This window comes from Zootermopsis nevadensis, unplaced genomic scaffold, assembly GCF_977971745.1.
Source record: "Zootermopsis nevadensis isolate Lab colony 2312 unplaced genomic scaffold, Znev_1.0 Znev_ptg000084l, whole genome shotgun sequence".
NCBI lineage: Eukaryota > Metazoa > Arthropoda > Insecta > Blattodea > Termopsidae > Zootermopsis > Zootermopsis nevadensis.
Window position 1 is genome coordinate 14,593 of NW_028259215.1, and position 144,179 is coordinate 158,771.

Below are 144,179 nucleotides of genomic sequence, written 5' to 3' on the forward strand. Positions count from 1 at the left end.
ACTTGGGACAAGTGACTTCTCAAGACTTGGGACGAGTGACTTCTCAAGACTTGGGACAAGTGACTTCTCAAGACTTGGGACAAGAACTTCTCAAGACTTGGGACAAGGACTTCTCAAGACTTGGGACAAGTGACTTCTCAAGACTTGGGAGTCTAGTCCTGATAAGAATGGGACAGGTCAAATTTAGAAGGAAAAATTTTCAAATTTTTCGAAAAATCAAAAAACGCTGCAAACCTTCTGAAATGCGCACAAAACCAAAAATTTTCGGAAAATTCGGAAAAAATTAAAAGTTGAAATTTTTCAAAAATTCTTAGTTTTGTGCGCTTTTTGGACGATTTGCCACGTTTTTCGATTTTTCGAAATTTTTCGAAAAAATTGAAATTTCTCAAAGGGGTACCCCTTTGAGAATTTTCAAAATTTTTCGAAATTTTAAAAAAATTAAAAACGACGGCAAATGGCGCGAAACGCGAAGAAAACTAAGAATTTTCGAAAAATTTTGAATTCAGCTAAGACAGGTGAGGCACAGCCCTAAACAAGCAGACAAGACTTGGGACAATAACTTCTCAAGACTTGGGACGAGTGACTTGTCAAGACTTGGGACAAGAACTTCTCAAGACTTGGGACAAGTGACTTCTCAAGACTTGGGACAAGAATTCTCAAGACTTGGGACAAGTGAATTCTCAAGACTTGGGACAAGAACTTCTTAAGACTTGGGACGAGTGACTTCTCAAGACTTGGGACGAGTGACTTCTCAAGACTTGGGACGAGTGACTTGTCAAGACTTGGGACAAGAACTTCTCAAGACTTGGGACAAGAACGTCTCAAGACTTGGGACGAGTGACTTCTCAAGACTTGGGAAAAGAACTTCTCAAGACTTGGGACAAGTGACTTCTCAAGACTTGGGACAAGAACTTCTCAAGACTTGGGACAAGAACTTCTCAAGACTTGGGACAAGAACTTCTCAAGACTTGGGACGAGTGACTTATCAAGACTTGGGACAAGTGACTTCTCAAGACTTGGGACAAGAACTTCTCAAGACTTGGGACAAGGACTTCTCAAGACTTGGGACAAGTGACTTCTCAAGACTTGGGACAAGAACTTCTCAAGACTTGGGACAAGAACTTCTCAAGACTTGGGACAAGTGACTTCTCAAGACTTGGGACAAGTGACTTCTCAAGACTTGGGACAAGAACTTCTCAAGACTTGGGACAAGGACTTCTCAAGACTTGGGACAAGTGACTTCTCAAGACTTGGGAGTCTAGTCCTGATAAAGATGGGACAGGTCAAATTTAGAACGAGAAATTTTCAAATTTTTGGAAAAATAAAAAAACGCTACAAACCAAATGCGCACAAAACCAAAAATTTTCGGAAAATTCGGAAAAAAATTAAAAGTTGAAAATTTTCAAAAATTCTTAGTTTTGTGCGCTTTTTGGACGATTTGCGACGTTTTTCGATTTTTCGAAATTTTTCGAAAAAATTGAAATTTCTCAAAGGGGTACCCCTTTGAGAATTTTCAAAATTTTTCGAAATTTTAAAAAAATTAAAAACGACTGCAAATGGCGCGAAACGCGAAGAAAACTAAGAATTTTCGAAAAAAAATTGAATTCAGCTAAGACAGGTGAGGCACAGCCCTAAACAAGCAGACAAGACTTGGGACAATAACTTCTCAAGACTTGGGACGAGTGACTTGTCAAGACTTGGGACAAGAACTTCTCAAGACTTGGGACAAGTGACTTCTCAAGACTTGGGACAAGAATTCTCAAGACTTGGGACAAGTGAATTCTCAAGACTTGGGACAAGAACTTCTTAAGACTTGGGACGAGTGACTTCTCAAGACTTGGGACGAGTGACTTCTCAAGACTTGGGACGAGTGACTTGTCAAGACTTGGGACAAGAACTTCTCAAGACTTGGGACAAGAACGTCTCAAGACTTGGGACGAGTGACTTCTCAAGACTTGGGAAAAGAACTTCTCAAGACTTGGGACAAGTGACTTCTCAAGACTTGGGACAAGAACTTCTCAAGACTTGGGACAAGAACTTCTCAAGACTTGGGACGAGTGACTTCTCAAGACTTGGGACAAGTGACTTCTCAAGACTTGGGACAAGTGACTTCTCAAGACTTGGGACAAGAACTTCTCAAGACTTGGGACAAGTGACTTCTCAAGACTTGGGACAAGAACTTCTCAAGACTTGGGACAAGAACTTCTCAAGACTTGGGACAAGAACTTCTCAAGACTTGGGACAAGTGACTTCTCAAGACTTGGGACAAGAACTTCTCAAGACTTGGGACAAGAACTTCTCAAGACTTGGGACAAGTGACTTCTCAAGACTTGGGACAAGTGACTTCTCAAGACTTGGGACAAGAACTTCTCAAGACTTGGGACAAGAACTTCTCAAGACTTTGGACAAGTGACTTCTCAAGACTTGGGACAAGAACTTCTCAAGACTTGGGACAAGAACTTCTCAAAACTTGGAACGAGTGACTTCTCAAGACCTGGGACAAGTGACTTCTCAAGACTTGGGACAAGAACTTCTCAAGACTTGGGACAAGGACTTCTCAAGACTTGGGACAAGTGACTTCTCAAGACTTGGGAGTCTAGTCCTGATAAGGATGGGACAGGTCAAATTTAGAAGGAAAAATTTTCAAATTTTTCGAAAAATCAAAAAACGCTGCAAACCTTCTGAAATGCGCACAAAACCAAAAATTTTCGGAATATTCGGAAAAAAATTAAAAGTTGAAATTTTTCAAAAATTCTTAGTTTTGTGCGCTTTTTGGACGATTTGCTACGTTTTTCGATTTTTTGAAATTTTTCGAAAAAATTGAAATTTCTCAAAGGGGTACCCCTTTGAGAATTTTCAAAAATTTTCGAAATTTTGAAAAAATTAAAAACGACTGCAAATGGCGCGAAACGCGAAGAAAACTAAGAATTTTCTAAAAAATTTGAATTCAGCTAAGACAGGTGAGGCACAGCCCTAAACAAGCAGACAAGACTTGGGACAATAACTTCTCAAGACTTGGGACGAGTGACTTGTCAAGACTTGGGACAAGAACTTCTCAAGACTTGGGACAAGTGACTTCTCAAGACTTGGGACGAGTGACTTCTCAAGACTTGGGACAAGTGACTTCTCAAGACTTGGGACAAGAACTTCTCAAGACTTGGGACAAGGACTTCTCAAGACTTGGGACAAGTGACTTCTCAAGACTTGGGAGTCTAGTCCTGATAAGAATGGGACAGGTCAAATTTAGAAGGAAAAATTTTCAAATTTTTCGAAAAATCAAAAAACGCTGCAAACCTTCTGAAATGCGCACAAAACCAAAAATTTTCGGAAAATTCGGAAAAAAATTAAAAGTTGAAATTTTTCAAAAATTCTTAGTTTTGTGCGCTTTTTGGACGATTTGCCACGTTTTTCGATTTTTCGAAATTTTTCGAAAAAATTGAAATTTCTCAAAGGGGTACCCCTTTGAGAATTTTCAAAAATTTTCGAAATTTTAAAAAAATTAAAAAAGACGGCAAATGGCGCGAAACGCGAAGAAAACTAAGAATTTTCGAAAAATTTTGAATTCAGCTAAGACAGGTGAGGCACAGCCCTAAACAAGCAGACAAGACTTGGGACAATAACTTCTCAAGACTTGGGACGAGTGACTTGTCAAGACTTGGGACAAGAACTTCTCAAGACTTGGGACAAGTGACTTCTCAAGACTTGGGACAAGAATTCTCAAGACTTGGGACAAGTGAATTCTCAAGACTTGGGACAAGAACTTCTTAAGACTTGGGACGAGTGACTTCTCAAGACTTGGGACGAGTGACTTCTCAAGACTTGGGACAAGTGACTTCTCAAGACTTGGGACAAGAACTTCTCAAGACTTGGGACAAGGACTTCTCAAGACTTGGGACAAGTGACTTCTCAAGACTTGGGAGTCTAGTCCTGATAAGAATGGGACAGGTCAAATTTAGAAGGAAAAATTTTCAAATTTTTCGAAAAATCAAAAAACGCTGCAAACGGACAAGGACTTCTCAAGACTTGGGACAAGTGACTTCTCAAGACTTGGGAGTCTAGTCCTGATAAGAATGGGACAGGTCAAATTTAGAAGGAAAAATTTTCAAATTTTTCGAAAAATCAAAAAACGCTGCAAACCTTCTGAAATGCGCACAAAACCAAAAATTTTCGGAAAATTCGGAAAAAAATTAAAAGTTGAAATTTTTCAAAAATTCTTAGTTTTGTGCGCTTTTTGGACGATTTGCCACGTTTTTCGATTTTTCGAAATTTTTCGAAAAAATTGAAATTTCTCAAAGGGGTACCCCTTTGAGAATTTTCAAAATTTTTCGAAATTTTAAAAAAATTAAAAACGACTGCAAATGGCGCGAAACGCGAAGAAAACTAAGAATTTTCGAAAAAAAATTGAATTAAGCTAAGACAGGTGAGGCACAGCCCTAAACAAGCAGACAAGACTTGGGACGAGTGACTTCTCAAGACTTGGGACGAGTGACTTCTCAAGACTTGGGACTTCTCAAGACTTGGGACAAGGACTTCTCAAGACTTGGGACAAGTGACTTCTCAAGACTTGGGACAAGAACTTCTCAAGACTTGGGACGAGTGACTTCTCAAGACTTGGGACGAGTGACTTCTCAAGACTTGGGACGAGTGACTTCTCAAGACTTGGGACAAGAACTTCTCAACACTTGGGACAAGTGACTTCTCAAGACTTGGGAGTCTAGTCCTGATAGGGATGGGACAGTCAAATTTAGAAGGAAAAATTTTCAAATTTTTCGAAAAATCAAAAAACGCTGCAAACCTTTTGAAATGCGCACAAAACCAAAAATTTTCGGAAAATTCGGAAAAAAATTAAAAGTTGAAATTTTTCAAAAATTCTTAGTTTTGTGCGCTTTTTGGACGATTTGCCACGTTTTTCGATTTTTCGACATTTTTCGAAAAAATTGAAATTTCTCAAAGGGGTACCCCTTTGAGAATTTTCAAAAATTTTCGAAATTTTAAAAAAATTAAAAACGACGGCAAATGGCGCGAAACGCGAAGAAAACTAAGAATTTTCGAAAAAATTTGAATTCAGCTAAGACAGGTGAGGCACAGCCCTAAACAAGCAGACAAGTCTTGGGACAATAACTTCTCAAGACTTGGGACGAGTGACTTCTCAAGACTTGGGACAAGGACTTCTGAAGACTTGGGACAAGTGACTTCTCAAGACTTGGGAGTCTAGTAATGATAGGGATGGGACAGGTCAAATTTAGAAGGAAAATTTTTTGAATTTTTTCGAAAAATCAAAAAACGCTGCAAACCTTCTGAAATGCGCACAAAACCAAAAATTTTCGGAAAATTCGGAAAAAATTAAAAGTTGAAAATTTTCAAAAATTCTTAGTTTTGTGCGCTTTTTGGACGATTTGCCACGTTTTTCGATTTTTCGAAAAAATTGAAATTTCTCAAAGAATTTTCAAAATTTTTTGAAATTTTAAAAAAATTGAAAACGACTGCAAATGGCGTGAAACGCCAAGAAAAGTAAGAATTTTAAAAAAAAATTCAATTCAGCTAAGACAGGTGAGGCACAGCCCTAAACAAGCAGACAAGTCTTGGGACAATAACTTCTCAAGACTTGGGACGAGTGACTTCTCAAGACTTGGGACAAGAACTTCTCAACACTTGGGACAAGGACTTCTGAAGACTTGGGACAAGTGACTTCTCAAGACTTGGGAGTCTAGTCCTGATAGGGATGGGACAGGTCAAATTTAGAAGGAAAAATTTTCAAATTTTTCGAAAAATCAAAAAACGCTGCAAACCTTCTGAAATGCGCACAAAACCAAAAATTTTCGGAAAATTCGGAAAAAAATTAAAAGTTGAAAACTTTCAAAAATTCTTAGTTTTGTGCGCTTTTTGGACGATTTGCCACGTTTTTCGATTTTTCGAAATTTTTCGAAAAAATTGAAATTTCTCAAAGGGGTACCCCTTTGAGAATTTTCAAAATTTTTCGAAATTTTAAAAAAAATAAAAAAGACTGCAAATGGCGTGAAACGCGAAGAAAACTAAGAATTTTCGAAAAAAATTGAATTCAGCTAAGACAGGTGAGGCACAGCCCTAAACAAGCAGACAAGACTTGGGACAATAACTTCTCAAGACTTGGGACAAGGACTTCTCAAGACTTGGGACAAGAACTTCTCAAGACATGGGACAAGAACTTCTCAAGACTTGGGACGAGTGACTTCTCAAGACTTGGGACGAGTGACTTCTCAAGACTTGGGACAAGTGACTTCTCAAGACTTGGGACAAGAACTTCTCAACACTTGGGACAAGAACTTCTCAACACTTGGGACAAGGACTTCTCAAGACTTGGGACAAGTGACTTCTCAAGACTTGGGAGTCTAGTCCTGATAGGGATGGGACAGGTCAAATTTAGAAGGAAAATTTTTTGAATTTTTTCGAAAAATCAAAAAACGCTGCAAACCTTCTGAAATGCGCACAAAACCAAAAATTTTCGGAAAATTCGGAAAAAAATTAAAAGTTGAAAATTTTCAAAAATTCTTAGTTTTGTGCGCTTTTTGGACGATTTGCCACGTTTTTCGATTTTTCAAAATTTTTCGAAATTTTAAAAAAATTGAAAACGACTGCAAATGGCGTGAAACGCCAAGAAAAGTAAGAATTTTAAAAAAAAATTTCAATTCAGCTAAGACAGGTGAGGCACAGCCCTAAACAAGCAGACAAGTCTTGGGACAATAACTTCTCAAGACTTGGGACGAGTGACTTCTCAAGACTTGGGACAAGAACTTCTCAACACTTGGGACAAGGACTTCTGAAGACTTGGGACAAGTGACTTCTCAAGACTTGGGAGTCTAGTCCTGATAGGGATGGGACAGGTCAAATTTAGAAGGAAAATTTTTTGAAATTTTTCGAAAAATCAAAAACCGCTGCAAACCTTCTGAAATGCGCACAAAACCAAAAATTTTCGAAAAATTCGGAAAAAAATTAAAAGTTGAAGTCTAGTCCTGATAGGGATGGGACAGGTCAAATTCAGAAGGAAAAATTTTCAAATTTTTCGAAAAATCAAAAAACGCTGCAAACCTTCTGAAATGCGCACAAAACCAAAAATTTTCTGAAAATTCGGAAAAAAATTAAAAGTTGAAATTTTTTAAAAAATTCTTAGTTTTGTGCGCTTTTTGGACGATTTGCCACGTTTTTCAATTTTTCGAAAAAATTGAAATTTCTCAAAGGGGTACCCCTTTGAGAATTTTCAAAATTTTTCGAAATTTTAAAAAAATTAAAAACGACTGCAAATGGCGCGAAACGCGAAGAAAACTAAGAATTTTCGAAAAAATTTGAATTCAGCTAAGACAGGTGAGGCACAGCCCTAAACAAGCAGACAAGACTTGGGACAATAACTTCTCAAGACTTGGGACGAGTGACTTGTCAAGACTTGGGACAAGAACTTCTCAAGACTTGGGACAAGAACTTCTCAAAACTTGGGACGAGTGACTTCTCAAGACTTGGGACAAGAACTTCTCAAGACTTGGGACAACTGACTTCTCAAGACTTGGGACAAGAACTTCTCAAGACTTGGGACAAGAACTTCTCAAGACTTGGGACAAGAACTTCTCAAGACTTGCGACGAGTGTCTTCTCAAGACTTGGAACAAGAACTTCTCAAGATTTGGGACGAGTGACTTCTCAAGACTTGGGACGAGTGACTTCTCAAGACTTGGGACAAGAACTTCTCAAGACTTGGGACAAGTGACTTCTCAAGACTTGGGACAAGAACTTCTCAAGACTTGGGACAAGAACTTCTCAAGACTTGGGACAAGAACTTCTCAAGACTTGGGACGAGTGACTTCTCAAGACTTGGGACAAGAACTTCTCAAGACTTGGGACAAGAACTTCTCAAGACTTGCGACGAGTGACTTCTCAAGACTTGGGACAAGAACTTCTCAAGACTTGGGACAAGAACTTCTCAAGACTTGGGACGAGTGACTTCTCTAGACTTGGGACGAGTGACTTCTCAAGACTTGGGATAAGTGACTTCTCAAGACTTGGGAGTCTAGTCCTGATAGGGATGGGACAGGTCAAATTTAGAAGGAAAAATTTTCAAATTTTTCGAAAAATCAAAAAACGCTGCAAACCTTCTGAAATGCGCACAAAACCAAAAATTTTCGGAAAATTCGGAAAAAAATTAAAAGTTGAAAATTTTCAAAAATTCTTAGTTTTGTGCGCTTTTTGGACGATTTGCCACGTTTTTCGATTTTTCAAAATTTTTCGAAATTTTAAAAAAATTGAAAACGACTGCAAATGGCGTGAAACGCCAAGAAAAGTAAGAATTTTAAAAAAAAATTTCAATTCAGCTAAGACAGGTGAGGCACAGCCCTAAACAAGCAGACAAGACTTGGGACAATAACTTCTCAAGACTTGGGACGAGTGACTTGTCAAGACTTGGGACAAGAACTTCTCAAGACTTGGGACAAGAACTTCTCAAGACTTGTGATGAGTGACTTCTCAAGACTTGGGACAAGAACTTCTCAAGACTTGGGACAAGAACTTCTCAAGACTTGCGAGGAGTGACTTCTCAAGACTTGGGACAAGAACTTCTCAAGACTTGGGACAAGTGACTTCTCAAGACTTGGGACAAGAACTTCTCAAGACTTGGGACGAGTGACTTCTCAAGACTTGGGACGAGTGACTTCTCAAGACTTGGGACAAGGACTTCTCAAGACTTGGGACAAGTGACTTCTCAAGACTTCGGACAAGAACTTCTCAAGACTTAAAACGAGTGACTTCTCAAGACTTGGGACAAGTGACTTCTCAAGACTTGGGACGAGTGACTTCTCAAGACTTGGGACGAGTGACTTCTCAAGACTTGGGACAAGTGATTTCTCAAGACTTGGGACAAGGACTTCTCAAGACTTGGGACAAGTGACTTCTCAAGACTTGGGAGTCTAGTCGTGATAGGGATGGGACAGGTCAAATTTAGAAGGAAATTTAGAAGGTAGTCTCGTGTGTGAATCACGTACGTCATTGCTAAAATAAACCCCTGCCTTGTCTTGGAAGTGGAAGTGTCAATGACTGATTTCAAATCAGATTAAAATTTCAAAACTCCTTTGCGTTCGTCGGACTCCGTGAGAGACAATAATAACTCTACATGATCGGAAAAATCAACTACCTTTGCACTACAATAATTTTATTCACCGTCTTTACACAAGCTTATAGATTGTTAAAATCACATAAAATTATAACATTTCAACATATGATATTGTTACATTTTAAAATGACGACATGTTTCCATGTTCATTCCATCATCGTCAGGTCTATCAATTAAAATTAAAAACTGTTGCACTTGCTGCCCTGCGTATACTGATTTGTTCTACCCGTTAGATTTTATTTGTTTAACCTCCAGGCTTCTTCCATTTAATTTTTGAAGACTGCGCCTGGATGTCTTAAATCTGCAAAATCAATTTTAATTTTCATATCCTGATCCTGGCTACTGACATAGGAAATGGAATAATTTTAAAGAATTACTCAATATATCGTAATACAAGCAAAAGAAAAGTAATCACAAAATATTTAAAGTATTATAACATACCGGGTTGTGTGTGAGGTGCGTGTCCGATATTAATCTACCAAATACGTTTAACATAACAAATTCTATAAAATTAATAAACGAAATCCAACAATTGAATTTTCATAATAATAAAAATATACAAATTTGTTCTTTTGACATCAATAATATGTATACAAATATTCCAACAATCATGCTACGAGATATTGTAAGAGATATTCTAAATAGACAGAATATAAATACAGATCTAATAAATGAAATTACAAATATAACTAACATTATTATTAACCAAAATTATTTCCAATTCAACAATGAATATTGGAAACAAGAAACAGGATTACCTATGGGAGCTCCCACCTCGAGCATATTATCTGAAATATTCTTACAATATCTCGAGCATGATTATATAGTAAATATATTAAACAAATATCAAATCAAATACTATAGTAGATATGTTGATGATATACTCATGATTTTTGATGCAAAAAATACAAATATAAAAAATGTTTTAAATGAATTTAACAACATAAATCAAAATATACAATTCACTTTAGAAACAGAACAAAATAACAAATTAAATTATTTAGATCTAACTATAATACGAAACGAAAACAACTCTGAATTCAAAATATACAGAAAACCTACAAATACAAGCACCATAATTCATGCCTCTTCATGCCATCCAAATGAACATTAACAAATGGCTATTAATTACTTAATAAACCGAAAAAATACATATCCCATGACCACAATAAACAAACAAATTGAATGTAACATAATAAAACAAATTCTAATAGAAAACGGATATAATAATTATGAATTAAAACCCAAAAATAAAATAAACAATGTAAACAACATAAATGAAGACAAAAACGAAAATAAACAAAACAAATGGGCCACATTCACATATATAGGAAAAGAAACCAAATATATAACAAAAACATTTAAAACAAATAACAAAAATAGCATTTAGAACAAAAAACACAATAAAAAACATCTTGAAACAAAAGCCACAAATAGACACAACAAATCAATACGAAAAACCAGGCATATATAGGTTAAAATGCAATGATTGCCCGTTAACCTATATAGGCCAAACCGGACGCACCTTTAGTCAAAGATACAAAGAGCATATTACAGCAATTAAACACAATAAAGATCATTCAGCATATGCAAAGCATATATTAAACACAGGACATACATACAACAAAATAGAACAAACAATGGACATTATAAAAATAATACAAAACAAGCGACATAGAGACACCATAGAAAAATATCATATACAAAGAACACATAAACAAAATCTTGCATTAAACGACAGTAACATCTACACGAACAATCCGATATTTAACATTCTACAGTCCATCGACCCAACCCCCTAAACAACTTTCACCCAATATATATAGCCATACACGATACTCACAGCTTAGTTGCAGTCTACAGCTCCGTAATATCGGACACGCACCTCACACACAACCCGGTATGTTATAATACTTTAAATATTTTGTGATTACTTTTCTTTTGCTTGTATTACGATATATTGAGTAATTCTTTAAAATTATTCCATTTCCTATGTCAGTAGCCAGGATCAGGATATGAAAATTAAAATTGATTTTGCAGATTTAAGACATCCAGGCGCAGTCTTCAAAAATTAAACGGAAGAAGCCTGGAGGTTAAACAAATAAAATCTAACGGGTAGAACAAATCAGTATACGCAGGGCAGCAAGTGCAACAGTTTTTAATTTTAATTGATAGACCTGACGATGATGGAATGAACATGGAAACATGTCGTCATTTTAAAATGTAACAATATCATATGTTGAAATGTTATAATTTTATGTGATTTTAACAATCTATAAGCTTGTGTAAAGACGGTGAATAAAATTATTGTATTGAAGAACACAAGCATGACGCAATTAAGATATAAGTTACCTTTGCACGTTGCACCAAGTACTACACCATACGCCATTCAAAGTAAGGTGATGAACGATACCGCAACACACACAAAGAGCCATTCGCCTCGAGTCCCCTCCAGAACAGGCCGCATCCACTCGTACGTGTCCGATGCACTGGCGTACATGAAACACAAACACAGATTATAAGTCAAACATACCAACCAGCAATCGCCAATGCTCAGAACTTGGATCCATAAAATGGAAAGAAAACAACACACTCGCACCATAATTTAACTGTATCACCCTTTTTTAAGTTAAAAGGGGGAGGCTCTTAGTGTCATTACATCCACCGGCAATCCCATTTTACGTAAACTGGATGTAAATGATCAATGATAAGGAGATATAAATACAATACCAATTTCAAAAGAATCAAACATGAGCATACATTTACAAAGTTCAAAAGCACGACAACGAAGACTCAACCAATCTGACTCAAGTGATATCTCAACCTCTCACAAGAAATAAATAAAACACTCTCTCAAAAAAAAGAAACTCGCCCTCAGTCTCTCACCGAGAGATAGGGAAGCTACCTTACCTATCCTGGAAATCCTCTTTCTTGGCCAAATTAAAATACCAATGCCAAACACATAAAATGAAGGCAGAGCTACCTCCAATGGAAAACATGGTAGAATACTATTATTATTATTATTCAGTGTTCTGTCTTACGACAAGTCCTTCAAACTGTGAAACTTGTTACAATGCAGATATCAAAACATCTTGTAAACATAAACAAGTGCATGTGCATGGTGGAATATTTCGCTATCTTGCCAAAGAATTTGATTGTGTGAATCATGAATTAGCACATTTCATAATCATATTTCTCGTATACTTACACAATGCATGTCAAGTAGACACAGAGATAAATCTCTCGCAGACATGAGGTCCTTCGTGATAACAGCCGATTGATTTCCTGTCGTCATATCAGTGAGCCAGCAAAGTGTTTCTGCACATACTCCACTCTTTTCCTGGCAAGCAGTAGTCATGTCAGGTGACGCATCCTTCAACCTCAGTAAAGTCCCATGGATCAATCAAGCTTCTTCTCTGCAGCTATTACCAGAAAAAAAATGCAATCACATTCAACACATCACCTAATTTAAAGGTTTCATAACCGATCCCCTTGCTCAAAATTAACCAAAAGCACAGAAAATATCCCAGCAGCTCCGGTCACTGTGCACAATACTCACACGTCAACAAAACTAAATTCCTTACCTACGCAATTAATCACTTATTAATTAGTAAACACATCACATTAAAGGCTCCACAGCACTACACACATCACACATGTAACAAAACCACTCATTAACAAAACCTTATCACAAATAGTCACCACCCTCGTCTACAAGCTATACCTAACCTCCAATTTTGATGTCCTATGAACAATATATTCACTAGAGAATCATGAATGCCTCTAGCATACCACAGATACAGCAATTATGCCAATCTCTCACCGCACATAGGTCTTTCAACATATCAAATCTCACATTTAAGTTCACAACATCTGAAGTACCTAATAAAATTGGACAGACTCATCTCTCTCACACGACAACCACATCAAATACATTCTAATGCTCATGTACTCACACAACGAATGCCTCGTTCAGACTGATATCAGTTTCTTGCGGATACGATGTTCCTTCTTTGTCCCAGCAGGTTTAATCTTCTGACATCAAGTCGGTCCGCCAACTGTTACCGCACGTACTTCAATGCTTGTCTGGCTGGCAGTACGCAGGTCACGTGACAAACAGCATGGTGCTCAGTAGAATCTGAAGGATCATTCTGTTTCTCGTAATCTGCTACTCCCAGAAAGAGAAAATACAGTCACATTCAAGAAATCAAGACATCACACTCTTCTAAGAGCACACAGTTTTACTTCACCAAGCAGTTAACACTCCTACCTTAGCCAATGAACAAGCACCTTCCATTTTCAGAAGACAAATTCTGTCAAGTTCATTACAAACCCATTCACAAGTTAACTTTAAATACGGGTCACGACAGTGTCACAACCAGCGACCTGACAAATTCTGAACTCCCTCACTCACAGATTCATACTGGAGCCTTTCTTTCCTCCCCCCCCAGCAAATTTAAAGCATTCGCCAAGTGGGCCATTATTCCACACGTCATAATACTGCAACTACAAACTCTACAACTCACACACATCACGTCAGTCCCACGCAACTTCTGTTGCCACTGATTCAGTGGATATTTAACGAACAGTTCGCTTGCCGTCTGTTTGGAACCGAGGATGTTGATCGCTGTCTCCAAGATACACGGCTCCCTCTCCTCGTGCCCCATTATGACAGCAAGGGAGTCTACAAACACCAGTCGGTCCATGCCCCTCAGGTTCGCCTGTTTTGATGTCATGGAGAAAGGACCTAAATGAAAGATTAAGAAATGGCAAGCCACTACAACACACCCAACATCTGTAGCACTTCTACTACTAAGGTGAATTCAACCGACAAGGGGCAAGAGGTAGCCGTAGCAATTAGATTTTTTTTCCATATCACCATCAGTAATGCCACTTTATCATACCTTCTGGAAGCAAAGGTGGAAACTTCACCATCAGTAATATAAATTGTAATTGTAATTGTAATAATTGAACAATCTAAATTTATAAAACTGAACTCACCAGCTACCTGAGATATCGCCACCATTGTGTAGTGACAAACAAGGAACACACCGTCGTAACTCTTTCATGGCTGCAGCAACAAACACTCCTACCAACATACACAACAGGCCTTACTGGCTTTTCCAGATATGAAGCAGACGCTTTCAACAAGTTCACATACTAAATGTGGTTTTAAGAGAGATTTCAGGTTCTCACAGTGGTCTTTGGGTTCTAACACCACTTGGACTTACAGAAAACCAACACAGATTATGATTTTTAAACATTTAATGGTTCGCTATATCAGCTGCAGTTATCCTTGTGACTAAGCGCAATGCCATGAGGCAGTGGGAGCATGGAGGTACACTCCATGCATTCTCAATTATAGAACAATGTGGAGGTCAGCCTCAAAATGTGGTTCCTTAAACTGGCAAAGAAAAATCACGTTCTTCATTGTTTCTTTGTAGTCTCAATAGAAGAAATAGACAAGTTCTTTATTTCATTAAAACCATTTACTACTTTTCAGGAAAAAAGGTCTTCTTCTTTCAATAATGGCATTGCAATTCAGAAAATAAGTTCATTAAACAATTTACTCAAATGGATGAACTTGCCTGTGACTGCCATCTGGTGAGTGGCTCTGGCTTGCTTGTCCTGCAATCTGCACGCAATCCCATGGACTGCGGAGATCTCCACATGTGGATCATCAGAACTGCAACGGCGAATCACAATGAGTACAGATAATTACACTCACATCCTAATGTTCAGTGTACAAAATGTTGGTCACAACAGTGGCCAATGCAGTAGCTGCTTCCTAAATCAGCAACTGATGTAAAAGGGACAGAGAAAATGGGAAATCTGGGTTTATGATATGAGAAAGAAATACATTACGTGCAGATGCCTCCTGGTACTGGCAGGATACTAAACACAAACTAATTGTGATACAGCCTCTAACAGGCTCACTGTACCAGTAAATAATGAGTTCTGGGTGCTCAGAGAAAGATCTATACCAGTGCCTCATAGACTGCCATGGGACTCGCTTACAATTCTGCGTTGAAAAGCCAGTGATTAACAATCTGTTATGTCATGTTAGTACCATCAGGCTGGAAAAACATCTTTTATTTTGTACACTTTTTTAATATCAAGAATGAGGTTAGTTTTACAATATTCTTCTGCCTCCAACTGCTCTTATATACCTTGGACAGGAGAAAAGCTGCTGCACTGTATTCTCATCTTCATTAAAATTCAGGGATGCCACCAAGAAACAGCAAATTATTTCCCAGCACTGACGACGGTAACGGATCCGTCGTGCTTGACTTCAGAGCAATACATGCTGTCTCCACGACCTGGAAAACACAAGCAACAGTTTCAAGTTATAACGAGTGACAACGCAGGCCAGATTCACTGGTAAGGGAAGTCAAATGTTTTAGTTACAGTAACTTTCAAGTACTGCACTTACTGTAATACTCTAAACACCTTTTCTCCACATCAGGGCGCATGTCATATTTATTTCCAGAACCTTTGGGATTCATGGACACCAACATATCATTGACTAGACTTTTATTTTGTAAGTGGACTTTGACAAATCTCAACAATAAAATAAAAATTAATTACAAGTATATAATTTTTCTATAGTCTATGCTAACCGTAATAAACGTCAAAAAGGAACGTATTATACGCGTATCAAGTCATTTAATGATCTTCCACCAACAATTAAAACTCTAAATGATTTAAAGGTGTTCAAGCCTGCATTTAAATTATTTTTCATAATTGAATTGCAGAATCTGAAGGTTATGTACATTCACATGTGAAACACATCCTTGTAATTGTGTCAAAAGTACTGAAGTTTATATGTATTGTATGAAATGATTTGTTCTCCATCCTTTGGTTTAGTCCTAAGAAGGATCTATGGAATGTAAATAAACTGTACTCTCTAACATACCTGAACAATGCAATTCCTTATCCAAGTCACAAACACTACAGGTGCTTCGTTCTGTCTGGTTCTTCACATCTCCAACTCCAAAAAAGCTGCTTCCCCATCACGCACACAACTGATCTTCTGAAACGCTGATATTCAGACAAATTAGTCCTCCATGTCTTCGTTGATACCAGTAAACACACACTACAGCTACAGTTCACATGAAAGTTGCTACTCAGTACATCCCCTGATCTCAAACTACTCTTTGAGACAGACTAGGCACTCCCACTAAATCTATAACCGTACACCTCCTCGGAAAGCAAGGTAATCGCACGAGGGCCTGAGGTCTTCCTTGTGGCATTGTGAGGCATGCTACGAACACCCCATACTTGGTCACTAGGAATCAAAAGTGGGCAACGGCTATAGTATCCCACATGCTTGCAGGCACTCCTACCTGAAACAATACCAAATACCAAAATAAATATCCGCATTGTGACACCAGTCGTAACTGCTACTACGAATGCACTCTACACCTCATCAATAATCAACTGGCCAACTAAACCAACCCTCCATGCAACCAAAATATTTCACACTTATGTCCTTCACACAAGGGAAAGATGACACACATCAATTCAAATTAACTTCCACGCCCTGGCAATATATATGAGAGTAAATCTGCACTGGACTCAGAATGCATCCTAGCAACCAAAGAAATACAGAGGGGCAGAACGCCCACGCCATTTTATCATAGGCAGGGACGGCAACGTCTGAAAAACAGCGAACTCATCCGACCTCCTTGTCATAGCAGAGTAGTAGTAAACTACGTCTTACGCAGGAAAAGTCTGAGAACTGTTGGACAAAAAACAATCTTCCACGTGCCAAATTCCTGTTGCGATAAGAAGTGAGCCTGCCAAGTGTACTGAACATACTCCACTGATTTCCTGGCAAGCAGTAGGCTGGTCAGGTGACAGACAGCTTTTCCCCGAGTAAAATCCCAAGGATCAATTAAGCTTCTTCTCTCAGCTATTCCCAGAAAGACAAAATGCATTCACTTTTAACTAACACAAATGCAAAAATAAACAGCATTCTGATGACGCAGTTGATTGAACATGTACTTTTGTTCTTGGGGAGGGGGGCACACAACACACACACTTCTGAGTATATAAATGTCACTTATCAATGCCGTAAACGCCTCATGGCGTTTATTTATTTGATTCCTCGGGAATCATCGACACATAACCTCAACCGTTAAACGAGAACACCCCATCATTCCGTAACCTGATGACAGCCCACCTAGATCGCTGTTCGCACACATAAACTTACAGCACCTCCAAGACTCCGAAGACTAGACTCACGCTTACCAACACACACTCACTCTCACTCACTCTCTCTCACTCTCACTCTCTCTCACTCTCTCTCACTCTCTCTCTCTCTCTCTCTCTCTCTCTCTCTGTGCGAACTTGACCACAGCGAATTATAGTAGCGAACCCAGTAAACTACGTATTGAGCGGGAACAGAAGGGCAGCCGAATGGCATCGGCAGTTCGAGACCCAGCGGATTCTTACAGTAGTATTAAGTGTAGTATTAAGTTCTAAATATAAAACGAGGGCAGGACTGAACCGATTTCTGATTTCTGCCCTCTAAAAAAATAATTGAGGGTTAACGGGTGGGTGGGGAGCCGAAGATGAGAGAATGAGGGGGTTATGCAAAAATATATTTATGAGGGAGCAGCCAAAGGTGGTCCAAACAGACATCATATCAATCAACAATCTTTAACCAAAATGTGTTCAAAGCACTTGAGTCGAAAGAAAAAATCCAGCCAAATAAATCAACAAATCTGTCATCTACTGGGCATGAGATTTTTGCAAGCAAATCCAAATTCATAACAAACACCACACGCCAAACTTACAAGTTTACAAGTTTTAAAACCTTTATCCTTGCTTAACACACCACAAGCACAGAAAATACCCCGGCAGGTCACAGCACTACATAACAAAAACCAAAATCACTTCACAAATAGTCTCCACCCACGCCTACAAACGATACCTATACCAACTGGAAACAGCAATAATGTCAATCCCAAACTGCATTTACTTCTGTCAACATATCATCTCACACTTACAATCACAACATTTAAAGTGCATCCTATAGGTCAGGTAATTACACACTTCATTCATTGTCCCATCAGGTTTCCTGTTCAGATATCAAGTCAGTCTGCGAACACACTCGCGAACACACTCAACAGCTTACATGACAAGCATGCAGGTTTGATGGTTTGATTTATTTCGCTGGATTGTTTCTTTTTCGACTCATATGCTTTGATGTCTGTATGTTGTTGGTATACCCCCAACTGAGCCCCCTTTTATATATTTGTGCATAACCCCCCTCATTCTATCATATTAGGCGCCCCACCCTCCCGGTAACCCACAATTATTTTTAGAGGGCAGAAATCAGAAATCAGAAATCGTTTGAGTCCTGAGTCCTGCCCTCGTTTTATATTTAGAACTTAATACTACTGTAAGAATTAAGAATTAATACTACTGTAAGAATCCGCTGGGTCTCGAACTGCCGATGTCGTATTCCGCAGGCCAGCACGCTATCCATTCGGCTACCAGGCTCCTACAAGATTACGATTCTGGATCTTCCTGATATATCGATGCCCTGCATTTCCCGCTCAATACGTAGTTTACTGGGTTCGCTACTAGAATTCGCTGTAGTCAAGTTCGCGCAGAGATAGAGAGAGAGAGTTGGTAAAATTTGTTGCGTGAATCTAGTCTTAGGTGCTGTAAGTTTATGTGTGCGAACAGCGATCTAGGTGGGCTGTCATCAGGTTACGGAATGATAGGGTGTTCTCGTTTAACGGTTGAGGTTATGTGTCGATGATTCCCGAGGAATCAAATAAATAAACGCCATGAGGCGTTTACGGCATTGATAAGTGACATTTATATACTCAGAAGTGTGTGTGGTGTGCCCCCCTCCCCAAGAACAAAAGTACATGTTCAATCAACTGCGTCATCAGAATGCTGTTTATTTTTGCATTTGTGTTAGTTAAAAGTGAATGCATTTTGTCTTTCTGGGAATAGCTGAGAGAAGAAGCTTAATTGATCCTTGGGATTTTACTCGGGGAAAAGCTGTCTGTCACCTGACCAGCCTACTGCTTGCCAGGAAATCAGTGCAGTATGTTCAGTACACTTGGCAGGCTCACTTCATATCGCAACAGAAACCTGACCTGCCTACTGCTTGTATCACAATGTTGTTGCACATTAAATCCCTTACCAGCTGTAACATTAACTTCACAAAGTTTACAGAACAGAATTGTTCCATCAGAACTAAAATATTCCTCACCGAAATCTTTAATGAAAGCTCTTAACTTTGCACTTTCAGAACACCACTTTTGGCATCTGAACTAAATGAAGGATTCACTGTAAATGCCCGAGAAATGTAGTTTCAAGTAAGAATTTCATACCCAAAATATGAATTTTATCCTCAAAATATAACCAAAATGATCCTAACCATGAATCACCAGTATTGTTCCCAACAAACTGTGGTCAACCGGTGTCCTTGAAGATCTAAACATGATTTTGTGATTGTAAATAAAATTTTCATGAAGCAGAGTCCTTGAGAAGCTAATAGTAGATCATACAGTAAAGACTGCACCAAACCCTTAATTTAGTATGACTCCTTCTTGTTCCTGTACGAACAAATATCTTTGAACAGAATGAGCAGTTGATTGATCCACTGGTTGCTTAGCCGCCTGACTGTGATTAAGAGATCAAGTGGCTAAAAGGGTGAATGAACTGACTAATTGATTCGTAGGCTTTTTAATAATTATATTTCAACCGTACAAATTACTTAATACTAAATGGGATTAGGATTATTGTGAATGGAGGATCCAAGACATGAAATTGTAATCTGAACAAAATTAAACAAACAGCGATGCAAATACATAGTAATTAAATGGCTAATTTGAAGGAAAAAAAACATGCACAAACAATATTGATTATATAACTATCCACTGCTAATACTAAAGTGCCACTACATTCCTTGGGCAACACCAACCACCCACTGGTTTCTTGATTTGAACACTTTCCCAAAAAAACAGCACAATTCATGAAGCTCCTCATTATGTAATTTTCTCTCGCTGCCTGTATGTTTCTCTTAGTTACATGTATTCTGCTCATCACAGACATCAGTGCAAGACACCAAGTTTAACACCCACACAAAACAGCAGGTGAAATAAGTAGCCATTATTATCTGTAATTAAGAACTTTTCCAAAAGCAGGAACTTTGAACAATGAAGCATGAACTGGCCTTCAACCTAATAGAGGAAATAAATGTCTTAAATATACTGTCTCTTAGTATAACGATATTGCACAGTTCAGTATCACCTCACAATTGAATAAATATAGTCATTTCTTTCACTCTGATGTTGGAAACATACATGGCACCTATCACACCGTGCAAAGACGTCCATTCGACACAGCCCACACTGACAGGTTAATATTTCCCACTTATAGGACCACAGTTCCCTTGTTCTGTAGTGTCCTCTGTATCAATGAAACATTATGTCCATGTGACCATGCACTCTTTCTCCTACACAGTAACAATTCTAAGGCCATGTGATATCCCCAATTTCATCATGATCATGTAGTGACTGCTTACCATAATATACTACCAACATAATAAACAACAGGAAGCAGCAATTACCTGGCATGTCACAGCATTAGTGGGGGAGCCTACACAGACAAGACATGCAACATAAATCACATGCGTTGCGCATATGCGCATGCCAATCCAAATGTTCTTGGATCAGCACACAAGAACAAAACACAATTCTAACACACATGAAGAATCACAGCAAGGTGAAAAATCACTAACACACTGTCTGACCGGTATTCTACACTACTGTGAATGAAACAGTGATCCACAGAGCAATAAAATTAATTTAGTGTCCTACAAAACAACTCATTACAAAGATGGTTGCCTGCGACGTTGCACAAACTGATTTTTACATTAAATGGTGCAACAACCTGCAAGACAGCCACCTCCATATTCACTATCATAAGAACCTCAAAACTCAATTCAGTAATGGCAGATGACAAAGTTAAAATGAACAGAAGATCAAGAGAACTGAAATGGTAGATATTCACACCAAATTTCACAAAAACCAGTCAACTGCTGTGTAACTGAATCAGGCTAGATGGACATACACATGCAGCTTACTTAATTAATAAGACTGCTTTATAAGTCATTCAAAAACCACTGGATCAACTGGCATATTCTGATACACTATGATCAGATTCAACTGGAAGATCTGAGGAAACTGACAAAAAAAACCCTCTTCAGTCAGGACAGCAAATCCCCTGCTGAGACTTGTGCATAGGACGTAATTCATTTGAGAAACAGGAGTGCTAACACAACACTGCTATAATTTACTGGTAGAATCACTCCTTCCCAAACGAGGATTTGCACAGAATAGTTTTGTCCATGTACTACACAACAATTCAGATCATTTTTTCCTTACGCATAGGAGATATTTATTTATGGGGGATTTACACTAGTGACAGACTTCCTTCCTGTTGCTATAAAACAAGTTTGTGTCCCAAATTCCCCAAACCCTATTTCCTTCATGTATTCTAAAACACAGGTAACCCACAAATTTAGCATTCTGTACTTGCTATAGTACATTCTTTTCCAACTGAAACACATTTGCTCATCTTACATTCAGTTCACATATGAATAAAATGGGAAGAACCCTGAGAGAAGGCACAGACAGACCACAGAAATCACGTCCACAACATTCACAATAACACTCACCTGCGAGCTTCTTCATACTTAATCTGCTGTCGCAAGAACACCGCATTCTTCAGCAGTTCCTGTATGTTACCAAGGTTATCCTCTGCCCCCTCCATAGACTTCACTGCCCTGGAGAACAATACAACTGCTGAAAAAACTACACAAAGTTCTGGGAAGGTCTTGTGATTCTCACTTTTCTTCCAAATCATATATATATATATATATATAGATAGATAGACACATGCACACACACCATATTTGGCGACTTTGTGTCAGGACTCAGGATCTTATTCCTTTGCCAGGCAGAAATGTCAAATGAATGAAGGTCTAAAATCACTAAGTTAATTGATTAAATAATAAGCTTTCCTTGTAACATAAAGAAATTACACTTCACATAATTCAAAATGTCAACTAGAAATGAGCAAGATGCTGCTACAAGCCTGTGGAAAAGTATTCACTTGGGAACAAGGTTCCTCTTGAATACTAGTGAACGAACAGAATTTCCTTTAAACCTTACCCAATGGCATACTCCACATCGTAGCAACGTCCCTGCAACTCATGATGCAGTCTGGTAACTTCTACCCTCTTCTCCACCATCGGGGGCAGTGCTTTGCAATGTTACGTATATAAGTTCAACATAAACAACTCAATCCATGTTTGACACGTTTTCAAACCTTTTTTAACTTTCATTTCCAATTCCGGGTCTGATGACAGAGACATCGACATGATTCTCAACACAGTTACGTTATATTACCGATAACAAAGCACATCCATATGTGCCTAATAATTATTCCAAATAATCGCATACGAAGTACAGCCGATTAACAAACTACAGTTCTGAGTTACAAAGCATGTTACAAACTATGGAACTTCTAAACTTCCGTGTTTAACAGTGAAGCCAAAACAGTTTCATTTTAACATTGGCAACGGCTGGAACGGTATATTTTAACGTCATTAACTTTTAAATTGGTGACAATGAAGGGAACCGGAACTAATTTTTAAGTGCGGTCATTGCCAGTAGGAGTCGAATTACATGCTTTGTTGCTTGTGAGTTGGCAACGAGTTGGAAGTTTTGATAAAGAAGTGCCATTCCATTGGGAAAGATTCGAAGTACTCGTGCGTACAACACGTTGGGGAGTGTATAAATTAATATTTCGTTAAAAGTCTTGAAAGAATGAAATTTATAAGTATTTTTGTTCTCGCAGCCCTAGCTGCTTATGTAGATGGTAATGAGGAAGAAGAAACGGGTGCCAGATTGCTAATTTCGAAACAGATACTGAATAGATATCTGGTTGAAGACATGGACATAGTAGCTGGGATATTTAGATGTCATATTGTTTCAGAAACATTATCGTCCGGTTGTTTTTGCAGAATAGAAATTTTTACATATCATAGGCCGTTTATGTTACAAGCCAAAGAATATGGAGCATCTCATGATAATATTGTATTTAGTACCCATATAATACCAACATACCTCATAAACTTGTTTGATTATAACACACAACATTCTTTGCAGTACACACTATATAATGTTGGCACAAGTACTGCTCTTGGTGTTAAGCTGAGTGACAGTAGCTTTCACAAAGAGGCCTTCACTTTGGTGGGTGGTCAGCTCAACATCAAGATTGACAGGATCCCTGCAGGGACAAATGTATCTCATGTAGTAGCTGTCAGACCAAGGAAATATGGATACTTCAACTTCACAGCTGCAGAAGTCAACTACAGACCAACAGAGGATGCCTCTGAAGTGAGTTATCACTTGCATGGACCGTGGTCAAAATTTATAGAAATGTTTGTAATTTCCATTGTGCTGGTCCTAAATTATATATTTAGAATGTACAGGAAGCCATTGTAAAATAATGAGCATAAAACACAAATTCTTCAGATTGATAAAATGATTTTCATTTTGAAACATTTAAATATTATGTAAGACTTGAGGTTCTCACAGCGGTGAATATGAAGATTTCTGTCTTCTGGGTTATTGCGCTGTGTAGTCTGGTCGATGTTAACCAACGTTTCAGAGGTCATCCAGTTCACCATGGAGACTGAAAAGGACGGCCATCTCCCATTCCTCGACATAGACATTCACCGGAAACCTGACGGCTCATTAGGCCACAAGGTGTACCGGAAACCAACCCATACCGACCTTTACCTCAACTCCAATTCCCATCACCACCCGTCCAACAAACAGGCCGTGCTCTCGACCCTGGTACACAGGGCTAAAGCCCTTTGCGACCACGACAGCCTACAGAGTGAACTGGAGGCACTCACCACCACCTTCAGGAAAAACGGATACAGCAACCGTCAGATTCAGAAAGCTCTCAATCCGCCTGCGAGGCTGCCACCGCCTACTGAAAAACCAGCCTCGGTTGCCTTCCTGCCCTACGTCGGGACGACCTTCAACCGCATAAGCAGGTTGCTGGCCAGGCACGACATCAAGTCTGTTGGTCTTCCGCCAAAGAAAATTCCCAGTTTTCTCCGGCCGGTAAAGGACGACCTAGGACTGAAGACGCCTGGCGTATACAGAGTTCCCTGCGAGTGCGGAAAAGTCTACATCGGCCAGACAGGCCGTTCCGTTGAGGCCAGGATCAAGGAGCACGAACGCCACATCCGGCTCGGGCAGCCCGAGAAATCTGCGGTTGCTGAACACCGCTTCAACTTGGAGCACAAGATACAGCTAGAGGACACTTCTATCCTCTCCTCAAAAACCGGCTACATGGACCGGTTAATCAGGGAAGCCATCGAGATCGAACTTCATCCTGATAACTTTAACAGGGAAGATGGACTTCACCTGAGCCGGTCCTGGAAGCCTCTGATCCACACACTCCGAGGACTCCGAGAACGAGCAAGAGTGCGCCGCCAGAACCAACCAGACCACTAACTCGGCCCCTTTCAGGGCCTTTATCCATACAACTACACTCACCTTTCTCTCTCTACTTTCTCTCCCTCTCCCACCCTCGCCCACGTGCTACCATTGGTCCACTCCCATACCTGCTCCCATTGGCTCGGGGCAGGCTACACCTTTCACTTCCCTGCCTATAAAATCCAACTCCTCACACCCTATTGGCATATTCATCGCCCTGATGACGGAGGCAGTATGACCTCTGAAACGTTGGTTAACATCGACCAGACTACACAGCGCAATAACCCAGAAGACAGAAATCTTCATTTAAATATTACTTGGAAAATCCATCTATGGACACCATACTTGTTTCTGTCTGCTTCTCTGATATTCAAAGCTCATAATTAAAATGAACTGAGGACTGAATATAGCTAACATCAAAGCTAAAATTGAATATTAATCTCCAAACTTCTTACAAGTCTTCCAAGTGGTGTTCCTCAGGTTTCACCATCAAATTTCTGCATACATTTCATTTTTCCAGAACTTCTTGACAAATACATATGCCACAAAGCCTGTAATCATGTAAAATTCCTAAGTTTATCTCTTGTTTTGTTTTTTGGGTTTCTGTTAACATCGTCACACACTGCTCCTGTAGGACGCAACAGAAATGCATAACAAGTCTTTCCGTTTCAGCTGCAAGTGGCCGTGACAAGCGAACCCGGCGAGGGTCTCATCATTGCCTTCCGTGACTATGATAAGAAAACCCTGTCTCTCAAATGAGATACAAACCCAAGATCTGCCAGATATGAAGTAGGAGAGTTAACCGCACAGACAAAACGTTTAACCGATGAAAGTTTTAAGTTAGTCTGTATAAAATTTACTCTCTAACAGTGCTGTAAATCCATGACAACTGTGTGATACATACTCCAGGTGGCAACAGTATTGCCATCTTTGGTGATGTTGTACTGGAACACACCACCGATCTTCTTGGCACGCTCTGGGTTTGCCGCAACCCGCTTTTTCAGCAAGTCAAACACACCATCCGAATCCAGCGCTGATGTGGATGCCTGCACCAACAATGCAACCTCACATTACAGTTTACAAAGCCACCAACATCATACACCATTTCTGCATGTCTCTAGGAACCTGTTAACTCTCTGGTGATAGAAAACGAAGGTCGAACATTGCCAATACCAAACAGTATCACTAGCTGCAGGACCAAGCCACTTTGGCACAGTTCAAACACATCTGTATTTGTCTAAGATCCAGCTTAATATTATCCTCCCCTTAAATTCTCAGTCTTACTTATGTCCAATTTTTTTAACAGGATTCCCACCAAACTATGCATACATTATGTGTTTTCATCTTATGAACAACACATTTAGTCCTTTAGTTCACTATCCTAAGAATCCACTTATTTGATCCTTCAAGATCCCAAATAATATTTGGTTGTTTTCAAACACAATTTAGGTTCTTCACACAAAGAAAGAAACCATATTTTACAACCATACAAAAGTGGAAAAATATGGATATGATGTAATTTGATCTTTAGCATTACTGAGAGTAGTTTCGATGGTTACACACTCTGTAATCAATAATGAGTACTTCCTGAACGTGTTAAATATTTATGAATACTATATTTTTAGCTTAAAAACAAATGCAAAACAATGTTCATATTTTCATTCTATGTCAGGACATGAGATGTGCCTCTCAACTACAAATTCCAGTTTTCACTTCCCTCACCTTGGTGGACCACATCACAGCAGGCATAGTGACTGACTGATGCAACCAGCATACATCAGAGCTACTCACTTGTGTTTCTTCCATGACCTTGAACACAGCTACTGTACTGTACTGTACTGTACATGTTATCAAGACAACCTTACATGTAGGCTAAAGTGCAAAGTCTTTCCTGCCTCCTTGACAGTGACTCAGCTAGTCAAAAAACTTACTGCTTTTACAAAACAAAGGTTCATTATTCTGTTACACAAAACACACACAAATGGCCATATCATGACTCGGCTCCACCCCCAGCTTCATGCCAAAATTTTTTTCCAAGTCTAAGCCAATTTCTGACCTAATGACATTTTACATAAACAAGTGTAGTGAAACAATGTATTCATGTGACAACTTCTCTTTGTCTCCCACAGTTCACTATTCACAAAGCACTAAGTGAACTGTACAAATCGTGAAGTTTGTTCCTCACTTTGCCCACTGAAGATGCAAATATCCTGAGAAATTGATTTGCAGATATTTACCATAAGCTGGAAATGTAACTAGGAAAGAGAAAACAAAGAAATTCCATAGAGCTCTTGAGTAACCTCTGAAGACCAACTAGGAAATTAAAGAAAATAATTAACCCCTTCAGCCACAGTGAAGGTGCATAATATTCTATCAATCCATTGTTACCTCAAAGAAAACACAACACGTCTCCACGACAACACTAAACTAGTTAATGCTGCTTAGAGAAATAAATTACTGTTTATTCTGAGATCAATATAAAACCCACATTATATATTCTGTGGGCAAAATGCAGAGATAATGACTGTTACAGCAGGTGGTACATACAGTTACAACTCAGCTTTAAAGGGTTAAAATGGATCTTACTGAAGATGTGATACTAGCAATGCTGTAATGTTTGGGATCTTAACAAAAAGGAAACATAACCTTGTCACTGAGAGTAAGAAATTGCTAGGCTGAACAATGCAGGTTATCACAAGATAACAGAATATCAGTTACACTTTATATCGATTATAAACACAACTTGCAATCTGTAGGAACAAACACCACACAGCTCAGGCCTGCCTCATGGACTTATCTTGAACCACTTGAACACAATCCACAACCTAACACCCAGTATTTTAAAGATCCATTTTAATATTACACTCCCATCTATGAGTTGGTCTCTGAAGCCATCTCTTCCCTCAGGTTTTCCACACAAAATTCTGTACTCATTTCATGTCTTGCTCATGCATGCTGTATGCCCTGCCCATCAGAGCTTTCCTATCATTTTACTAAAAATCCAGAATTAAATCTTATATTTGGCTCATTAAACCCACACTAAATTAAACATTCTCCAACACACAATTACAGAATTTACATCAAAATGTACATTTATATTAAGTAAGCTTTACATGCAAACAACACAGCTCAAATGCTTCGTCTTGTTTAGTAGCAGTGTACTGCATAATCAAATTGCATTTTTCTGTGAGGAACCTGCAATATGTGTGACTTTTTATTTCCACTGCGTAGACATGAAATTTGACACAAAAATTTCATTGGAAAAGCTGAAAGGAAAACAGTACTTGGGAGATCTACACACACACACACAGACATTACTAAAATGCACCTTAGAGAAATATGATGTGAAGAGATAGATAGGACTCAACCAGCTCATGACAGAGCATAAGGGCAGAATTATGTGAACGTGATGAAAGGCCAGCAGCAACGAAATTTCTCACCAGCAGAACAACCATCATCAAAGATGATCTTGGCCCATCAGTCAGCCACAAAAACGTACCTTGTGCTGCGGGACGGATGCCTCGGTGAGATCGACATATGCGCCAGATATCACCACGCTCCCCGTCTCTTTCACCTTGGTCTGAAAGTGGATACGGTTCCCCTGTTGCCACATGTCAGTCTGTAGTGTCTGCCCAGGGATAACCGGCTTGCTGAACCGAGCCTGTAAACCAGTGACAGTCATCATTTTCTTCATACCCTCACACTCTGATGGCCTGTGTAGTGCAACGATCTAAACCATATTAATGGGGATATCAGGTTGCATCTCAGTCCAGTTTCTGACTATCCTTCTCAGGCTAATCAGAGTTCTCCTCAGTCCCTCCAAAGAACTTCCAGCATAGTAACATGAAAATTAATATTACTGCCCCTTTCCAAATTCATACCCATTCATTATCCTCTCATTCTATCTGATGCTATATAACCTCTGAAAATGAAACACATTCATGAAATAACATCATATTTAACAATCTCTCTGATGGAAAAAAAGTACAAAGAACTTACAAAGCAACAAGATGATAAAATTAAAAAGAAGAGACTGAAATGGTAAAATGTTATGAACAGTCCTCCGGAATTACAACTTAGAAATCTACTATCAAGCCACACCATTGCACCATGCTTCACATGAATATTTTTTTACTTACCATAGGCCTCCCTTAACGTATCCACTGTGAATGGGAGTCACGGTTATGAAGTATTCCAACAGGGATGCGAGAAAATAGGAAAGCATGTGGAAAGAATAAGAAAGTACAATGACTGACATCAACTGAACTGTACATCAGACACGGAAGAGGCAAGTGAAAAATGCTGTGAACACAAACAATCCATAGAACAACAGAAAGAGGGTGCTGGAATGTTATCATGAGAATGTGAAAATAGGAAAGCCCCAAAAAGAGATGTTTCTATTACACACCTTTATGGCTTTGAATTTGGTTGGATCATTATCCACATACTGCTGTAGGACATGGCGGGCTGAGAAGCCCAGCGAACACAGACCGTGCAGGATGGGCCGATCAAATCCACCAAATGCAGCCACATTCGAATCAATGTGAAGTGGGTTGCGGTCTCCAGACAGTCGGTAGAGTGCAGCCTGCAGGAAATAATGTTGAAGTGAAGAAACATTGACAATTAATTTGTAGGTGTGTTTATGATCTCTCTCCATACTAAATTCTACAGACTTAGCTGCAGTGTTTCATTAGTCATAATTTTCACACACAGCAATAAGTGCAGATTCAAAGCAGTCAGCATTTTCAGTCTACATCAAATAATCTTAAGGATGCACATTTTACAAAGCTCTATCACCACAAATATGTCAAGATCTTAATTAGATTGTGCTTCTTCTCCATATTTCACACGTTAGTACTACTGACAGAAGAAACTAAAAATACATACACAGAATAAGAAAAGTTACATTCACCCCCCCCCCCCCCCCCTCAAAGAAAAATAACCAAAGAGCCTCACACGTAACACATGCTACCCTCTATTCTGACCTGATCAAGAGACGTGTGTTGCTCAACAGACAAATCAGGAATCCGCTTTGGTGGTTCTGCTGTTGGCACATCATAGGGTGAAGTACGCTTGTCTGTAACACCCTTCATTCCAACAGCAAATGTTGTCAGCAGGGACTGTGCCACCTTCTCACCACTTTCATCAAATGTCTCCACTGCAATAATGACAACAGACAGCAACTGAATTTGTATCACCTTGAAGACTAGACTTTTAAACCACTTATATTCCCCCTAGCCTAGACAGATCAAAGAAAAAGAGACACGTTACAACTGCACGAACCAAGTTGACAGAAGTTACAAATGGAATGATCATACTGCACAATTTTATCTCACCTTCCACCAGCACAACAGTCCCGGATCCCTTGTCCAACACATCCACCACCTTGCAGTGCACCTCAAGAGTCCCTTCACTGTTGATGGGACGCAGAACCTCCAAGTACTGCTCACCATGCAACATCTGGCAACATAGCAGCAACACGATCCTCCTCAGTCAACTCCAATTATGTACTCAATCGTTTCTCATTCCTTTGTGCCTCATCAGCAACCCTAAGGTTCATAATCCAATCATTCTCTACGTCGAAACCACTGAACTATCTTTAAGTTAGCAGAACTTCTCGAATCCATTTAGTGGAAAGAAAGAAAGAAATACTTTATGATATATCTGCAAAAACAACTGAATACTGTCATTTGTTTACATGACCGAGTGGCATGCCAGTGGGAAGCATCTACACTCTGTGCAGCTCACTGAATCAGTGTGAATTCTATCCTCACTCTCTCTATGGTGCAGGATATTCTTTGAAAAACTAACTGTATACTTGGCTTCTCAAAAAATAGAACACTTTCTTTATAGAAGCCAAAGGTTCATCACTGAGTTCACAAAAGCCTGCCATAAGACTAACCTGAGCCAGCTGCATCCAGTTTGCTCCATAGATTCCTATCTCCCAAAGGTCCATCTCAACGCCATCCCACCTACGCCAATGTCTCACCCACAATCTCCTCCCTTCAGGCCTTCTAACCAATATCTTGTAAACACCCCACCCCTCCACAATGCGTTCCGCATGTCCCGCCCGTCTTATCCTCCTCGATTTAATCGCCCTAACAGTATCAAGTGAGGGGTACAGTCCGTGAAGCTCATAATGCAATTTTCTTCCTGCCTCTTAGGTCGAAATATCCTAAACACTCTGTTCTCAAAGACCCTCAATCTATGTTCCTCCCTCAAAGTGGGAGACCAAGTTTAACACCCATACAGCACAACTTTTGTATCTTTAGTTTTCTTGATGTGAGATGAGAGGACAAAACATTTTGGACTGAATGATAGCAAGCATTCCCCGAGTCCACACCACACTGCTCAATTACAACTTCACTAGCATAGAATACGACCTGAATGATCCTCCGTTGCACTGAACAGAAAAACAACTCACTGCAGTATTATTTTTGCAGAAGCTGGATCTGCTTTCATTCCATGAGGACCAGCAGACTTTTAATTTCTTCCTCACTGCATGTACAGTGAACTAAACAAGTCAAGTGCGATGGAGACTGGCTATTATATTCGTAATAGACAAAGCACAGGCAGTAAAATGTGCCTTGCGTTAAGATATATGGACATGTTCAGCTGCGAAGGCAAGAAATGCACATACAGAGATGAAAACACAGCAAGAAGATTGTGAGGTGGCTCAGGGTTGCATCCGAAGGCAGGCTTCGAAATGACCGATGCTGAACCTTGCGGTTATCCTCAAAAGAGTCTGCTTATCAAGACATAACCTCACTTACCCTGGCAGGATTGAAATCCCTGCCACTGAACACCTCAGCAGTAACACTAGACTCCATCACGGCAGACACGCCTTGCAACACGAGGAACGTCGGCAACGCAGAGAAGTCTGCGTGGCCTTCATACAGGAATCTCAGGTCACTTGGGTTGGTCACAGTGCTACCAACTGCAATAAAACAAACACATTACTTGTCTGTCACACTGTCACAAACACACGCACATAATGGCACATTACTCACCTCCCAGTGCATACAGGATCAGGTCACGAGGAGTGTATTGGAACTTTGTCACAACACTCTTCTGGAAAGGAAATCAGGACCTTAAACCATGTTCACAGAATAAGTGTCACCAAGAAGACAAAAGAAGTTCAAGTCTGCACAAACATTAGCCACCATCAATACTTGGATGGCAGCACCAGCCATTGCCAAAACTAATGTACACCTCATTTAACAAAATACTGGACCTCCAGTGGCGTAAGCCACAATGAAGCAGTCAGCTTCTTCCAACACCATACGCAAGAAACACACAACTGAAGTAACGTAAACCACGTACTACAATTATGGCGACGGGCTAAAACCCTGTACACAATAAACAAAATTAATTCTGCTCATTCATACGTCTTATACTACACTCCCTCTATACACCTCCACTGGATGGTGCTTAGACACAGGGGTAACTTGAATAATTACTATCTGAAAGCATATGTAAAAAACTACATCGAGTCATAACTCACGCCATCAGAAGAAAGCCCAGAGTTCGACTTCATCTGCTCCAGAACGGTCATCAGGGTACCAGATGCCTCCTGGATGGACTCCAATTTAACGGCAGCAGACATATCTTTCACCTTGCCCCAGTTCTCACGAACAGCCTCTGGTGTCACCAGCTCATTCATCTGTGCACGCAGCAGGCCGCCCGGTGAACGCACCAGATAACCTGAAGGTTGTCAGACAAGAACGCATCCTGATGGAAAGTTCTGCCGACACTCAGCACGGGAGGTAAACGGTTCTCTGCTTGTCTATCATTACTGCGTTTCATGGCTATTCCAAGCTGTCTCACTGAAATCAGGACCCTTGAAACATGAATCCGGTCATTCTACCGCTGTTGACACATCTACGGAAGTCCACATGCAGATTCTGCGACTTATCTACGATTGTGATTTGCAGTGAAAAAATCATTTCTGCATTTCACTGAAAGAGCAACAACAGACCCAACCTTCATGACCCTAATGAAATGCAGTCCTGTTTTGGACGGCATCACATCACTCAGAACCAGTGGTGTCGTTACAGGCATCGAGCATATTCCGAACAGGGGTGCCACTGACACTTACATTTTCCTGCCCAGCCAGCAGCAGACTCGATGATGGAGCCAGTCTCCTCACAGGATTCGTGACACAGCCACGTGACGACTGGCGCAATCAGCTCTGGGCGCAGCTGCGCAAAGAAATCTGTGCAACAAACAAGTGACTTATCAGTATCACATTAGTGTTTATAATCATGAGACAATATTAAAAACTGCTGATAACAGATCTCCAAAACATGAACTATTTATTACAACTGATAATATGACAAAAGGGTGAATATACTTCCAAAATGCACTGTTTGCATCACTTTGATGTTCATTTATTGTAAACAGAAGTGACACACTGTCAGGCTTTAGTATCAGCAGCACCCACCAGGTGGCAGGATGTCTTCAGTAAGCCGGGATGCCGCAGTTGGCACAATCACATTGCAGTGGATGTTGTCCTTCCTGCCCTCTATCGCTAACGTATTGTTCAGACCGACCAGCCCCATCTTGGCAGCACTGCAACCATAAAAAAAACATACATGGACTCTTCCCAAGAAATGCATAAAGCGGCCATCGCTCACACCAACTTTCTTATTTGAGAACAACTTTTCAGCCGCACGAATTACACAGTCCTGAAAGGAAGAGCGATGGTGAATGACGAACTGGAGAGGATGTAGAAGTGACCCTCGGTTATATAACACACTATCCCAGCATCTGTCTTGAGGAACTGTGGGGGAAAACAGTTTCTACCATTTCTGGCAACCAAAGACAAACTTTTATTTTTATAAATAACCAGAATGTTAAATCAATATTTCATAGGCGGGGGGAGGGGTGTATTGTAATTAATACTTTTAAATCCCAAAGATATTCAAAGCAGAACAGATTAATGTCCAAGATATCACGCACACATTATACAAATGATCAATCCTATGAAAGATAAATATACTAAAGTGTCACTAACACCGACCTGTAGTTTGCCTGCCCAAAGTTCCCATATAGACCAGAATTGGAGGATGTCACAATGACACGTCCATACTTTTATTTACGGAAGTGAGGCCACGCGGCTCGAGTTGCCTTGAAAGCACCTGTTAGGTGTACGTCCTGAATTAAGCCTGCAACAGTAACAAATGATCATTAAACCTCAACAGCACTAGTAACTAGACAAAAAAGCATGCAAAACCATCCCTGAACTCAAGAAATCTACCATAGTCCCTTTTCTTTTGGCCTCCTATACAAAATCAACAACAGACAAAACAGCTCGGCATAGCAGACAGTATTTGTCAAGGTTTTCCTCAGCCTCTCTAGGCAAATGCCATGGACAGTCTCTTGAAACTGGTCAGAACCACAATGAGAATAGACGCTTGTGAATTTTAACTCTTTCAGAATTAGTCTCTGCAGAAAAATGATATTCCAATTTCACTGAACTATCAGACTTTAAGGTAAAATGGCCCCTGGGACAGCTACATAATATCCAGTCACTGGCGCTCTTAGTTTTCTGCCTGACTGACTGTAGCAGTCCAAATACACTGAAAGTACCCCACAATCTGATATTATGGCCAAGAATAAGATTTAATCTCAAACATACTCCAGTCTGCGTCACTAATCCTGGAGAATGACTTGTCCAGGATGCTAGCATTGTTCACTACCACATCTACTCGTCCAAACTCTTCCAGAGCCGTCTATATAATCTTCTCTCCATTCACCACAGAATCATAGTTGGCTACAGCCTTGCCACCTACCAGAAACAAAACAATCTACGATACAGATGCAATCCCGCGGTGCTGCGACTTCACCGTAAAACAGAAGTTGGAAAGGAAAGGGAATCAGACGGAGGTGGTAGAGGGGGACACAAGGAAGCAGTTTGTAAGAAGGAAGGAGAAAGAGAAGAGGTGAGAGGACAAACAAGAAACTTACATGCAAATGCAGTAGCAGCCAACAAGCATCATAATGCACTAAACCCACCTTTGTGCCGGATCTCTTCTACAACACTGTCTGCTGCACTGCTACTCTTCCCATCGCCATGGCGACCACCACCAAGGTCATTCACCACAACTGATGCTCCACGCTCCGCAAACAGCAGGGCATATGCTTTACCCAGGCCTGAAACATAAAGTCATGGCTGGTCAGAATTATGAGGAACTGGCACACAAGAAATGATAAGTGGGTGAAACGACACACAGAACTGTTCATTACAAGAAGTTGTAAGCAAATGCCATGATTAATACGATTATGAGACAATGGAAACAGACAAATGATAAAAGAGAAGGGTATTAACTCACCTCTGCAGTGCACACATCACATGGCATGTGGAGTCTCATCATACTTTAATATTATCATGACAACTTTTATCCATGGAAATGGACACACACAAACTGGTACAATTAAAACTGGAAACATACTGTTGTAGCAGCCCACACCCTTCAATTTCATATTTTTGTCTTAACAAATGAGGGAAAGAACTATATTTTTTTTGTACAATATAGTCATTAATGAAGCTGAAACCGCGAAGACAAGAACGATAACCTAAAATAATTTCGACAAGAATTAAATATTTCCGAAAGAAAGTCTTGCATACTAGAAAAGCGATCAGGCACAAACATTATTTTCGTGTACGATAATCACCTGCATCAGCTCCTGTAACTACAACCACTCGGCCATCGAATCGCAGATCTGTCATGCTTAATAGGGCCCTACAGAAGTCCGAACCTGAAACAAGACGAAGTTACGTGACCAAACACACGGATAAGGTAGTACAAGTGCAAGATTAACCAGTACTTCGTACCTTGTTTACTTTCGTGTGTATAACTGCGAAGTCATCGTCAAGAAATAATGTAACCGTTAAAATTATAATACAACGCACAAATTGCTAAATCTTACTACGTACGATAAATCCGCCGCTGTCTAGTCGTAGACTCCAAGACACAATCCACTACCACGAGATCATCACAGTTTGTGTGCTTGTTTTTTCAGACCTTCGCATCAGATACGGCCAGTCTGCTGTCTGACATAACTGCAAAACCTCTGTACAAGAAATATGTACTGTACTTCAAAACAGGTTACGAAAGTGATCGACGCAATTTCGCTAGTCATTCTTTCCCATATCGATATATTTAGATTAATGCAGTGCTACCAATAGTATCAGTAGATCTAGCGAAAATGTTCGAAAGCAACAAATGGCATTTTACCTGTCTGAATGTAGAGTTCCCAAATTGAGATATTTCCTTGCCCTACTTTCACATTTTATACATTGTATCATAATATCCCATAGAAACTGTACTTACTGCTTTTATTTTTCTTAACTCATGTCACAGTTTTCCTGCCTATGTTATTAATACAGAAAAGAAACATGACTAACTTAAAAGCATGAAGTAACAAGGGGAATATGCTTACTGCCTTCATCACCAGAGAGATCGCCTAATAATGGTGTCAATTTATATTACACTACACTGCGCAATATCCCACAACGCTGTCATCTTCACACTCTTTTCCCATGAGCATCTGCTCTACACAAGGAAGTTAAATCAGCAACTAGGATGTGTCTTACTGAAGAACATTAGGAAAGAGCATGCAAATTGCAACAATGAAAATTAAATGTGATACTGAAAGCTGAATAAAGCTAAAGCAGTGTTAAATGTATTTTTTATAAATTACTATGATATTTTAATGTCCCCAGTCCAAGACTGTGGGATTTCATGTCAGTGACAACTTCAGATCAATTTATAAGATGTCACTAGTAAGATGGGATGTCTTAAAATTCAAGGTCGTGCAGACACATGTTCATGAATTTCTTATCTCATACCATCACACTGACAGTCCCGAGTTTCAGGCACACAAAGTTACAGCATAACAAAAGCATGCGAGTCACAGTAAGAATTGAGGTTCTCACAGTGGCGAGTACGAATATGACTCGTTTTCTGTGTTGTAATGCTACAACCCAGAAGGCAGCCATCTTCATGTGACTCACAATTTATTTATACTTTATTTAACGATGCTGTCACTAGCTGAGACTTTATAATGTCGAGTGAGAGGATGATAGTAAACAGAGAATTGGAAAACATGTGGACAGAAGTGATCATGGCCTAATTTAAGGAACTATCCAAGCATTTTCTGGAGGGACTGAGGAAAACCACAACAAGCCTTCGTCACGATAGCCAGTCTGCAGGCCAAGATCTGAACCCAGGACCTGCCAAACATGTAGCAGGAGTACTAACCATTCAACTATGATGTTTTGTGTGATTCACAAGATACAAACAATTTTATTACACATAATCAACTGGTTACCGTAGTAAACCGACGTTTCGGGAACAAACTCTGTCCCCATCTTCAGGGTTTGTTCCCGAAACGTCGGTTTTACGTGGGCAAGGAACTGAGACAATTGTCTGTATGTCGGATCTCGCGTGGTGGCAGATTTTGAGCAACTTCAATTCTATCTCCGATAATGACAATGACTTCGTGGATTCAAACTTGTTACCCTAAAATATGAAGCCAGCGAATGTGAACATTTGCCAAGTGAACTCTGAAAACCAGAGATGAGCTAAATGTGGAGCGGAGAATTTCCCGAAGCGATGCCTACCGACGCCAGTTCGCGTTCAGTTTCATCAAAATCCGTTCAGCGCTGTTGAGGGCAGCAACCCGAAAGTTCGCTACGCGGGGCATTCTCCTCCTGAGCCAGCTTTATCCACACAACCTACTTCCCTCGCCGGCCCGCGGTAAATTCGAGTAAAGATTCCTGTTAGTCCCCGGGTCTGGATTAATCGAGCAGGGCGAGTTATTAAGCGAACGACCAACATTCCGTAATTCTTTGGCAGGCCCAGCCCTCGCACAACGCCGAAGGCCAGATCACAAATAGCGGTCAAGGTCAGGGAACCGTCTCCATGGAAACAACCGACAGTCGGAGAGACCCAGAAAAACGACTGGCGGCATTTCTCAGGAGCTACAAGAAAGGAATTAGCACGTCTCTCGAGCAACTGACAGTTGCCTACACTTCCGCGAAGGATCATCACCGCATTCCCCAGAAGCTGAGGTCCGAACTCCATCCGAATTAAATTCAGACACTGTGTAAGTTCCACGTATTGAGATTAAGCAGATGTAATATGAGAGCGCCCTCACAGCTCGCAACGCCTCCTGTGATAACAGTTTCCTTATGATGTCATCGCCTGTAACGAGATCACGTGTGAGGTCGCACTCATAAAGAGAATGACATCACGCCACCTTCTTCGATATTATACATAAACTTCATGGTCCCAGGGCGCGTGAACTTGATCTTGTCTTGAGACTGAATAAAACTCTTCATATTATTATCTACAAACTGACAATCTTCAGCTATTTCAATCTGCCCGCCAATCCTACGAAATACTACCAACGTCTGAGGAAGCCGATTACCAACTTTACCTCAGGCACTTCCAAGCGTATTACAACTGCACGACGCACCTTCACATTCTCCCGCCCGCAGTTCACAATCTTCTGTTTCCCGTCTCCTCTCTAACAACGAATGTTTCCTACTGTTTTGTATGGGTGTGAAACCCGGTCTTTCACTTCAAGCGAAAACACAGACTCGGGGTGTCTGAGAAGAGAGCGCTGAGGGTAATATCTGGACCCGAGACGGATGAAGTGACAAGAGCGAGGAGGAAACTGCGTTATAAGGAGATAAGAATTTCGTTCAGAATTTGACTAGCCGACCGACCGAGGGCTGAAGAAGGACTCTGCTCCATGCAGCTCGTTCTGGTCAGACTTTTACATCGCCAAGGATGCTGCAATCAATAGGCGTTCGGTGTAACCCAGTTATCGGCAACGTAGTCTGAAATCGGTTGTCAGCTTTACTGCGGGGCGTGGTGGCAACTTAACTTTCACAGAATACATTTTTATACGCCAAGGAACGGGGTCCTGCTCGATGCCTGACAGTCACGAAATTTGCAGGACTCATAAGTTCACTGTCGCTTTCATAAATGCCAGACTTAACCCTCTAAATCCCGAAGCTCGCCTAATTAGACAAAAGTGGTTAGTTGTTTGCGTTTTTATAATACAATATAACGTCTTCTAGACTTAAACACGTCATGCAATGAATGGATTATTACCAGGTTTTTGCGATCTACTTCCCTAGAAACTGCACCAGCGTCTGACATGAGATATTTTCTCAACTCTTCTCTTATCTCGCCTCCTGCTCGAGATAAGGAGTGCGTGTTTGGTGGCGTTGTTTCCACGTCATTACTGAAGTGATAGAAAGTTTTTCCAGATTTTTACTAGGAATCCATCGCGTAACAGGCGACTAATATCAAATCATCACATGTCTCCGGCAAAATGTTTATGTGTGTATAAAACACTCAAAATACTTGGCAAATCAACCCAAATGCATTTTCCGATACCCTTCCGGCACGACAAAGGCGATAATTGAATGTCTGTTCAGTTACGTCATTCTTTGCAACTTCATCAGATACGCGTCGAGACCCGATGCTTCGCCTGAAAGTTAGAAATGGTTCCCGGAAGGCACTCAGGACCCGGAAGATTAAAGTTATTTCCAATAATCACCTTCTTTGCCATATGCACCGACGTCGACCGCAATAAACTTGTAATTAGCGTCCACGATGGCTAAAAGAACGATAGAAAAGAAAGCTTTGTAGTTGAAAGAGATTGGCTCCAACGGCGTTCGGAAAATTCCATTTTATCCAAAATTCGTTTGAAATGCGTTGAAACTCTCGTTGCGTAGGTTCAGGCATGAGTTGAGGTACCAACTTGTTTCTTAGACACCTAAGAACCTCTTTCACGATTGGTGAAATATGACGCGCTGATATACGGTAAGCAAACGATAGTGAAGCGTAACTTTCGCCAGTCGCCATAAATCTGAAGGGAAAAAATTGTCAATCACTCAATAAGTGATATCGTACACAAAGAACACGCACACGAAAATGGGCGTATTTTCTCATTTCAGATGGAGACTGTAGAAAACGCTGGAAGTATATACGGGATTCATACAATCGATTTAAACGCAAAAGAAAAATGTCAACCGGATCAGCTGCACCACCGAAAAATTCTAAGTGGGATTTTTTCAAGAGACTCCAATTCTTAGAACCGGTTTCAACAGAAAGACCTACTGCATCTAATGTTGAGTCAGATTCAGCGGCAAACGCACAGTTTGAGACTCGGACTGAAAACAGCGAAGGTTGTCCAGATGAAGCATCGCAGTCCTCTGTACCACAGCCTCCACGACGAAAAAGACGCAACAACAATCATGATGATATTCTTGATAATCTCGTGCAACAGTTAAGTGCCAACACTGATACAGAAATTGAAGACGAAATTGCTTCATTTGGGAACCACGTAAAGGCTCCACGTTTGAAAATACAAGCTAACATTTTAAGTCACTATGAAGTGATTCAGATGGATATGCGAGGAGCAACATGGGATGTCCAACCCAAGTTCATCTGAGGTATTCTCCTTTAAGAACTGCCTCGACCCCCGAACCAACCAACATCACAGAATGAAGACAATTGTCATTACATTTGTGACATAATTAGTAATAATACAATATAAGAAACTTAACCGTAACGTGAGCGACAGTTTTTGTTGTTTGTATGTTTTTCCTATTAAACTCAGTGCGTAACCAAACTGCTTTTGATTCAATCTGAAATAACTCCTGAAACTTTCTTCTTCTAATGATAAATGATTCTTTATTAACAGACAGAAAGATCCTTCTTCGCGTCTGGTTTTGAATATTGAACTCGTAGGTTTTCTTTCTTTCTTTCTTTCTTTCGCAACAAATAACACAGCAACACATCTTCTTCTTCTTCTTGGAGTAACCTTTTTAGAAGCATTTTTATACTCATTTTTCACAGAATATGTGCACGCGTCTCAACAAAACAAACACTTTGCCGCATGTCTCGGTCGTCACCTCAAAAGTGAGTGGCGGGAAGCTGCGATGAGTCCGTCTCTGTCGCGTGCAGCCAAATTGTACCTTAAGAAGACCCCATAAATATAACTGCAGGTGGTACATATAGTTACCACTGTGCTTCAAAGAGTTAAATGCATCTAAAAATATTTGAGACACGACCTGCAGTTTAACATTCCGTGATAAGAGAACTTTTCCATCACAGTGATCGTGTCGACAGCCATAAAATGCAGACGTCCTCTTCAGGAAATTCTGCCACGAGCTCTCGTACCGGATCCTGCCTGAAGCAAGAAATCGCCGCGTGAACCAATTACTTAGGTCAAGGCCAGCGGAAATCAGGCAGAGCCGTGCGTGAGACGACGCAGCTGCGATAATGATAAAACCTCCTCGTGATTATCTTTTTACAATTCAACGGATTACACAGCGTCGAATGAGAGGAAGACAATGAATAATGAATTAGAAAGGATGTGGAAGGAAGCGGTCGTGGCCTAATTTACGGTACCATCCCGGAATTTGCCTGAAGGGGCTGAGATAGCCGGGCTCTGAGCCGAGATTTTAACCCGGGACCTGCCGAACACGAAGCAGGCCTTTAACAGAACCCCGAGGATCAACAGAATCCTCCGTCTGTCCTAGTGCCAAGCCACACGGATCCAGTCCACGTACTCGCAACTTATTTCCATAAAACCAACCTCAATGGTATCCCCCATCTCCTTCTTGATCTTGCAAGTTGTCACTTTGCCAGAAACATCCTTGCTGTAAGTGAGATTTCAGCTTCTCACAGCGGCAAGTAATCTAGTAGAAACTGGCCGACGTTTCAGAGGTGCTTATTACCTACCATCATCAGGGCGATGAGTGCCCAATGATGCAGGAAGTAAGCACCTCTGAAACGTCGGTCAGTTTCTACTGTATTATACGGCGCGACATCCCGGAGAATTTTCGTCTTAATATTGCAACTCTGACACCAGATTCAATCGACCTACGAGTCCAGTCCGTCGAAACCTTTCACTGCATCAGCACAGCTGAGTGCGATGATGAAACCATTAATTCATTTTATGCCAAGTACCCAATGTTTCATGCTTTTCAACACAAAGCATTCGTCCAAAACGCAAAATGTAGGCGTTTGTGACACTGCATAAATGCCACTGACCAAGTTTCGCGTCGTAAATAATCCAAACACAAGAGAATTATTGAACATACATTAACTTGGAAATATCCAAGTTTCCCAATTAAAATCTGAGGGCCCACAAAATTGAGCCATCGTAGGTTTAGCTTCATGAAATTCTGTAGCCATTATTCAGTCTTTGTATAAATGTATTCAAATACATTAGGACTGTTCTCGTCACGTTATGAGCTCTAGATTTGACTGTGAAACAAACTATAGAACAGAATGCTTCTTGACAATGTAATAGTCGCTGGGCTATTCAAGAAATCTGACTTCTGGAAAAGTATTCTTGACTTCCGTGGTTTGCCCTATTAGATCACAGCGCATGGAGCATTATATTTGTTATTGACGCTGAGAACCAAGCAACGAACAGGCATCGACGCGCGGCTTGGGAACTGGGCGCTGTGGAATGGGGTTCGTACTCGGCAGGTTACTGGTTTGAATCCAAGCCTGTATGCTCTGCTGTTGTACTTAGTTACTGTGTTTTATGCGGAAACTCTGGATAATAAAGACAGGTGGATGGACTTTCGGACAGGTAGATAGATAGAGATCTGCTCTGCCATAATCTTAAGCTCAGAGGGGGTTCGAAACATTTATTACATGAATAACCATCCCCTCATACATAAAAAGTAAAGATCGAAAGAGGTGTGTTATACATCTAACGCACAGTAAATTTTATTTCAACGACAATTAACATGAAACACCCTGTTTCAGCTCAACCTTCTTTTAAATGGGGGGTCGAGGGTGTGGAGTCGCATAGCGTGTGTCACCAAGCAAGCTACCACAGCTGCAGTTTTAGTAAGTTCACTGTGACAAGAAATTCACGAACGCTAAAATTGTTGAAATAACACGCACGTTGCATTCTGCATTCATGGTCAGTTGCATCGTAACTCAGTAAAGGCCCAAAATTTAAAAAGTTTGCCTGCCGCATTTGAACGTTAAACAGTGAACGAAAATTCTGACAGCGTACAGAAGCCTGTCGTCATAACCGGCTCTTTTTAAATTCTAAATTACGCATGTCTTTTGAAAATCAGCCTCGAGCACGTGATAAAATAACTCCACCCCACAAAGTATTCTTGTACCCAATCGGTAATAGTCTCTACAAACCTCTAATTAGATCACGTGGCTAATAAAATATGCTCGGTACGGAATGATTTTCTGGATATGGACACTTGTTCTCGAGTCTCCAACTTATTTAGATTTGTCTTCTTCTTTTTATCTTTAAGTTTCATTTTCACTTCTCGGCCTCTTAAAGCCGGGTCCACACTGACGCTCACTGCCATAACATAACAGCGGAAGGCGAAAATGTGGACCCAGGTTTGTGCCCGAAATATTCAACACAGTAATGTCAACGAAATTGACCATGTTTCGCACCCATACCACACAACAGGCAAAATTAGTATTTTGTATACTTTAATCTTCAGGTTCTTAGAAATCAGACGGGAAGACAAAATATTTTGAACTGAGAAGTAGCGAGCATTTCCGGAATTTAATCTCCTCCTAACTTCCTCGTGAGCATCATTTTGAATCGTTTTTGTTTTTCCCAAGTATTTGAAATCTGTCACACTTTCAAAGGATTTATGAGCCACCTTAATGTCTGTCGGGTACATCGCGGCTATTGGGAGGTTTCGGTTGTCGAATGTCAGAACGCAGATCCGTGGAAAATCCACACATGGAACGAGAGGTAAGATCACAATTATTATTGTGTTCCCTCTTGTTTCAGCTCCATCTTTTCCTATTCTCCTTCCCTGTTTCTTCTCCGTACATTTTATTCGTTCGCCGTTATCTGTCTCTGTTTTCCAATGAAACGATTCGAATTCAAAAGAAAAGTTACACAAATAGAAAAGGCATCGCTTACGCCCCACATTTCTGACTACGGTTTACGCCGAGCTCATAAGGAAGTCGGCGTCCGCTGAATTTCCAAGATGATATACAAAGTATATAAGTAACGCCTCCGTCAATCCGGATTGGGGCCTCTTTCAGGCTACTAGCTACGAACTGGGCGTTCGGGCTTCAATTCTTGGCAGGACGGGGGTTTCCTTCCCTTTGCCACAATGTCTGGGGACAACCTAGAATCTAGGTGAAGTTATTATAGGTCCATTAACCTAATTAACCAATCAGAGATTGTAAGAAAAAGTAAATTCTACAGCATCTTCTATGTCACTTTAAATTTACCATGAAACATAAGAGTAAGTTGAAGGATAATATTAAAATGGATTGTAATGAAGTTAAATGTTAGAGAGTGGGTTGAATTTGAATAAGGATAATCTTGTGAAGGCGGTGATGAACCTTTGGATTCAATGAAAGGCGGTGGATTTCTTGAGTGAGTAAGTTGCTATCGGATTCCGATGAAGGACTCTGATCCATGCAAAACAGAAATTAAAAAGTAGGAACAAGAAATAGACACAGCTTATAGCCCTTTTAGTGCAAAAGAATTTGGAATGTAATCGCAATAAACCTTCGTTAGACTCCCGTCTTTTGTTTAGATAGTTCTAGAAGATTTCCGGTTATGTGAAAAATGTGCAGTAGAAGCCCGTACTGACGATGGTTTTGAAGTGGCAGGCTCTAAGCCTCTTTCACAGTCAAAAGTTCTCTCCAGATGACCAATATTCATGGGCTGGTAATCATTATATCATATATTAATTATGAACCGAAAAGTTGAGTCATTATAAAATGGCATCGTTAAAGAATATTAACTTAAAATTCAAAGGAAGGCGACTGTCTTTTGGATATTTTGTCATGCCGTCTGGCATTAATTAATTTCTTTATTTACTGAGACGAGACAACAGATTTCCCGCGAATAAACTTTGTGTTGTTGGACCAAAAATGACCATTTGCTAATTACACGCCATAGTGAATTATGCTTATAGTTAAACACGTGCAAATTAATATACGTCGTCATTACATCCGCTGTACGAACAGGAAGTGGAAGTGTTGACACGCGCGCTATCTGTGTCTGCGAGCTGAAACTAGCTGCGTGCATGGTCTACATCAACATTCTCCTGCCATCTGGCGGACGAGGAACTTCGGGACGTTATTGATTTTTCTGCGCTTGAGGAAGGAAAGGTGGAGGATGACGACTGTGTCCTTGGTTGCAGCGCCGATCAGTAGTCAATCCAGAACGAAAGAAATTTCGTTCTTACCGCCGTGAGAACTTTAGATTCTGCTGGTGTCCTCGAAGAAATGAAACTGTTCTGTCTTGTAACACAATGGACTCGGGCCGGAATAAATGATGTGTTATGTTAACCACGTCCTGGTTAGTGGCGCATTCTGGTGAGGTATTGTCCAGGTTCGAGGCAGTTATAAGACGTGAAGTCTTCTTTCAGGCCCGGCTTACGATCTGTTAAGCTGATTCTGTATTTGATTTTATCTCGGAAACATGAATTGAGTTCCCCCTTTGATTAGAGCTGTATCATTTTCCTGTTACTCTGTATGTGCCTTAACGAAATTCAATTTTGTGTATTTTGTGGTAATATTTTGTGCTTATTCATTAAAATACCTAAAAATACCGTGAATAAATAAACACATCTGTTAACTGAAAGCACGGCATTTGAAGAGGTTGTGAAACCGTTCCCTTCTTCTTTGTAGATTGTTGCCAAGGTGGGTTTGGGTTCGATGAAGGGATTTATGAGACTCTTTTGCTGGGTTCACGGGGTTTAATTAAAGATCGCCTCAGCTGAGGCTTTAGTTATTTATTTTCAGGTGAAAAACAAGTTGACAAACAAGTTACAGAAAAAGACTCCGGACACCTGCAATTTCCCACGATGAGGCGCAGTGGAGGACGGGGAGGGGACCTTGAGACACGATGCACGTGCACTGAAAACAGGGGATCCGGACATAAGGGCTATAGCGATCTAATCAGCGCTGAACGTGGCAACGCTCAGCTACTTAATAAGTGCGTAGAAAAACTTACGAACTACGACTCGTAATTAAAGGACGGTGCAATCTGTAACGATCTGCTATGCATATTATTCCTGACTCACGGCGAAAGATTTGACCTCGGCAGTTCTGACCTCTGTAGAAGTCTGAGGGTTGTAAATCTGTGGCTTCAAACCGACGCTGCTTGATGCCTCCATCGTCAGGGCGATAAGACGACGTGATGATGGAGGCAGGAGGGACCTCCTACCAGACTTCGCGGCGCTACAACGCAGAAGACGGGCGTCTTCGTACTCCCCGCCGTGAGAACGTATTCTAGCTGAGAAAACATTTTCCTTATGATCTGCGCGCACTACCAAGGTCAAAGCTTTTCTCGTAACTGGCGACAAATCTCCCACAACATTTTCCGATTTAACGGGCTGTTCTCCATTTAGGTTTCTCCGGTCACGGAGCACGGAACACTACGTCTGTGTGTACGTGCTCCATCACGCTCTAAATTTATTTAATTATTTGACTGTACTTTGTAGAAGCTTCATTAAGTTACATCGCAGTAAATTTTACAAGTTATTATTTTGAATATTCGTGTTGCATTGAAGTAACGAAGACGACAGTGCATAATTGTTATGATACTTTGACATTCGGTCACAAATTGTCCGGATTTTTTATAAGCATACATTTATTTTAATTCGTACTATCAATTGCCCTGTTTTACATCGAATCTAATAAAAGTAACATAGAAGTCTAGTAACGCGAATACACGTCCACCAACACAACACGAGCAAGTCTTTCGCGGATGAATCTTAACTTTAATTACTGCACAAAAACACGCAGTACGCCTCTGACCTTGAAATTGAGACTAACCGTAAATGTACAGAGGTCAGGACAAAAGCAAAATCAAACACGGAAAAAGCTAATTTTGTTCTTAAACGAATTGAAAAGGGAAGTCATCAAGACGCCGCCTGAGATATTTACTGTAACTAAAATGCATTCGTAATTACCGTGGCACAAAGCACGAAACTTTCTCTGAACTCTTTCGAATTTGGATGATTCCGTTGTCGTAATGGAGTTCCAATTTCGACCGCACAAAACAGAAACAAACTCTCAGAGACAGAATCGAAACAGACGCCACGAGGAATTGATAAAGATGAGGCAATGAAATGTATCAAAGGCGACATTTTAAGCCCCTGAAAATATGACGTCAGGTGGACTTAAAACACAGCTCTCAGTCCAGTATCTTTTATACCATTTTACAATTCATAATTTCAGTTAATACTAACAATTTATCTCGTAAATAGTGACAGAAGTTTTAGCAACATCAATTTCAAAACAACATTTACACAGAATCAAATACGATGTACTAAGTACTAAGATTTGTGTTCATCCATCGCTCAGCGTTTCAGGAGCTCGCTTTGTTTCTAGGATATTGAACGACAGAGAAACAGCTGTACTGAATACATTGCACCACAATTAGAACACACGAGAATTATGTTTAAAAACACACGAAGGTTTGCTCCTAATATAATAGTCAATGCTCATCACAATTTGCTATGCGAGTGCGACGTAGGAGACCTTGGTAGCACGAGATGAAAACGAGGTGATGGTGGCGCCTCTTGTGGAACTGGGAGGAGTCTGGAGTAAGGCGCTCGGTTTTATTTACGTGTTTTTGGTAGTCGCCGTGAAGGTATTTTTACATTTAATTTACTCTAAAGAGAAATATTATAAATTGCGTAATTTTAATGTGATTTGTATTGATACTGCTGGAATAAATTGTGTTAACTGGACAAAGTTAAAATTAACATTTTACTGGACGGTAAAGAGGCTAATTGCACTTTCGAAACAAATATATTTTTGTTGAAAAAAACAACATTTCAGACGCTGGCTCTGCTTACATTATCCTGTAACACTAGAAAAACTCACTGGATGCAGCTCGTCTCAATCCCCAGGAAATATCCAAAAACATGCATCAAGTTAACAACAAAACTTCGTGATGATGAATTGTTGAAGGCGTAGCCGCTCTGCTCTGTGTTCTGGACGTCCTGTGCTCAAGAATTGGACTGCGGATGAGCTGTCCTGGTTTTTGTTAGTTGCTCCAGGTACCTGCAAGCGTAGTACCTTCCGATAAATCACAGATTTACGTACATCATTTTCACAGAATGTCAAAATTCAACTTGAGCTAGTGATGACACGAGTTACCTGAAACCTTTTGATGAACATTAAGCCCTCCATTCCACAATTCTTATACGTGACGTTAAGGCAAATGTTAGTGATAAAAGTCGAGTTAAGTGACTCATGTATAGTTAGAGAAATTATTATAAGAATGAATATTTCAGACATTAAATTTCAGAAACTGGATCCAGGCACTGCTATTACTACATACACGTGAATAATTTCGGAAAGATTCAGAAAATCTCTTCGGTTAACATTCAACACGTGACATCGCTAACATGAAAATAAATTTAAGGTTGCTAGGTTACAGGTTCAGACTGAAATGGCAGGATTTGTAAGAGGGAACTTCTTGAAAAGCTAAATACTGAATGCATTTGAAGCTGTAAACGAGGGCTTGGTGACCAGGAAATTATTTAAAATTATCAGGTTCATCCTGTTTGGCCAAGGAACGATGCATCCCCATAATTTCTAAATTACCAGATTCACGAATACAACTCAGTGGTCACACAACAGAGGTTTAACAGAAGTTTGTATCATCACACTTCCGTTGCTTGGCCAAAATATCAAAACGTTCTTTCATCATTCCGAGCATTTTTGGTCACCCTGTCAAATTTTTCAATTCTGTACATTCATGAAAGCAAATAATTGACACTTTTATAAGTGCCACAGAGTGTCACAATTAAGAAACCAAAACAATCCCCCTTGTCTGTGTTTTTTAAAGACCACCCATTAGTCTCATCGTATCCGTCCGCGAGTAATTGTCCAAATTACCCGAACCATGTTAATCAAAATCGATGAATCACAACTTCGTAAAATACTGCCCGGACATTTCCATTATAATTTCCACGTCACTTATGTGCATAAGTCGACTCTCCTATTCAAATCCTCACAACCTGGAGAAAATAAGACAGACGAACACGTGTCAATAGGCGACGCGAAATAACATTGAAACGTTTAAAGGACAATTAACTTGGGCAAATCACGAATCATAACCGCACACAGACGAAACAGTGTGACCAAAATGGACGGATTTCCGTCAAAGTAAAACCTAAAACCAATTTCGGGCGTGCATCGTTCTTTGTTGAGGCACAGGAAATGAGCGGGACCTGTAACAAACAAACAAACAAACAAACAAAACGACTTCTGTAAGAACGGCACAACAATCATACATTGGAAGTAAGAACACGAACTCAGAAAACTTACCTGTGCTGTTCGTTGACTCCGTGACTCATCTCTTCTGCTGTGCGCATGCGCAGAGTTCAGTAGCCATTTATGATTGCTCATTGCAGTTGTCCGTTTTGACAAGCGCAACTTCGAAGCGACACGACTGCAGGCCATCCACTTCGGCGAACGAAAACGCGGACTAAAATTTATCGAGCTTTTACGACGTCGCAATAAGATCGGAAATGAAACGAGAACACGAAATTCAGATTTGTCGCGCTGGAATGACGGTTCACTGAATCGAAGAACGAAACGTCGGAAACGAGGACCAAACAACGTCGAACCTCTCACCCACCTTTATTCTGTCACTTACCTTTACGCCCGTGCAAGGAGTTCGCCTTCCTGAAAAAAATAACAGCGACACGGATTCGCGGCCCGGAACAACACACGAAACTCCTAATTTGTTCAAACCAAAGCGCGTTATTACGTCGGCGAAGTTTTCGTCGTGCAAAATCCTAACTCCGGCGCCAATTCCGCGATTCTCGCGGACAAACGAAACGCAAAATGTTCGTGTAACTGACCTGCGTTCGATAACGCTGAATTACGCTTTCTTAAGAAAAAACACAATCGATGTCTTTCTCTAACGTCGAATAACCTGTAATTCAGTTCACAGAATAAAACACACAACAAAACATAATATTTCTCTTCAGAATTCCTGACAATAAATAACCTTACAGATTCAGACAAATCTTTCAGCACTGAAGCGAAAGACTGAAGAACCAAAATACGTATTTTGGCTTTACTGAATCTTTTTCCTTGCAATGCGATTTGTTCACAGGAAGAGAATGCAAAAGTTCTTTTTGTCTGTCTCTCCTTCTCGCATTGATTTCATTGGTCGTGCCGACCGAACCTGTCAAGTTGTGCACCCTGTGATAAAAAAAAACACACAGAAATATCAAACCCTCCTAACTGAACGTCCATTGCCATGGACACAAAAGCTAAGTGCACGCGACCTAACTTGGGCACCTATCGGGGAGGGCAGGGAGGACACTTACAAACTATAAAAAAAGTATAAAGTGCACAGGGTTGCCAACTTGACCTTAACCTAACATGCCCTCAGTCGTGGCGGGCGCCGCGTCAAATACAAGTTGCCTGGCACGGACCGACGTGGTTATCGTTGGCAACCTGGGGCCTGGCCGCTCTGATAAGACCGTGCCGATGCTATGGCGTACAAGATCTGCCGCGAGCACCCAGCCCATCCTCCAGCGGATGGGTCCTCGTCCACTAGGGGTTCGGCCGACACTGGTTTTTTCTCTTAACTTTACTGTTTGCGCGTTGCTCCTCTTGCCATGGTCCCTGGTTCGAAGTCTCTCGCTGGCACAACACAACACAACACAACCACAAATACTCAGAGGGCCGCTTCACTCACACACAGACTTTACACTCTTTCGAAACTCTGAGCCAATCTTTACTGAACACTAAACACTTCGAAATCCCTGACGAGCAAATATTCTCTTATATTTCCTGGTTTATCGAAAATCTTACCGCAATGACCAGAGCCTGCCTGCCTGTAATACACCGCGCGATATAACTACGAAATTTCGACATGTCTGTTAGTTCGCGATGAATGCGTGCGCCATCGAATTCGGCAAGTTATATGATCGTGTAACATGGCCTTTTAGTGTGAGAACATCACAGCCATAAACAAATCAATATGGTTACGATTGGCTGGGCATTTAGACAGCATACATAACACGTTGCGTATAAAATATAAGCTGTGGGGGGGGGAGGCTCTTCAATGGACAGACAACCAATTTTAAAAAGATTTGTTGCTGATGTCTGCAAATCTCAATTTAACAATAACAAAACAGTTTTGGTTTTCCGTGCTCCGTCCACCACTGGTTGCATTCATAAGCTCCTCTGATCAAAAACCTCCTCTTTGCTTGGTTTCGTGATTTTATTCAGTTTCACATAGCGAAGACGGCCGTCCGATGTTTGGTCAAAATGAATTATTTAAAGTTTTGATTCCGGGTCCATGGAATCATCTTTTCTAGCACAGAACAAATTAGAAAACTAAGGCAACGCCTACATAAGTTCATACTCTACAATAACTGAAATTATTCTCGACTCGAAGCATGATGATATAACAACGATGTATCAGTTGAAGGAGTTTCATTTATTTTATTCTTTCCTGTGATTACATCAAGAAGGCCACGCCCAAGGAATTTGAAACCTAGCAGAAAACTTTGACACGGAAACACGTGACACGAGCTAAGGGGCCTCGGAGTGGAGGAGAATATTATTAAAACGGAGTTAAGATCCGAATTTAAGTTAAATGGTTCGGACTAGGAGTAGAATTTCGGTTTTTCTGGTGACGAGAATTAACTTCCGTGTTCTTTTGTGGCAGTGAATTTCCCGAAAACGTTGTAATGTATGAAGACGTGGAAGAGAATCGAGAAGTTGGAACAGGGACAGAGAGCCTCAGCGTCGAGATGTAAATTAATTAAGAGCTCTTATTGAAATGTCAGGATAACATAACACCTGATATGGAAGCTGTGTTCAACATTTGCAAACTTCACTGTGGTAATCCTGACCGAAACTTCAGGACAAAACACATTAAATAGAAGGTTCTGTCCAACTACCCATCACACGTAACATATTTAGCGACATTTTTAATATTATCATACTACTCTTTATAATATTCCTTGAATTTGTGAGTGGGGACGCCTTTGGTCCCATTTATTTACTGTCGTGATTTCGACTGAAGTTCATTCTTAAGCTCTTTCACGAAACGAAATTTAAAATTTGTCTACATTCAAAGAAGCAACGGATGGCAGGGGCACACGAGAACGTACAAATCATGAAAAGTTAGTGTTCGCCGGCCATGCACACAGAAGGAAAGAATTATTAGGTTTATTAGTGAGTTAGTCATGCAGAAAGAATGATAATTTGTACGATTCGTGTGTGGAGTCTGCCATCAAATAACTTTATATCAATGTTTAATTTACGTGACGTCAGCGGATTTGACAGTTACTGCTCTTACTCAGTCACAATCCAAGAACCTTGGCTATAATGGGGAATAATTTGTTGGTGCAGGAGAACATGTTTCAAGTTTTGTACAAATCCTGAATGCAATGAACCGAACTTTTTAAACGCACTGCAGTTTAGACTTCGTAGCCTAAGTAGAACAAACGACGGGAGTTTACGAGGAGATGAAAAGTGTTCATGGTTTCCTATCCTGGAAGATGAAATAGTGGAAGAATTCCTGACTCTATGGATAATGGGAATATTTTACGCGAGAGTACAGGAAAAGCTGCAAAGATGTAACAAATCATTTAACGTGTCGACGTAAAGATAAAATGCAACGTAATTTTAAGGAATGGAATGGTGCAGACATCCTAAGAAATGAATTTCACAAGCAATTAGCTTTTTCATTTAATCACAGGAAGACAATTGTCCGTCATTCTATTGCACGCATCCCAAATCTGAAACATCCCAAAATAGTGCCCACGACTTAACTTTGGCACATTAGTGCTCACATCCTTATGCAGCTTCGAAAATAAAGTATAATATAAGACACAGTGACTAGTTATGCGCTGAGAAACTGGATAAAAACACGAAACCTTCTGTACCAGCTCTGGAATCTATCCGAGAGCCTTCCGGATGCAACAAGCAGTGAGCCGAGCGAGGTCATTTTACGGTAATGTCACATGTAAATAGCTGATTATAAATATGAAAACAAAACTATTTAATATTAGCAATGACATCTGAGTGCATCGTAACCCTATTTGACGGAAATGTACTCATCAAATTATATGAAACCGAACTGACATAATATTATCACAATAATTATTTAAGTAAGTGCATTTCAAATTATTTGCATAAAAATATGACAATAACTTTACAATGGGACCACTGAATTTTTAGACTAAATTATAAGAATGACAATCAACAATTAATTTGATTCCCAAACGTTCGCCAGAATTTTGAAGAGAAACTTCTAGAAACTTTGCAAAACTCATTCATTATAAATATGTAATATAATTCAGATCAGCTTGAATATTCATGTCGGAAAAATCAAAATGTCTACCACTTTTGCAACTAATTAATTATTCATATTAATGTGTACTCGGTACAGTTCCTATAGGCTACGCGGATTACAAAGCCACTGGTCAGCAGTAATTTTGTGTACGTGCTCAAAAGTCGGCAAACAAATTTAATATTTTGGAAAAGTTCTTCATTTCTGAATGACTTGAATATTTAATATTTCTGCATCGCAAAAAGACGCCATAATGGCTACCAACTTCGCACGTAATTTTCCATGTTGGAATGAATATCGTGAATAATGATTTTGCAATTCTTGACCGAGCAACGTGAAATCAAAGTCGAAGTTATTTCAAATCACGAAACTGTTACGACGTTTTTAGTGAACACTTCTTCATTGTTTCACACGACCTGATTTGCACACACCACGAACTACTTTTTATCCAACTATACAAAGAAAAGTGAAGTAGCTTTTGGACGTTTCCGAGAACATTTAATTTGTCTCTATTAATACGAAATCACAATTAATTTCACGTAAACTATTTAATACAACTTATGAACACTAGTTGCTTATTCTACAATACCAGATTCGTACGATGTAGGCCAAGATAGACTGCAGGCAGGCTCACGTCTCACCCTTACGAAGGCTAATGGCTCTCTGATGCTACGCGATTAAAAAAATGAAGAGCGATTTCGCCCGTAAGATGTCACCCCACCTGACATCCTGTGACGGTTCAAGCTAAATCTAACAAACGGACGGCATTTAATGATCAAAATAATAAGTGCAGACGTCACTAAATATATTTAGTACGCCTATTATTTGGGTTTTAAAGTTCGACACACATAAAATTATATAAATTTTAACCTGGGGTAAGTGACGTTAGAGACCAGACAAGCAAATGGCGCGCCGCGGTTCCCACGCTATGTCACTCTGTATCCCTCCGCTGTTACTAGCCAAGTACCCAATGTTTCAAGCTTTTCAACACAAAGCATTCGCCCAAAACGCAAAATGTAGGCGTTTGTGACACTGCATAAATGCCACTGACCAAGTTTCGCGTCGTAAATAATCCAAACACAAGAGAATTATTGAACATACATTAACTTGGAAACATCCAAGTTTCCCAATTAAAATCTGAGGGCCCACAAAATTGAGCCATCGTAGGTTTAGCTTCATGAAAATCTGTAGCCATTATTCAGTCTTTGTATAAATGTATTCAAATACATTAGGACTGTTCTCGTCACGTTATGAGCTCTAGATTTGACTGCGAAACAAACTATAGAACAGAATGCTTCTTGACAATGTAATAGTCGCTGGGCTATTCAAGAAATCTGACTTCTGGAAAAGTATTCTTGACTTCCGTGGTTTGCCCTATTAGATCACAGCGCATGGAGCATTATATTTGTTATTGACGCTGAGAACCAAGCAACGAACAGGCATCGACGCGCGGCTTGGGAACTGGGCGCTGTGGAATGGGGTTCGTACTCGGCAGGTTACTGGTTTGAATCCAAGCCTGTATGCTCTGCTGTTGTACTTAGTTACTGTGTTTTATGCGGAAACTCTGGATAATAAAGACAGGTGGATGGACTTTCGGACAGGTAGATAGATAGAGATCTGCTCTGCCATAATCTTAAGCTCAGAGGGGGTTCGAAACATTTATTACATGAATAACCATCCCCTCATACATAAAAAGTAAAGATCGAAAGAGGTGTGTTATACATCTAACGCACAGTAAATTTTATTTCAACGACAATTAACATGAAACACCCTGTTTCAGCTCAACCTTCTTTTAAATGGGGGTGGAGTCGCATAGCGTGTGTCACCAAGCAAGCTACCACAGCTGCAGTTTTAGTAAGTTCACTGTGACAAGAAATTCACGAACGCTAAAATTGTTGAAATAACACGCACGTTGCATTCTGCATTCATGGTCAGTTGCATCGTAACTCAGTAAAGTCCCAAAATTTAAAAAGTTTGCCTGCCGCATTTGAACGTTAAACAGTGAACGAAAATTCTGACAGCGTACAGAAGCCTGTCGAAATAACCGGCTCTTCTTAAATACTAAATTACGCATGTCTTTAGAAAATCAGCCACGAGCACGTGATAAAATAACTCCACCCCACAAAACATTCTTGTACCCAATCGGTAATAGTCGCCACAAACCTCTAATTAGATCACGTGGCTAATAAAATATGCTCGGTACGGAATGATTTTCTGGATATGGACACTTGTTCTCGAGTCTTAGCTCTGCCTTCTTCTTCTTCTTTTTATCTTTAAGTTTCATTTTCACTTCTCGGCCTCTTAAAGCCGGGTCCACACTGACGCTCACTGCCATAACATAACAGCGGAAGGCGAAAATGTGGACCCAGGTTTGTGCCCGAAATATTCAACACAGTAATGTCAACGAAATTAACCATGTTTCGCACCCATACCACACAACAGGCAAAATTAGTATTTTGTATACTTTAATTTTCAGGTTCTTAGAAATCAGACGGGAAGACAAAATATTTTGAACTGAGAAGTAGCGAGCATTTCCGGAATTTAATCTCCTCCTAACTTCCTCGTGAGCATCATTTTGAATCGTTATTGTTTTTCCCAAGTATTTGAACTTTGTCGCACTTTCAAAGGACTTATTAGCCTCCTTAATGTCTGTCGCGTACATCGCGGCGTCCGCTACGACGTGGCTGGTCGCACACTGCGTCCACTCCCGGAGAGTGACGTAGCTGGTGGGATATTTCGGGGTTTTGATGGGTTGTCTCAGGGATTCTTAATTAGCTTAGCGAATCGTTAGGCATGGACTCGAGTCTCATTCGACGTCACGGCCAATTCATAACCTGCGTGATCGTTGATCTAGAAATGTTGATCCCGCGTCTCGCAGTCCAATCCTTGATGCTTTATGATCCACGGCGCACGCTTGAGATGGCTCCCTCGCCCCTTCCGGGTCTCCCACTGAGGCTTTATTCTCATTGCCTTGTTTCCGTCGGTCTCTCGACTCGCATCTGCTGACATGGGATTGTATCGCTCGCTCTATCCGTGGCTTCAGAGTCCTGTTCTGTCCTGGGTGTGACGCGAGGCTATGACGTCATTTACTAACCCATGCGGCATTACCAGCTGATCGGGGCAATGACCTCCCGCTCGCCGATGTAGTAAGCCATCTTTGTCAAGGTTTACAAAAACATGCCACACAAATTATGCGACCTTTGTTGCAGAACCGGGCAGTTAACAAACAAATTTTGGAAAAAGAAGGTTACGCCTTTTCATAAGCATAAAATTTTCGAGTTCTTCTCTCTCTGTAGAAGTAAAAGTGCGTAAGAGCTTACATGATTAAGGACTTTCCTGCCTAAGTTACACGTTTATATAAACCAAGAGCACAATACGTCATTTAAATTTATCAAATGAACGCGAGAATTACAGTTGGGAACAGTCACAAAATCTCAAAGTCGTTCTAACGCATGCGCAGATCGGGCCTACATCACGCTACTCTCAACCTGCAATGAGCAAGATATTCTATGGTTCTCGGCTTGTCAAAGAACATCCCACTTCCTTTACTGAACCAGATGATTCATTATCGTGTTCGGAAAGCCAATTCGCTACATCGAGTCTCCCTAAGATCCATCTTAATGTTATCCTGCCACCTACGCCGAGGTCTCCTCCCTTCAGGCCTTGTAAACACTCAACTCACCCTAACAACATCGGGTGAGTTGCTCGTCAAGTATTTTTCTCTCTTATCTGTCCCACTCCCGTTTTGGGTCCAAACATCTTCTTCAACACTCTGTTCTCAGAGCCCCTCAGTCTATGTTCCTCCCTCAAAGTGAAAGACCACGTTTTGCACCCATAAATACTTTGCACTCAATAACAGCAAACATTCCCTGGATTTAATCTGCTGATGTAGGGAGATTCGTCGATAATTAGGCTTCTAAATCCGAAATAAAAATTCTTCAGAGTTCCCTAAAACGCTTTAATAATGTCGATGTATCAGGAATTGTAAAGTGTTAGAATTATTATTCAGAATATGTACCCCACTTCTTAGCATCGACATATTTTTATTAAGATTCTGGGCCACGAAACACGTTTAATTCCTTTAAAATTGTAAAAAGTTAATTGCCTACTGGAATATTCTTTTATTATCAATGTTGCCGTGAACACACACAAGTCAATCTAATGTTAATTGAAATTGTGTTAAAAAGAAGACAAGTCTAATTCTCGTACACGAGTTCAAAAATGCAGATGAAAACATTAAATGTGATGAACAATAATAATAAATAGGAATCCCTTACCTCAAACTTTGTTCAATTGTAAGAGACCACGACGTCCACCAGCAATGATCGATCTAATCAAAACTAAAATGGAAAGAGTGGAGGGCAGTTTGACAGATTTCTTAATAATTCTTATTTAAGATAAGAAATTGTGATATTCTATATTAGTAAGAATTGCCACAAACAACATATTCCTTCCACCTAACATTTACCTTGTTACAGCTGAACCTAAACGATAACAAGCCGCTGCATCCAGTCTGTACAAAAAGTCATTATTTCATGGTCACCAACTCTGAAATGACAAATGTTCGTGTAAAAGACAGATCAATGAAAATGTCACCTTATATTTTAAACTGCGGCGTAGCTCAGTCTTTTGTGTGGAAGGAAACAATCTTGGATGAAGATAAATTCCTCTGACAGCATAGCCGAGTTTCCAGGAAATTCCAAAGTGCTATGGCCGTGACATTCCACATGTAACCAGATTCATTCAGAATGGAGTTGCCTCTTTCCACATCCTACGTCATTAGGAACCCTGCTTATTCCAAACTGCATTACAACACTGATATTTAAACACCGCAACCTATCTGCTGTCACACCACAGCGACCTGAATGGCATATCCAGATCACATCAGGTGTTCTGAGTAAAGGTGACAATTCTGAAAAAAAAGTAACACACACATCGCGAAGACAAGTTTACTGCAATTACTGTCATCATTATTGTCATCTTCTTCTTCCAAACATCTAATCTGTCTCACTGAAATCCTAACTGGTAATATTACACAATATCATATTTCAATAATAACTGTTTCCAAATCCAGACAACAAAAATGGATAAAAACTCAGATCATACTGGCTATACTACCAACTACAAAACATCTGTGCCTTCCTGGACAAACACGTAGTAGCTAGTTTTAACACTTTGCTTAGTATTCAAATTGAGCCGAGTTGTTTTTTAACGATTACGAGGACGAACAAGACCTCAAATCAATGTAGAAATACACGAATTCTGTCGGCCAATGTACAAACGTTCTAGGCTACACTTCGGCAAGTTGTCAAATGTCACTTTCATAAATTACAAAGGGACCCTTTTCCCCCGCCCAGTAACGTATCCAACGCAACGAATTATGGTCGTATCACGTAGGAAAATGGTGGGGACAAACGAAGTCAAATCAGACGACAAAACGATGAAGTAAAGCAAACGCGAAAAGCCGTTCAATATGACCTTCGTGACTGTGTGTTCGTAAATAATTTGTTTCGGCTACGGTAAACAAATGATCATTTCCTTGTTAACCAAAGCAACGCGCCATTCATTACGCTAAACTACGTTCAATTTTTCTGCTACCCTTTTTAAAACAATCCGCACACCTACGCCCACATCTTGGGGCAGATTTTTATTCAAAGTCTTGGTTACTCGTATGGTCACATTTCCAGCAATTACAGAAGCAGCAGTTTGCCAGAAGACAACTGCCTGCCTTCTCTCTCTCGCTCCACACCCAATTCACATAACATGATGGAAGGATGACTGTAAGTGCTAAAGAAACTGGCAGGGTGCTGGGGCCACCTACCCGGTCGCAAATACTTAGACATTCTGTAATATGGACGTGGGGATTCCCCATTAAGTAAAGGAGCCACCAAAAATTTCTTACTTTGAGGAAACATCTCTCCATGACACCAGCAGCAGCACTCTCAATGTAACAAGTAGAAACACAACAAAATAAAGAAAGCAATTCTACAAAACAATATTTTGTATCTGACATTACGTCAATAAACAGTTTTACGAGATGAGTTTTAGTGCACGCTGATTACGGAATTGCCAGCATGTCTACACGAGAATTTCTGATTGTGGTCACAATGTTTATTAAGATCCCGGGACCCCTTCAACATCATAATCGTATGTTGATTGACTACCCAATAACAAGATCAATAAAACGTGCAACAAACAAAGCTACGTTTTACCTCCAAGAATCATACGCAAAGGAATCTTCACTCACAGACGGCTCGAACATCTAATATTTTAACAAACATCCTGCAAAAGAGCTGTACCACTTAAAGTCCCCTCCCTTCCATTTCAGCACGGATTCTTACAGTAGTAATAAGTTCTAGAAATGAATGGAGGGGAGACACGGGTTTCGTATTGTATGCATTTCCTTCCTGATTTCTGCCCTCTAAAAAATAACTGAGGGTTTTCGTGGGTGCGATATGGGAGCCCAAGATAAGAGGAAGGAGGGGTTATGTAAAAATATATTTATGAGGGAGCAGCCAAGGTGGTCAACGAACACCAAACAGACATCATATATCATTTCATTTCCAGGTCAACAATCTTTAACCAAACTAAATGGTCAATAACTTCAGCCTGTCTCTCTCTCACACACACAAAAACACAATCTCTACATTCTTCCTAAGGAACACTCTGACTGACAACACTAACAAATTAGTCTTTCCTAAGCCAAGAACTCTTCACAACCATTTTACAGACATAAAATAACAATCCTGACGAACACCACCACTGGTACATTGTGACCCACATAAGTGGCACTGCCTTTCTATACTTGGTTCCAACCAACCACACCACTCCTCGATCCTAATGCAAATCCCCTTACCCCACCAACAACCACGGAATATACCAGAAGTAATACTGAGCCTCATCACATGTCCATGAGACTGACACCTGACAACTCTCAACATATGGTAAGTGTCAAATAAATGGAACCTCTGACAGTCATCTCCATTTTTGCAAGCAAATCCAAATTCATATCGAACACCACACCCCAAACTTACAAGTTTTGTAACCGATCCCCTTGCTCAACACAGCAAACTCTAAAATTAAGCACAAACACAGAAAATATCCCGGCAGCTCCGCTCACTGTGCACAAAACTAAATTACTTACACTGGCAAATGCTCACTTATTAATTAGTAAACAGACCACATTAAAGGCTCCTCAGCACTGCACACATCTCACGTGTAACAAAACCTTATCACAAATAGTCACCACCCTCGTCTACAAGCTACACCTAACCTCCAATTTTGATGTCCTATGAACAATATATTCACTAGAGAATCATGAATGCCTCTAGCATACCACAGATACTGCAATTATGCCAATCTCTCACCGCACATAGGTCTTTCAACATATCAAATCTCACATTTAAGTTCACAACATCTAAAGTACCTAATAAAATTGGACAGACTCATCTCTCTCACATGACAACCGCATCAAATACATTCTAATGCTCATGTACTCACACAACGAATGCCTGGTTCAGACTGATATCAGTTTCTTGCGGATACGAGGTTCCTTCTTTGTCCCAGCAGGTTTAATCTTCTGACATCAAGTCGGTCTGCCAACTGTTGCCGCACGTACTTCAACGCTTCTCTGGCTAGCAGTACGCAGGTCACGTGGTGCTCAGTACAATCTGAAGGATCATTCTGTTTCTCGTAATCTGCTACTCCCAGAAAGAGAAAATACATTCACATTCAAGAAATCAAGACATCACACTCTTCTAAGAACACACAGTTTTACTTCACCAAGCAGTTAACACTCCTACCTTAGCCAATGAACAAGCACCTTCCATTTTCAGAAGACAAATTCTGTCAAGTTCATTACAAACCCATTCACAAGTTAACTTTAAATACGGGTCACAACCAGCGACCTGACAAATTCTGAACTCCCTCGCTTACAGATTCATACTGGAGCCTTTTTTTCCTCCCCCCCAGCAAATTTAAAACATTCGCCAAGTGGGCCATTATTCCACACGTCATAATACTGCAACTACAAACTCTACAACTCACACACATCACGTCAGACCCACGCAACTTCCCTTGCCACTGATTCAGTGGATATTTTACGAACAGTTCGCTTGCCGTCTGTTTGGAGCCGAGGTGTCCCGGCTTACACGGCTCCCTCTCCTCATGCCCCGTTATGACAGCGAGGGAGTCTATAAACACCAGAAGGGTCCATGCTCTTCAGGTTCGCCTGTTTTGATGTCATGAAGAAAGGACGTAAATGAAAGATTAAGAAATGGCAAGCCACTACAACACAGCCAACATCTGTAGCACTTCTACTACTAAGGTGAATTCAACCGACAAGGGGCAAGAGGTAGCCGTATCAATTAGATTTATTTTCCATATCACCATCAGTAATGCCACTTTATAATGCCTTCTGGAAGCAAAGGTGGAAACTTCACCATCAGTAATATAAATTGTTTCAATGTTGAACAATCTAAATTTATAAAACTGAACTCACCAGCTTCCTGTGATATCGCCACCATTGTGTAGTGACACACAAGGAACACCGTCGTAACTCTTTCATGGCTGCAGCAACAAACACTCCTACCAACATACACAACAGGCCTTACTGGCTTTTCCAGATATGAAGCAGACGCTTTCAACAAGTTCACATACTAAATGTGGTTTTAAGAGAGATTTCAGGTTCTCACAGTGGTCTTTGGGTTCTAACACCACTTGGACTTACAGAAAACCAACACCGATTATGATTTTTAAACATTTAATGGTTCGCTATATCAGCTGAAGTTATCCTTGTGACTAAGCGCAATGCCATGAGGCAGTGGGAGCATGGAGGTAAACTCCATGCATTCTCAATTATAGAACTATGTGGAGGTCAGCCTCAAAATGTGGTTCCTTAAACTGGCAAAGAAAAATCACGTTCTTCATTGTTTCTTTGTAGTGTCAATAGAAGAAATAGACAAGTTCTTCATTTCATTAAAACCATTTGCTACCTTTCAGGAAAAAAGGTCTTCTTCTTTCAATAATGGCATTGTAATTCAGAAAAGAAGTTTATTAAACAATTTACTCAAATGGATGAACTTACCTGTGACTGCCATCTGGTGAGTGGCTCTGGCTTGCTTGTCCTGCAATCTGTACGGAATCCCATGGACTGCGGAGATCTCCACATGTGGATCATCAGAACTGCAACAGCGAATCACAATGAGTACAGATAATTACACTCACATCCTAATGTTCAATGGTCACAACAGTGGCCAATGCAGTAGCTGCTTCCTAAATCAGCAACTGATGTAAGTGGCACAGAGCAAATGGGAAATCTGGGTTTATGATATGACAAAGAAATACATTACTTGTAGAAGCCTCCTGGTACTGGCAGGATACTAAACCCAAACTAATTGTGATACAGCCTCTAACGGGCTCACTGTACCAGTAAATAATGAGTTCTGGGTGCTCAGAGAAAAATCTATAACAGTGCCTCATAGACTGCCTTGGGACTCGCTTACAATTCTGCGAAGAAAAGCCAGTGATTAACAATCTGTTATGTCATGTTAGTACCATCAGGCTGGAAAATCATCTTTTATTTTGTACACTTTTTTAATATCAAGAATGAGGTTAGTTTGACAATATTCTTCTGCCTCCAACTGCTCTTATATACCTTGGACAGGAGAACAGCTGCTGCACTCTATTCTCATCATCATTAAAATTCAGGGATGCCACCAAGAAACAGCAAATTATTTCCCAGCACTGACGACGGTAGAACGGATCCGCCGTGCTCGACTTCAGAGCACTAGATGCTGTCTCCACGACCTGGAAAACACAAGCAACAGTTTCAAGTTATAACGAGTAAGGGAAGTCAAATGTTTTAGTTACAGTAACTGGCAAGTCACACTTTTCGATCATAGGACAACTGCTATTGCGCATCTCCCGTTAACGACTGTTTGGAAACTCCCTCTCGGTGATGATCACTAAGTATTCCCGTTACCTCCCGCTTTGACATCTCTTTACAGATTTACATGAAGAAAATACAAACTAAGTAATGCGTGGTCAGCACACTTTTAAAGCCCTCCTGGGCCAGAGAACGGACACCCACTATTATCAAGACTGTCCGGTATAGCTATGCCAGAGATCTTCATCACCGCACTTCCTAAACGAGTGAAACTGCAGAGCCCCCCCATCTGCTTCCGAACAGATTCACAATGACTGACGTTTTGAAGATATTCCTGTGGCATTAGCTTGAACTGAGAATGTGAAATGGGATGAAGCAGATAAAAGGAAATAACACATTCTTTCCAGGAAGAGGAATCACATCTTTGGTGACAAGCTGCGGCCAAAGCCAAGAGCACCTGCAACTTACAGCCTTTCACACAGGACAAACTCTCTCTCATTCCAAGATGTGTTGGCCACCACACTATGAAGCAGACTCTTATCAACGCAATGTGATTGCGGCCGACATTTCTACTATTTTACTACACTCCGTAGAACACCCCACACACATAACTAGACATCCACACCTTACACGTTCACATGATTCATATCTAAGTTGCTATCACACTTGCAACACAATTACCACAACAGAGCAAGCCCCTGTCAATGGGTTAAATAACAGAAAACTGCACCACCTCTCCAGAGGCACACAAAATTTACATGCTGCATTCAGTCCTCTTCTCCATGTATGCACTCAGCAACAGGACGGCCAACCATCGGGGACACAAGCGGTCTTCTCTCGGATGTCAGTCTGTCTAGTGTTGGTGCACTCCTCCTGTAATATACCAGGAAAGGTGTAAGATACACAAGAAATCTAGAATCTCAAGGGGCCACTTTCACAGACATTGGAGGCAAAGTCGTCTGAAATGGCACAATCTCATGCCAACTTATTTTTCTAATGGGTGCCTCCTGCTTATTCAAATATTTAATCTGAAATGGGGGTGGGGGGTGAATGCTGTTCATAGACTTACCGGGGATTAGACACGTAAGATCAAACATCCAACATGCGGTCAGCCTCTGTCAGAGCATTACCGTTGCTTGACAGAAGAAGTATTCCTCTTCCAACTTGGTACATATTCCGAATATTCATCCAGATATTATTTTTTTTTATATGAAGTTGGTGTCCTTAATGCACTAGTTTCGGACATTAATGACGGGGAATCTTTCCCCAAAGGGTACAAATGTTAGTCCTTATTCTTTGTTTACTACGCCAACAAGTTGGTAACTTGTAAAGTGATTTATTGACAATGGAGTTTCATATCTGTACTCACTGCTTCTATGGCAAGCAGTACGCAGGTCAGATGACACACAGCATGCAGCTCAGTAGAATCTGAAGGATCACTCTATTTCCGCTACTCCTAAAAAGTGAAAATACATTCACATTCAACAAAACAAGATACCTCCATACATGCATCACACTCCTCTAAGAACACACAGTTTTACTTCACCACACAGATAACACTTCTATCTTAGCCAATGAACAAGCACCTTCCATTTTCACAAGGCAAATTTTGTCATGATCACTACAAACCCATTCACAAGTTATCACTTTAAATATGGGTCACGACTGTGACACAACCAGCCACCTGACAAAAATTAAACTCCCTCTCTTACAGATTCATATTACAACCTTTCTCTTCTTCCCCACCACCCCCCTAAAAAAATAGCCGTATGGGCTGACATTATTCCACACCACTTCATAATACTGTCACTAAAAACTCTACATCTCCTTCCCACACACACATCACATCAGTCCCATGCAACTTCGGTTGTCACTGATTTGTTACTGCTACATATTTTAGTTTTGCTGAGCATTAAAGCCTTTCTTTTTTCCACAAATATGGTGATATTCAAAATCTGATCACCAGGAAATACAACAACCAAGTTAAATATGGCACTGTAATGATGAACAGTGACACATATTCTTGGACAGACTTAACTCTATCACATGACAAGCACATCTAATACATCATATTGCTCGTGTACTTACACAGTGCACATCAAGTTGAGACAGATAAATCTGTAGCAGACAGGAGTGCCCTTCGTGATCACAGCCAAGTTTCTGTTGCGATATGAAGTGAGCCTGCCAAGTGTACTGAACATACTCCACTGATTTCCTGGCAAGCAGCAGGCTGGTCAGGTGACAGACAGCTTTCCCCTCAGTTGAATCCCAAGGATCAATTAAGCTTCTTCTCCTCAGCTATTCCCAGAAAGACAAAATGCATTCACTTTTAACTATCAAGTTTCCCCACCCAAACAGCATTCTGATGACGCAGTTGATTGAATATGCACTTTTGTTCTCGGGGCACACCATACATGCAGCATTGCTAAACAAGCATTAATTCACGTTCAAAGGTAAACATATTGAAATTATTCGAGTAACTGTACAAGGCACCAAACCCGCAAATAATAAACACTTCTGAGTATATAAATGTCACTTATCAATGCCTCGTGGCGTTCATTTAATCATTCCTCGACAATCATCGACACATAACCTCAACCTACAAATGAGAACACCCCATAATTTCCAGTCTCTTATTCCGTAACCTAATAACAGCCCACCAATATCACTGTTCGCACACAGAAACTTACAGCAATGATTCTTGCATTATGGCATTTTAAGAGACTGAATATTTGCCATTATGAACTGAAATAAATGTAGCACGCAAACATCTCCCAAGGCGAAACACTAACAACTCGCTACACACAACCTACATACTCCAGTCATACCACACCTCCAAAGACTAGATTCACGCAACAAATCTTACCAACTGCTATCTTCCTTTTTCTCTCTCTGTCTGCGAACTTGGCCACAACGAAATCTAGTAGCGAACGAATAAACTACGTACTGCATCGACATAAGTAATCCAACCAGAATCCCAATCTACCACACGCCTCGTAGCCGAAGAGGCAACGTACGAGACTGCGGAGGACGACGTCGGCAGTTCGAGACCCAGCGGATTCTTACAGTAGTATTAAGTTGTAGAAATAAAAGGAGGGCAGAAACGGGTTTGGTATTCTATGCTTTACCTAACTGATTTCTGCCCTCTAAAAAAAATTACAGAGGGTTTAAGTGGTAGGGGATATGGGAGCCTAAGATGAGAGAAGGAGGGAGTTATGCAAAAATATATTTATGAGGGAGCAGCAAAGGTGGTCCACAAACACTAAACCTACATCATATCATTTCCAGGTCAACAATCTTTAACCACATGTTCAAAGCACCGGAGTCGAAAAGAAAGAATCCAGCCAAATAAGTCAAACCAATACCCCACACAAAATTCTGGCAAACAATCTTCTACATTTTGCGGCACTATCGCTACACGCACAAGGAAGATCACACCAGGACTTCACTCTACATTCCTACACACTTTCCTGACTAATTTTCGTAAGACTCATTACTATACCAGCCTGCCTTCTCTTAATGTCGCTACAAAACTAACAAGACTGTCAATTATTCATTTTGCATTGCTTACACCAAATGGTTAATAACTTATGCCTGTTTCAGACAAATTCAAATTTAAATTATGTGACACACCAACCAGCTGGTGCCAACTTCGAGAAGGCACGAGCGCGCCATTAAGTATCACCTGCCTCTAAGGAGACGTATGGTGTCAGGCAATCGTGAGAGGGCTGGTATATAAGCTAGCGGAGGAGCTGTGTGCCTCATTCTCACCTGGAAGCAACACCACCAAGATGTCTGCTGTTCAACTGCTCGTCGTCGTCCTCTTCGTGGTTGCCACATCCTGCCACGACGTAGTAAGGTGAGTTCTAGAAGAAATGAAAATACTGTTAGAATTTAAACTGGGGAAATTAAGCAATTAACACGTGTTAAGAAAGGCACTAGGCCATTCAGACACACGTGCAGAACAAACTAAATACGGTGAGGGTATCTGGCGACTATGCCGCCAGCACGCCCTATCCGCTATGTGCGATCACAGCGACAGTTGCTGCCGTTCGTAGTCCCAGCGGACTTCGACACATATTTACCTGAACACAGTGAGATATTACATGAACACCTGCGGGTAAAATCAGAGCACGAGGTGATATTCAAATAGCGCAAGTCCCCCCCCTACCCGCATAAAGTTCAACAGCATTATTGCTTAGATCAATCTATGTATATAAAGAGGTAATCCTGTGAAACATCACGAATTGATCTAGAAATCTCATCATTTAAACCGTCCAACAATTCTGACTATTTCCATCGTCAGGGCGACTGCTTGTCTGCGATTCGACAGTCGGTACTTAGTACGGTCTTCCACAAAGAGAGGGCAGGGAAGTCTTTGCATGTTACGCACGACAAATATCGTTAGAAGTACTGGCTTTTTCGATCTGGGTTTGTCAGGTGAATAAGATCAGAAAAATAAACGTGATCGCCGTCTCTCAACATTAAAGTTAACTATTTGGGCTTTTCAATAGCGTAAAGTACATGTTACCATGAAAACACACAAACAGAAAAAGGTTTTTAACAGAAGCAGAATGCAAAGTGTTAAAATCTACGATTACAGCAATCCGGCCGCTACAAAAATTTACTCAGAAAGAAAGCGAGGGGTGTTTCTCGGGTATGCCATAGTCTAATGGAGTGGAAAAGAACGCACGGAAAACCGGGACATAGCAATACAAAAACGCGCAGCTTCTGACTCTTGTGTTCTTGTTTTCTGTCTAAACAGGGTTCCTTTACAACAAGTAGTTTTTCGGGGCGCCGAAAAACACCAGATTATAGCAGCAGATGGCACCACCGAGGAAGTGATAATGGCTCCCAAAGTAAGTAGATAAAACGCGTAGCATCCACGGGGCAGAGCCCTTCCTGAGAAGACGACTGTCTTTTGAGTGGCCTCGTCTGTCATGTAGCCCTAAGGCGTGTTCCCGTGTCTTCAAGAGGCCGCCACGGAATCCTGTCGCGAGACTGAATCGGGGTGGTCAAACTTTTCTCTGCCCTCAGGCCACAAATAATTTTTCCGCTCGACTGAGGTCCAAGGAACCCCCTCCTAGCAACATTTGTAAAAACTGATCACCAAATTCAATTATCCTTTACAAAATTTATCCAGAAATGAGAAATTAACAAACACCGAAATGTGAACACATTGCAAGAATTTAGCAGCAATTCATTTGTTCTTACTCTTCGACTTTTATTTCAGATCGGACTTCTGGGGCAGATCTACCTAGGGACTCCTCCCCAAGGGTTCAGGGTGCTGATGGACACGGGTCCGTCGAGATGTGCAAGTCGACGCCGTATTACTGCAGTACGTAGCCAAAATCGATGAAACTTCGAACACAATCTTCGCAGCTCAGCGGCAGGTGACGCCCCATTCTGTCACGGACAAATCTGTTGCCTCAGTAAATGCTTAAGATATTACTGATCTTTGCGATGAACATGTGTATCTTCCGGGTGGGAACTGAATACACAGACACAATGAGTTTTGAAGAAGGGCGAGTGAGCAATGCCTGGGAACCTCCACCCTCTCTCTCAACCCCAGGAACTCGAGCGAAACCCTTCCGGAACGCTGTGGCACTTACAAGGGTCCATTTTGAATTAATAATCATACCAAACGAATATTGTACGTTTGTACTTGCGATAAAATGAAGGGAGATTTAGGCGGGGACATTCAGAGTAAATACACACACTGGCAGATAATATTGTGTACATGCTCATTCGGTTTCAAAGACGCTGTATCAACGACAAGAGTCATGTAACAATGAAATGAATTATTAGATTTTTCGGAATTAGAGAGAGAGAGACAAGAAAGAGGTCGTGGTCTATTTTAAGTTTCTTTGCCAGATTTAGACCGGAATAACTAAGCAAACTTACGAACAACGTAAACACGAACCACGATTTTTCTCGGGAAATAAATTGTGAGGATGTGCGTAGAACTGACGAGGACTCCAGAGTCGGACTCTCTCTAGGTGACAGGCCCAAGTTTCTCGTTAATCCGCGTGCGTTTCTCTTGTGCTGCAGAGTACCACGACGTCTTCAGGGCGAACCTGTCAGACACGTACCACCTGGAGAAGCAGTACGGAAACATCTCCCTGTCGTACGCCGAGATAAAAGTGTACGGTCCTGTTGCCAAGGATACGCTGACAGTGAGTATGAATCATCAACCCTCGTACTCAGTTCAGAAAACCCAGGCTCCAGTTGTTAACATGTTTGCATTGCAAGTAAAGTGTTCACTGGTGAAAACGACAATTTATTTTTTGCGAAAAAAATAAATAAATTGCTCTCCTCTGCATAATCAGTGTCATAAGCTATTTCACGCAGGTGAGAAGTTTTCGCTGCGGCCATAATGTGGACTGCGGTCTTCTGAGTTGTGACGCCGTCTAATCCAACAGGTTTCGGAGAAATGCATTGCCTCAGCATTCCACCTTGGTCACCAGGTACAAGACTACAAGGCGTCACAATCTAGAAAGACAAATTTCCAACATATTTAGTTCACAAAAATGTTTCAATTTACCATGGAAGAGAATGTGACATGACAATATTATTGAAAAACGTAATTCTAGAAACATTTTCTGCAAGCACAAGCCTTCGAGAGAAAGAAAGACCACATGTAAAGCGAAACAAAAATACACAAGAAACCCACATTTTAAACATGTACGCTGTTCAGCTGTTTCACACAGCTCACAGGGCGCATACAAGTCGCAATCCATGCGTTACAGGTGGGAGGAATCCGCATCCCTGACTTCGCGTTCGTGCCAGCGAACGGTTTTTACCAAGCACCAGTTGACGGCATTTTGGGTCTGTCCTTCCAGGAAGGGTCCCAAGGCCCCTCGCGGGCCACCCCCAACAACAACTTAATCCGGGAGCCTACGTTCTCGCTGTATATCAAGAAGTGAGTAGCCTCTGCACAAACTTGTGGGCGTGCGGTCACCCGAGCACTCTTTAAGACTCGGAGGTACTTGTTGCTTCCACACGTCATAATACTGCAACTACAAACTCTACAACTCACACACATCACGTCAGACCCACGCAACTTCCCTTGCCACTGATTCAGTGGATATTTAACGAACAGTTCGCTTGCCGTCTGTTTGGAGCCGAGGTGTCCCGGCTTACACGGCTCCCTCTCCTCGTGCCCCATTATGACAGCAAGGGAGTCTATAAACACCAGTCGGTCCATGCCCTTCAGGTTCGCCTGTTTTGATGTCATGGAGAAAGGACGTAAATGAAAGATTAAGAAATGGCAAGCCACTACAACACAGCCAACATCTGTAGCACTTCTACTACTAAGGTGAATTCAACCGACAAGGGGCAAGAGGTAGCCGTATCAATTAGATTTATTTTCCATATCACCATCAGTAATGCCACTTTATAATGCCTTCTGGAAGCAAAGGTGGAAACTTCACCATCAGTAATATAAATTGTTTCAATGTTGAACAATCTAAATTTATAAAACTGAACTCACCAGCTTCCTGTGATATCGCCACCATTGTGTAGTGACACACAAGGAACACCGTCGTAACTCTTTCATGGCTGCAGCAACAAACACTCCTACCAACATACACAACAGGCCTTACTGGCTTTTCCAGATATGAAGCAGACGCTTTCAACAAGTTCACATACTAAATGTGGTTTTAAGAGAGATTTCAGGTTCTCACAGTGGTCTTTGGGTTCTAACACCACTTGGACTTACAGAAAACCAACACCGATTATGATTTTTAAACATTTAATGGTTCGCTATATCAGCTGAAGTTATCCTTGTGACTAAGCGCAATGCCATGAGGCAGTGGGAGCATGGAGGTACACTCCATGCATTCTCAATTATAGAACTATGTGGAGGTCAGCCTCAAAATGTGGTTCCTTAAACTGGCAAAGAAAAATCACGTTCTTCATTGTTTCTTTGTAGTGTCAATAGAAGAAATAGACAAGTTCTTCATTTCATTAAAACCATTTGCTACTTTTCAGGAAAAAAGGTCTTCAACACTTTCTTCTTCTTCTTTCAATAATGGCATTATAATTCAGAAAAGAAGTTTATTAAACAATTTACTCAAATGGATGAACTTACCTGTGACTGCCATCTGGTGAGTGGCTCTGGCTTGCTTGTCCTGCAATCTGTACGGAATCCAATGGACTGCGGAGATCTCCACATGTGGATCATCAAAACTGCAACAGCGAATCACAATGAGTACAGATAATTACACTCACATCCTAATGTTCAATGGTCACAACAGTGGCCAATGCAGTAGCTGCTTCCTAAATCAGCAACTGATGTAAGAGGCACAGAGCAAATGGGAAATCTGGGTTTATGATATGACAAAGAAACACATTACTTGTAGAAGCCTCCTGGTACTGGCAGGATACTAAACCCAAACTAATTGTGATACAGCCTCTAACGGGCTCACTGTACCAGTAAATAATGAGTTCTGGGTGCTCAGAGAAAAATCTATATCAGTGCCTCATAGACTGCCTTGGGACTCGCTTACAATTCTGCGAAGAAAAGCCAGTGATTAACAATCTGTTATGTCATGTTAGTACCATCAGGCTGGAAAAACATCTTTTATTTTGTACACTATTTTAATATCAAGAATGAGGTTAGTTTGACAATATTCTTCTGCCTCCAACTGCTCTTATATACCTTGGACAGGAGAAAAGCTGCTGCGCTCTATTCTCATCATCATTAAAATTCAGGGATGCCACCAAGAAACAGCAAATTATTTCCCAGCACTGACGACGGTAGAACGGATCCGTCGTGCTTGACTTCTGAGCACTAGATGCTGTCTCCACGAACTGGAAAACACAACCAACAGTTTCAAGTTATAACGAGTAAGGGAAGTCAAATGTTTTAGTTACAGTAACTTCCATGCGGCATTGTTATAATACTTTCACGTACTGCACTTACTGTAATACTCTAAACACCTTTTCTCCACATCAGGGCGCATGTCATATTTATTTCCAGAAACTTTGGGTTTCATGGACACCTAGACTTTTATTTTGCAAGTGGAAACAAGTTTGACAAATCTCAACAACATTGAAATAAAAATTAACTACAAGCATATAATTTTTGTATAGTCTATGCTAACCCTAATAAACGTCAAAAAGGAACGTACTATACGCGTACCAAGTTATTTAATAATCTTCCACCAACAATTTAAACTCTAAATGATTTAAAGGTGTTCAAGCGTGCATTGAGAGGTCACCTCATCACTCACACTTTCCATTCTGCAGTTTATTTCACCTCTGCTGAAATTTCTTCAGTTTTATGTATATCTATAATCTATATTTAAAGTGGTTTTGCATTTCTATTTAAAATTCTGAGGTTTATGTATATTAATTTGTAATTTTTTTTAATACCTGTATTGCAGAATCTGAAGGTTATGTACATTCACATGTGAAACACGTCCTTGCATTGTGTCAAAAGTACTGAGGTTTACATATATTGAATGAAGTCCTGAAGTTTATGTTTATTGTATGAAATGACTTGTACTGCATCCTTTGGATTACTCCTAAGAAGGATCTATGGAATGCAAAGAAACTCTACTCTCTAACATACCTCAATAATGCAATTCCTTATCACACACACTAATAAGGCTTTTTACATGCAAAAGAAAATAATCACAACAATGGCAGGTGTCAAAAGCTGCTTACCTTATAGAGAATAATTTCGTAAATTTAATATACTTCCACTTGCAAGTGAATTTATACTCTGCTTGCTATCATTTGTGGTGGAAAAGTTGGATAATTTTAAAAGAAATACAGATGTACATAATTTAATTACAAGATGTAAACCCTGCTAAATGTCAAAGAGGAGTGTACTTTACACGTGTCAAGTTATTTAATAATCACCAACCAACAATTAAAACTCTAAATTGTGATATAAATGTATTCAAGCCTGCACTGAAATTAGCTTTCATACTTGAATTGCAAAATCTGAAGGTTATGTACATTCATATGTGAAACACGTTCTTGTAATTGTGTCAAAAGTATATTGAATGAAGTCCTGAAGTTTATGTTTACTGTATGAAATGACTTGCTCTGCATCCCATGGTTTAGTCCTAAGAAGGATCTATGGAATGCAAAGAAACTCTACTCTCTAACATACCTGAATAATGCAATTCCTTATCCAAGTCACAAACACTCCAGGTGCTTCGTTCTGTCTGGTTCTTCACAACTCCAACTCCAAATAAGCTGCTTCCCCATCACGCACACAACTGATCTTCTCAAACGCTGATATTCAGACAAATTGGTCTGCCATGTCTTCGTTGAAACCAGTCCACACACACTACAGCTACAGTTCACATGAAAGTTGCTACTCAGCACATCCCCTGATCTCAAACTCCTCTTTGAGACAGACTAGGCACTCCCACTAAATCTATAACAGTACACCTCCTCGGAAAGCAAGGTAATCGCACGAGGGCCTGAGGTCTTCCTTGTGGCATTGTGAGGCATCATACGAACACCCCATACTTGGTCACTAGGAATCAAAAGTGGGCAACTGTGGTGCAGTGGCCACGTAACCAACATTACAACCTGTAACCCTAGCTGCTTACTTCTAGCTTCTTCACTGCGATAAGCTCTTGCACAAATTTAAATCAACAGCTACTGAATTTCCACATGCAAGTCACAAAAACAGAGGCTGCCACCACGAGTCTGTGGGTCATCCCAACCGCATCGACTGATGAATTGTGTCCATCACGCACAATGGTCATGTCAGCTACCGGAGCAAAGTCTTGCTACCTCCGTAGTAATGATGGACTCGAAACTGCATAACGGCTGAAGTATCCCATATGCTTGCATTCACGCCTACCTGAAACAAAACCATGTACAGAAATAAACATCCGCATTGAGAGACCAGTATTAATTCTTACTACGAAGGCACTCTACACCACATTAATAACCTACTGGCAACTAATCCGGCCTTTCGTGCAACCAAAATATTTCCCACTTTACGTACTTCACACAGGAGAAAGATGACAAACATCAGTTCAAATAAACTTACAAGCCCTGGCAATATATGAGAGTAAAGCTGCACTCGACTGGCCATGCATCCTACCATCACGCCGTCCGAAGTAAACAATAACAGCAGAGGAGCTGCGCCATTTTCTCGCACGCAGGGACGGCAACGTCTGAAAAACAGCGAACACATCCCGTCACCGGCGGTGCATGAGGCATATTCAATGATCAATATGTGCGCACCCTGACGAACTGTCCTGTCATCTACCGACAATACACCTGAGGTACATGCCCGTCCACGAACACTACACGGCACTGCCGAACCAAATGCTGACTGAAATACCACTCGAAAGACTGTAAAATTATGAAGACCTCAAACTTTATTCCGTGACTACCATTAGTGACACATCTTCTCCCTTAAAAACGACAGGAAGTAAAGAAAAAAAAAGGCGAAACGAGCTACCAACTATAAGAAACCAACTACCAATCACTTCCATAACCTCAAAAATCATAATATAATTTATGTATCCAACCACACCCAATAAACTACAGCTCAATCAACTTAGCACGAAGCACTATGAAACAAGTAGCCCACAATTTGCATCTACATCGCCTACATCCTAGGGCACATTTGTCACATAACCTCTCGGTCGCCGGAATGTTACTGCACAGAGCAACCTTCGACACCCTGCTGAGATTGATACCAGACACAAATCTTGAATACATGCACGTCTACCTATAAATCACCCAGTGAAATCGTCCACGTCCTTTCCAACACGAACTTATCCTCCTCACATTTCATGTTGGCACTCAAGACATCACGCAAATTCAGCACCGACATTCTCCCTGCGCGATAATTTCTCACAAGTAATTGTGGGATTTCGTAAACTACAGCTCAATGAACGAAGCACTATAAACGATTATTGCATATGTCGCCACTACACAGCCCCTCTGCCACCAGGTTGTACTTCACGAGCATCTATAACACACCCAACGACCCAGCCCACTGGTGACCGTACTTCAACAACTCCAACTTCCCTTCGTCAGACTTCATTTTGGCACATGCAGCAATCAACACTTAATACACTACCAACAAAATTAATGCCGGCAATATTCGCTGAAAACCACTTGCAGAAAATCACACAGAATCCATAAAACTCATTGCACTTACCTGACTTACAAAAAGCAATCTCATCACTGGCAAGTCACACTTTTCGATCATAGGACAACTGCTATTGCGCATCTCCCGTTAACGACTGTTTGGAAACTCCCTCTCGGTGATGATCACTAAGTATTCCCGTTACCTCCCGCTTTGACATCTCTTTACAGATTTACATGAAGAAAATACAAACTAAGTAATGCGTGGTCAGCACACTTTTAAAGCCCTCCTGGGTCAGAGAACGGACACCCACTATTATCAAGACTGTCCGGTATAGCTATGCCAGAGATCTTCATCACCGCACTTCCTAAACGAGTGAAACTGCAGAGCCCCCCCCATCTGCTTCCGAACAGATTCACAATGACTGACGTTTTGAAGATCTTCCTGTGGCATTAGCTTGAACTGAGAATGTGAAATGGGATGAAGCAGATAAAACGAAATAACATATTCTTTCCAGGAAGAGGAATCACATCTTTGGTGACAAGCTGCGGCCAAAGCCAAGAGCACCTGCAACTTACAGCCTGTCACACATGACAAACTCTCTCTCATTCCGAGATGTGTTGGCCACCACACTATGAAGCAGACTCTTATCAACGCAATGTGATTGCGGCCGACATTTCTACTATTTTACTACACTCCGTAGAACACCCCACACACATAACTAGACATCCACACCTTACACGTTCACATGATTCATATCTAAGTTGCTATCACACTTGCAACACAATTACCACAACAGAGCAAGCCCCTGTCAATGGGTTAAATAACAGAAAACTGCACCACCTCTCCAGAGGCACACAAAATTTACATGCTGCATTCAGTCCTCTTCTCCATGTACGCACTCAGCAACAGGACGGCCAACCATCGGGGACACAAGCGGTCTTCTCTCGGATGTCAGTCTGTCTAGTGTTGGTGCACTCCTCCTGCAATATACCAGGAAAGGTGTAAGATACACAAGAAATCTAGAATCTCAAGGGGCCACTTTCACAGACATTGGAGGCAAAGTCGTCCGAAATGGAACAATCTCATGCCAACTTATTTTATCTAATGGGTGCCTCCTGCTTATTCAAATACTTAATCTGAAATGGGGGCGGGGGGGAATGCCGTTCATAGACATACAGGGGATTAGACACGTAAGAACAAACATCCAACATGCAGTCAGCCTCTGTCAGAGCATTACCGTTGCTTGGCAGAAAAAGTATTCCTCTTCCAACTTGGTACATATTCCGAATATTCATCCAGTTAATATTCTTTGTGATATGAAGTCAGAAGACAGTGTCCTACTTCTTGTACTGGTGCCTCTTATGAACAGACAGACAGACACACACACACACACACTCACTCACATCAAGTTATTGTAGCTCTATACATAAGCTGCACTTTGTGAGCCAATTAATATGCTCTCTCTTTGAGAAATGTTGGTCCAACGCCCTATCTTGTGTCTGGCGCACAACACAGAGGTTTTACTCGCCAGTAACAGGTCATCTAACTGCGGCCAATATCGTTCTGGTTCTTCACCCCAGCCTTGTCAAACAGAACACCCAGAGGGAACTGAAGGAGGTAACTTCATGATGACGGCATGGCCGGTGTCCTAGAACATTAATGAAAATACATACTTCAGTACCCCAACACAGAGCAAGCGAGCGGACATCACGGCGCACGGAACGACATCCATCAACACTGCACAATACATATGCCCGAAAACGTGAGTACAGAAGGGATGTGGACTGCCTGCAGGAATATGCCGGGGCACCGACAATGTCGGCGTGAACAACTCTGTAAGCTCCCGAGGTGAGCATTCCACCCTAGGGAATGTTGTGAATGTGCATGTACCTACGTACAGAGGCAAAAGGAGAGGTTACGGTGATGAGAAATTAATCGCGGAAGTTGAAACAAACAATTTCCTTGGCTTACAAGTTGACAACACCTCAGATTGGAAGAAGCACACTGAGTATATTATTCCCTAATTAAGCTCTGCGTGCCTTGCCATCAGAACAGTCATACCACCCATGACAATAGATACTATAAAGCTAGTTTACTTTGCTTATTTCCACTCTGTGGTGTCTTATGGATTAATATTTTGGGGGAATTCAACAGACAGTAATAAGGCTTTTTACATGCAAAAGAAAATAATCACAACAATGGCAGGTGTCAAAAGCAGCTTACCTTGTAGAGAATTATTTCGTAAATTTAATATACTTCCACTTGCAAGTGAATTTATACTCTGCTTGCTATCATTTGTGGTGGAAAAGTTGGATAATTTTAAAAGAAATACAGATGTACATAATTTAATTACAAGATGTAAACCCTGCTAAATGTCAAAGAGGAGTGTACTTTACACGTGTCAAGTTATTTAATAATCACCAACCAACAATTAAAACTCTAAATTGTGATATAAATGTATTCAAGCCTGCACTGAAATTAGCTTTCATACTTGAATTGCAAAATCTGAAGGTTATGTACATTCATATGTGAAACACGTTCTTGTAATTGTGTCAAAAGTACCGAGGTTTACGTATATTGAATGAAGTCCTGAAGTTTATGTTTATTGTATGAAATGACTTGTACTGCAGCCTTTGGATTACTCCTAAGAAGGATCTATGGAATGCAAACAAACTCTACTCTCTAACATACCTGAATAATGCAATTCCTTATCCAAGTAACAAACACTCCAGGTGCTTCCTTCTGTTTCGTTCTTCACATCTCCAACTCCAAAAAAGCTGCTTCCCCATCACGCACACAACTGATCTTCTGAAACACTGATATTCAGACAAATTGGTCCTCCATGTCTTCGTTGATGCCAGTAAACACACACTACAGCTACAGTTCACATGAAAGTTGCTACTCAGCACATGCCCTGATCTCAAACTCCTCTTTGAGACAGACTAGGCACTCCCACTAAATCTATAACAGTACACCTCCTCGGAAAGCAAGGTATATAATCGCACGAGGGCCTGAGGTCTTCCTTGTGGCATTGTGAGGCATGCTACGAACACCCCATACTTGGTCACTAGGAATCAAAAGTGGGCAACTGTGGTGTGGTGTGGTGTGGTGGCCACATAACCAACATTACAACCTGTAACCCTAGCTGCTTACTTCTAGCTTCTTCACTGCGATAAGCTCTTGCACAAATTTAAATCAACAGCTACTGAATTTCCACATGCAAGTCACAAAAACAGAGGCTGCCACCACGAGTCTGTGGGTCATCCCAATCGCATCGACTGATGAATTGTGTCCATCATGCACAATGGTCATGTCAGCTACCGGAGCAAAGTCTTGCTACCTCCGTAGTAATGATGGACTCGAAACTGCATAACGGCTGAAGTATCCCATATGCTTGCATTCACGCCTACCTGAAACAAAACCATGTACAGAAATAAACATCCGCATTGAGAGACCAGTATTAATTCTTACTACGAAGGCACTCTACACCACATTAATAACCTACTGGCAACTAATCCGGCCTTTCGTGCAACCAAAATATTTCCCACTTTACGTACTTCACACAGGAGAAAGATGACAAACATCAGTTAAAATAAACTTGCAAGCATTGGAAATATAAGAGAGTAAAGCTGCACTCGACTGGGCATGCATCCTACCATCACGCCGTCCGAAGTAAACAATAACAGCAGAGGAGCTGCGCCATTTTCTCGCACGCAGGGACGGCAACGTCTGAAAAACAGAGAACACATTCCGCCACCGGCGGAGCATGAGGGATATTCAATGATCAATATGTGCGCACCCTGACGAACTGTCCTGTCATCTACCGACAATACACCTGAGGTACATGAACGTCCGCGAACACTACACGGCACTGCCGAACCAAATGCTGACTGAAATACCACTCCAAAGACTGTAAAATTATGAAGACCTCAAACTTTATTCCGTGACTACCATTAGTGACACATCTTCTCCTTTAAAAACGAGAGGAAGTAAAGAAAAAAATTAAGGCGAAACGAGCTACCAACTTCGCCTATAAGAAACCAACTACCAATCACTTCCATAACCTCAAAAATCATAAAATAATTTATGAATCCAACCACACCCAATAAACTACAGCTCAATCAACTTCGCACGAAGCACTATGAAACAAGTAGCCCACAATTTGCATCTACATCGCCTACATCCTAGGGCACATTTGTCACATAACCTGTCGGTCGCCGTTATGTTACTGCACAGAGCAACCTTCGACACCCTGCTCAGATTGATACCAGACACAACTCTTGAATACCTGCACGTCTACCTATAAATCACCCAGTGAAATCGTCCATGTCGTTTCCAACACGAACTTATCCTCCTCACATTTCATGTTGGCACTCAAGACATCACGCAAATTCAGCACCGACATTCTCCCTGCGCGATAATTTCTCACAAGTAATTTTGCAGAAGGGCGAAAACGTCTCGCGACCTTAGTCATTTGAAAAGTCCGACCAACATCACCTATAAGACACCAACTAATAAACATTTCCATAATCTAAATATCTTCCATCATTTATGAAAACAGGTGGGATTTCGTAAACTACAGCTCAATGAAAGAAGCACTATAAACGATTATTGCATATGTCGCCACTACACAGCCCCTATGCCACCAGGTTGTACTTCACGAGCATCTATAAGACACCCAACTAAAGATTTTCGAAATTTTCGAAAAAAAATTTGAATTCAGAATTTTTGAAATTTTTTTGGTTTTGTGCGCTTTTTGGACGATTTCCCACATTTTCGATTTTTTGAAAATTTTCGAAAAAATTGAAATTTTAAAATTTTTTCGAAATTTTCAAAAAATTTAAAAAAGTGGCTGCAAATGGCATGAAACGCGAAGAAAACTAAATATTTTCGAAATTTTCGAAAAAAATTTGAATTCAGAATTTTTCAAAATTTTTTTGCTTTGTGCGCTTTTTGGACGATTTCGCACGTTTTTCGATTTTTCGAAAATTTTCTAAAAATTGAAAATTTAAAAAAATAACCTAACCTAACCTAACCTAACCTAACCTAACGTAACCTAACCTAACCTAACCTAACCTAACGTAACCTAACCTAACCTAACCTAAACTAACCTAACCTAACCTAACGTAACGTAACCTAACCTAACCTAACCTAACCTAACGTAACCTAACCTAACCTAACCTAACCTAACCTTACCTAACCTAAATTAACCTAACCTAACCTAGCTTATTCGACGATTTCCCGTTTTTCGAAATTTCCGAAAATTTCCGAAAAAATTGAAATTTTCAAAAATTTTCAAAAAATTAAAAGTTGCTGTATATGGCATGAAACGCGAAGAAAACTAAAGATTTTCGAAATTTTCGAAAAAAAAATTGAATTCAGAATTTTTGAAATTTTTTTGGTTTTCTGCGCTTTATGGACGATTTCCCACGTTTTTCGATTTTTCGAAAATTTTCGAAAAAATTAAAATTTTCAAAATTTTTCGAAATTTTCAAAAAATTAAAAGTGGCTGTAAATGGCATGAAACGCGAAGAAAACTAAATATTTTCGAAATTTTCGAAAAAAATTTTGAATTCAGAATTTTTCAAAAATTTTTGGTTTTGTGCGCTTTTTGGACGATTTCCCACGTTTTTCGATTTTTCGAAAATTTTCGAAAAATTGAAAATTTAAAAAAATAACCTAACCTAACCTAACCTAACCTAACCTAACCTAACGTAACCTAACCTAACCTAACCTAACCTAACGTAACCTAACCTAACCAAACCTAACCTAACCTAACCTAACCTAACCTAACCTAACATAACCTAACCTAACCTAACCTAACCTAACCTAACCTAACCTAACCTAACCTAACCTAACCTAACCTAACCTAACCTAACCTAACCTAACCTACCATTTTCGACGATTTCCCTTTTTTCAAAATTTCCGAAAATTTTCAAAAAGTTTCAAAAAATTAAAAGTTGCTGTAAATTGCATGAAACGCGAAGAAAACTAAAGATTTTCGAAATTTTCGAAAAAAAATTTGAATTCAGAATTTTTGAAAATTTTTTGGTTTTCTGCGCTTTATGGACGATTTCCCAAGTTTTTCGATTTTTCGAAAATTTTCGAAAAAATTAAAATTTTCAAAAATTTTCGAAATTTTCAAAAAATTAAAAGTTTCTGTAAATGGCATGAAACGCGAAGAAAACTAAATATTTTCGAAATTTTCGAAAAAAATTTTGAATTCAGAATTTTTCAAAAATTTTTGGTTTTGTGCGCTTTTTGGACAATTTCCCACGTTTTTCGATTTTTCGAAAATTTTCGAAAAATTGAAAATTTAAAAAAATAACCTAACCTAACCTAACCTAACCTAACCTAACCTAACCTAACCTAACCTAACCTAACCTAACCTAACCTAACCTAACCTAACCATACCTAACCTAACCTAACCTAACCTAACCTAATTTAACCTAACCTAACCTAACCTAACCTAACCTAACCTAACCTAACCTAACCTAACCTAACCTAACCTAACCTAACCTAACCTAACCTAACCTAACCTAACCTAACCTAACCTAACCTACCATTTTCGACGATTTCCCTTTTTTCGAAATTTCCGAAAATTTTCAAAAAGTTTCAAAAAATTAAAAGTTGCTGTAAATTGCATGAAACGCGAAGAAAACTAAAGATTTTCGAAAAAAAATTTGAATTCAGAATTTTTGAAAATTTTTTGGTTTTCTGCGCTTTATAGACGATTTCCCAAGTTTTTCGATTTTTCGAAAATTTTCGAAAAAATTAAAATTTTCAAAAATTTTCGAAATTTTCAAAAAATTAAAAGTGGCTGTAAATGGCATGAAACGCGAAGAAAACTAAATATTTTCGAAATTTTCGAAAAAAATTTTGAATTCAGAATTTTTCAAAAATTTTTGGTTTTGTGCGCTTTTTGGACGATTTCCCACGTTTTTCGATTTTTCGACAATTTTCGAAAAATTGAAAATTTAAAAAAATAACCTAACCTAACCTAACCTAACCTAACCTAACCTAACCTAACCTAACCTAACCTAACCTAACCTAACCTAACCTAACCATACCTAACCTAACCTAACCTAACCTAACCTAACCTAACCTAACCTAACCTAACCTAACCTAACCTAACCTAACCTAACCTAACCTAACCTAACCTAACCTAACCTAACCTAACCTAACCTAACCTAACCTAACCTAACCTAACCTAACCTACCATTTTCGACGATTTCCCTTTTTTCGAAATTTCCGAAAATTTTCAAAAAGTTTCAAAAAATTAAAAGTTGCTGTAAATTGCATGAAACGCGAAGAAAACTAAAGATTTTCGAAATTTTCGAAAAAAAATTTGAATTCAGAATTTTTGAAAATTTTTTGGTTTTCTGCGCTTTATGGACGATTTCCCAAGTTTTTCGATTTTTCGAAAATTTTCGAAAAAATTAAAATTTTCAAAAATTTTCGAAATTTTCAAAAAATTAAAAGTGGCTGTAAATGGCATGAAACGCGAAGAAAACTAAATATTTTCGAAATTTTCGAAAAAAATTTTGAATTCAGAATTTTTCAAAAATTTTTGGTTTTGTGCGCTTTTTGGATGATTTCCCACGTTTTTCGATTTTTCGAAAATTTTCGAAAAATTGAAAATTTAAAAAAATAACCTAACCTAACCTTACCTAACCTAACCTAACCTAACCTAACCTAACCTAACCTAACCTAACCTAACCTAACCTAACCTAACCTAACCATACCTAACCTAACCTAACCTAACCTAACCTAACCTAACCTAACCTAACCTAACCTAACCTAACCTAACCTAACCTAACCTAACCTAACCTAACCTAACCTAACCTAACCTAACCTAACCTACCATTTTCGACGATTTCCCATTTTTCGAAATTTCCGAAAATTTTCAAAAAGTTTCAAAAAATTAAAAGTTGCTGTAAATTGCATGAAACGCGAAGAAAACTAAAGATTTTCGAAATTTTCGAAAAAAAATTTGAATTCAGAATTTTTGAAAATTTTTTGGTTTTCTGCGCTTTATGGACGATTTCCCAAGTTTTTCGATTTTTCGAAAATTTTCGAAAAAATTAAAATTTTCAAAAATTTTCGAAATTTTCAAAAAATTAAAAGTGGCTGTAAATGGCATGAAACGCGAAGAAAACTAAATATTTTCGAAATTTTCGAAAAAAATTTTGAATTCAGAATTTTTCAAAATTTTTTGGTTTTGTGCGCTTTTTGGACGATTTCCCACGTTTTTCGATTTTTCGAAAATTTTCGAAAAATTGAAAATTTAAAAAAATAACCTAACCTAACCTAACCTAACCTAACCTAACCTAACCTAACCTAACCTAACCTAACCTAACCTAACCTAACCTAACCTAACCTAACCTAACCTAACCTAACCTAACCTAACCTAACCTAACCTAACCTAACCTAACCTAACCTAACCTAACCTAACCTAACCTAACCTACCATTTTCGACGATTTCCCTTTTTTCGAAATTTCCGAAAATTTTCAAAAAGTTTCAAAAAATTAAAAGTTGCTGTAAATTGCATGAAACGCGAAGAAAACCAAAGATTTTCGAAATTTTCGAAAAAAAATTTGAATTCAGAATTTTTGAAATTTTTTTGGTTTTCTGCGCTTTATGGACGATTTCCCAAGTTTTTCGATTTTTCGAAAATTTTCGAAAAAATTAAAATTTTCAAAAATTTTCGAAATTTTCAAAAAATTAAAAGTGGCTGTAAATGGCATGAAACGCGAAGAAAACTAAATATTTTCGAAATTTTCGAAAAAAATTTTGAATTCAGAATTTTTCAAAAATTTTTGGTTTTGTGCGCTTTTTGGACGATTTCCCACGTTTTTCGATTTTTCGAAAATTTTCGAAAAATTGAAAATTTAAAAAAATAACCTAACCTAACCTAACCTAACCTAACCTAACCTAACCTAACCTAACCTAACCTAACCTAACCATACCTAACCTAACCTAACCTAACCTAACCTAACCTAACCTAACCTAACCTAACCTAACCTAACCTAACCTAACCTAACCTAACCTAACCTAACCTAACCTAACCTAACCTAACCTAACCTAACCTAACCTAACCTAACCTAACCTAACCTAACCTAACCTAACCTAACCTAACCTAACCTAACCTAACCTAACCTATCCTAACCTAACCTAACCTAACCTTACTTAACCTAACCTAACCTAACCTAGCATTTTCGACGATTTCCCTTTTTTCGAAATTTCAGAAAATTTTCGAAAAAATTGAAATTTTCAAAAATTTTCAAAAATTTTCAAAAAATTAAAAGTTGCTGTAAATGGCATGAAACGCGAAGAAAACTAAAGATTTTCGAAATTTTCGAAAAAAATTTTGAATTCAGAATTTTTGAAAATTTTTTGGTTTTCTGCGCTTTATGGACGATTTCCCACGTTTTTCGATTTTTCGAAAATTTTCGAAAAAATTAAAATTTTCAAAAATTTTCGAAATTTTCAAAAAATTAAAAGTGGCTGTAAATGGCATGAAACGCGAAGAATACTAAATATTTTCGAAATTTTCGAAAAAAATTTTGAATTCAGAATTTTTCAAAAATTTTTGGTTTTGTGCGCTTTTTGGACGATTTCCCACGTTTTTCGATTTTTCGAAAATTTTCGAAAAATTGAAAATTTAAAAAAATAACCTAACCTAACCTTACCTAACCTAACCTAACCTAACCTAACCTAACCTAACCTAACCTAACCTAACCTAACCTAACCTAACCTAACCTAACCATACCTAACCTAACCTAACCTAACCTAACCTAACCTAACCTAACCTAACCTAACCTAACCTAACCTAACCTAACCTAACCTAACCTAACCTAACCTAACCTAACCTAACCTAACCTAACCTAACCTAACCTAACCTAACCTAACCTAACCTAACCTAACCTAACCTAACCTAACCTAACCTAACCTAACCTAACCTAACCTAACCTAACCTATCCTAACCTAACCTAACCTAACCTTACTTAACCTAACCTAACCTAACCTAGCATTTTCGACGATTTCCCTTTTTTCGAAATTTCAGAAAATTTTCGAAAAAATTGAAATTTTCAAAAATTTTCAAAAATTTTCAAAAAATTAAAAGTTGCTGTAAATGGCATGAAACGCGAAGAAAACTAAAGATTTTCGAAATTTTCGAAAAAAATTTTGAATTCAGAATTTTTGAAAATTTTTTGGTTTTCTGCGCTTTATGGACGATTTCCCACGTTTTTCGATTTTTCGAAAATTTTCGAAAAAATTAAAATTTTCAAAAAATTAAAAGTGGCTGTAAATGGCATGAAACGCGAAGAAAACTAAAGATTTTCGAAATTTTCGAAAAAAATTTTGAATTCAGAATTTTTCAAAAATTTTTGGTTTTGTGCGCTTTTTGGACGATTTCCCACGTTTTTCGATTTTTCGAAAATTTTCGAAAAATTGAAAATTTAAAAAAATAACCTAACCTAACCTAACCTAACCTAACCTAACCTAACCTAACCTAACCTAACCTAACCTAACCTAACCTAACCTAACCTAACCTAACCTAACCATACCTAACCTAACCTAACCTAACCTAACCTAACCTAACCTAACCTAACCTAACCTAACCTAACCTAACCTAACCTAACCTAACCTAACCTAACCTAACCTAACCTAACCTAACCTAACCTAACCTAACCTAACCTAACCTACCATTTTCGACGATTTCCCTTTTTTCGAAATTTCCGAAAATTTTCAAAAAGTTTCAAAAAATTAAAAGTTGCTGTAAATTGCATGAAACGCGAAGAAAACTAAAGATTTTCGAAATTTTCGAAAAAAAATTTGAATTCAGAATTTTTGAAATTTTTTTGGTTTTCTGCGCTTTATGGACGATTTCCCAAGTTTTTCGATTTTTCGAAAATTTTCGAAAAAATTAAAATTTTCAAAAATTTTCAAAAATTTTCGAAATTTTCAAAAAATTAAAAGTGGCTGTAAATGGCATGAAACGCGAAGAAAACTAAATATTTTCGAAATTTTCGAAAAAATTTTGAATTCAGAATTTTTCAAAAATTTTTGGTTTTGTGCGCTTTTTGGACGATTTCCCACGTTTTTCGATTTTTCGAAAATTTTCGAAAAATTGAAAATTTAAAAAAATAACCTAACCTAACCTAACCTAACCTAACCTAACCTAACCTAACCTAACCTAACCTAACCTAACCTAACCATACCTAACCTAACCTAACCTAACCTAACCTAACCTAACCTAACCTAACCTAACCTAACCTAACCTAACCTAACCTAACCTAACCTAACCTAACCTAACCTAACCTAACCTAACCTAACCTAACCTAACCTAACCTAACCTAACCTAACCTAACCTAACCTAACCTAACCTAACCTAACCTAACCTATCCTAACCTAACCTAACCTAACCTTACTTAACCTAACCTAACCTAACCTAGCATTTTCGACGATTTCCCTTTTTTCGAAATTTCAGAAAATTTTCGAAAAAATTGAAATTTTCAAAAATTTTCAAAAATTTTCAAAAAATTAAAAGTGGCTGTAAATGGCATGAAACGCGAAGAAAACTAAATATTTTCGAAATTTTCGAAAAAAATTTTGAATTCAGAATTTTTCAAAAATTTTTGGTTTTGTGCGCTTTTTGGACGATTTCCCACGTTTTTCGATTTTTCGAAAATTTTCGAAAAATTGAAAATTTAAAAAAATAACCTAACCTAACCTAACCTAACCTAACCTAACCTAACCTAACCTAACCTAACCTAACCTAACCTAACCATACCTAACCTAACCTAACCTAACCTAACCTAACCTAACCTAACCTAACCTAACCTAACCTAACCTAACCTAACCTAACCTAACCTAACCTAACCTAACCTAACCTAACCTAACCTAACCTAACCTAACCTAACCTAACCTAACCTAACCTAACCTAACCTAACCTAACCTAACCTAACCTAACCTAACCTAACCTATCCTAACCTAACCTAACCTAACCTTACTTAACCTAACCTAACCTAACCTAGCATTTTCGACGATTTCCCTTTTTTCGAAATTTCAGAAAATTTTCGAAAAAATTGAAATTTTCAAAATTTTTCAAAAATTTTCAAAAAATCAAAAGTTGCTGTAAATGGCATGAAACGCGAAGAAAACTAAAGATTTTCGAAATTTTCGAAAAAAATTTTGAATTCAGAATTTTTGAAAATTTTTTGGTTTTCTGCGCTTTATGGACGATTTCCCACGTTTTTCGATTTTTCGAAAATTTTCGAAAAAATTAAAATTTTCAAAAATTTTCGAAATTTTCAAAAAATTAAAAGTGGCTGTAAATGGCATGAAACGCGAAGAAAACTAAATATTTTCGAAGTTTTCGAAAAAAATTTTAAATTCAGAATTTTTCAAAAATTTTTGGTTTTGTGCGCTTTTAGGACGATTTCCCACGTTTTTCGATTTTTCGAAAATTTTCGAAAAATTGAAAATTTAAAAAAATAACCTAACCTAACCTAACCTAACCTAACCTAACCTAACCTAACCTAACCTAACCTAACCTAACCTAACCTAACCTAACCATACCTAACCTAACCTAACCTAACCTAACCTAACCTAACCTAACCTAACCTAACCTAACCTAACCTAACCTAACCTAACCTAACCTAACCTAACCTAACCTAACCTAACCTAACCTAACCTAACCTAACCTAACCTAACCTAACCTAACCTAACCTAACCTAACCTAACCTAACCTAACCTATCCTAACCTAACCTAACCTAACCTTACTTAACCTAACCTAACCTAACCTAGCATTTTCGACGATTTCCCTTTTTTCGAAATTTCAGAAAATTTTCGAAAAAATTGAAATTTTCAAAAATTTTCAAAAATTTTCAAAAAATTAAAAGTTGCTGTAAATGGCATGAAACGCGAAGAAAACTAAAGATTTTCGAAATTTTCGAAAAAAATTTTGAATTCAGAATTTTTGAAAATTTTTTGGTTTTCTGCGCTTTATGGACGATTTCCCACGTTTTTCGATTTTTCGAAAATTTTCGAAAAAATTAAAATTTTCAAAAATTTTCGAAATTTTCAAAAAATTAAAAGTGGCTGTAAATGGCATGAAACGCGAAGAAAACTAAATATTTTCGAAATTTTCGAAAAAAATTTTGAATTCAGAATTTTTCAAAAATTTTTGGTTTTGTGCGCTTTTTGGACGATTTCCCACGTTTTTCGATTTTTCGAAAATTTTCGAAAAATTGAAAATTTAAAAAAATAACCTAACTTAACCTAACCTAACCTAACCTAACCTAACCTAACCTAACATAACCTAACCTAACCATACCTAACCTAACCTAACCTAACCTAACCTAACCTAACCTAACCTAACCTAACCTAACCTAACCTAACCTAACCTAACCTAACCTAACCTAACCTAACCTAACCTAACCTAACCTAACCTAACCTAACCTAACCTACCATTTTCGACGATTTCCCTTTTTTCGAAATTTCCGAAAATTTTCAAAAAGTTTCAAAAAATTAAAAGTTGCTGTAAATTGCATGAAACGCGAAGAAAACTAAAGATTTTCGAAATTTTCGAAAAAAAATTTGAATTCAGAATTTTTGAAATTTTTTTGGTTTTCTGCGCTTTATGGACGATTTCCCAAGTTTTTCGATTTTTCGAAAATTTTCGAAAAAATTAAAATTTTCAAAAATTTTCGAAATTTTCAAAAAATTAAAAGTGGCTGTAAATGGCATGAAACGCGAAGAAAACTAAATATTTTCGAAATTTTCGAAAAAAATTTTGAATTCAGAATTTTTCAAAAATTTTTGGTTTTGTGCGCTTTTTGGACGATTTCCCACGTTTTTCGATTTTTCGAAAATTTTCGAAAAATTGAAAATTTAAAAAAATAACCTAACCTAACCTAACCTAACCTAACCTAACCTAACCTAACCTAACCTAACCTAACCTAACCTAACCATACCTAACCTAACCTAACCTAACCTAACCTAACCTAACCTAACCTAACCTAACCTAACCTAACCTAACCTAACCTAACCTAACCTAACCTAACCTAACCTAACCTAACCTAACCTAACCTAACCTAACCTAACCTAACCTAACCTAACCTAACCTAACCTAACCTAACCTAACCTAACCTAACCTAACCTAACCTAACCTAACCTAACCTAACCTAACCTATCCTAACCTAACCTAACCTAACCTTACTTAACCTAACCTAACCTAGCATTTTCGACGATTTCCCTTTTTTCGAAATTTCAGAAAATTTTCGAAAAAATTGAAATTTTCAAAATTTTTCAAAAATTTTCAAAAATTTAAAAGTTGCTGTAAATGGCATGAAACGCGAAGAAAACTAAAGATTTTCGAAATTTTCGAAAAAAATTTTGAATTCAGAATTTTTGAAAATTTTTTGGTTTTCTGCGCTTTATGGACGATTTCCCACGTTTTTCGATTTTTCGAAAATTTTCGAAAAAATTAAAATTTTCAAAAATTTTCGAAATTTTCAAAAAATTAAAAGTGGCTGTAAATGGCATGAAACGCGAAGAAAACTAAATATTTTCGAAATTTTCGAAAAAAATTTTGAATTCAGAATTTTTCAAAAATTTTTGGTTTTGTGCGCTTTTTGGACGATTTCCCACGTTTTTCGATTTTTCGAAAATTTTCGAAAAATTGAAAATTTAAAAAAATAACCTAACCTAACCTAACCTAACCTAACCTAACCTAACCTAACCTAACCTAACCTAACCTAACCTAACCTAACCATACCTAACCTAACCTAACCTAACCTAACCTAACCTAACCTAACCTAACCTAACCTAACCTAACCTAACCTAACCTAACCTAACCTAACCTAACCTAACCTAACCTAACCTAACCTAACCTAACCTAACCTAACCTAACCTAACCTAACCTAACCTAACCTACCATTTTCGACGATTTCCCTTTTTTCGAAATTTCCGAAAATTTTCAAAAAGTTTCAAAAAATTAAAAGTTGCTGTAAATTGCATGAAACGCGAAGAAAACTAAAGATTTTCGAAATTTTCGAAAAAAAATTTGAATTCAGAATTTTTGAAATTTTTTTGGTTTTCTGCGCTTTATGGACGATTTCCCAAGTTTTTCGATTTTTCGAAAATTTTCGAAAAAATTAAAATTTTCAAAAATTTTCGAAATTTTCAAAAAATTAAAAGTGGCTGTAAATGGCATGAAACGCGAAGAAAACTAAATATTTTCGAAATTTTCGAAAAAAATTTTGAATTCAGAATTTTTCAAAAATTTTTGGTTTTGTGCGCTTTTTGGACGATTTCCCACGTTTTTCGATTTTTCGAAAATTTTCGAAAAATTGAAAATTTAAAAAAATAACCTAACCTAACCTAACCTAACCTAACCTAACCTAACCTAACCTAACCTAACCTAACCTAACCTAACCATACCTAACCTAACCTAACCTAACCTAACCTAACCTAACCTAACCTAACCTAACCTAACCTAACCTAACCTAACCTAACCTAACCTAACCTAACCTAACCTAACCTAACCTAACCTAACCTAACCTAACCTAACCTAACCTAACCTAACCTAACCTAACCTAACCTAACCTAACCTAACCTAACCTAACCTAACCTAACCTATCCTAACCTAACCTAACCTAACCTTACTTAACCTAACCTAACCTAACCTAGCATTTTCGACGATTTCCCTTTTTTCGAAATTTCAGAAAATTTTCGAAAAAATTGAAATTTTCAAAAATTTTCAAAAATTTTCAAAAAATTAAAAGTTGCTGTAAATGGCATGAAACGCGAAGAAAACTAAAGATTTTCGAAATTTTCGAAAAAAATTTTGAATTCAGAATTTTTGAAAATTTTTTGGTTTTCTGCGCTTTATGGACGATTTCCCACGTTTTTCGATTTTTCGAAAATTTTCGAAAAAATTAAAATTTTCAAAAATTTTCGAAATTTTCAAAAAATTAAAAGTGGCTGTAAATGGCATGAAACGCGAAGAAAACTAAATATTTTCGAAATTTTCGAAAAAAATTTTGAATTCAGAATTTTTCAAAAATTTTTGGTTTTGTGCGCTTTTTGGACGATTTCCCACGTTTTTCGATTTTTCGAAAATTTTCGAAAAATTGAAAATTTAAAAAAATAACCTAACTTAACCTAACCTAACCTAACCTAACCTAACCTAACCTAACATAACCTAACCTAACCATACCTAACCTAACCTAACCTAACCTAACCTAACCTAACCTAACCTAACCTAACCTAACCTAACCTAACCTAACCTAACCTAACCTAACCTAACCTAACCTAACCTAACCTAACCTAACCTAACCTAACCTAACCTAACCTAACCTAACCTAACCTAACCTAACCTAACCTAACCTATCCTAACCTAACCTAACCTAACCTTACTTAACCTAACCTAACCTAACCTAGCATTTTCGACGATTTCCCTTTTTTCGAAATTTCAGAAAATTTTCGAAAAAATTGAAATTTTCAAAAATTTTCAAAAATTTTCAAAAAATTAAAAGTTGCTGTAAATGGCATGAAACGCGAAGAAAACTAAAGATTTTCGAAATTTTCGAAAAAAATTTTGAATTCAGAATTTTTGAAAATTTTTTGGTTTTCTGCGCTTTATGGACGATTTCCCACGTTTTTCGATTTTTCGAAAAAATTAAAATTTTCAAAAATTTTCGAAATTTTCAAAAAATTAAAAGTGGCTGTAAATGGCATGAAACGCGAAGAAAACTAAATATTTTCGAAATTTTCGAAAAAAAATTTGAATTCAGAATTTTTCAAAAATTTTTGGTTTTGTGCGCTTTTTGGACGATTTCCCACGTTTTTCGATTTTTCGAAAATTTTCGAAAAATTGAAAATTTAAAAAAATAACCTAACCTAACCTAACCTAACCTAACCTAACCTAACCTAACCTAACCTAACCTAACCATACCTAACCTAACCTAACCTAACCTAACCTAACCTAACCTAACCTAACCTAACCTAACCTAACCTAACCTAACCTAACCTAACCTAACCTAACCTAACCTAACCTAACCTAACCTAACCTAACCTAACCTAACCTAACCTAACCTAACCTAACCTAACCTAACCTAACCTAACCTAACCTATCCTAACCTAACCTAACCTAACCTTACTTAACCTAACCTAACCTAACCTAGCATTTTCGACGATTTCCCTTTTTTCGAAATTTCAGAAAATTTTCGAAAAAATTGAAATTTTCAAAAAATTTCAAAAATTTTCAAAAAATTAAAAGTTGCTGTAAATGGCATGAAACGCGAAGAAAACTAAAGATTTTCGAAATTTTCGAAAAAAATTTTGAATTCAGAATTTTTGAAAATTTTTTGGTTTTCTGCGCTTTATGGACGATTTCCCACGTTTTTCGATTTTTCGAAAATTTTCGAAAAAATTAAAATTTTCAAAAATTTTCGAAATTTTCAAAAAATTAAAAGTGGCTGTAAATGGCATGAAACGCGAAGAAAACTAAATATTTTCGAAATTTTCGAAAAAAATTTTGAATTCAGAATTTTTCAAAAATTTTTGGTTTTGTGCGCTTTTTGGACGATTTCCCACGTTTTTCGATTTTTCGAAAATTTTCGAAAAATTGAAAATTTAAAAAAATAACCTAACCTAACCTAACCTAACCTAACCTAACCTAACCTAACCTAACCTAACCTAACCTAACCTAACCTAACCATACCTAACCTAACCTAACCTAACCTAACCTAACCTAACCTAACCTAACCTAACCTAACCTAACCTAACCTAACCTAACCTAACCTAACCTAACCTAACCTAACCTAACCTAACCTAACCTAACCTAACCTAACCTAACCTAACCTAACCTAACCTAACCTAACCTAACCTATCCTAACCTAACCTAACCTAACCTTACTTAACCTAACCTAACCTAACCTAGCATTTTCGACGATTTCCCTTTTTTCGAAATTTCAGAAAATTTTCGAAAAAATTGAAATTTTCAAAAATTTTCAAAAATTTTCAAAAAATTAAAAGTTGCTGTAAATGGCATGAAACGCGAAGAAAACTAAAGATTTTCGAAATTTTCGAAAAAAATTTTGAATTCAGAATTTTTGAAAATTTTTTGGTTTTCTGCGCTTTATGGACGATTTCCCACGTTTTTCGATTTTTCGAAAATTTTCGAAAAAATTAAAATTTTCAAAAATTTTCGAAATTTTCAAAAAATTAAAAGTGGCTGTAAATGGCATGAAACGCGAAGAAAACTAAATATTTTCGAAATTTTCGAAAAAAATTTTGAATTCAGAATTTTTCAAAAATTTTTGGTTTTGTGCGCTTTTTGGACGATTTCCCACGTTTTTCGATTTTTCGAAAATTTTCGAAAAATTGAAAATTTAAAAAAATAACCTAACCTAACCTAACCTAACCTAACCTAACCTAACCTAACCTAACCTAACCTAACCTAACCTAACCTAACCTAACCTAACCATACCTAACCTAACCTAACCTAACCTAACCTAACCTAACCTAACCTAACCTAACCTAACCTAACCTAACCTAACCTAACCTAACCTAACCTAACCTAACCTAACCTAACCTAACCTAACCTAACCTAACCTAACCTAACCTAACCTAACCTAACCTAACCTAACCTAACCTACCATTTTCGACGATTTCCCTTTTTTCGAAATTTCCGAAAATTTTCAAAAAGTTTCAAAAAATTAAAAGTTGCTGTAAATTGCATGAAACGCGAAGAAAACTAAAGATTTTCGAAATTTTCGAAAAAAAATTTGAATTCAGAATTTTTGAAATTTTTTTGGTTTTCTGCGCTTTATGGACGATTTCCCAAGTTTTTCGATTTTTCGAAAATTTTCGAAAAAATTAAAATTTTCAAAAATTTTCGAAATTTTCAAAAAATTAAAAGTGGCTGTAAATGGCATGAAACGCGAAGAAAACTAAATATTTTCGAAATTTTCGAAAAAAATTTTGAATTCAGAATTTTTCAAAAATTTTTGGTTTTGTGCGCTTTTTGGACGATTTCCCACGTTTTTCGATTTTTCGAAAATTTTCGAAAAATTGAAAATTTAAAAAAATAACCTAACCTAACCTAACCTAACCTAACCTAACCTAACCTAACCTAACCTAACCTAACCTAACCTAACCATACCTAACCTAACCTAACCTAACCTAACCTAACCTAACCTAACCTAACCTAACCTAACCTAACCTAACCTAACCTAACCTAACCTAACCTAACCTAACCTAACCTAACCTAACCTAACCTAACCTAACCTAACCTAACCTAACCTAACCTAACCTAACCTAACCTAACCTAACCTAACCTAACCTAACCTATCCTAACCTAACCTAACCTAACCTTACTTAACCTAACCTAACCTAACCTAGCATTTTCGACGATTTCCCTTTTTTCGAAATTTCAGAAAATTTTCGAAAAAATTGAAATTTTCAAAAATTTTCAAAAATTTTCAAAAAATTAAAAGTTGCTGTAAATGGCATGAAACGCGAAGAAAACTAAAGATTTTCGAAATTTTCGAAAAAAATTTTGAATTCAGAATTTTTGAAAATTTTTTGGTTTTCTGCGCTTTATGGACGATTTCCCACGTTTTTCGATTTTTCGAAAATTTTCGAAAAAATTAAAATTTTCAAAAATTTTCGAAATTTTCAAAAAATTAAAAGTGGCTGTAAATGGCATGAAACGCGAAGAAAACTAAATATTTTCGAAATTTTCGAAAAAAATTTTGAATTCAGAATTTTTCAAAAATTTTTGGTTTTGTGCGCTTTTTGGACGATTTCCCACGTTTTTCGATTTTTCGAAAATTTTCGAAAAATTGAAAATTTAAAAAAATAACCTAACCTAACCTAACCTAACCTAACCTAACCTAACCTAACCTAACCTAACCTAACCTAACCTAACCTAACCATACCTAACCTAACCTAACCTAACCTAACCTAACCTAACCTAACCTAACCTAACCTAACCTAACCTAACCTAACCTAACCTAACCTAACCTAACCTAACCTAACCTAACCTAACCTAACCTAACCTAACCTAACCTAACCTAACCTAACCTAACCTAACCTAACCTACCATTTTCGACGATTTCCCTTTTTTCGAAATTTCCGAAAATTTTCAAAAAGTTTCAAAAAATTAAAAGTTGCTGTAAATTGCATGAAACGCGAAGAAAACTAAAGATTTTCGAAATTTTCGAAAAAAAATTTGAATTCAGAATTTTTGAAATTTTTTTGGTTTTCTGCGCTTTATGGACGATTTCCCAAGTTTTTCGATTTTTCGAAAATTTTCGAAAAAATTAAAATTTTCAAAAATTTTCGAAATTTTCAAAAAATTAAAAGTGGCTGTAAATGGCATGAAACGCGAAGAAAACTAAATATTTTCGAAATTTTCGAAAAAAATTTTGAATTCAGAATTTTTAAAAAATTTTTGGTTTTGTGCGCTTTTTGGACGATTTCCCACGTTTTTCGATTTTTCGAAAATTTTCGAAAAATTGAAAATTTAAAAAAATAACCTAACCTAACCTAACCTAACCTAACCTAACCTAACCTAACCTAACCTAACCTAACCTAACCATACCTAACCTAACCTAACCTAACCTAACCTAACCTAACCTAACCTAACCTAACCTAACCTAACCTAACCTAACCTAACCTAACCTAACCTAACCTAACCTAACCTAACCTAACCTAACCTAACCTAACCTAACCTAACCTAACCTAACCTAACCTAACCTAACCTAACCTAACCTAACCTAACCTAACCTAACCTATCCTAACCTAACCTAACCTAACCTTACTTAACCTAACCTAACCTAACCTAGCATTTTCGACGATTTCCCTTTTTTCGAAATTTCAGAAAATTTTCGAAAAAATTGAAATTTTCAAAAATTTTCAAAAATTTTCAAAAAATTAAAAGTTGCTGTAAATGGCATGAAACGCGAAGAAAACTAAAGATTTTCGAAATTTTCGAAAAAAATTTTGAATTCAGAATTTTTGAAAATTTTTTGGTTTTCTGCGCTTTATGGACGATTTCCCACGTTTTTCGATTTTTCGAAAATTTTCGAAAAAATTAAAATTTTCAAAAATTTTCGAAATTTTCAAAAAATTAAAAGTGGCTGTAAATGGCATGAAACGCGAAGAAAACTAAATATTTTCGAAATTTTCGAAAAAAATTTTGAATTCAGAATTTTTCAAAAATTTTTGGTTTTGTGCGCTTTTTGGACGATTTCCCACGTTTTTCGATTTTTCGAAAATTTTCGAAAAATTGAAAATTTAAAAAAATAACCTAACCTAACCTAACCTAACCTAACCTAACCTAACCTAACCTAACCTAACCTAACCTAACCTAACCTAACCATACCTAACCTAACCTAACCTAACCTAACCTAACCTAACCTAACCTAACCTAACCTAACCTAACCTAACCTAACCTAACCTAACCTAACCTAACCTAACCTAACCTAACCTAACCTAACCTAACCTAACCTAACCTAACCTAACCTAACCTACCATTTTCGACGATTTCCCTTTTTTCGAAATTTCCGAAAATTTTCAAAAAGTTTCAAAAAATTAAAAGTTGCTGTAAATTGCATGAAACGCGAAGAAAACTAAAGATTTTCGAAATTTTCGAAAAAAAATTTGAATTCAGAATTTTTGAAATTTTTTTGGTTTTCTGCGCTTTATGGACGATTTCCCAAGTTTTTCGATTTTTCGAAAATTTTCGAAAAAATTAAAATTTTCAAAAATTTTCGAAATTTTCAAAAAATTAAAAGTGGCTGTAAATGGCATGAAACGCGAAGAAAACTAAATATTTTCGAAATTTTCGAAAAAAATTTTGAATTCAGAATTTTTCAAAAATTTTTGGTTTTGTGCGCTTTTTGGACGATTTCCCACGTTTTTCGATTTTTCGAAAATTTTCGAAAAATTGAAAATTTAAAAAAATAACCTAACCTAACCTAACCTAACCTAACCTAACCTAACCTAACCTAACCTAACCTAACCTAACCATACCTAACCTAACCTAACCTAACCTAACCTAACCTAACCTAACCTAACCTAACCTAACCTAACCTAACCTAACCTAACCTAACCTAACCTAACCTAACCTAACCTAACCTAACCTAACCTAACCTAACCTAACCTAACCTAACCTAACCTAACCTAACCTAACCTAACCTAACCTAACCTAACCTAACCTAACCTAACCTAACCTATCCTAACCTAACCTAACCTAACCTTACTTAACCTAACCTAGCATTTTCGACGATTTCCCTTTTTTCGAAATTTCAGAAAATTTTCGAAAAAATTGAAATTTTCAAAAATTTTCAAAAATTTTCAAAAAATTAAAAGTTGCTGTAAATGGCATGAAACGCGAAGAAAACTAAAGATTTTCGAAATTTTCGAAAAAAATTTTGAATTCAGAATTTTTGAAAATTTTTTGGTTTTCTGCGCTTTATGGACGATTTCCCACGTTTTTCGATTTTTCGAAAATTTTCGAAAAAATTAAAATTTTCAAAAATTTTCGAAATTTTCAAAAAATTAAAAGTGGCTGTAAATGGCATGAAACGCGAAGAAAACTAAATATTTTCGAAATTTTCGAAAAAAATTTTGAATTCAGAATTTTTCAAAAATTTTTGGTTTTGTGCGCTTTTTGGACGATTTCCCACGTTTTTCGATTTTTCGAAAATTTTCGAAAAATTGAAAATTTAAAAAAATAACCTAACTTAACCTAACCTAACCTAACCTAACCTAACCTAACCTAACATAACCTAACCTAACCATACCTAACCTAACCTAACCTAACCTAACCTAACCTAACCTAACCTAACCTAACCTAACCTAACCTAACCTAACCTAACCTAACCTAACCTAACCTAACCTAACCTAACCTAACCTAACCTAACCTAACCTAACCTAACCTAACCTAACCTAACCTAACCTAACCTATCCTAACCTAACCTAACCTAACCTTACTTAACCTAACCTAACCTAACCTAGCATTTTCGACGATTTCCCTTTTTTCGAAATTTCAGAAAATTTTCGAAAAAATTGAAATTTTCAAAAATTTTCAAAAATTTTCAAAAAATTAAAAGTTGCTGTAAATGGCATGAAACGCGAAGAAAACTAAAGATTTTCGAAATTTTCGAAAAAAATTTTGAATTCAGAATTTTTGAAAATTTTTTGGTTTTCTGCGCTTTATGGACGATTTCCCACGTTTTTCGATTTTTCGAAAAAATTAAAATTTTCAAAAATTTTCGAAATTTTCAAAAAATTAAAAGTGGCTGTAAATGGCATGAAACGCGAAGAAAACTAAATATTTTCGAAATTTTCGAAAAAAAATTTGAATTCAGAATTTTTCAAAAATTTTTGGTTTTGTGCGCTTTTTGGACGATTTCCCACGTTTTTCGATTTTTCGAAAATTTTCGAAAAATTGAAAATTTAAAAAAATAACCTAACCTAACCTAACCTAACCTAACCTAACCTAACCTAACCTAACCTAACCTAACCTAACCATACCTAACCTAACCTAACCTAACCTAACCTAACCTAACCTAACCTAACCTAACCTAACCTAACCTAACCTAACCTAACCTAACCTAACCTAACCTAACCTAACCTAACCTAACCTAACCTAACCTAACCTAACCTAACCTAACCTAACCTAACCTAACCTAACCTAACCTAACCTAACCTAACCTATCCTAACCTAACCTAACCTAACCTTACTTAACCTAACCTAACCTAACCTAGCATTTTCGACGATTTCCCTTTTTTCGAAATTTCAGAAAATTTTCGAAAAAATTGAAATTTTCAAAAATTTTCAAAAATTTTCAAAAAATTAAAAGTTGCTGTAAATGGCATGAAACGCGAAGAAAACTAAAGATTTTCGAAATTTTCGAAAAAAATTTTGAATTCAGAATTTTTGAAAATTTTTTGGTTTTCTGCGCTTTATGGACGATTTCCCACGTTTTTCGATTTTTCGAAAATTTTCGAAAAAATTAAAATTTTCAAAAATTTTCGAAATTTTCAAAAAATTAAAAGTGGCTGTAAATGGCATGAAACGCGAAGAAAACTAAATATTTTCGAAATTTTCGAAAAAAATTTTGAATTCAGAATTTTTCAAAAATTTTTGGTTTTGTGCGCTTTTTGGACGATTTCCCACGTTTTTCGATTTTTCGAAAATTTTCGAAAAATTGAAAATTTAAAAAAATAACCTAACCTAACCTAACCTAACCTAACCTAACCTAACCTAACCTAACCTAACCTAACCTAACCTAACCTAACCATACCTAACCTAACCTAACCTAACCTAACCTAACCTAACCTAACCTAACCTAACCTAACCTAACCTAACCTAACCTAACCTAACCTAACCTAACCTAACCTAACCTAACCTAACCTAACCTAACCTAACCTAACCTAACCTAACCTAACCTAACCTAACCTAACCTATCCTAACCTAACCTAACCTAACCTTACTTAACCTAACCTAACCTAACCTAGCATTTTCGACGATTTCCCTTTTTTCGAAATTTCAGAAAATTTTCGAAAAAATTGAAATTTTCAAAAATTTTCAAAAAATTAAAAGTTGCTGTAAATGGCATGAAACGCGAAGAAAACTAAAGATTTTCGAAATTTTCGAAAAAAATTTTGAATTCAGAATTTTTGAAAATTTTTTGTTTTCTGCGCTTTATGGACGATTTCCACGTTTTTCGATTTTTCGAAAATTTTCGAAAAAATTAAAATTTTCAAAAATTTTCGAAATTTTCAAAAAATTAAAGTGGCTGTAAATGGCATGAAACGCGAAGAAAACTAAATATTTTCGAAATTTTCGAAAAAAATTTTGAATTCAGAATTTTTCAAAAATTTTTGGTTTTGTGCGCTTTTTGGACGATTTCCCACGTTTTTCGATTTTTCGAAAATTTTCGAAAAATTGAAAATTTAAAAAAATAACCTAACCTAACCTAACCTAACCTAACCTAACCTAACCTAACCTAACCTAACCTAACCTAACCTAACCTAACCTAACCTAACCATACCTAACCTAACCTAACCTAACCTAACCTAACTAACCTAACCTAACCTAACCTAACCTAACCTAACCTAACCTAACCTAACCTAACCTAACCTAACCTAACCTAACCTAACCTAACCTAACCTAACCTAACCTAACCTAACCTAACCTAACCTAACCTAACCTAACCTAACCTACCATTTTCGACGATTTCCCTTTTTTCGAAATTTCCGAAAATTTTCAAAAAGTTTCAAAAAATTAAAAGTTGCTGTAAATTGCATGAAACGCGAAGAAAACTAAAGATTTTCGAAATTTTCGAAAAAAAATTTGAATTCAGAATTTTTGAAATTTTTTTGGTTTTCTGCGCTTTATGGACGATTTCCAAGTTTTTCGATTTTTCGAAAATTTTCGAAAAAATTAAAATTTTCAAAAATTTTCGAAATTTTCAAAAATTAAAAGTGGCTGTAAATGGCATGAAACGCGAAGAAAACTAAATATTTTCGAAATTTTCGAAAAAAATTTTGAATTCAGAATTTTTCAAAAATTTTGGTTTTGTGCGCTTTTTGGACGATTTCCCACGTTTTTCGATTTTTCGAAAATTTTCGAAAAATTGAAAATTTAAAAAAATAACCTAACCTAACCTAACCTAACCTAACCTAACCTAACCTAACCTAACCTAACCTAACCTAACCTAACCATACCTAACCTAACCTAACCTAACCTAACCTAACCTAACCTAACCTAACCTAACCTAACCTAACCTAACCTAACCTAACCTAACCTAACCTAACCTAACCTAACCTAACACCTAACCTAACCTAACCTAACCTAACCTAACCTAACCTAACCTAACCTAACCTAACCTAACCTAACCTAACCTAACCTAACCTAACCTAACCTATCCTAACCTAACCTAACCTAACCTTACTTAACCTAACCTAACCTAACCTAGCATTTTCGACGATTTCCCTTTTTCGAAATTTCAGAAAATTTTCGAAAAATTGAAATTTTCAAAAATTTTCAAAATTTTCAAAAATTAAAGTTGCTGTAAATGGCATGAAACGCGAAGAAAACTAAAGATTTTCGAAATTTTCGAAAAAAATTTTGAATTCAGAATTTTTGAAAATTTTTTGGTTTTCTGCGCTTTATGGACGATTTCCCACGTTTTTCGATTTTTCGAAAATTTTCGAAAAATTAAAATTTTCAAAATTTTCGAAATTTTCAAAAAATTAAAAGTGGCTGTAAATGGCATGAAACGCGAAGAAAACTAAATATTTTCGAAATTTTCGAAAAAAATTTTTGAATTCAGAATTTTCAAAAATTTTTGGTTTTGTGCGCTTTTTGGACGATTTCCCACGTTTTTCGATTTTCGAAAATTTTCGAAAAATTGAAAATTTAAAAAAATAACCTAACCTAACCTAACCTAACCTAACCTAACCTAACCTAACCTAACCTAACCTAACCTAACCTAACCTAACCATACCTAACCTAACCTAACCTAACCTAACCTAACCTAACCTAACCTAACCTAACCTAACCTAACCTAACCTAACCTAACCTAACCTAACCTAACCTAACCTAACCTAACCTAACCTAACCTAACCTAACCTAACCTAACCTAACCTAACCTAACCTAACCTACCATTTTCGACGATTTCCCTTTTTTCGAAATTTCCGAAAATTTTCAAAAAGTTTCAAAAAATTAAAAGTTGCTGTAAATTGCATGAAACGCGAAGAAAACTAAAGATTTTCGAAATTTTCGAAAAAAAATTTGAATTCAGAATTTTGAAATTTTTTTGGTTTTCTGCGCTTTATGGACGATTCCCAAGTTTTTCGATTTTTCGAAAATTTTCGAAAAAATTAAAATTTTCAAAAATTTTCGAAATTTTCAAAAAATTAAAAGTGGCTGTAAATGGCATGAAACGCGAAGAAAACTAAATATTTTCGAAATTTTCGAAAAAAAATTTGAATTCAGAATTTTAAAAAATTTTTGGTTTTGTGCGCTTTTTGGACGATTTCCCACGTTTTTCGATTTTCGAAAATTTTCGAAAAATTGAAAATTTAAAAAAATAACCTAACCTAACCAACCTAACCTAAACCTAACCTAACCTAACCTAACCTACCTAACCTACCATACCTAACCTAACCTAACCTAACCTAACCTAACCTAACCTAACCTAACCTAACCTAACCTAACCTAACCTAACCTAACCTAACCTAACCTAACCTAACCTAACCTAACCTAACCTAACCTAACCTAACCTAACCTAACCTAACCTAACCTAACCTAACCTAACCTAACCTAACCTAACCTAACCTAACCTATCCTAACCTAACCTAACCTAACCTTACTTAACCTAACCTAACCTAACCTAGCATTTTCGACGATTTCCCTTTTTCGAAATTTCAGAAATTTTCGAAAAAATTGAAATTTTCAAAAATTTTCAAAAATTTTCAAAAAATTAAAAGTTGCTGTAAATGGCATGAAACGCGAAGAAAACTAAAGATTTTCGAAATTTTCGAAAAAAATTTTGAATTCAGAATTTTTGAAAATTTTTTGGTTTTCTGCGCTTTATGGACGATTTCCACGTTTTCGATTTTTCGAAAATTTTCGAAAAAATTAAATTTTCAAAATTTTCGAAATTTCAAAAATTAAAAGTGGCTGTAAATGGCATGAAACGCGAAGAAACTAAATATTTTCGAAATTTTCGAAAAAAAATTTGAATTCAGAATTTTCAAAAATTTTTGGTTTGTGCGCTTTTTGGACGATTTCCCACGTTTTCGATTTTTCGAAAATTTTCGAAAAATTGAAAATTTAAAAAAATAACCTAACCTAACCTAACCTAACCTAACCTAACCTAACCTAACCTAACCTAACCTAACCTAACCATACCTAACCTAACCTAACCTAACCTAACCTAACCTAACCTAACCTAACCTAACCTAACCTAACCTAACCTAACCTAACCTAACCTAACCTAACCTAACCTAACCTAACCTAACCTAACCTAACCTAACCTAACCTAACCTAACCTAACCTAACCTAACCTAACCTAACCTAACCTAACCTATCCTAACCTAACCTAACCTAACCTTACTTAACCTAACCTAACCTAACCTAGCATTTTCGACGATTTCCCTTTTTTCGAAATTTCAGAAAATTTCGAAAAATTGAAATTTTCAAAAATTTCAAAAATTTTCAAAAAATTAAAAGTTGCTGTAAATGGCATGAAACGCGAAGAAAACTAAAGATTTTCGAAATTTTCGAAAAAAATTTTGAATTCAGAATTTTTGAAAATTTTTTGGTTTTCTGCGCTTTATGGACGATTTCCCACGTTTTTCGATTTTCGAAAATTTTCGAAAAATTAAAATTTTCAAAAATTTTCGAAATTTTCAAAAAATTAAAGTGGCTGTAAATGCATGAAACGCGAAGAAAACTAAATATTTTCGAAATTTTCGAAAAAAATTTTGAATTCAGAATTTTTCAAAAATTTTTGGTTTTGTGCGCTTTTTGGACGATTTCCCACGTTTTTCGATTTTTCGAAAATTTTCGAAAAATTGAAAATTTAAAAAAATAACCTAACCTAACCTAACCTAACCTAACCTAACCTAACCTAACCTAACCTAACCTAACCTAACCTAAACCTAACCATACCTAACCTAACCTAACCTAACCTAACCTAACCTAACCTAACCTAACCTAACCTAACCTAACCTAACCTAACCTAACCTAACCTAACCTAACCTAACCTAACCTAACCTAACCTAACCTAACCTAACCTAACCTAACCTAACCTAACCTAACCTAACCTAACCTAACCTAACCTAACCTATCCTAACCTAACCTAACCTAACCTTACTTAACCTAACCTAACCTAACCTAGCATTTTCGACGATTTCCCTTTTTTCGAAATTTCAGAAAATTTTCGAAAAAATTGAAATTTTCAAAAATTTTCAAAAATTTTCAAAAAATTAAAAGTTGCTGTAAATGGCATGAAACGCGAAGAAAACTAAAGATTTTCGAAATTTTCGAAAAAAATTTTGAATTCAGAATTTTTGAAAATTTTTTGGTTTTCTGCGCTTTATGGACGATTTCCCACGTTTTTCGATTTTTCGAAAATTTTCGAAAAAATTAAAATTTTCAAAAATTTTCGAAATTTTCAAAAAATTAAAAGTGGCTGTAAATGGCATGAAACGCGAAGAAAACTAAATATTTTCGAAATTTTCGAAAAAAATTTTGAATTCAGAATTTTTCAAAAATTTTTGGTTTTGTGCGCTTTTTGGACGATTTCCCACGTTTTTCGATTTTTCGAAAATTTTCGAAAAATTGAAAATTTAAAAAAATAACCTAACCTAACCTAACCTAACCTAACCTAACCTAACCTAACCTAACCTAACCTAACCTAACCTAACCTAACCTAACCATACCTAACCTAACCTAACCTAACCTAACCTAACCTAACCTAACCTAACCTACCTAACCTAACCTAACCTAACCTAACCTAACCTAACCTAACCTAACCTAACCTAACCTAACCTAACCTAACCTAACCTAACCTAACCTAACCTAACCTAACCTAACCTAACCTACCATTTTCGACGATTTCCCTTTTTTCGAAATTTCCGAAAATTTTCAAAAAGTTTCAAAAAATTAAAAGTTGCTGTAAATTGCATGAAACGCGAAGAAAACTAAAGATTTTCGAAATTTTCGAAAAAAAATTTGAATTCAGAATTTTTGAAATTTTTTTGGTTTTCTGCGCTTTATGGACGATTTCCCAAGTTTTTCGATTTTTCGAAAATTTTCGAAAAAATTAAAATTTTCAAAAATTTTCGAAATTTTCAAAAAATTAAAAGTGGCTGTAAATGGCATGAAACGCGAAGAAAACTAAATATTTTCGAAATTTTCGAAAAAAATTTTGAATTCAGAATTTTTCAAAAATTTTTGGTTTTGTGCGCTTTTTGGACGATTTCCCACGTTTTTCGATTTTTCGAAAATTTTCGAAAAATTGAAAATTTAAAAAAATAACCTAACCTAACCTAACCTAACCTAACCTAACCTAACCTAACCTAACCTAACCTAACCTAACCATACCTAACCTAACCTAACCTAACCTAACCTAACCTAACCTAACCTAACCTAACCTAACCTAACCTAACCTAACCTAACCTAACCTAACCTAACCTAACCTAACCTAACCTAACCTAACCTAACCTAACCTAACCTAACCTAACCTAACCTAACCTAACCTAACCTAACCTAACCTAACCTATCCTAACCTAACCTAACCTAACCTTACTTAACCTAACCTAACCTAACCTAGCATTTTCGACGATTTCCCTTTTTTCGAAATTTCAGAAAATTTTCGAAAAAATTGAAATTTTCAAAAATTTTCAAAAATTTTCAAAAAATTAAAAGTTGCTGTAAATGGCATGAAACGCGAAGAAAACTAAAGATTTTCGAAATTTTCGAAAAAAATTTTGAATTCAGAATTTTTGGAAATTTTTTGGTTTTCTGCGCTTTATGGACGATTTCCCACGTTTTTCGATTTTTCGAAAATTTTCGAAAAAATTAAAATTTTCAAAAATTTTCGAAATTTTCAAAAAATTAAAAGTGGCTGTAAATGGCATGAAACGCGAAGAAAACTAAATATTTTCGAAATTTTCGAAAAAATTTTGAATTCAGAATTTTTCAAAAATTTTTGGTTTTGTGCGCTTTTTGGACGATTTCCCACGTTTTTCGATTTTTCGAAAATTTTCGAAAAATTGAAAATTTAAAAAAATAACCTAACCTAACCTAACCTAACCTAACCTAACCTAACCTAACCTAACCTAACCTAACCTAACCTAACCATACCTAACCTAACCTAACCTAACCTAACCTAACCTAACCTAACCTAACCTAACCTAACCTAACCTAACCTAACCTAACCTAACCTAACCTAACCTAACCTAACCTAACCTAACCTAACCTAACCTAACCTAACCTAACCTAACCTAACCTAACCTAACCTAACCTAACCTACCATTTTCGACGATTTCCCTTTTTTCGAAATTTCCGAAAATTTTCAAAAAGTTTCAAAAAATTAAAAGTTTCTGTAAATTGCATGAAACGCGAAGAAAACTAAAGATTTTCGAAATTTTCGAAAAAAAATTTGAATTCAGAATTTTTGAAATTTTTTTGGTTTTCTGCGCTTTATGGACGATTTCCCAAGTTTTTCGATTTTTCGAAAATTTTCGAAAAAATTAAAATTTTCAAAAATTTTCGAAATTTTCAAAAAATTAAAAGTGGCTGTAAATGGCATGAAACGCGAAGAAAACTAAATATTTTGGAAATTTTCGAAAAAAATTTTGAATTCAGAATTTTTAAAAAAATTTTGGTTTTGTGCGCTTTTTGGACGATTTCCCACGTTTTTCGATTTTTCGAAAATTTTCGAAAAATTGAAAATTTAAAAAAATAACCTAACCTAACCTAACCTAACCTAACCTAACCTAACCTAACCTAACCTAACCTAACCTAACCATACCTAACCTAACCTAACCTAACCTAACCTAACCTAACCTAACCTAACCTAACCTAACCTAACCTAACCTAACCTAACCTAACCTAACCTAACCTAACCTAACCTAACCTAACCTAACCTAACCTAACCTAACCTAACCTAACCTAACCTAACCTAACCTAACCTAACCTAACCTAACCTAACCTATCCTAACCTAACCTAACCTAACCTTACTTAACCTAACCTAACCTAACCTAGCATTTTCGACGATTTCCCTTTTTTCGAAATTTCAGAAAATTTTCGAAAAAATTGAAATTTTCAAAAATTTTCAAAAATTTTCAAAAAATTAAAAGTTGCTGTAAATGGCATGAAACGCGAAGAAAACTAAAGATTTTCGAAATTTTCGAAAAAAATTTTGAATTCAGAATTTTTGAAAATTTTTTGGTTTTCTGCGCTTTATGGACGATTTCCCACGTTTTTCGATTTTTCGAAAAAATTAAAATTTTCAAAAATTTTCGAAATTTTCAAAAAATTAAAAGTGGCTGTAAATGGCATGAAACGCGAAGAAAACTAAATATTTTCGAAATTTTCGAAAAAAATTTTGAATTCAGAATTTTTCAAAAATTTTTGGTTTTGTGCGCTTTTTGGACGATTTCCCACGTTTTTCGATTTTTCGAAAATTTTCGAAAAATTGAAAATTTAAAAAATAACCTAACCTAACCTAACCTAACCTAACCTAACCTAACCTAACCTAACCTAACCTAACCTAACCTAACCATACCTAACCTAACCTAACCTAACCTAACCTAACCTAACCTAACCTAACCTAACCTAACCTAACCTAACCTAACCTAACCTAACCTAACCTAACCTAACCTAACCTAACCTAACCTAACCTAACCTAACCTAACCTAACCTAACCTAACCTAACCTAACCTAACCTAACCTAACCTAACATAACCTAACCTAACCTAACCTAACCTATCCTAACCTAACCTAACCTAACCTTACTTAACCTAACCTAACCTAACCTAGCATTTTCGACGATTTCCCTTTTTTCGAAATTTCAGAAAATTTTCGAAAAAATTGAAATTTTCAAAAATTTTCAAAAATTTTCAAAAAATTAAAAGTTGCTGTAAATGGCATGAAACGCGAAGAAAACTAAAGATTTTCGAAATTTTCGAAAAAAATTTTGAATTCAGAATTTTTGAAAATTTTTTGGTTTTCTGCGCTTTATGGACGATTTCCCACGTTTTTCGATTTTTCGAAAATTTTCGAAAAAATTAAAATTTTCAAAAATTTTCGAAATTTTCAAAAAATTAAAAGTGGCTGTAAATGGCATGAAACGCGAAGAAAACTAAATATTTTCGAAATTTTCGAAAAAAATTTTGAATTCAGAATTTTTCAAAAATTTTTGGTTTTGTGCGCTTTTTGGACGATTTCCCACGTTTTTCGATTTTTCGAAAATTTTCGAAAAATTGAAAATTTAAAAAAATAACCTAACCTAACCTAACCTAACCTAACCTAACCTAACCTAACCTAACCTAACCTAACCTAACCTAACCATACCTAACCTAACCTAACCTAACCTAACCTAACCTAACCTAACCTAACCTAACCTAACCTAACCTAACCTAACCTAACCTAACCTAACCTAACCTAACCTAACCTAACCTAACCTAACCTAACCTAACCTAACCTAACCTAACCTAACCTAACCTAACCTATCCTAACCTAACCTAACCTAACCTTACTTAACCTAACCTAACCTAACCTAGCATTTTCGACGATTTCCCTTTTTTCGAAATTTCAGAAAATTTTCGAAAAAATTGAAATTTTCAAAAATTTTCAAAAAATTAAAAGTTGCTGTAAATGGCATGAAACGCGAAGAAAACTAAAGATTTTCGAAATTTTCGAAAAAAATTTTGAATTCAGAATTTTTGAAAATTTTTTGGTTTTCTGCGCTTTATGGACGATTTCCCACGTTTTTCGATTTTTCGAAAAAATTAAAATTTCCAAAAATTTTCGAAATTTTCAAAAAATTAAAAGTGGCTGTAAATGGCATGAAACGCGAAGAAAACTAAATATTTTCGAAATTTTCGAAAAAAATTTTGAATTCAGAATTTTTCAAAAATTTTGGTTTTGTGCGCTTTTGGACGATTTCCCATGTTTTTCGATTTTTCGAAAATTTTCGAAAAATTGAAAATTTAAAAAAATAACCTAACCTAACCTAACCTAACCTAACCTAACCTAACCTAACCTAACCTAACCTAACCTAACCTAACCATACCTAACCTAACCTAACCTAACCTAACCTAACCTAACCTAACCTAACCTAACCTAACCTAACCTAACCTAACCTAACCTAACCTAACCTAACCTAACCTAACCTAACCTAACCTAACCTAACCTAACCTAACCTAACCTAACCTATCCTAACCTAACCTAACCTAACCTTACTTAACCTAACCTAACCTAACCTAGCATTTTCGACGATTTCCCTTTTTTCGAAATTTCAGAAAATTTTCGAAAAAATTGAAATTTTCAAAAATTTTCAAAAAATTAAAAGTTGCTGTAAATGGCATGAAACGCGAAGAAAACTAAAGATTTTCGAAATTTTCGAAAAAAAATTTGAATTCAGAATTTTTGAAAATTTTTTGGTTTTCTGCGCTTTATGGACGATTTCCCACGTTTTTCGATTTTTCGAAAAAATTAAAATTTTCAAAAATTTTCGAAATTTTCAAAAAATTAAAAGTGGCTGTAAATGGCATGAAACGCGAAGAAAACTAAATATTTTCGAAATTTTCGAAAAAAATTTTGAATTCAGAATTTTTCAAAAATTTTTGGTTTTGTGCGCTTTTTGGACGATTTCCCACGTTTTTCGATTTTTCGAAAATTTTCGAAAAATTGAAAATTTAAAAAAATAACCTAACCTAACCTAACCTAACCTAACCTAACCTAACCTAACCTAACCTAACCTAACCTAACCTAACCTAACCATACCTAACCTAACCTAACCTAACCTAACCTAACCTAACCTAACCTAACCTAACCTAACCTAACCTAACCTAACCTAACCTAACCTAACCTAACCTAACCTAACCTAACCTAACCTAACCTAACCTAACCTAACCTAACCTAACCTAACCTAACCTAACCTATCCTAACCTAACCTAACCTAACCTTACTTAACCTAACCTAACCTAACCTAGCATTTTCGACGATTTCCCTTTTTTCGAAATTTCAGAAAATTTTCGAAAAAATTGAAATTTTCAAAAATTTTCAAAAATTTTCAAAAAATTAAAAGTTGCTGTAAATGGCATGAAACGCGAAGAAAACTAAAGATTTTCGAAATTTTCGAAAAAAATTTTGAATTCAGAATTTTTGAAAATTTTTTGGTTTTCTGCGCTTTATGGACGATTTCCCACGTTTTTCGATTTTTCGAAAATTTTCGAAAAAATTAAAATTTTCAAAAATTTTCGAAATTTTCAAAAAATTAAAAGTGGCTGTAAATGGCATGAAACGCGAAGAAAACTAAATATTTTCGAAATTTTCGAAAAAAATTTTGAATTCAGAATTTTTCAAAAATTTTTGGTTTTGTGCGCTTTTTGGACGATTTCCCACGTTTTTCGATTTTTCGAAAATTTTCGAAAAATTGAAAATTTAAAAAAATAACCTAACCTAACCTAACCTAACCTAACCTAACCTAACCTAACCTAACCTAACCTAACCTAACCTAACCATACCTAACCTAACCTAACCTAACCTAACCTAACCTAACCTAACCTAACCTAACCTAACCTAACCTAACCTAACCTAACCTAACCTAACCTAACCTAACCTAACCTAACCTAACCTAACCTAACCTAACCTAACCTAACCTAACCTAACCTAACCTAACCTAACCTACCATTTTCGACGATTTCCCTTTTTTCGAAATTTCCGAAAATTTTCAAAAAGTTTCAAAAAATTAAAAGTTTCTGTAAATTGCATGAAACGCGAAGAAAACTAAAGATTTTCGAAATTTTCGAAAAAAAATTTGAATTCAGAATTTTTGAAATTTTTTTGGTTTTCTGCGCTTTATGGACGATTTCCCAAGTTTTTCGATTTTTCGAAAATTTTCGAAAAAATTAAAATTTTCAAAAATTTTCGAAATTTTCAAAAAATTAAAAGTGGCTGTAAATGGCATGAAACGCGAAGAAAACTAAATATTTTGGAAATTTTCGAAAAAAATTTTGAATTCAGAATTTTTAAAAAATTTTTGGTTTTGTGCGCTTTTTGGACGATTTCCCACGTTTTTCGATTTTTCGAAAATTTTCGAAAAATTGAAAATTTAAAAAAATAACCTAACCTAACCTAACCTAACCTAACCTAACCTAACCTAACCTAACCTAACCTAACCTAACCATACCTAACCTAACCTAACCTAACCTAACCTAACCTAACCTAACCTAACCTAACCTAACCTAACCTAACCTAACCTAACCTAACCTAACCTAACCTAACCTAACCTAACCTAACCTAACCTAACCTAACCTAACCTAACCTAACCTAACCTAACCTAACCTAACCTAACCTAACCTATCCTAACCTAACCTAACCTAACCTTACTTAACCTAACCTAACCTAACCTAGCATTTTCGACGATTTCCCTTTTTTCGAAATTTCAGAAAATTTTCGAAAAAATTGAAATTTTCAAAAATTTTCAAAAATTTTCAAAAAATTAAAAGTTGCTGTAAATGGCATGAAACGCGAAGAAAACTAAAGATTTTCGAAATTTTCGAAAAAAATTTTGAATTCAGAATTTTTGAAAATTTTTTGGTTTTCTGCGCTTTATGGACGATTTCCCACGTTTTTCGATTTTTCGAAAAAATTAAAATTTTCAAAAATTTTCGAAATTTTCAAAAAATTAAAAGTGGCTGTAAATGGCATGAAACGCGAAGAAAACTAAATATTTTCGAAATTTTCGAAAAAAATTTTGAATTCAGAATTTTTCAAAAATTTTTGGTTTTGTGCGCTTTTTGGACGATTTCCCACGTTTTTCGATTTTTCGAAAATTTTCGAAAAATTGAAAATTTAAAAAAATAACCTAACCTAACCTAACCTAACCTAACCTAACCTAACCTAACCTAACCTAACCTAACCTAACCTAACCATACCTAACCTAACCTAACCTAACCTAACCTAACCTAACCTAACCTAACCTAACCTAACCTAACCTAACCTAACCTAACCTAACCTAACCTAACCTAACCTAACCTAACCTAACCTAACCTAACCTAACCTAACCTAACCTAACCTAACCTAACCTAACCTAACCTAACCTAACCTAACATAACCTAACCTAACCTAACCTAACCTATCCTAACCTAACCTAACCTAACCTTACTTAACCTAACCTAACCTAACCTAGCATTTTCGACGATTTCCCTTTTTTCGAAATTTCAGAAAATTTTCGAAAAAATTGAAATTTTCAAAAATTTTCAAAAATTTTCAAAAAATTAAAAGTTGCTGTAAATGGCATGAAACGCGAAGAAAACTAAAGATTTTCGAAATTTTCGAAAAAAATTTTGAATTCAGAATTTTTGAAAATTTTTTGGTTTTCTGCGCTTTATGGACGATTTCCCACGTTTTTCGATTTTTCGAAAATTTTCGAAAAAATTAAAATTTTCAAAAATTTTCGAAATTTTCAAAAAATTAAAAGTGGCTGTAAATGGCATGAAACGCGAAGAAAACTAAATATTTTCGAAATTTTCGAAAAAAATTTTGAATTCAGAATTTTTCAAAAATTTTTGGTTTTGTGCGCTTTTTGGACGATTTCCCACGTTTTTCGATTTTTCGAAAATTTTCGAAAAATTGAAAATTTAAAAAAATAACCTAACCTAACCTAACCTAACCTAACCTAACCTAACCTAACCTAACCTAACCTAACCATACCTAACCTAACCTAACCTAACCTAACCTAACCTAACCTAACCTAACCTAACCTAACCTAACCTAACCTAACCTAACCTAACCTAACCTAACCTAACCTAACCTAACCTAACCTAACCTAACCTAACCTAACCTAACCTAACCTAACCTAACCTAACCTAACCTAACCTAACCTATCCTAACCTAACCTAACCTAACCTTACTTAACCTAACCTAACCTAACCTAGCATTTTCGACGATTTCCCTTTTTTCGAAATTTCAGAAAATTTTCGAAAAAATTGAAATTTTCAAAAATTTTCAAAAAATTAAAAGTTGCTGTAAATGGCATGAAACGCGAAGAAAACTAAAGATTTTCGAAATTTTCGAAAAAAATTTTGAATTCAGAATTTTTGAAAATTTTTTGGTTTTCTGCGCTTTATGGACGATTTCCCACGTTTTTCGATTTTTCGAAAAAATTAAAATTTCCAAAAATTTTCGAAATTTTCAAAAAATTAAAAGTGGCTGTAAATGGCATGAAACGCGAAGAAAACTAAATATTTTCGAAATTTTCGAAAAAAATTTTGAATTCAGAATTTTTCAAAAATTTTTGGTTTTGTGCGCTTTTTGGACGATTTCCCACGTTTTTCGATTTTTCGAAAATTTTCGAAAAATTGAAAATTTAAAAAAATAACCTAACCTAACCTAACCTAACCTAACCTAACCTAACCTAACCTAACCTAACCTAACCTAACCATACCTAACCTAACCTAACCTAACCTAACCTAACCTAACCTAACCTAACCTAACCTAACCTAACCTAACCTAACCTAACCTAACCTAACCTAACCTAACCTAACCTAACCTAACCTAACCTAACCTAACCTAACCTAACCTAACCTATCCTAACCTAACCTAACCTAACCTTACTTAACCTAACCTAACCTAACCTAGCATTTTCGACGATTTCCCTTTTTTCGAAATTTCAGAAAATTTTCGAAAAAATTGAAATTTTCAAAAATTTTCAAAAAATTAAAAGTTGCTGTAAATGGCATGAAACGCGAAGAAAACTAAAGATTTTCGAAATTTTCGAAAAAAATTTTGAATTCAGAATTTTTGAAAATTTTTTGGTTTTCTGCGCTTTATGGACGATTTCCCACGTTTTTCGATTTTTCGAAAAAATTAAAATTTTCAAAAATTTTCGAAATTTTCAAAAAATTAAAAGTGGCTGTAAATGGCATGAAACGCGAAGAAAACTAAATATTTTCGAAATTTTCGAAAAAAATTTTGAATTCAGAATTTTTCAAAAATTTTTGGTTTTGTGCGCTTTTTGGACGATTTCCCACGTTTTTCGATTTTTCGAAAATTTTCGAAAAATTGAAAATTTAAAAAAATAACCTAACCTAACCTAACCTAACCTAACCTAACCTAACCTAACCTAACCTAACCTAACCTAACCTAACCTAACCATACCTAACCTAACCTAACCTAACCTAACCTAACCTAACCTAACCTAACCTAACCTAACCTAACCTAACCTAACCTAACCTAACCTAACCTAACCTAACCTAACCTAACCTAACCTAACCTAACCTAACCTAACCTAACCTAACCTAACCTAACCTAACCTATCCTAACCTAACCTAACCTAACCTTACTTAACCTAACCTAACCTAACCTAGCATTTTCGACGATTTCCCTTTTTTCGAAATTTCAGAAAATTTTCGAAAAAATTGAAATTTTCAAAAATTTTCAAAAATTTTCAAAAAATTAAAAGTTGCTGTAAATGGCATGAAACGCGAAGAAAACTAAAGATTTTCGAAATTTTCGAAAAAAATTTTGAATTCAGAATTTTTGAAAATTTTTTGGTTTTCTGCGCTTTATGGACGATTTCCCACGTTTTTCGATTTTTCGAAAATTTTCGAAAAAATTAAAATTTTCAAAAATTTTCGAAATTTTCAAAAAATTAAAAGTGGCTGTAAATGGCATGAAACGCGAAGAAAACTAAATATTTTCGAAATTTTCGAAAAAAATTTTGAATTCAGAATTTTTCAAAAATTTTTGGTTTTGTGCGCTTTTTGGACGATTTCCCACGTTTTTCGATTTTTCGAAAATTTTCGAAAAATTGAAAATTTAAAAAAATAACCTAACCTAACCTAACCTAACCTAACCTAACCTAACCTAACCTAACCTAACCTAACCTAACCTAACCTAACCTAACCTAACCATACCTAACCTAACCTAACCTAACCTAACCTAACCTAACCTAACCTAACCTAACCTAACCTAACCTAACCTAACCTAACCTAACCTAACCTAACCTAACCTAACCTAACCTAACCTAACCTAACCTAACCTAACCTAACCTAACCTAACCTAACCTAACCTAGCATTTTCGACGATTTCCCTTTTTTCGAAATTTCAGAAAATTTTCGAAAAAATTGAAATTTTCAAAAATTTTCAAAAATTTTCAAAAAATTAAAAGTTGCTGTAAATGGCATGAAACGCGAAGAAAACTAAAGATTTTCGAAATTTTCGAAAAAAATTTTGAATTCAGAATTTTTCAAAAATTTTTGGTTTTGTGCGCTTTATGGACGATTTCCCACGTTTTTCGATTTTTCGAAAAAATTAAAATTTTCAAAAATTTTCGAAATTTTCAAAAAATTAAAAGTGGCTGTAAATGGCATGAAACGCGAAGAAAACTAAATATTTTCGAAAAAAAATTTGAATTCAGAATTTTTCAAAAATTTTTGGTTTTGTGCGCTTTTTGGACGATTTCCCACGTTTTTCGATTTTTCGAAAATTTTCGAAAAATTGAAATTTAAAAAAAATTAACGTAACCTAACCCCCGCCGGCCATAACCACCCCCCGGCCCTAACATCCCCCCCTAACATCCCCCCCTAACATCCCCCCTAACATCCCCCCCTAACATCCCCCCCTAACATCCCCCCCTAACATCCCCCCCTAACATCCCCCCCTAACATCCCCCCCTAACATCCCCCCCTAACATCCCCCCCTAACATCCCCCCCTAACATCCCCCCCTAACATCCCCCCTAACATCCCCCCCTAACATCCCCCCCTAACATCCCCCCCTAACATCCCCCCCTAACATCCCCCCCTAACATCCCCCCCTAACATCCCCCCCTAACATCCCCCCCTAACATCCCCCCCTAACATCCCCCCCTAACATCCCCCCCTAACATCCCCCCCTAACATCCCCCCCTAACATCCCCCCCTAACATCCCCTCCCTAACATCCCCTCCCTAACATCCCCTCCCTAACATCCCCTCCCTAACATCCCCCCCCGGGCCAAACCCCCCGGCCCTAACCCCCCCCGGCCCTAACCCCCCCCGGCCTTAACCCCCCCCGGCCTTAACCCCCCCCGGCCCTAAACCCCCCACGGCCCTAAACCCCCCCCGGCCCTAACCCCCACGAAAGGAGGTGGAGGCCCAGGCCGTTTCTTGAGCGAGCAGTGGCGCGGACCCGGCTCCGGACAATGGCCTGGGCGCCGGGCGCCTGGTGGCGGGTTCCAACGAACCGCCCGAGTCGGACGAGTCCAACTCGTTGGCTTTGCGCTCGCACGCTACGCAAAACAGGACCTCATGGGCGAGGCGAGTCGTTCAACTCTTTCGACTAACCCACCTGGCAACAGATCTTGTCTAGGGGATATAGCAAGAGCATAGTAAGATTACGTATAATAAGAGGACCACTCAAAATTCGAAAATAGTACCAGCAACGAAAGCGCGGTAATTGATATGGAATAATACGACAGGGGGGCTCAACCCCAGCCGCTAAGTGGTCATAGGAACTTAAAACAAACCTCTTAAAGCAAAATAATAACTTGCGCCCTCTGTGGGTAACGGCGCTTTTGGTGGGTCCCGATGTTCCCGCACAGAGGACGCTGCCGTTTATTTTACGTTTTTCGAGCGTCGTTTCATTCTCTACGACCATTTACGACCTGAGGCTGACCCTCCGTCCCGCGATTTGGTTTCATTCTATTAAATCATTGGTTTTCGCTGCTCGTAGTATTTTCGCTTCTACTGTTTTATTACTGGACGTATAATTTTATCTGCCCCTTAGTCATCTCTGCCGACACGCGGTGGATGAGTTTTTCATCTTTGCCTTTCCCGGCATGCTCCGCGAAACTTGTTTCCTACGGACAAGTTGAGTTTGTTTCTGGTTGTCTGTCTCCTGCTCCGGTACAGCGCGTACGTGTTCAGTCTTTACGTAAGTTGCGGCTTCAGTCAGCCATTTTGATATACGTCTCAGCTTGTGTTTGGTTTAATTATCGATTTGTTCGACAGCCAAAGAGTTGTTGAAGCTTTCGTGGTGGTAGTACGAGGCTCTAAAGAATGCAGGCGAATTCGTGATAATGAAAATACTAACCGATTTTCTCTAGAAATTACAAAAATCGTTGAGTTAGATTTTATTCGACTTAAACCCTTGCACCATTGAAAATTTAATCCTGGAATCTGAAGCGAAAATAATAATAAATTCTTATTGTGTGGATTTCCACCTCTTTTGCCATTCACTGTACGTGTAATGTAAGCACAAATCGATGAAAATTGTAATATTTATTATAATTGACTCCTGGATTTGACCTTATCATAATGAATACAGATTTAACCTGGTCGGATAGATAACGACCCTGACTTATCGGCATTTCTGTCTGGCGGCTTTACAGGTGAATTACGTCGCTTTTCCATGGAGAAAGTGGAGTGATATAAGATCGTCTATATATTTTTCTCAAGGACTGTGACACGCACATGCGAGAGTACATGTGTCCTGTTTTGTGTCCTCGGGTGCTACGTCCTGTACAACGCGAGCCTACTTAAGTCATTCAAGGTGAGTTGCATGAAATATTCCGTCCTCTGAAGTAGAGAGTTCTGAAAGTACGTTGAGAGAAAAACTTATATTGCGTGCTGTTACCGATACAAAGTGACTTGGCCTGCGTCACACAAGACAAGATGGCTGAAATGACGTTGCAACACTGAACTAAGTATTCTGAGATGATATTCTATTTTACGTTTTCATTGTTCTGTGATACTGCCCACGCATTCCGTCTCCTTCTAGGTCAGTGGTAACAACCACGTGACACTCGTTCAAGACTTGAGGTTTATGGAGCGGTGAGGATGACGGCCGCTTACATCGTGAGGTCGCTAACACGACAACCCGAAAATTATATTACAGCAGCAGCGAACTAAGGACTCCGGTGAGTACAATGAGAAATTGTCAGATAATGCCCACTGATCGAGTTTCAGAGCGTACGTACAGAAGCGACGTAATTATAAATTCTTGTCATTATATCTGCTTTGAGGTGATTGGCGGAGCCCTCTTCACATTCACGGTGATTATGATATCATCATTCTTCATCGCCGTCGTGAACCTCTGAACCAGAAGATTTTTCCACGTCTCGCTCCTGGACGCTGCTCTGTGACGTCGTCTGGCTCGAGACGTCTGAAACGATGAGGCACCAGCGAGCGATGGACTCGGGTGAGTACGGTGATGTATTATTTCGAGGTTGATTAAAAATTATAATGACTTTCGTAGATAGTGTTCTGTGGGAAATTAAAAATTAGTATGTCTCGACGGTAATGTAGTGTCTGAGTACTGGGATTTCGCGAAGGTACCGATATCGCCAAAATCAAAGAATGTTTGAAACCCCCTACGTACGGTAAGGAATCGAGTTCTTTTATGAGTTGGAAACAGAAAGGAAAAGTTACAGATCATTTGAGAATTGTTGATGGGAAAGGAGGAAATGCAGACAATCACAGAGACGTTGCGTGTCCGGTGATAGACACGCACACTTGCGGTATGAGACCAGTTTCTTCGTCTCTCTTGATGTAAACATGTACGGCAGTCATCGTGTAGCTGACAGTCGTTTAACTGGTCAAAGCCTTTCTCTTCGTGTATAGACACATACACATATTGGTACATACGTTGAAGTAAACTTTCAGAATTGAACTACTTGGTATTTAGTATTCTCTGTTGAAGGCTTAATGTACCGTTTACATGCCTTTTTCTTTATCAGTATTACTTCGCCCCACTCGCTTGTAAATAATCTTCTTGAATCTCTTTCCCTAATTGTTTTCAAGTTCGGATTGTCTTACAGAGTGAGAAACGAAGTATTACGCCTGTCTAAATCATCAAGAAATATTATAGGACTGTTAACTTAGTTGAAGCATCTCTCTCTGTCTGTCTGTCTGTCTGTGTTTTTAATAAGTTCCGAAGATTAGGATGGGTTGACACTCAGGTTACAGTAAATTGGTTCATCGATTCTCGACAGATTCTGACGAATTTAGGACCGCGTTCAGGTGTGGGTTGCTCTAAAATCCAGCCGTTCCTCAGCTCGAATATTTGTTGCGCCATTGAACATTGTCTCGAGAATAATAGCAAAACTTGAAGAAGTTGCTGTTTCCAGCACTTCGTGTCCCATTTGATAGGTTGAACACGTGTACGTGTTCAGTACGAGAAAGAAATTGCTGCCGTGTTTGAAAACATGTTTTAAGCTGGAAGAAACCAGCAGATAGTCTCAATAAATGCACTGCGTGAATGGAATTCTTAGGAATATTACACATTCTCCAACTTTGTCGCATTGCTCATATCACGTGTAACCATGGATTAAATTCCTTGTAGAATCGAATTCAGACAAATAATTATCTTTTTCTGTTATTTCGTGTCATGAACTGTTGACCTTGGTTGAAAGAGTGCGTCTTAATGCACTTCCATAAAATTCTCCGCTGTTCGTGGAGACGCCGTCAAAAATTTATGCAGTACTTGAAAGAATTGGTACAATGGCGGCGTGACCTGTTGATTTGACCCTAGGGATCCGTGTAATGTTTGCCCAAGTGCATGGTAACAAATTAAACATGTCTGTGCGCACGGGCGTAATATCGAAAGTCAATTTTGGAGCTACCTGCCTTGTCCAATGCCTAATCCATTCAGAAATTTTTTCCTAGTTGCATGCAAGTTTAAATTTATGGATATTCTTAATCGTGGCTTTGTACTTTTAATACATAAATTAATAACGAGGGTCAAGGCTGATAGTACCAATGGAAGGTAACAGATAGTGACATACAGTTAATATCGAATTTGACGAAAATCGGTCTGTGTAATGTTAGTAGTACGTGTTAGAAACGAAGAGTATTGACTGCGAATGGTTGTTTGGAAATGGGGGCCACGTTTTGACCTTAAGGTCGTATTGCAAGGCCGGTATCCATCCGATATTCCAGCAAGCTTCTGGTAGCGTCGGACACCATCGTACATATACGTGCGTTCGACTGTGAGTTATACAGTAGCTGTGCATGGTCCCAGATCAAAATAACCCTTTAAAGCAAATATTATTATTATTATATGTCCAAATTTCTGTAATAATCAGTGAGACTTTATTTTATATTTTTATCGTATGCGTGTATGGCATTATTAATTATTTTAGAAAGAATTTATTTTATTGAAATGACACCAGATGCCGTACAACTTTTTTTTTAAATTTTACATGCTTTGCCATCGATATGACCATCAAAGGTAGTCTTGCGAATTTCTGAGGTGGGAGTTAGAAGCTAACAATAGGCTCAGCCAGTCAAATTATCCGCCTTGAATGGAAAGTTCAGCGTAGTGTTCACAAAATCCCGTCACTGGTGTCTTTCCTGAGCTATATTAATCCATTTCGCAACCTTGAAAAGTATTTTCGTAAGAACAATTTTAATATTATCCTCCCAGTTACACCTAATGTTGTAGAATGTAACATTAATGCTCACCAATCTTTAGCCCTGAGGATGGAAGAAATATGTTCCTCGGAAATATTTGTTACTCGACATGATACTTGAACGAATAATATCTGATTTCTTTAAATCCGGGTTGTATGAGTCATTACATCCAGACTCTATATCCTCTGCAATATGTCAATTTTAAAAGAGATTATTCTTGTTTATTGTTTCACGGACTAATCACATTTCTGTTCCTTGTTTGAGTCTCTCATATCTTTGTAAACTTTTCCGCATAAAATGATTATTATCCAATTTCTTTTAAATCGAATATTGAAAAATTACACCCGTATCTGTTTTGTCAGAGCATGGGATTATGAACGTGTGGACGTCATTCTCTGTTCCGTAATACTTCGTTACTGGTCAGATGTTTACAGCAGGTCGCAGTAACCCCGTACCCGTTTAACCGTTGAGCACACTGGCTAGAACCTGGTGCTGTTGGAATGTCTTGGTGTAGATAGAAATCACTGTCTTCCTTTGATGTAATGGTCCCTCATCGCGCACGTAGTCTGTTAGGGATAGTTCCACAGATCAGGAGTGTTGGGTAAGTAAACATACAAGAAATAAATATTGAGTTGTCCTACTCGATAGGTTTCGGGTTCGAATCTCTCCCCGTCGACAGACAATCGTTAGAGATCTTTCTCGTGATTTTTAGTATACTGAAGCATATTTTAAGACACATTAAATGTAGACAGCTATCGCTTTATTCAATGTAATTTCAAGTTCATCTTTTAGAAGAATCCTGCCATTTTATGGGGTATAACGGACAAAATTTTAAGACTAATAAATTGCCCGCTAAGAATGACGGCAAAAATGTAAAGTAGTAAACAATAATAATCATAATAATTATCCGATTAGACCCAACATCTCTTAGCAGCGTTACCATGGCAACGGTTATTTATAAATGTTATCCCGTAAGGTCCAAAATCACTTGGGAGCAAATAATCATAACCGAAGAATGTTTTATGAATGTCTTTTGTGATGTTGCGTCATCACAAGGGCCCACCATCATCGCTGTTATGATGGAGGTAGCAATATCACTTCCTAAACGTCGGTAAACTTAATCATCACAATCACCACAGTGACAACAGGAGATAACAATTTACGCGCAGATTGAAGATGTAAGGCCGAGGCGTAGTGTCGGGACAGATAATACCCGCATCCCCCCTCCCCCCCAAGCTGCTTTTAATGAGTGCTTTTTCTATAATTAGTCTAGCATTTCAGAAAAGAGTGTGTTGTGTTTAGGAGATAACTTTCAACCAAGCTGTTTGTATGTTCTAATCAAAATAACGTTGACCATGAATTTAGAATCTTTTGTCTTCTAGTCTGATAAATAAAAGTTGTAAATATTAATGAACAACACACTGTTATGTTTAAATTTGGTTTGCTATCATCGTAATTAATGTTAATAAACTGTTAAATGACGTCCTATGAAATGAATAGCAGTACATTGCCACGTTAAAATAAGTTTTGATAAACGTTCAACGCTGAAAACAATTAAATCTACCATGTACTTCAATTTTCAGTAAATCTAATTTTAAAACCGCAAAGTGTATTAATGGATTTCGTATAATTCCGAAAATAATATTTTTTTCGTAAACAGCATTAACCAACTGATGTTTGTAAAGGAGAAGGATGGTATTTGCTTTGAAGTATGGTCACGTGAGATCGTCGATGACACCAACGTTTCCCAGAAAGATAATGTGTCGATTCTCACATCTTCAGTCCTGAATTCTGATAGAGTTTGTTTCTGAGAAACTTTGGAATTTAGCAACAAGTCTACACGTCACCAAAGCTTATAAGAACATAATTATCCTCATCGCCGTAAAACTCTCAAATCTGAGATGGAAAGAGTATTTTACCAGGACGTTAGCATCTACGTAGGAGTCCACATGGCGCCAAAATCCATATTTACATCCGTGCACTTGCGACCTTCTGCCAAAAGGGACCAAGGGAGACTCTCAGAACCAAAATACTACATGTCAGCTTGCAGTTTATATATTGATTTGAATGTTTTATTACGATCTGCACTGAAGATCGTTGCAGGATTTTGGAACGTGATTTATATTCAAATGTGGTGTCTTGAGAATGTAACAAGAGCTTATATCCGAGTTCCCTTTCTTATTTAGCTTTCCCGAAATATCATCTTAATATAAATGTGCTTTTGTATCGTGTTGCCGGTTTAATTTAAAGCCGCCATGGACAATCTAGAAGATGCAGACGTCATGCCTGAAATTATGTTCCGGCATCGAACTCGAAATTTATGTGAGTAAGCTGAGATATTATTTTCTGCTATACATAATTTGTTCTGGAATTTTCCCACCCACTTTCAACCAGAACTCTCATTGCCAACATAATAAATGTCAGTTTGCTCTTTAACTATGAAATTATACAATATTTTACCAAATCTCACTCCAGGATTCTGGAAGCCGGTTCATTCGAACACCTTGGGTGTTGGAAATGTAACACGTAGATTAAACCGAACTTCTTTATATTTGTCTATCCTCATTTTATGGTTTTGAAGGTCATCATCTTAATGTCCATGTCCTTGCAGGTTTCAACAGTAGCCGTCATGGACCGTGTGGTTTTGTAGCTGGTGCATCCAAAAGCTGCTAATTTTGAGCTCAAAGACTTATGAGAACATACGAAGGTAATTCTTCTGTTATATTTCAATTATTCTAATATCTCGTACTCATCGTGTGCCAGAGATCTCAGAGCCAACGTGCTTGACTCCAGATTGATATTTCAGTATAGAATCGAGTAATTTATTACTACCAACACTAATGTTTACTGAGGGATATTGGGAGCTGTCTTATTTTTGCATCTGGAATTTTGGAAAATTAACACGAATTTAAAAACCAGTGACAATAATATATATATATATTTACTTGTTTTCCAGAATATGCTTGTATCCTGCAGCCGTCATGTACCGCCAGGTGGTGTATCCGGTACTTCCAGACGCTACTTACATCATCCAACAGGAGCTGCGTGATATGATGTGGCAGTACTGAGTTCGAAACTCATGGACTACTATTTTCAGTTACCTTCCGATAACGCCCATCAGTTCAATTTCAGTGCCCGTAAATATCGGCATATCTTTTGAAATCATTGGTCTGACTCTTTTTGCAATTCAAAATGGTCTGAAAGAAGGAGATGCTTCGTCAGCTTCTAGGTCAGCAGTAACAACCACGTGACATTTAATTAAGGTTTCCGCGGCGGTCAGGATAATCGTGAAGTCTGTTACGCCATTCAACACGAGACGCCGAAAATGGACTCGTGTGAGTACAATGAGAAATTATATTCCATTAATATGAATAATATGGAGCTTCAGACCCTACATATAAATTCTTGTCATTATATGGGACATTCTGTCTGGTTTCAGGGGAAAGGCGAGTGAATCTTCGTGGTTCCGAAACTCAGAGGAGGATCTTCATGGCATTTTCACCCGCGCGGTTGCGTCTACACGCTCCGGGGAACCCGGAGTTCCGCAGCCGCTTCCACCCGGACGCTGCACTCTTGTCGTGTTTCCAGTGTCGGCGGTCATCTCTCCGGCATATTTCGTTTCTACCATCTTTGCTGGCGAGTGAAACGAATTACTTTAATTTTAAATTAACACAAGACTAACGTCTGGGGTGCAGGGGTTAAACTCCTTCCAATGTTACTTAATTTTGAGTCTCCAATTAATATTTTGCTTGTTTCCATCCCTTGAGAAAAATGAATCCAGATTCTTTCTATTTACTCTTTTTCTTCTTTCTTTTCTTCTTTTTCGCCTTCTTCCTACCCTCAGAGGATAGACGGGTTAGAGTAGAGTTGTAGCTGCATGCATTCTTAACCACTAACAACATCATCGACCCTGCAGTCCAGCCGCTGCGCTGCAACGGAATATCAGCGGAATCCAGCAAAGACGCAGTTAGTTTGCCCACAATATTAGAAATGTTGAGGAATAAATCACAGACCATGCGTTAAGTTGCAGTGGTGGGCTTCGGAAATTCACGTAGAAGATTTCCGGATTTTGAAAAGTGGGGATTTTCTCTTTTGATGATCTGAGTAACGGCTAGCTTTTCAAGTTAAGTAATTTTGAGGTGACTTAAGCGTCTGCTAACACAAACTATAAAGCGGGGAAGATTTTCAATTTGCAAAAATTTCATGGGGCTGAAAACTACATTATCTTTATTTATTTACATAGCTTTGCCCTTAGATTACAATCATATTGCAGGACAGACGTACAGTCCAAATTTGACCACCTCTGACGTAGACAAAGTTCATTCAGTGAAAGTGATTGAGAAATGATTGAAATTTTGTAATATCGTAGGCATCGGTACTAGGACATTAAAGTGTGGATTGATGGGAGATTGACACTGAAATTAGGGACGAGACGTAGTGGACAACGAAATCACATGCAAATTAAGTGTGAATAAAATAATACAGGCTTTTTGAAGCCGAAATAAGTGAAACGCCCGACACTGAGATTTTAAATGAAGTTTTCAGGATGTTGCATGTTCAAGATGTTATTTAATAAATAAATAAATAAATAACTTGTACTTTTATTTTTTCCGATTGTAGAAACATCGAAAACTGTAACACTTGCTTGTATACCTCTGTTTCCATCACCCTTTATAACAGGTAGAAGAACGACATATGTCACTATTTCGTCTTTAAATTTTCGCATATGAGTTGACTTCCAATGAGATCAGATTTTAAAAGCAGCTAAAATTTCCATGACTTGTTACATTATAATTATTAATTATATAGTAGCGTACTAGCAAATTAAAGTGTGCATTGATGACAAACCAAAAGTTCTCAATTGGATTTAAATCCTAGCGAGTTTGGTGGCAAAAATACAACTTTGCATCCGACACTTTCTATTAATTCCCTTGTTCTTTCAGAGTTATGAAAGCTCGCATTGTCAAGTCATTTGCAAAGAACGTCGCTCATATTATATATAAATCAAATAATACAGAAGTCATAGAGAGCCTCCCCCCCCCAAAAAAAAAGACGTCAACTCAAATTGCTCATTGCTTTGTGAATGGAGGTAGCGCTTAGCTCTGAAACGTGAGTGAACTTGTAGCAGACGACACGAGAAACAATGGACGATTGCCATGTCCAGCGACGACGTCATCTGAGAAACCTCCAGTTCATCGCTGGTGGGTGAAATTTATCTCTTCAATGTTGCAGTAGTCGTAGTAGTTTGTAGCTTAGTTTTTGCCAGTATCCCGTAGTTGAGAGGTTTTATCTAATGAAGTCCTTATTTCCATCCTTGAAGGAAAACGAATTGCAAATCTTCATCTTCTCGTTCTTTCTCATCTTATTACTTACACGTGATAGACTAATTTCTTTTTAAAGATAAGTTGCGTCCGTGTTTAATTACGCACTACGGCATGAAGGCGTATGGGTTATTGAAGGTTTAGGTACGTGCATCTTTAACAGCTAGCTAGATGGAGATACGCGGACAGCATCACGTTCCAGCCGGTTTTACCCGAAGGAAAAATTCACGGTATCTTCTGTGTATATTATTGAATTGGACCGAACTTGATTGTGTCGCTGTCGGTAGTTGAACCGCGGACTTGCAGAGGATCCAGAAATAAAGTATTAATCATGGTAAAAATCGGGGATGACTTAGAAATTACAAGTGAATACGGATTTTGGGTCTGAAAAAAAAACCCGAAGGGAAGACATAAAATTGGATGTGAAGATAATAGAGTGTCTAGTAACAATGCTGGTTTAAATTGTGCCTTTTTATTTACAAGACGTGAGAGATCAGATGGTAGACTGTTGAAAATTTTGATCCCTGCATAATATGCACTCTTCTGAAAACATGAGAGGTTGGCAATTGGTCTATGAAGCTGATTTTTATTCCTTGTGTTGACACTGTGTACACCAGAATTAGTTTGAAAGAGTTCTTGGTTATTTACAATAAAGTTCATTAATGGGAATATGTATTCACATGGAAGAGGTAAGATTTCTAATCTCTTAAATAGACTTCTACATGAATTCCTAGGTTTTACACCAGCCAATAATCTAACAATTTTCTTTTGTAAAGTGAATATCTTTTTGATGTTTGATGAATTATTCCATATTTCATTAAAGAGTGAAAATAGGCAAAATATACTGATCTGAGTGTATCAGTGTTGCTGGCATGCAACAGAGATCTAACTGCATAACATGCTCCGCTTAACTTAGGTATCAGTTTATCAATATGATGAAACTCCATTGTCAATAAATCACTTTACAAGTTACCGACCTTGTTGGCGTAGCAAACAAAGAATAAGGACTAACATTTGTAGCCTTTGGAGAAAGATTCCTCGTCATTAATGTCCGAAACCAGCGCATTAAGGAAACTGTCTTCTGACTTAATATCACAAAGAATATTAACTGGACAAATATTCAGAATATGTACCAAGTTGGAAGAGGAATACTTTTTCTGTCAAGGAACGGTAATGCTCTGACAGAGGCTGATTACAAGTTGGATGTTTGGTCTTATGCGTTTAATCCCTGGTATGTCTATGAACAGGATCCCCCCCCCCCCCCCAATTTCAGATTAAATATTTGAATAAGCAGCAGTCACCCATTAGAAAAATAAGTTGGCATGAGTTTGTTCCATTTCAGACGACTTTGCCTCCAATGTCTGTGAAAGTGGCCTCTGAGATTCTAGATTTCATGTGTATCTTACACCTTTCCTGGTATATTGCAGGAGGAGTGCACCAACACTAGACAGACTGACATCCGAGAGAAGACCACTTGTGTCATGTATTAGCAACAACCTCTTGTAATATTTAATTCAAGGACTGCAATAATGCATTCCCACAGTGTGGACAATTTTTTAAAAATTCTGCATAGCTGAAGTAATAGTGTTAGCATGTCAATATGACCTCCCTCGCTTAACTTACATAACATTTGAAATTCACATTTCACTTCAATTTGTACCTTCAGGTCTTCATGAAGCAAGGCCATAAGAACAGTGAGGAATTCATGTGAATCCCGGTGTTCATGACCTTCGAATCTTTTCATATTAGCGTCCACCACTCTCTTCGGGCCTTTACAGTCAGTCAAGGCAAATTCTCCAGACCACAGTGCTCTCATTAGAGTTGCAACCTCCTTTGCAACTTTGCCCTGTGTACTGATACTATGATTGTTCACATCTTGATCGTAGCCTTCCACACAGAAGTAATCCGCTAGTGGACTGGTGTTGTTTATACACTGGATGATGGAGCTCATGTAACAGCTGTTCTTTAGATTTTTTAATCCGGTGAGTCCGCGACCCCCTCACTTCATGGTACCTGCACCTTGTCGTGGTGGTGGGGCTTGAGTACCTCAGTGATCCCAAGATCTATGCTGGTGGTAGCATTGCTACTGGTAGGGCCTCCGTAGCCAGATTGGTTGAGGGGGAGAGGTCAGACTAAGACAGGTACCCTGGTCCTCCAGGTTGGGGGATGGTTGCAAGGCTAACAACCTTGCACCGGGTTCAGCATAACATACCCTGTATATAGTTATTAGGTAGCTACAGCATTAGTTGTTTTATGGTTCACTTAAGTTATTAAGGCAAAGCCTGGATTTTATTCAGTTTCAGTATTTTGTAGGACTGTCGGTATACATTTTTAATATTGACACCTTATATGTGTATAACTGCGGTTACTTATTTTTGATCAATATCTGTGAATAATTTATTATTCATCTAGAAATACAGTCTTGTTGTTATATCACCCACAATGAATATATTAAATGTATCACAGCCCATTTAATTAGTATTTTAAATATAATCACATAAGTTATGAGATCGTGCGAGTGCAAATGGGAATATGTAATGTTATTACACTGAGGTCCTATTTGGTGTTATCCAAGACCCAAGAGGATAAATATTTTGAAGGATCTGGACGAGCGTATCAATAATACTGAATACCCAACACATACAATTGCACAGAGGTACCGACACTCAACGCCTTTTACTTTCTTACAGAACACCCAAACGACTGGTCCAAATACCCGTACATTACAATAAAATTTCTGAATTACTTATTTCAATCAAGACTTCTTATTAAATCATTTAGTACTAGTTTCAGTGACTGTATTGTGATTTGATGCTTCTCAAGAATAATCAGAAGGATAAACTCGCTGTAGCTGTTAACTAATATACTAGTAAACTTTGTAAAATAATCACAAGTCTCATAATGTAGAAAACCTGAACCAAGGATATGCTTAAAAGGACAATAAGATAACACAAATTTGTTCTTTACCTGATATTCACATCGAAAGTATAGCATCCATTAATTTGAGACTCAATCTTTAAAACAAATGCTTTTATTATATATTAATGACAAATTTTTTATGGTGCCAGTGGCCCAGAACATAAAGCAAAAACACAGTAAATGCTTTTTTACATCACAGCAGCTTGCTAAGAGCATCTTCACTCAAAGATGTCATAAGAAGTGGTGTTATAAAATTATCTATAGTCTAAAATCTCAGTTATAAGAATCCAGAATGGAGTGATTCGATATGACTTTGATATGGATTCTGAGAAAACACATGAAAGAGCATAATATTATTACAATTATGTCCACAATATCAGCTTGACTGCAATTTCTTGGTATAAATTTGATAATTGCCTGAATACAATATAAAGAGGCTTTTTCTACACAATCCTGCGGCTTAAAATTTCAGACCTGACTGAAGAAAAAACTTTATCCTTCTCTATCCAGACAAAAAGCCTTAATCTCTTTACCCTTTAAATGAAGACCAAAATACTTTTCATTTTTGAATTTGAAAAAAATGTCATTGCTCAATGAACATGCAACACAATGCTTTCACTCCTTTCTCAGAAACCAGCTCACTTTCACATGCTTCAACTAGTCACATTTTGTACTCTTAACATATTCACAAACAGTGTAATTAATATTTTAATATTAGACAGACTTCTACTGCTGTGCATTTCCAGCACAAAACAGCGAGCACCTCATACTGACATGGTCCTGACCCGCCCAAAAATTATCATATTGTAAGTACATGATTCTAAATGGAGGTCAGTTGAGAAGTAGCAGCACAAGAACTGATTCCAATATTGAAATTAAATTGTTTTCTGGATTATGTAATGGATAGTGACCATAACAGATATAACTGTTATGACACTAAAGTGTGTGAACCTGTGGCCATGGAAAGGACTCATATTTATTATGTAGTGTTAAAGTAAGATTTTATAAGTGCTTCCAGTTTGGAGATTTCTTGAACTTTCTTGCCACACAGTTATTGGCAGACAGGTGCACATTATTTTTAGGTTCAAAGAACATTAGTTGTATTTATCTTGATTCTCTTGGTTTGTCGGTGAATTTTACTGGTTCTTTTATTACTGCCGTACTTTTCATTACTTCCCATATGGGTGAAGGTGATTTGTTAATGAGATCACACGTGATATTGGGAACGATGGTAAAGTAAATTCTCTCAAGTTGGTGCTTGTGTGTGTGAGAGATTGCATGATAGTGGAAGAAGGGTTCAGTATAACTTACCCTATATATATAGTTGTTTTATGGTTCACAAAAGTTATTAAGGCAAAACCTTAATTTTATTTAGTTTCACATAGTAATTAACTGTTTATTTGGGGCTTGCTGAATGTTTTCGAACTTCGGGCCAACTTCGCTATTTCTTTTGTTCCAACATTAAATATCTTGTTTTCACGTAGCCTGAGAAGTGAATATTTAAATAATAGCGAAGGTATTATTACTGCACAGTCAAGTTTTTTAAATTAAAAAAGCTTTTGCCGGTTATTCTGTTGACCAATGACACAACAGTAATCAGGCATGCCAATCCCGCCGAAGGAAATGTGAAAGAACTTTACCAAAGTATTTACTAAATGCCAACGGAAGCTGTGGGTGGAATATTTGCTTGTGTCCTTCAAAGTGTAAACAGTTTTGATTGTAAACATACTTTATAGTTGAGATATGTGTTATGTTGTAGTTCGTTAATATATGGAAATATTACGAAAGTGATTGATTTTGCCACCATTTCAGTCGTGTGTTTAGTAGGCCAGAGTTGAATCCTTGAAATAATCATCTTCACTAGTGGCAAGTAAACAATTTTATTACATTTGTTGATAGAACTGAATCTTGTGGTTCAGCAAAGGAGACATCTAGTAGAATGGTGTGTTGATTGACAGGAAGAGGAGAAGAAAAAGGCAGATGTAAGTAGCCTAGTGTGCAATTTTACAAAATATAACTTGCATGTTACTGTAACGAATGGCATAGAGTGTCTCTGAGCTAAAGGGGAACCAAGATGCATCTGCCCTTCATGTTATTGGTAAGGAACTACTTGGAGTCTTGAGAGCAGAGGTTGATACTCGATAAGTGGTAGAGTTTGTGTGAATCATGTATAGGATGGCTAATTGTACCTAGGGAGAGATGTCAGGGAAGTGGTAGTCTTTTGAATGAATCTTTATTAAGGACAATAATACATGGGTAGATACGTTGTGGAACTAGTAGTGTCTTGGGTCAGTGGGTCAATCATGATTAGTTAGCTTTGGTAATTGTAGTTGGGTACAGATGTCAGGGAATTGGTATAGGGTCTTGGGTGAATCCTGTATAGTAATTATACCTCTGTAGACTTCCAAGGTAGTGGTAGTATCTTGGGTGAATCTCACATAACATGGATAAATTGTATGTAGTGGGAGATAGGAGGGAAGTGGTAGTGCCATGGATAAATCGGTTATAACATTGGTAATTGTGTGTAGGTATAGATGTGAGGGACATGGTGGTGTCTTGGATGGATAATGTATGGTATGGTAAGGTTTGACTAGGATCCATGAGGGTACATTATCATAAGTCACCAGTAATGGAATGCATATGTAGCTGATGTTTTTAATAGAAGTTATGATGGTCCGCTTTACTTGTAGATTCATGTGTGCATGACATGGAGCAGGATATGATGGAGTGCATATTCATAATATACGGTTTAGTTTGCAACCACGGATAATATGCAGGTACAAGATAAGTATAACTGTTGCTGATAAATTCCTATCTTCACATTGGATAAAATTGTTAGAAATTGTCATCCTAAGTAGACTCTGATATGACTTGCTTCATCGTAACAAAGAAGTTTTGTCAAGATGCCACTGATCATTACTGCAATCATTGACTAGAAAACAAAATTGTGTTAATGGTAGTGAATTTTTTGCATTGCAGAAATGTATTTAAAGAAGTGAACGTTTGAGTGCAACTTTTGTCCTGATGTGGAGGAGTCAATGACAAAAAAGTCACCTGTTAATGCGAGTAGAGCCAACTCCTGAAACACTCTACGAGTTACCGAGACAAGTGTAATTTAGTAACATATCTTAAATGCAAATAAAAAAGAGAAATTTGACTGCAGTTTTTGCATATATAGTATGTTTGGGAGACAGACACTGAAATGCTTAATTTCTTTGCAGTTTCTAGATGTAAAATATGAGGTGTTTCTGAAACTATTCTTCAGGAAATGTTAATCTGTTTATAAATCAGTGCCTAGGAGGATTTTGTCTTAGTACGAGAGATCATAAATGTGATTTTACCACCAGGCCGGTACACGAGTATGGTAAATGTATCTATATACAATAGATTCCGGTTAATGGGTCGATGTGTCGCAGTTAACCGGAATCCAACGTATTCCACCGAGGCTTGGGTTAAGGTACGCTTGTTCTCGCAGGTTGATTTAGAAGATTTGCGAAGTGGATGGAATGGGTGACCTTCCAAGCTAAGATCTTTTCCAGAAGTCGATTGCGCCCGATAGGGGTCTCTGCTGTCATGCGTGTGGATGAATGTTTTATCTTTGCCTCTTCGTGCTCCGCGTAACTTGGCATGTCGCCAGATATGAGTTGCCTCGGCAGTGTTCCAGTTTCAACTTCAACCTTGTAGTGTTTCTTGTGCTAAAGTTGAACGCGGACGTCTCAAGTCTACAGGTATGTTGGGGTCTCTAATGGGCCGCATTGATATCAGTTATCGCCTAGCGCTTCATAATTCTCTGAATTCTCATTTTCATTCTGCCAGTTTTTGGCGATGTTTATTTCCGATTCGTTTAATTAAATACGTGGACTTTCTCCGACACCGCGTGTTTTGGATCTCAGCCTTCAGGTGTGTTAAATTGGGCTTCTAGTGGGGCGGCTTGAGGTTGCGTCTCAGATTGTGTTGTTGTGGTCGATGTTATTTTGAACTCGCGTAAAGCTTCAACCATTTTGAATTTTCTGTTAAAACTCCGTAGTTTTGTTAGATGTTAGGTTTTTTTTACTGTGGTGACGATAAGACAAATGTTTCACTGGGTTATGGCGCCGTGTTGACCTCGTCGACCACCAAACACAGGATTAAAAGCAGATTTTCATAATTCTCTGAATTCTCATTTTCATTCTGCCAGTTTCTGGGGATTTATATTTCCGATTCGTTTAATTAAATACGTGGACTTTCTGTGACACCGCGTGTTTTGGATCTCAACCTTCAGGTGTGTTAAATTGGGCTTCTAGTGGGGCGGCTTGACGTTGCGTCTCACATTGTGTTGTTGTGGTCGATGTTATTTTGAACTCTCGTAAAGCTTCAACCATTTTGAATTTTCTGTTAAAACTCCGTAGTCTTCTTAGATGTTAGGTTTTTTTACTGCGGTGACGATAAGGCAAATGTTTCACTGGATTTTGACGTCGTGTTGACCTCGTCGACCACTAAGCACAGGATGAAAACAGATTTTCATAATTCTCTGAATTCTCATTTTCATTCTGCCAGCATTTGGCGATGTATATTTCCGATTCGTTTAATTAATTACGTGTGTTTTGTATCTCAGCCTTCAGGTGTGTTAAATTGGGCTTCTAATGGGGCGGCTTGAGGTTGCGTCTCAGATTGTGTTGTTGTGGTCAATGTTATTTTGAACTCGCGTAAAGCTTCAACCGTTTTGAATTTTCTGTTAAACTCCGTAGTTTTGTTAGATGTTAGGGTTTTTTTACTGCGGTGACGATAAGGCAAATGTTTCACTGGGTTTTGACGTCGTGTTGACCTCGTCGACCACTAAGCACGGGATGAAAACAGATTTTCATAATTCTCTGAATTCTCATTTTCATTCTGCCAATTTTTGGCGATGTATATTTCCGATTCGTTTAATTAATTACGTGTGTTTTGTATCTCAGCCTTCAGGTGTGTTAAATTGGGCTTCTAATGGGGCGGCTTGAGGTTGCGTCTCAGATTGTGTTGTTGTGGTCGATGTTATTTTGAACTCGCGTAAAGCTTCAACCGTTTTGAATTTTCTGTTAAACTCCGTAGTTTTGTTAGATGTTAGGTTTTTTTTTACTGCGGTGACGATAAGGCAAATGTTTCACTGGGTTTTGACGTCGTGTTGACCTCGTCGACCACTAAGCACGGGATGAAAACAGATTTTCATAATTCTCTGAATTCTCTTTTTCATTCTGCCAGTTTTTGGCGATGTATATATTATTGTATCCCGGGGATTGGCCAGTCCCGTAGGAGTGCAATATTCCCGAGCGGCTAGGAACGTTGGTCGGCGATGATAGGTTTGAATACACAGCTTAAGGTTAATGCCTAGTCTGACGAGAAGACGTTCGAAAGTTGATTATTTATTTTGATAATTGAGATGAGTACAGTTCGTATGAAACACGTATATAGGTAGAAATAATTGAGTAGACCAGCAGAGTTTCCCGCTGACGAGTAACGTGAAATGTCCAATGTGTCTTCGAAATTCACTGGTTATAAGCAAATCTCGATATCACCTTTGTGGAAGCTGTAACGTGTCGTCCCAAGGCGTGGTTCTGGATCCAATTAGAGGACACGATAAACCCCTAGGACCGCGACCCCTTGCCCCGTCAAAGATCGGGCGTCCTGACCTCGGCAGGCCATCTCTGTCTGTGAATATAATTGGAACCCTTTTCAATAAACTTATCTGGAGCAGATCCTGTCGCCCCTTTCTACAACAGCTGGAAATGGAAAGTCTTGCTTTCTGTACAAGGTGACAATATGACTACTACACTTCATTTAGTAACTTAATGATTCTACCTTATAATTAGTTATATATGTGGTTATTAAGATTCCCGTAATTAGATTATTCTACATAGGTATACACACCCCCTTTTCTAATAAAAAAATAAATTAAGGACAGTCCATCTATGATCATTAATTTTTTTTGTTTTCTAACGTTTATCAGTCGCCATAACTTTGCGGGCTACCCTCCTAGCTTGAGGTGTAGGGTTGGATAAAATGGTTATTAACTCCGTTTCTTCTATGGCGTCCTGACTTCTAGTCACGGTCAACCGACCTGGGGGTGTGAATTTTCGTAACTATCTTGGGTTTAAACAATATAGTGTGGCAATGCCCCTCTCCATCAAACCACTTCTTAATCTTTGGCCATCCGCACTTACATCAAAATACATACAATTAATCCAACTACACGCATTCCCACGTAGGTGAAAAATGATAAAGATCTGGTTTTCTCTGAATGTTCCAACTTCCATTGCTTCTACTTCTGATATTTTGTAGCTTGACAGTTTTAGCTCATCTGTATGGGTTATAATAGTTTTGGTTGGTGTATCCAAATTAATGTTATCTAATTTCAGTTTCTTTCCTGTCTTCTCACAACAGTCATATTCCAAAGTTATGGGTGGGATTCACTTCTCGGCTAGCATGTGCTTGACTTAAAACTTGAGATCCATAACCTGAACACGGTTTCAAGAATGTAAATTTGCCTAACCCGTTAATGGTTACATCCACTGGATCGTGGTCTGGACAAATAATTGTCATGTGTTCGGCATTTGGCGCTACACACGACCAAACGTTATCTCCGAATTGTGTCCACAATGTTTCCTTCAATTCAACTATTCTTTGAGAACAAGATTCTGGAATACCAGAACTGTATTGCAAAAGTCTTACTTCACAGTCTGCAACCGAATGTACTATTTGTACTGGGAAATTTTGCTTACACACACGCAGTTCTGAGGTCGCTAGGCTGCACTGACCTATTTCAGTTTGGCTTAAACGAGTGTAATATTGTCTCGTTTTGTCTATCAATACAAACTCCTTATCCTACATCATAGTTTAAATGAGAACATAAAGGCAACTTAATAACACACACAAAATAAGTATCTTGGATAAACCCATCAAAATCGATTACGTTAAGAAGTTGAAAAGAATACTCCGAGCTCAGTGATAAGGGCAAAGACTGGTCTCTTGGAAAATCATTCTGACATCCTTTCGTGATCTGTTGAAATTAATTGAGGCCGTAATATTTCTCTGTGCGCGTGCAATACGGAGTATTGGTCTTCAAAGGCTCTGTCTAACTGTAATGCATGTTCCCGTAACGTAATTAACATTGAAGTATATCCTAGAACTGCATTTAATTGTCCGTCTTCCTCGATATCTCTGACAGTCCCCTTGCCAGAATCTGTTCGTTGTGAGATACATCGCCCAAGGTTCTGTTTACTGTCTTTAGTGTATTTTTAACGACTATCTGCTCCTTTGAAAGCTTTAAAAAATTAACTTGTTCCTGTTCTAACTGAGTAATCTCATCTGAATAGTATTTTCCATCCTGTTCGTCCAACGTTCCGAATAGTGTATGTGATATTGTTCCTATGAATCCAAATAAACTCCTTTTAAGACGGTCTGAAATCGAAAACTCGTTGGGTCACTTCTGTTAACGTAATTTTCATAGACTCAATCCTACGTAGTTTTCTGTGTACATGCTTAATCGAAGACCTGCATTCTGTTAAATTTACCCAGTCTGAACGTTCACGCGTTTGACAAAACTCTACAGTGAACTTGGGCATGTTTTCTGACGGTCTCGAAATTTTCATCAACACGAGCTAAATCGACGTAGCTTAGAATTTTCCAAACGTTACTAGACAGTGTGGCTTCTCCAAGATGTTCGTAGTAAAGTCCTGGCGATTCGGGAATCTGTTGGAGTCTGAAATCCAGCGTCTCTGCTCCTATGATGATCGTACACGCTATCCATGTCATTAACCCCATCTGTAAATCACACGAAGAATGGCTTGATTCTATTTGCATGCGCTGTAGTTTGTTTGGGTCTCCGAAGTTGTAAGGTAACATTTACTCCTTGTATCTTGTTTATTGCATATGGGCCAAATTTCGTAGAGCGATTTTTCCGCGGACTCGCATACTGTAATAAAACAAGATCTCCAACTTTGAACTTGGGTACGTCGTAATAATCCTTACTCCTCGCTTTGGCGACTTCTAACCTTTCCTTGGCTACCGTGTAACTGTTTTGCAATCTTTGTTTCAACTCCTGAGGCGTAGTTAACACCTTCCGGCGGCTTCTGTAAATAACCCGGTAAATTTGCAACTCGCCCGAACATCAATTCGAACGGCGTGTAGTTTGTTGCGCCATGTGGCGTGGTGTTGTATGCGAATACAGCATGTTTAATCCAATCGCCCCAGTTGGATTGATCCTTATCTACAAAACGCCTGATAAATTCAATTAAAACGCGGTGGGCGCGTTCCAAAGACCCATTCGTCATTGGATGCACTGCAGTGGTGTTAATTTTCTTCGCGTGCAGTAACTTGCAAACATTCTTAAACATATCACTCAAGAAATTGGCTCCGCGATCTGATAGTAGGACCTGAGGGCATCCGTACATCAAAACTACATTTTCAATTTTTGATTTCTCAAAGGTACGGCGATCAAATACTTGGTTAGTTCATCCTGCATGGTTAAAATGTACCTGTTCTGTGAGGAACTAACATTAATCGGTCCAACTACATCTATGTTTATCTTCTGCAATATCGAATTGAGTGTAGTGGTTAACTGTAAAGGCAATTTGGTATTTAGTTGAGTAATCTTATTCTTTTGACAGGATTCACACTTCTGAATATATTCCTCTACATCTTTCTTCATGCCTGGCCAATCAATTTCTTATAGGTCCTGTTCATTCCCATGGGCGCTCCTAGTGGCGTCGAGTGAGCTCCGCGTAATATTTCTGCTTTTTGCTCCTGAGTGAGTTCCTTGCTTGGTTCCTCGCCTTCTCCTGGCTGTTGCATAACTTGGATTCTACTGAGAGCGTCGGGCCCTCCATTCAAACTTCCCTTTCGGTACATTATCTGATGATCGAACTCTTTATCTCCTGGAATTTGGATTCTTTACACTTGATATCCACGAAAGTGGCTGATGGTCACTAATAATGAAAAATTTTCTGCCACACAGGTACGGTCGAAAATGGGTGCAAGCCCATACTACTGCGTAAAATTCCTTCTCTATCACCCTGTATGCTAATTCGGCTTTTGTTAATGCTTTACTTGCATAAGCTGTTGGTTTCTCATCCCCAATAGACCCTTGGCTAAGAATGGCACCTAATGCCTTGCTAGTTGCGTCTGTACATAGTATAAATGACTTTGTAAAATCAGGATATTGCAGAAATTGTTCACTCGTTAGAATTTGCTTCAATTTGCTAAATGCATCCTGTTGTGGCTCCTTTGTCAGATAAAATAGCGGCTTTGCTTTCTGGCTGTACTGTGGAATAAAATGCCTATAGTATCCGGTCAATCCGAGAAAACTCATCGCGTGTTTGTGGAAAGGGAAAGTTCTTTACGGCGGACACCTTGGCTTCGTCCGGCCTTACCCCATCACATGACCTAGGTAGACTACCTGTTCCCTAAAAAATTCGCACTTGTCCAAACGCAATTTTAAATTATGCTCCCTCAATTTGTCAAACACCCCTGAAAATCTCTACCATATAAAATTGTGTCATCTAGGTAAATCAGTGCCCGTACACCCTGTATACCACTCATTATATGATTCATCAACCTCTGAAACGTCGAAGGCGATCCCTTGAGCTCCATCGGCATTCTTTTATACTCAAAATGCCCCTTTTGTGTGGAAAATGCCGTTTTAGGCTGGTCGTCTGGATTAAGGGGAATTTGACAATACCCCATCGCGCAGTCCAGCGTCGAGAAGAATTTGGCCTGTCCTAAAGAATCTAGCAAATCAGTTATCAACGGCAGTGGAAAACTATCCCCTATTGTGACCTCATGCAGATTTCGATAGTCCACGACCATCCGCCATTTTTGTTTTCCTGAAACATCTGTCTTTTTGGGTACCATAATTATAGGTGAATTCCACGGTGCCTTGCTGTGAGTGATAATCCCTTCGGACAGCATCTCGTCGGTCTGTCTGTCTACCTCATCTTTCAAAACTTGAGGTGTCCTGTACCGTCTGACATTTATTCCCCTGGTCTTATCAATCGTGGGTGTCGGGATCGAATGCTGAATGGTCTGAGTACAAGACAGCTTGTCTCCCGGCAGGTAGAAGATGTCATTGTACCTAATGCATAAATTTAGAATTTCCTTCCTTTCCTCCCCATTTAAATGATTCAATCGCAGATGTTGACCCAATAATTCTTACTGACAGTGTACATTATCCTCAGGTTATCCGAGTCGCATTCGTATGGTTCTAACTGTACCTCCGGTGCTTGCATGATGACTCGCTGTAACCGTCCCACTCCTGTTTGCTGTTGGAGTTGCCCGGCTCGGTTCCAGTCTTGTCGATCACAGACGTCTACGATGTAATTCGGGATTTCTGCTCATGTAGGCATGGAACTTTTCTCAGGGAATATTACATGGAGGGGTATAAGCTGAATGCCAGCGAGGAAGGTTTCGGTAATGGTCTTGAGATTAAAGTTCGTAGTTTTGCAAAGCACAATTTATTTCTTTTACGATTAACATTTACTGGCCGAATCGAGCTACAAAACAATTTAGGATGTTGCTTCCTCTGAATTCCAGAAAAGAGTGTCCTCCAAGAAAACTTTCCTGTCCTTTAGTTATAGGACTTCCCCCCTTAACTTTCACAAAAAAATGATGTATTTGGGCAGTAATGATGCCCTAGCTCACGTGGACCATTAAAAAACCCTTTAGCCGGCGGGTGCCCCCCTGAAAGTAGTTTGGGGGTCACACGGTGCCATAATTCTTTCCTTTACAGTCGTTGCTTGTGCAACTTTCTTTTCTTTTTTAAGTGTCAGTGAGCCTTCTGCACTGAATGCAGAGCACCTACCAATAAACTGACCCCTGGCCTGAAAAGGACGCACTTGCCTAACAAGCGAAACGCGTAAATCTTTATTACTTGTTTCCAATTTATTTTTATTTGCGCCTCACCGGGACTCGAACCCAGAACGCGCGGTCACACTTCCGTATCTAGTGTGTTGGCAATACAAATTACGCAACGACCGTTCACTGATTATTATTAATTAAATACGCGTGTTTTGGATCTCAGCCTTCAGGTGTGTTAAATTGGGCTTCTAGTGGGGCGGCTTGAGGTTGCGTCTCAGATTGTGTTGTTGTGGTCGATGTTATTTTGAACTCTCGTAAAGCTTCAACCGTTTTGAATTTTCTGTTAAACTCCGTAGTTTTGTTAGATGTTAGGTTTTTTTTACTGCGGTGACGATAAGGCAAATGTTTCACTGGGTTTTGACGTCGTGTTGACCTCGTCGACCACCAAACACAGGATTAAAAGCAGATTTTCATAATTCTCTGAATTCTCTTTTTCATTCTGCCAGTTTTTGGCGATATATATATTATTGTATCCCGAGGGATTGGCCAGTCCCGTAGGAGTGCAATATTCCCGAGCGGCTAGGAACGTTGGTCGGCGATGATAGGTTTGAATACACAGCTTAAGGTTAATGCCTAGTCTGACGAGAAGACGTTCGAAAGTTGATTATTTATTTTGATAATTGAGATGAGTACAGTTCGTATGAAACACATATATAGGTAGAAATAATTGAGTAGACCAGCAGAGTTTCCCCCTGACGAGCAACGTGAAATGTCCAATGCGTCTTCGAAATTCACTGGTTATAAGCAAATCTCGATATCACCTTTGTGGAAGCTGTAACGTGTCGTCCCAAGGCGTGGTTCTGGATCCAATTAGAGGACACGATAAACCCCCGGGTACCGCGACCCCTTGCCCCGTCAAAGTTCGGGCGTCCTGACCTCGGCAGGCCTTCTCTATCTGTGAATATAATTGGAACCCTTTTCAATAAACTTATCTGGAGCAGATCTTGTCGCCCCTTTCTACAACAGCTGGAAACGGAAAGTCTTGCTGTCTACACAAGGTCTACAATATAACTATTACACTTTATCTAGTAACCTACTGATTCTACCTTATAATTAATCATATATGTGGTGTAGCTGTTGGAGTGGATAGACGTGTTTTGCGTGTATTGTGAGTGTCGGCGAATTTTTGTGTGCGTTTGCTGGTTTCGGTGTGCTGCCAGCCGGTAGAATGGCTGCCAGCAAGGATTACTGTCCGCAATGTAAAAAAACAAAAGTTTATCGGGTGTTGTGGGCCCTGTGGCTCTAGGTATCATCTTTGTTGTTTGCAAATCTCGGAAACTGAATGTTCCTTTTACATGAGTAGTGGCGTATCCTCTTGTCGTATCGGGTCTCGTGCGTCCAGGGACGATAACACTCCTGTTCGTGCAACCAGATGGCCTCCACATCGGATCTTCCCGACAGGGAGCTTATTTTGCCAGCATTTAAGGACCCTGAATCGCTCAGTGTACAACTGGAGACGGTTCGGCTGAATGGTGTCGGCGCCCATAACTTAGTCGAAAATCTGGTTCAGATGGCCCTAAAGCTTTCTGAAGATGTTTAGCAACTTCGGAAGGACAATGACCATCATCTTAACAAAATTACGTGTGGGGGAACAACCACCTTAGTTCATAATGTTCCCGCAAACAAAGCCACGTTCTGCCTCTACTGTCGCCGACGTGGGATCCGAATCCTACAAGGATGTGCTGTCTGCTGGGTTAAAACCTAAAGTCTCGAGTGTGGACACCGAAGGTTTTACAACAGCAAATCATAAAAAGAAGCCATCTTCTGGGACAACCTCGGCCAACACAGTTAGACAACGCAGACAGCCGTTGTTAGGGGTGAGAGAGGGGAAGGTCTGAGGCCCTGAGGTCACGGCTGCTGACGTAGATAAGTCTTTAAAGGTTAGTTTGCACTAGGCTTAAAACTAAATTCAATTCCTATGCATCTTTTCACATTACGGTCAACGAAGAGGATTTACCCCGTATAAATAACACCGGTGTATGGCCAAATGGGTGCCTGATTGCTCCCTTTCATGGGAAACTGACCCCTGACAGGCGCACCTCTTATTTCTGTACCAACAACGGCTGACTCTGACTCGCGGGCCAGTATTTGTGAGGAGCTTGGGGGAAGCATCAGTACCTCTTAATTAAGTCAGGATCGTCTCACCGCGTCTGGTTCTAAGTGTTTGGATTCTATTGATATCTTTTATCAAAATGTTAAGAGGTTTGCGTACTGAATGTACCAACTTTTATGATAATGTCCGTATTAATGATTTCAAAATTATATGCATTACCGAGACGTGGCTTAATGATTCGTTTTGTAATCGCAATCTGTTTCATGATGACTCTCGTTTTCCGCGCTGACAGAGGTTAAACCGATCTCAACTTAACTAGAGGTGGAGGTTGTAAACGCAGGTACGATCTTGAATTTATCAGCGAATGTGTTTGGGTTGAAGTTCGTCTTCCTGATGGTTTGAACTTACTCGTTGGAAACCACTATTTCTCGCCTAACACCGATGTTAAAGTTATTGAAAATTATTTTAATTCTCTGGAAAAGAATTGAAACCCTTCTCTTGGGTGATTTTAATATACCTGGTTTTGATTGGGTCCAAGGCTTCCCTCAAGCTAACTCACATCACTATATTAAAATTAGAGGGGATGTCGTTCATGTTTCCTCGGACTTTCTCAGCACAACCTCGCCATTAAACAAAACAAGAATCTGCTTGATCTTGTCTTTGCTAATTTTTCCTCTGTCAACGTCACGATTTGGTTAAACCTGATTATTTTTCATCCTTCCCTGGTTATTGATATTAGTAATATATCTCAGTCTACCAATTCACAGCCCTCTCGATGTTCCCGTAATTACGCGCGTGCTGACTATTTATTCTCTTTATGATTGGTCCTGCGTTTACAATTTGTCCTCTGTGGACTCCGTCGTAGATCAGCTCAAGTCGGTGGTTACTGATGCTTTAAATTTAGCTATTCCAAACAAGCATCCTAGTAAGTCTAAATTTCCTATCTGGTTTTCCGGTACCTTAAAACATTACATTAATAAAAAGAATCATTATCTACGTCGGTTCAAAAAGACCAAGGCACATGAACATTATACGTACCTACTTCGCGCACGTTCGCAAATTAGTTAAGGCTCCCATTAAGTCTGATTGAAGTCTGTTGATGACAGTCTTAAGACTCACCCTAAGCATTTTTGGAAATACGTTTCAGATTTCATAAAGAAAGATAATTCCTTTATTCGGCTAAAAATTGGTGATCGGTTTGTCACTGAGCCCAAACACACAGCTGATGAATTTGCTACGCATTTTGAATCAATTTTTAACACTTTTTTCCGGTCCGTTAGTCTTACGGATGCTTTTGCTTCAGATTTTTTGCCCGCCGCTGCTATCTCTCCAGCTGAAATTAGCGCCTCAGACCTTCAAAGTGCGTGGGGTTAGATGGAATTCCTTCGTTAGTAATTAAGGGTTGTTCTGGTATTTTTACTCCCTTATTAACCTATATTTTTAATTTAAGTATAAATAGTGCCACCTTTCCGTCCATGTGGAAACAAACAGCTGTTGTTCCCGTGTTTAAAAAAGGAAACAGTTCCACTGTAGTAATTATAGACCCATCTCTATTCTTAATAACTTTTCTGAAATATTTGAATTTATTGTTTATGCTCATTTGCAAAAAAATTTTAAGTACAGATTAAGTCCCATACAGCATGGTTTTCGTAAATTTAATTCCACAGCAACAAATTTGGTTACTTACCTTAATTCCGTTTTACCTTCAGTTAGTACTCAAGGACAAACAGATTCTGTTTACTTTGATCTTACTAAAGCTTTTGACTTAGTTCCTCGTAATATTCTTCTTGGGAAACTTAGAAACTTTGGACTATCACCCACTTAAGTTGATTGGTTCCATGGTTATCTTTTTGGAACTCTTTCGTATCCTTATCGTGTTAAGTGTGGAGTGCCTCAGGGTTCCACCCTAGGCCCCTTACTTTTTAATATATTTATTAATGACATCTGCGACTCCATACACAATTCACAGTGCCTTTTATTTTCTGATGACTTAAAGATACATCGGAGCATTAGCGATGTTGATGACTGCAAACTGTTGCAGGACGATATTCATTCAGTGCAAAATTGGTCTATCGGGAATGGAACGCAACTTAATTTGAGTAAAACGATTGTTATATCATTCACCCGAAAGACAAACAGTATTTACTTTAATTATAAATTGTGTAACAATTTGGTGGCACGCTCCCATTGTGTTAAAGATCTCGGTGTTCTATTGGACTGTAAGCTTTATTTTCATCAGCACATCAACTATATATTATCACAAAGCTTAAAAATGCTAGGTTTGATTCGGTACATTACGTCTTCCTTCTCCACTGTTGATAGAATTTTGGTTTTGTACAGAACTTTAGTCCGTTCTAAAATTGAGTATGCATCCGTTGTTTGGAACTCTGTTACTAATTCTGATTCCTTTAAATTGGAAAGGATTCAAAGGAAATTTGTAGCGCTATGTTACGCTAGATTCTTTAATGGCGTGTGTGCCTATAATTATGACGATATATTAGTTAGATTAAATTTCTTATCGTTACATTTAAGGAGGAGGCTTTTGGATGCGCTTTTCCTCGTTAATGTTTTTAAAGGCAAAATTATTTGCTCATCTTTTGTTGATACAGTTAGTCTCTGCGTACCCACTAGGTCTATCAGAGACTACTCTACCTTTATGTACAACGCAATTTCAAGGCCAGTCCCTCTGCCAGATGCAGTCTGTAGGAGCATCAACATCATTAACAAAGATCGTACTTTGCTTAGTGATGTCAGTCAGCTTTTTAAACAATATTCATTCATTTCCTGTGCTGGCTGTATTTTATTTTGTGGTATTAATTTTATATTTTTTTCTTTTATTTAGTATTATTAATTGAATT

The 144,179-nt window shown here is 38.1% G+C and overlaps 5 protein-coding genes, 2 long non-coding RNA genes and 1 pseudogene across 30 annotated transcripts in view; 3 read left to right on the plus strand and 5 right to left on the minus strand.

Moving 5' to 3' along the window:
- Positions 1–9,151: 9,151 nt before the first annotated feature.
- Positions 9,152–17,391, minus strand: LOC147870900 (uncharacterized). 4 transcript variants are annotated; one of them, XM_087341720.1, is made up of 8 exons: positions 17,315–17,391; positions 16,046–16,475; positions 15,300–15,449; positions 14,718–14,815; positions 13,656–13,850; positions 13,086–13,297; positions 12,338–12,551; positions 9,152–11,618 (listed from the first exon to the last, which is right to left on the minus strand). In XM_087341720.1, exons 3-6 carry the CDS (start codon positions 15,340–15,342, stop codon positions 13,235–13,237), a joined length of 399 nt encoding a protein of 132 aa, XP_087197846.1. In that variant the 5' UTR covers positions 15,343–15,449; positions 16,046–16,475; positions 17,315–17,391; the 3' UTR covers positions 9,152–11,618; positions 12,338–12,551; positions 13,086–13,234. The 4 variants fall into 4 exon arrangements, with proteins under 4 accessions (XP_087197846.1, XP_087197844.1, XP_087197847.1 ...); XM_087341718.1 differs by lacking the exon at positions 17,315–17,391 and adding an exon at positions 16,853–17,117; XM_087341721.1 differs by lacking the exon at positions 17,315–17,391 and adding an exon at positions 16,648–16,836.
- A 1,061-nt stretch (positions 17,392–18,452) lies between these two features.
- LOC147870901 (translocon-associated protein subunit beta-like) lies at positions 18,453–26,327 on the plus strand. Its single transcript, XM_087341711.1, has 2 exons — positions 18,453–23,564; positions 25,353–26,327. Exons 1-2 carry the CDS (start codon positions 22,992–22,994, stop codon positions 25,437–25,439), a joined length of 660 nt encoding a protein of 219 aa, XP_087197837.1. The 5' UTR covers positions 18,453–22,991; the 3' UTR covers positions 25,440–26,327.
- LOC147870902 (peroxisomal multifunctional enzyme type 2-like) lies at positions 23,623–35,832 on the minus strand (annotated as a pseudogene).
- An 81-nt stretch (positions 35,833–35,913) lies between these two features.
- Positions 35,914–40,356, plus strand: LOC147870903 (uncharacterized). Its single transcript, XM_087341717.1, has 2 exons — positions 35,914–37,793; positions 39,661–40,356. The coding sequence occupies exon 2, from the start codon at positions 39,729–39,731 to the stop codon at positions 40,155–40,157; it is 429 nt and encodes a 142-aa protein (XP_087197843.1). The 5' UTR covers positions 35,914–37,793; positions 39,661–39,728; the 3' UTR covers positions 40,158–40,356.
- Positions 40,357–42,341: 1,985 nt separating this feature from the next.
- On the minus strand, positions 42,342–64,311 carry LOC147870904 (transformation/transcription domain-associated protein-like). Of its 11 annotated transcripts, XR_015533054.1 has the most exons (8): positions 64,277–64,311; positions 63,666–63,780; positions 62,677–62,828; positions 62,107–62,182; positions 61,522–61,607; positions 61,068–61,213; positions 57,490–60,721; positions 42,342–47,752 (listed from the first exon to the last, which is right to left on the minus strand). XR_015533054.1 is itself a non-coding variant. In XM_087341713.1 (6 exons), exons 2-5 carry the CDS (start codon positions 63,672–63,674, stop codon positions 60,549–60,551), a joined length of 432 nt encoding a protein of 143 aa, XP_087197839.1. In that variant the 5' UTR covers positions 63,675–63,780; positions 64,277–64,311; the 3' UTR covers positions 42,342–47,752; positions 60,522–60,548. The 11 variants fall into 11 exon arrangements, 4 of the variants coding, with proteins under 4 accessions (XP_087197839.1, XP_087197840.1, XP_087197838.1 ...); XR_015533050.1 differs by lacking the exons at positions 61,068–61,213; positions 61,522–61,607 and having other exon boundaries at positions 57,490–57,569; positions 60,522–60,721; positions 62,107–62,204; XR_015533055.1 differs by lacking the exon at positions 61,068–61,213 and having other exon boundaries at positions 62,107–62,204.
- Positions 64,312–69,166: 4,855 nt separating this feature from the next.
- On the minus strand, positions 69,167–71,742 carry LOC147870905 (uncharacterized). The gene is made up of 5 exons (XM_087341723.1): positions 71,570–71,742; positions 71,000–71,097; positions 70,400–70,485; positions 69,581–70,129; positions 69,167–69,399 (listed from the first exon to the last, which is right to left on the minus strand). The coding sequence occupies exons 2-4, from the start codon at positions 71,010–71,012 to the stop codon at positions 69,707–69,709; spliced, it is 522 nt and encodes a 173-aa protein (XP_087197849.1). The 5' UTR covers positions 71,013–71,097; positions 71,570–71,742; the 3' UTR covers positions 69,167–69,399; positions 69,581–69,706.
- A 2,494-nt stretch (positions 71,743–74,236) lies between these two features.
- LOC147870906 (uncharacterized) lies at positions 74,237–78,721 on the minus strand. The gene is made up of 4 exons (XR_015533056.1): positions 78,488–78,721; positions 77,678–78,392; positions 76,390–76,634; positions 74,237–75,966 (listed from the first exon to the last, which is right to left on the minus strand). It is a non-coding gene; the product is annotated as an uncharacterized LOC147870906 (long non-coding RNA).
- Positions 78,722–116,564: 37,843 nt separating this feature from the next.
- LOC110840600 (uncharacterized) overlaps positions 116,565–144,179 on the plus strand; it is a 30,055-nt gene continuing 2,440 nt past the window's right edge. For 2 of the 11 annotated variants that reach the window (XR_015533062.1, XR_015533065.1), the window contains exons 1-11: positions 116,565–116,683; positions 117,141–117,301; positions 117,530–117,668; positions 117,774–117,949; positions 122,774–122,869; positions 123,119–123,497; positions 123,602–123,798; positions 130,302–130,384; positions 131,093–131,179; positions 131,382–131,512; positions 131,878–132,130. This is a non-coding gene — a long non-coding RNA (uncharacterized LOC110840600). Of the gene's footprint in view, positions 116,684–116,732; positions 117,001–117,140; positions 117,302–117,529; positions 117,669–117,773; positions 117,950–122,412; positions 122,485–122,773; positions 122,870–123,118; positions 123,498–123,601; positions 123,799–126,910; positions 128,239–130,301; positions 130,385–131,092; positions 131,180–131,381; positions 131,560–131,877; positions 132,131–144,179 lie in introns of those variants that run through there. The other 9 variants (XR_015533063.1, XR_015533064.1, XR_015533067.1 and 6 more) reach the window with 9 other exon arrangements.

What these genes read in the sequence shown, in the direction of transcription:
- LOC147870900 (XM_087341720.1), bottom strand. Translation starts at nt 15,342, where the DNA reads ATGAAGATGAGAATACAGTGCAGCAGCTTTTCTCCTGTCCAAG. An exon ending in CAGCTTTTCTCCTGTCCAAG is followed by an intron (nt 14,816 to 15,299) that starts GTATATAAGAGC and finishes TCGCCGTTGCAG; the next exon opens with TTCTGATGATCCACATGTGG. An exon ending in GTGGGACTGACGTGATGTGT is followed by an intron (nt 13,298 to 13,655) that starts GTGAGTTGTAGA and finishes TTCTGGGAGTAG; the next exon opens with CAGATTACGAGAAACAGAAT.
- LOC147870901 (XM_087341711.1), top strand. Translation starts at nt 22,992, where the DNA reads ATGAAATTTATAAGTATTTTTGTTCTCGCAGCCCTAGCTGCTTATGTA. An exon ending in CAACAGAGGATGCCTCTGAA is followed by an intron (nt 23,565 to 25,352) that starts GTGAGTTATCAC and finishes TTTCCGTTTCAG; the next exon opens with CTGCAAGTGGCCGTGACAAG.
- LOC147870903 (XM_087341717.1), top strand. Translation starts at nt 39,729, where the DNA reads ATGTCAACCGGATCAGCTGCACCACCGAAAAATTCTAAGTGGGATTTT.
- LOC147870904 (XM_087341713.1), bottom strand. An exon ending in CAGCTGTTCTCCTGTCCAAG is followed by an intron (nt 62,205 to 62,676) that starts GTATATAAGAGC and finishes TCGCTGTTGCAG; the next exon opens with TTCTGATGATCCACATGTGG. An exon ending in TCACCAGATGGCAGTCACAG is followed by an intron (nt 60,722 to 62,106) that starts GTAAGTTCATCC and finishes TTCTGGGAGTAG; the next exon opens with CAGATTACGAGAAACAGAAT.
- LOC147870905 (XM_087341723.1), bottom strand. An exon ending in GGCGATATCACAGGAAGCTG is followed by an intron (nt 70,130 to 70,399) that starts GTGAGTTCAGTT and finishes ACATCAAAACAG; the next exon opens with GCGAACCTGAAGGGCATGGA.